This window comes from Trichogramma pretiosum, unplaced genomic scaffold, assembly GCF_000599845.2.
Source record: "Trichogramma pretiosum strain Unisexual culture from Peru unplaced genomic scaffold, Tpre_2.0 scaffold47, whole genome shotgun sequence".
NCBI lineage: Eukaryota > Metazoa > Arthropoda > Insecta > Hymenoptera > Trichogrammatidae > Trichogramma > Trichogramma pretiosum.
The window spans coordinates 233,849-372,714 of record NW_019640859.1 but is presented as its reverse complement, the minus strand read 5'-3'; the positions used below and the strand labels follow the sequence as shown (position 1 = coordinate 372,714).

General features: G+C 39.6%; 21 protein-coding genes across 25 annotated transcripts in view; 13 read left to right on the top strand and 8 right to left on the bottom strand.

Annotated features, from left to right (window-relative positions):
• The window catches only part of LOC106654425 (FK506-binding protein 5-like), a 1,604-nt gene extending 573 nt beyond the window's left edge, over positions 1–1,031 (top strand). Inside the window, exons 3-5 of the mRNA XM_014374276.1 lie at positions 55–160; positions 241–345; positions 421–1,031. Of these exons, the coding sequence (XP_014229762.1) occupies positions 55–160; positions 241–345; positions 421–797 (588 nt within the window). The 3' untranslated portion in view covers positions 798–1,031. The remainder of the gene's footprint in view (positions 1–54; positions 161–240; positions 346–420) is intronic.
• A 360-nt stretch (positions 1,032–1,391) lies between these two features.
• Positions 1,392–2,902, top strand: LOC106654424 (GATA zinc finger domain-containing protein 14-like). Its single transcript, XM_014374274.2, has 3 exons — positions 1,392–1,701; positions 1,808–1,961; positions 2,034–2,902. The coding sequence occupies exons 1-3, from the start codon at positions 1,660–1,662 to the stop codon at positions 2,813–2,815; spliced, it is 978 nt and encodes a 325-aa protein (XP_014229760.1). The 5' UTR covers positions 1,392–1,659; the 3' UTR covers positions 2,816–2,902.
• Positions 2,903–7,458: 4,556 nt separating this feature from the next.
• Positions 7,459–8,686, bottom strand: LOC106654429 (laminin subunit alpha-like). The gene is made up of 4 exons (XM_014374280.2): positions 8,301–8,686; positions 7,955–8,224; positions 7,742–7,861; positions 7,459–7,665 (listed from the first exon to the last, which is right to left on the bottom strand). The coding sequence occupies exons 1-4, from the start codon at positions 8,647–8,649 to the stop codon at positions 7,535–7,537; spliced, it is 870 nt and encodes a 289-aa protein (XP_014229766.1). The 5' UTR covers positions 8,650–8,686; the 3' UTR covers positions 7,459–7,534.
• A 13,050-nt stretch (positions 8,687–21,736) lies between these two features.
• LOC111694675 lies at positions 21,737–22,776 on the top strand. The gene is made up of 3 exons (XM_023463636.1): positions 21,737–21,771; positions 21,850–21,961; positions 22,042–22,776. The coding sequence occupies exons 1-3, from the start codon at positions 21,737–21,739 to the stop codon at positions 22,774–22,776; spliced, it is 882 nt and encodes a 293-aa protein (XP_023319404.1).
• Positions 22,777–22,988: 212 nt separating this feature from the next.
• On the top strand, positions 22,989–24,531 carry LOC111694674 (zinc finger protein OZF-like). The gene is made up of 2 exons (XM_023463635.1): positions 22,989–23,060; positions 23,437–24,531. Exons 1-2 carry the CDS (start codon positions 22,989–22,991, stop codon positions 24,529–24,531), a joined length of 1,167 nt encoding a protein of 388 aa, XP_023319403.1.
• Positions 24,532–27,591: 3,060 nt separating this feature from the next.
• On the top strand, positions 27,592–29,106 carry LOC106654363 (GDNF-inducible zinc finger protein 1-like). The gene is made up of 3 exons (XM_023463667.1): positions 27,592–27,742; positions 27,818–27,929; positions 27,994–29,106. The coding sequence occupies exons 1-3, from the start codon at positions 27,708–27,710 to the stop codon at positions 29,023–29,025; spliced, it is 1,179 nt and encodes a 392-aa protein (XP_023319435.1). The 5' UTR covers positions 27,592–27,707; the 3' UTR covers positions 29,026–29,106.
• A 13,106-nt stretch (positions 29,107–42,212) lies between these two features.
• On the bottom strand, positions 42,213–43,460 carry LOC106654426 (glucosidase 2 subunit beta). 2 transcript variants are annotated; one of them, XM_014374278.2, is made up of 5 exons: positions 43,398–43,460; positions 43,023–43,296; positions 42,653–42,929; positions 42,496–42,591; positions 42,213–42,415 (listed from the first exon to the last, which is right to left on the bottom strand). In XM_014374278.2, exons 2-5 carry the CDS (start codon positions 43,188–43,190, stop codon positions 42,351–42,353), a joined length of 606 nt encoding a protein of 201 aa, XP_014229764.1. In that variant the 5' UTR covers positions 43,191–43,296; positions 43,398–43,460; the 3' UTR covers positions 42,213–42,350. The 2 variants fall into 2 exon arrangements, with proteins under 2 accessions (XP_014229764.1, XP_014229763.1); XM_014374277.2 differs by lacking the exon at positions 43,398–43,460 and having other exon boundaries at positions 43,023–43,382.
• Positions 43,461–43,544: 84 nt separating this feature from the next.
• On the top strand, positions 43,545–47,488 carry LOC106654397 (cyclin-dependent kinase 11A-like). 2 transcript variants are annotated; one of them, XM_014374231.2, is made up of 4 exons: positions 43,545–43,760; positions 44,341–44,700; positions 44,888–44,938; positions 45,216–47,488. In XM_014374231.2, the coding sequence occupies exons 1-4, from the start codon at positions 43,714–43,716 to the stop codon at positions 47,356–47,358; spliced, it is 2,601 nt and encodes an 866-aa protein (XP_014229717.1). In that variant the 5' UTR covers positions 43,545–43,713; the 3' UTR covers positions 47,359–47,488. The 2 variants fall into 2 exon arrangements, with proteins under 2 accessions (XP_014229717.1, XP_014229718.1); XM_014374232.2 differs by lacking the exon at positions 44,888–44,938 and having other exon boundaries at positions 45,216–47,487.
• A 344-nt stretch (positions 47,489–47,832) lies between these two features.
• On the top strand, positions 47,833–49,896 carry LOC106654395 (geranylgeranyl pyrophosphate synthase). The gene is made up of 7 exons (XM_014374230.2): positions 47,833–48,243; positions 48,362–48,516; positions 48,603–48,747; positions 48,837–48,957; positions 49,043–49,182; positions 49,250–49,352; positions 49,465–49,896. Exons 1-7 carry the CDS (start codon positions 48,184–48,186, stop codon positions 49,692–49,694), a joined length of 954 nt encoding a protein of 317 aa, XP_014229716.1. The 5' UTR covers positions 47,833–48,183; the 3' UTR covers positions 49,695–49,896.
• A 3,463-nt stretch (positions 49,897–53,359) lies between these two features.
• Positions 53,360–55,324, bottom strand: LOC106654364. Its single transcript, XM_014374182.1, has 6 exons — positions 55,264–55,324; positions 54,316–54,376; positions 54,149–54,220; positions 53,795–53,934; positions 53,560–53,705; positions 53,360–53,490 (listed from the first exon to the last, which is right to left on the bottom strand). The coding sequence occupies exons 1-6, from the start codon at positions 55,322–55,324 to the stop codon at positions 53,431–53,433; spliced, it is 540 nt and encodes a 179-aa protein (XP_014229668.1). The 3' UTR covers positions 53,360–53,430.
• Positions 55,325–56,794: 1,470 nt separating this feature from the next.
• Positions 56,795–64,293, bottom strand: LOC106654365. The gene is made up of 5 exons (XM_014374183.2): positions 63,503–64,293; positions 62,807–63,302; positions 61,641–62,130; positions 61,282–61,477; positions 56,795–57,862 (listed from the first exon to the last, which is right to left on the bottom strand). Exons 1-5 carry the CDS (start codon positions 63,532–63,534, stop codon positions 57,580–57,582), a joined length of 1,497 nt encoding a protein of 498 aa, XP_014229669.2. The 5' UTR covers positions 63,535–64,293; the 3' UTR covers positions 56,795–57,579.
• On the top strand, positions 58,760–60,625 carry LOC111694673 (zinc finger protein OZF-like). The gene is made up of 3 exons (XM_023463630.1): positions 58,760–58,855; positions 58,931–59,042; positions 59,107–60,625. The coding sequence occupies exons 1-3, from the start codon at positions 58,821–58,823 to the stop codon at positions 60,487–60,489; spliced, it is 1,530 nt and encodes a 509-aa protein (XP_023319398.1). The 5' UTR covers positions 58,760–58,820; the 3' UTR covers positions 60,490–60,625.
• A 759-nt stretch (positions 64,294–65,052) lies between the features above and the next one.
• Positions 65,053–66,288, top strand: LOC106654474 (transcription initiation factor TFIID subunit 13). The gene is made up of 4 exons (XM_014374392.2): positions 65,053–65,281; positions 65,392–65,626; positions 65,712–65,813; positions 66,198–66,288. The coding sequence occupies exons 1-4, from the start codon at positions 65,246–65,248 to the stop codon at positions 66,200–66,202; spliced, it is 378 nt and encodes a 125-aa protein (XP_014229878.1). The 5' UTR covers positions 65,053–65,245; the 3' UTR covers positions 66,203–66,288.
• On the bottom strand, positions 65,825–67,877 carry LOC106654471 (protoporphyrinogen oxidase). Its single transcript, XM_014374388.2, has 2 exons — positions 66,605–67,877; positions 65,825–66,482 (listed from the first exon to the last, which is right to left on the bottom strand). The coding sequence occupies exons 1-2, from the start codon at positions 67,694–67,696 to the stop codon at positions 66,162–66,164; spliced, it is 1,413 nt and encodes a 470-aa protein (XP_014229874.1). The 5' UTR covers positions 67,697–67,877; the 3' UTR covers positions 65,825–66,161.
• Positions 67,878–67,982: 105 nt separating this feature from the next.
• LOC106654473 (inositol polyphosphate 1-phosphatase) lies at positions 67,983–70,033 on the top strand. 2 transcript variants are annotated; one of them, XM_014374391.2, is made up of 5 exons: positions 67,983–68,401; positions 68,485–68,815; positions 68,878–69,151; positions 69,230–69,398; positions 69,465–70,033. In XM_014374391.2, exons 2-5 carry the CDS (start codon positions 68,603–68,605, stop codon positions 69,913–69,915), a joined length of 1,107 nt encoding a protein of 368 aa, XP_014229877.1. In that variant the 5' UTR covers positions 67,983–68,401; positions 68,485–68,602; the 3' UTR covers positions 69,916–70,033. The 2 variants fall into 2 exon arrangements, with proteins under 2 accessions (XP_014229877.1, XP_014229875.1); XM_014374389.2 differs by having other exon boundaries at positions 67,983–68,407.
• An 877-nt stretch (positions 70,034–70,910) lies between these two features.
• Positions 70,911–86,605, bottom strand: LOC106654366 (RYamide receptor). The gene is made up of 7 exons (XM_014374184.2): positions 85,844–86,605; positions 76,639–77,044; positions 75,936–76,186; positions 75,656–75,815; positions 71,690–71,758; positions 71,363–71,591; positions 70,911–71,110 (listed from the first exon to the last, which is right to left on the bottom strand). Exons 2-7 carry the CDS (start codon positions 76,999–77,001, stop codon positions 70,911–70,913), a joined length of 1,272 nt encoding a protein of 423 aa, XP_014229670.1. The 5' UTR covers positions 77,002–77,044; positions 85,844–86,605.
• On the top strand, positions 80,181–85,784 carry LOC106654388 (arylsulfatase B). The gene is made up of 8 exons (XM_014374216.2): positions 80,181–80,690; positions 80,859–81,032; positions 81,250–81,462; positions 81,680–81,926; positions 82,097–82,276; positions 82,614–82,883; positions 84,422–84,695; positions 85,363–85,784. Exons 1-8 carry the CDS (start codon positions 80,589–80,591, stop codon positions 85,505–85,507), a joined length of 1,605 nt encoding a protein of 534 aa, XP_014229702.1. The 5' UTR covers positions 80,181–80,588; the 3' UTR covers positions 85,508–85,784.
• Positions 86,606–87,307: 702 nt separating the features above from the next.
• On the bottom strand, positions 87,308–91,979 carry LOC106654399 (protein spaetzle). The gene is made up of 7 exons (XM_014374236.2): positions 91,699–91,979; positions 91,119–91,585; positions 89,334–89,421; positions 88,898–89,160; positions 88,696–88,758; positions 88,508–88,611; positions 87,308–88,430 (listed from the first exon to the last, which is right to left on the bottom strand). Exons 2-7 carry the CDS (start codon positions 91,173–91,175, stop codon positions 88,166–88,168), a joined length of 840 nt encoding a protein of 279 aa, XP_014229722.1. The 5' UTR covers positions 91,176–91,585; positions 91,699–91,979; the 3' UTR covers positions 87,308–88,165.
• A 6,574-nt stretch (positions 91,980–98,553) lies between these two features.
• LOC106654368 lies at positions 98,554–115,421 on the top strand (the record flags this gene model as incomplete). Its single annotated transcript, XM_023463633.1, has 5 exons — positions 98,554–98,619; positions 110,279–111,088; positions 113,028–113,349; positions 113,474–113,548; positions 114,517–115,421. Coding segments are annotated over exons 1-5 (2,118 nt in total), but the record flags the coding sequence as incomplete, so codon positions are not given.
• A 6,695-nt stretch (positions 115,422–122,116) lies between these two features.
• Positions 122,117–136,791, top strand: LOC106654369 (putative uncharacterized protein DDB_G0271606). Of its 2 annotated transcripts, none has more exons than XM_023463661.1 (8): positions 122,117–122,169; positions 129,157–129,443; positions 130,959–131,527; positions 132,556–132,725; positions 133,664–134,053; positions 134,419–134,706; positions 135,018–135,377; positions 136,132–136,791. In XM_023463661.1, exons 1-8 carry the CDS (start codon positions 122,164–122,166, stop codon positions 136,306–136,308), a joined length of 2,247 nt encoding a protein of 748 aa, XP_023319429.1. In that variant the 5' UTR covers positions 122,117–122,163; the 3' UTR covers positions 136,309–136,791. The 2 variants fall into 2 exon arrangements, with proteins under 2 accessions (XP_023319429.1, XP_014229672.1); XM_014374186.2 differs by having other exon boundaries at positions 134,416–134,706.
• A 98-nt stretch (positions 136,792–136,889) lies between these two features.
• On the bottom strand, positions 136,890–138,732 carry LOC106654410 (methionine aminopeptidase 1). Its single transcript, XM_014374258.2, has 6 exons — positions 138,588–138,732; positions 138,446–138,497; positions 137,957–138,192; positions 137,667–137,889; positions 137,321–137,596; positions 136,890–137,242 (listed from the first exon to the last, which is right to left on the bottom strand). The coding sequence occupies exons 1-6, from the start codon at positions 138,696–138,698 to the stop codon at positions 137,010–137,012; spliced, it is 1,131 nt and encodes a 376-aa protein (XP_014229744.1). The 5' UTR covers positions 138,699–138,732; the 3' UTR covers positions 136,890–137,009.
• Between the last annotated feature and the right edge of the window lie 134 nt (positions 138,733–138,866).

Below are 138,866 nucleotides of genomic sequence, written 5' to 3'. Positions count from 1 at the left end.
TAACGTAATTCAACCAAATGTTATTATATTTTTAACATATTCGAATCGAATCAGAACGAGAGAATTTTGAAATACCCTAATTCGGAGGATATGACGGATTACGATTCAGACGACGATCTCGGGTCGACGCTGAGCGACACGGTGGAGGTAGCTTACGATGGTAAGTATTATTCATTTCTTAAATTGCAAAAAAATCTCGTATTAGAACGTAACACGTCTACACTATTTGTCTCTCAACAGATGCAACCTGCGATTCTCTGATCAATTCTTTAAGAAGAGTTTCCGTGCAAAAAGCTAATTTCAAAAGTGAAAACATGTCGCAAATTACCGAGAAGTTATTAGCAGGTACAACTTACCTAAATTATTTCTAGCAAGTGTATGCTCACAATATATCTAACTATTATAAAATCTTTTCAACAGGCCCGAATGATAACTCAACAGCGGCGTCGATAAGTCCCGCCATGCCGGATCAATCCACTAGCACTGACTCCTCGAACTATTCTTACAGGCGCAACAACAATTACAACAATAATAGATTGAACAGGCGCCCGTTCAAAACTTACTCTGGGTATCGCCAGCGCTTCAACAACCATCGGCCAAATTTACCCTACTTCAGGAGGGAAATCGCTCCGGGCTTGAAACGGCCGGTTCACGAGCGTCTGGGTTATCCGTACAACAATAATATCAATAACAACGTCAACAATCAGGAGGAATTCTTCAACAATTTACGCAAAGGTTTTAACGTTTTCGTGGACATTCTAAAACTACTGTGCCAAGGAGACGAACGATTGCAATAATCTGCATTTGATATTTGCGGAAATAAGTTTGTGCACTTACTTGTTAACCATTGTTACAATTAATAATGTTGAATCGTTGCTTTTGTTCATCGAGATTTCATTTCATTTTAAAGAATCATCGCACCATTACTGATAGTGTAAATTGAATTGTTAGTTATACTTATACGAAAAGTACGTTGTATAATGGCGTTGTTCATTGAAAAATTATGTCACATTTACACCTTTGTACTTTCATAAAAAAGTACGTTACATAATGTTATGAATTAACTATTAAACTTCTTTTTTGTTTACTATTAAACTTACAGAAATTACATTTTTATAGTTTATACACCCAATTTATTTAATAATTATAAAAACGATCTGAACTGATTTCGATACATAAAAGAAATATTCGATACAAATACGTTAGTGAATTCGAATGCAAACGGTCCGAGCAGCGAAAAAGGCGCGATGTCGCCACTTGACTGCAGATGCGCGGCGATTGGCACGGCACTCAAATCAATTCGCGGAATTTCACCCGACCGTCGAAAAACTGTATGCGAGAAAAGTGTCGGTTGGCGATTGGGGGGCGCGCATGAAACGCTATAACTCGTTGTCGCTTGTTTAATTCATGCCAAGTGCGTGCAGATTTTGGTCGAGGGCCGGTCATGTCCACAAGTCACTTTGTCATTTCGAGTACCATCGTACTTCAGTCGATTCGCGTTTTTTGGTAGTTTTGTTATTGTTATCTCAGTAGAAACGTGCAAGTTTCGAATGAACTCGTGTCTCGTGTAAGTGCACATTTGTTGAATATAAAAGACGACTATTTGCTGCCCAGTTATCTATTTCGATTGAAGATCAATACTGTATTACATTTATCGCCATGAGTTCGATAGAAAAGTTGACGGACGCTGACGTCGAAAAGGTAAGACTGATAATTTCTCTTTCTCGTAGTTTTAATGACCATTCCTATAAGGTATCTGATCTGCATCATAACGACATTTGTAATTTGTTTTGGTGTTCGATTATAGTTGGAGAGAGAGGACGACGCGAGTGATTATTCATCGGTTATTTTCTTGTCCGAAGATGAGGAAGAAACCAACGACACTACGAACGAGAATTACTTATCTCTCACAGTGGATGATTCTTTGAGGGATAATTCTATGCGTGATAATTCTATGCGTGGTTCGTATTTTTATCGCTGCTTCTAATGCAAACTTTTACGCATTTAATTTATTTCTATTTATGTTTACGCAGATGCTGCTGTCGTGCAACAGGTCGTTGTTGAGGAAGAAATCGTTACAACTAATGTAAGCAGAGGAAATAAAACAACACCTGCTGCTCCTGCCGCTGTTGATTTCAACTTTGCACCAGTGAGAGTGGTCGAAGTGGCTACCAAATCCACGCAGACAGAAGAAGCAGACTTTGCGACAAGTCAAGAAAGTAGTGTTTCTACAGTTGCGGTTCCCAGAAAATTAAGATCTTCTATAGGACAGATCATAAATTCAGAGTCTCGACATCACAGTAGCCCAGCCAATTCAACAATTGTCCACAATTTTAAATTGCCAAACAATCCAACTCAAAATTTGACTCAAAATAATGCTTCTAACTCGCAAATTACCCAAAAAGATAGTAGTGAAGAAAGAAGTCAATCTGTCCGTAGGACATGGAAGCAAACAAGAACTTATAAAAATAACAGAGTTGAACCTTATGAAAATCAAAGTAGAAGAAACTACCACAGAAATCATGACGATAATGATTCTTGGAAAAAGAATTACTACCGAAATCCATACAATCAAAATTACAGAAGAAGAAATAATTTTTGTGGTAACAATTACTATTATAATAAATATGGAGAATGGGTATGTGACAGGTATAATCCCAATCAATACTATGGTTACAACAGCTACAACAATCGTAGCAATCATAGTTTAGGTGTTTACACTAAAGGCTTTAAAAATAGACTTTTCAATAACTTTGTTACCTTCATGAACAATGTTTTTTCATACGACCCATATACTTACTACGATAGATACTGAATCTTAACATTAGTAAAATAATTTTTTAACGTTAAATTTTTTTGGATTATCTTTTCCTGCTTGACAACCATTTGATTGTTCTTGAGCAATTAGACTTTTTAATTTTTGATATGATTATGCATTATTTTAGAGTTCAATTTGTTTAATTTTTTTTAATATTGACCAAAATTAGACATTAGGAAAAAGGACTCTTTTGATTACTCTTTTTGATTACTTTACTCTTTTGATTTTGAAAATTATTCAATTGAATTTTTACATAGTATTCATTTTCTAACATTGTTCTTGAGAAAAAATATCTTCGAATCACATTTTATGTGAAAACTGAATGGAATGAATAAAAATCTAATTTTATTCAAGCTCTTGATTATAAGAAGTTATATTTATCCTTTATCAACAGTGAAAAAACGATTAATTTTAAGAAATAACTTTCCACTTTTTTTTAAGTTAGTAAAAGCTAAATTGTGTCTTAGTAAGTAGAAAAAAATTAGGATAAAATGTTAGTACTTTTATTAATATTGTGCGAAAATAAAATATTTTATACAAAAATCACTTACAAATTTATATCAAACACTGTAGAAGTAACATCCCTATCTCAATTATTAAAAGAGCAGCTTTGTATATTATGTCATTAATGACTCAGAAGATGAAGGTCAATCATCCCCTTCGAATTTCGTATCATTTGTCATTTTCTAAACGCGTATCCCATCTCGTTACAGGCAAAACCTTATTCGCCCACTAAAGAAAATGTACTTTTGCCACGAATATTCAATTTCGTAGAGTATCTCTTTTGAAAATGACTACCACAAAGTACACGTTTTTCATGTATATATTTTTTGAAACTCTCCCTGACACGTATCAATTTTTTTTATACCATGATTAGTATTTCGCTTGGTACCGAACGAGGCTTAATCATATTTACTGCCCAGTACTTTATGTGTAGCATTGTATCTTATACAGGCAAAAGTCGAAGCGTCGCTCATTATTATTATATATTACTTTCTGTCAGTCTCGAAGCTAAATGACTGGAAAATTATCATAGGAATGCATTTAATTAATCACCGCCGCGGTCCTGTGAGTGATCTATACGCGCGCCAACCTCTTTCGGCTCTTTAATGCACGCGACAGTTTGCCTATTACAATACATTTATAGCTTCGGCTTGTGTTCACGTGTGTGTGAGTCCGTACGCAATATATACATCATCGCCAGCTCGCAACTGAGAAATGCTCGATCTTTTTGCGCATATTATATATTGACATTGATGGAGCCGTATTATATGCTGTGTACCGCGAGCGGCTCGCGTTGTTTCGCCGATTATAACTCATTGGCGAGGTCGATAATAGCTGCGGTGTAATCAATAACATTTGCAGTGAAGATTTTCTTCTTAGATCGCAATCAAACATAAAAATTTCAGATAAGGTACTTTGTTATAATAATATGTTACTAACTTAGTACTTTTTATTGAAAGCTCCATTAAACCAATATCAAAAAGTATTGTATTTTTCCAGAGTGTCATTTTGTGCGTGTTATACGTCATACTACATTAATTTGCCATACCACATGATTGAAATGTAAAACTTCTTTAGTATCTCCGTAATATCTTCAATATATTTCTTCCTTTCAGTCTTAAAAATATTTCTGTCCGAGGTAGATTTATGATTTACGCATTTCTAAAGCCAGGCCATAGATAATTAAGCATATTAAAAATGCACTTGCCCCCTCTCGTATGCGTAAATTTGCGTACATGAATTCTAAATTTGAAAAGCTCGACGCGGTGAAATAATTGACATTAATGATATAAATATAGGAAAGGGGCTCTTCTCCTCTAATCGTGCGTCCTATTTTTTTGATACTTAGGAAAAATGTCTCGTGAGGAGAAATTGCGCGCGCTTGTGCTTGAAATTTCTCCTAGCACAATTACTCTGGCAAATGATTATACTTTCACGCGCGATTTCCATTCGGTACAACAACGAAATCAAGGCACTCGGCGTTTCGAATCTAATTGCGGTTGAAACGAAAAAAATATCTATATAATGGTAAAAAAAGTAAGAAAGAAAATAAAAGTGATTGTTAATTAATTATTCATCGCGTGGCGCGAATCAGCGTAGCGTGACAGTGAATGATCGCACACGCGTATGAACAGTAATCGAAGAAGATGACGATAATCGTATATAGCAAAAGTCGGAGCCGACCTCCAGTCGACATGCCGTCGCCGCCACCAAATCTATATAATATTACAATCGTATAGCATTAAAACTGCGAACACACTCGAATTATATATTTACATGTCGGTGGTGGATTACGTTTACAACGATGAAACAAGTAGTACTCCGATATAATATGTATATTTTGGCTCGAAACTCGATATTACTTGACTTTAGGCGCGCGCGTGCTCATCTACGTCGTTGAAAGAAGAGCGAAGGCAAAAAAAAGAAGATGAAAGAGCTCATAAGTACATAAACAGACGCGTGCGTGTTTGTATAATACTGTGGTACATACGCACACGAGGAATTGATATTTTTCATAAGTTTAATGGCGTTTGTAGTGCGCACGTGTGTCTGTGTGTTACAATACTCATCGAAATGGGTATACTACGCGTTTGCGCGAGTCACTACTTATAAATGTCGGTGATCCAGGGTAAAAGCGAGCGATCGAGGATGAAGCACGAGCCAAGCGGCAATCGCGGGCTCGTCGTTCGGGGGAGAGAAAGAGGGACTGACTATGTGACGGACCCCGACAGCCAAAAGCACAGTTGGCAGACGTAGCACGAGCCAGCGCGCGGGGTTCGGACCCCAAAACATACACACACCCGCGTACATCCATGTATATGTTATGTAGCCTCTTTATGTTGTACGAGTGTATTTGATAACCTACTTACACGCATGCATAAATATATACATGCGTGAGCTTTCGATTCGATTATTATTATTTTCTATTGAATAATAAATACAAAATTGAATTTCAAACTACTACGCTATTCGTGTCGAATCGTACTTAAATGCTTGTCTAAGCGTGCGGAGTGAAATAATTACGAGTAACTCCGAATGATCGTTATTACACGACAACGCGGTTCTGCACCTTACATATTTTGATGTATATATTGCTCATTCAGTTGAATCATGTCCTCGCGTGCCGCGTCAAAATCATTCTCGTTCGTCCAGCTGATATTTGCTACCGACTTCTCCATAATTCAGGAAATTAATCCGATGTTTATTTTAACGTATTATAATTGAAAAAAGATCAATTAGTATCGATTATGGGTCTCTTTTCTCCGCGCGATTCTTAGAAGCTTCTCTTTCTCTCGTGCCACCGTGTATTATATACATTTGCGTAATAAAGCTGTAAATAATCATAATGTGGCACGCGCTCGCGCCCATCCCACCCCATCTCTCTCTCGAGTACGCGCGGGCATATTTCGGCTACGACAGCTCTCCAAAAGAATTATCGCTCGGATACTTAAAAAAGAAGGCCCGGGCGTATTAGTACAAGTATGTAATGGTATGCACGCGTAACGCGAAGGTGAAAAGAAAATAAACCAAAGAGCATGCGATGAAAAAACATTATCGCTCGCAGAGTCGCCCCTTATAATATACCTATCTCCGGTTGTGGACTGGCACGTGCCCGACGCAGCCACTAGAGACTCCTTCTTCTTTTTCTTTTTCGTGCGTATACTCGAACGCTTTCGTATTATTATAATTATGTTGGAGGGACAGTCGACGCGCTCGAAATTCGTTCGCGTGTGCTGCAAGCTTTGCAGGTACCTGCAGCAACTGCATCACGATGCACTGCGCACTCGTGTTGAGCAAAAGTGCGCGCAAATTAATGGGGTTCGAAAAGCGACCCGAGTTATAACGCGCACTCGCTTTTATTATATAAGCTCGAGATAATACGTTACAGGTATATTATATACGCGCCACCTGATTTTTGCTCGCGTCGGCGGATTATAAACCACCACTCGACAGAGAGAGAAAAGGGTAAAAGTGAGAGTAGATTTCTGAAAGATATACAGAGACGCACACGCGTACGTACGTTTATCCTTTTCGAAAACCAAGGTAGCGAATGTGCATTCGTTACTCGGTATTATATTGGGCCTACGATCGGGATGGATCGGCTGCGGATTGTCGGCAGCGTCGCTATATATACTCACCTCTGTTGCTGCTAACCGTCTGCCGCGAGCACACTACCTGGCACTGCCCATATGCTTCTTCTTCAGCCGAGCTAAGGCATGCCTCGCGTGCATATACCTGCGTATATAGCACATACACCCCAATACAACCGTATATAACGCATTAAACTAAAACTTTTTCGGCTCTTGTACATATAATACTCTTTTTTCATCTTCTTCGTTCTAAGTTCCGACACCTATATACACGTCTGAATTATTCGCTTGTAAGTTTCAATGACTCGGATATTATTTTTTCGGGGCTCTTCGGGTGTTAAAATTTTCTTTTAATACTTTTCTAATACGAGTGTTTTCTACTTTGATGCTGGCCGCGACGCGTTATTTTTTTTTCGCTCCTTTTTCATTTTATATACAAATTAACCAACTGTTGCTTAAACGATGCCGCAGTAATGCGTCGCTTCATTCCTGCGAGAGTATCCTTTCTTGTCGTCGAATAAAATTCGTCCAGCAAGTCAAATTAAATATTGCGATGTAAATTTTAATATCATAATTGACAATACATAGTCAGCGGAATATCTAAATAATTGGCAAAATAAAATTAAACTTTATTGAATTTTAGATCACAGAGTAGCTGGGTACACACGGCCTTGCCGTCATCGTTGCAAACGCAGGAATTGCAGTCTTTGGTCACTATAGAGCCAGGTAAACATTTCTCGATGGTATTCGTAGCTAAAAGTTAGATTGTCGAGTTGATTAGTCTTGCGTCATTTGTCGTGTTTTTTTCAATATTAAATTTGATGCTTACGTTCGCTATTTTCGTCACACTCGATTCCGATGCACAAGGCATATTTACCGCTATCACCGCAGTAGCACTCTTGACAACCACTTTCGTATTTTTGCTTTGGTTCGCAGGTCGTCGTCACGTCTGAACAAGAACAAATATAATCGTTAAAATTGGCGAACAAAAAGTAAAAAAAGATGTTCCACATCAAAAACCTGATAAAAATTCAGACAATACTTGTAAGAGATTCGTGATAGATCGAGTAGAAGGGACTGCATCCCATCTTGTTACATTCCCATTCGAGACCATCGGGTGAACATTCACAATCGTTGCATTGCAATACGTACGAAGTATCGGGTACGCAGATAACTTGTCCATTCGGACTTCTTGCGGCATAAGCCACATCGCAATCTAGTTTCGTGCAGACGGGTTTGCCGCTCTCGTCGCAGACGCAAGTGTTGCAGTCGTCGTTCAGTATGCTTCCGGGAGTGCACTGATTCAGTAGTTCTGCGCGTAAAAAAGTAACGACATTGCTGACACAGTTTTATCGAGAACAAAAACAAATGTAAAATGAATAGTTTACCTTTGGCTTGATCCTCTGTGCATTTTTTAAAGCTGTAGGCGCATAGCGCCGATGATCCTTCGGCGTCGCAGACGCACGTGTGCGAGCAGTCGAGGTCGAATACGGAAGCTGGCTCGCAGGTAATTTGGACGCTCTGCAATTGAGTCACTTGGAGCTCATCTTTGTATTCGTTCACGCGATCTTGGCACTGGATCTCGTCCGTTTCCCTGTTGCAGGTGCAAAAGCGATTGTCGTAATAGAATCTACCTTTGAAGGGACATTTTTTTGACACTGCGTCTGGCGCGGGGCTCGATAAAACAATGTTCAGAACTAGTGCAACATTCAACAAAGTCGCTAAAATATTGGCCATTGTTAGGTATTTTGCGCGTAGCGATCTAGAGATTACCGTTGAGACTATATACTCGTTTTTTGCTTAAAAATGATATGCTATTTATAGGTCGTGACCAAGAGATAAGACTTTGAAGCGTGACAATAGTAAATGACGTAAGTTCTCGTGCGTATTTGTGATCATAAAAAAATATTCAATGGTCTGATAGCTAATAATCATTGTAAAATACACAACAGATAAGCTTGGTTATACACGAAAATGTAAGTTTAAATCTAGTTTTTTCCCAGAGAACTCGTACGGCCAATATTGTATATTATATTTTATGCACGTGTTTTTCGGCATTTCATAATGTACACAAGTGTCTCAATGTTAATAAAAAATCACCTCTTTTCCCAGAAGGAATACTATTTAAATTTATCACACAATTCTCATGATTTTTCTTTTGAGCTACTTTTGAAATTTGACGATGAACCACATCCATACAAAGTACTTGACCACATAATGTCGAGTATCTTCATTTAGACTCGCAAAATAAATGAAAAAAGGTGGAAAATGAGTATTTAATAAAACAGCCGCGACTAAAACTTGAGAGATAGAATAAGGATTAAATAGAAAGAAAAATTGAGAAATTCCTCATGAGACTTTTAAAGGTAGTTAAGTCCAGCAGTTGACGATTTTCCTCGTAAGTTTAAGCCGAGACCATAGTCCGGGGTTGATTGGATCGCAAATTCGCAACCGGCCTTATACGTAAATGTACTACCCCCGCTGCGTGTCTCGATGATCATGGACGAAATTAAAATGAGCGTATATACACAAAGCGGAAATGATGCTTCTTTGCAAGTTCCTGCTTTCGCAGTGGCAACAGTGGCGATGAAGAAGAGAAGAGAGAAAAAAAATCCACCACCGAAAAAGCCGGATAGTATATATATAATGTGGCAGATCGATAGAAGCGCGCGCCCAACTTAATTAACTCGTAAAAGTTGTATTTATTATATTATGTATCAAATTTTCGCAGAAACTGTTGACTCTCGCTCGCTCGTTCGTTCGCTTACGCGATTTTGCGGAGTAGCTCTGGTCGAACCTCGATGGCGGATGTAGGCGTTTCACCGGATTTTCGTCGGATCTCTTCGACTGCGCTGCGAAATTCAGCTTGTGCGTGCATACGTGTGCGTGAATAATATTTTCGCCCGGTAAAAAAATAATAATAAATAAAGAGAAACGAAAACGTCGCGGTTCGCGAGTACGTATAATGTAAATTGCGATAACGAGGACTTTTCGGTTTAATATAATGAAATAAAGGATACAACAATACGCGGCAGCTATGGGTACTCTCGTGCGTCTTTTGTATATTTACTCGAGGGCAAAACTCCGAGACTCTGAATAAAATGAGAGGAACCATCAACCGAAACCGAAAACGCGTTCAAAGAAATAAATAACGCTACGATTGATTTGCTCGCAAACTGTGGCGCCTGTAATATAAATTGTGTAATTGAAACGATGATGAGGTCGGGTGGCGCGCAGCAACGTTAAAGCCTATATAGCGCGCACACACACACGAGTCGACCAATATCGTTTACGAATAGCGCCCAATCTGTCATCGAATCACCTGTGTGTGTATATAAAAAAAAAGAACGAATAATATTATAATCGCGAACGTCGCGACGCACGCGTGTCGTAAGAAAACCATGCCGATCGTCCTCTTCGGTCGCTTTGCCTTCTTCTGGCTTTTTGCTTCTTATTATTGTGCCGCCGCCGCCCCGTTTTGACGTCCCGCCGATTGTCAATCGGCGGGAACCACGATGATGATTTGTAGCTTCTGAATTCCTTAAGTCGGTCCTGAGGAATGCGACTAAACGCGTTATACTTACGAGAGATAATGATCGTTAAGGAGCAAATTTGATGAATCGTCGCTCGATATTTTTGTGCCCGAAAAAAGGATACTTTGACCAGTGCGTCGAAGCATGAGTCACATTTTCAGAGCTGCGTCAATATTGCCCTATCGCAATTCACAATGACGATAACTTTAATCAGGTCATAATTCTAAATAAGGTCTAATGAGCTTATACATTATTCTTCTATATGCTACCTGAGCGTTCCGGGTTTTTTCCTCTATTAGCTTATATCGATTGTACGAGATACGAATTCAGTTATTATCATTAAACGCATCTAATAGGTTGCACGAGTTAATCCATGTACTTACAAGTTTGTCCAGTCGATTTGCATAATTATTTTCCACGAACGAAGCCGTCACTCCATTTTTTTTATAAAAAAAAAAATAATAATAAATATCAATATTCGCTTGTTTTATACTCGCGAAGCTTCCGGTCAATAAGTATCCGATCGAATAAACGTCTCTAGTTGAGCTTCACACTTCGTCGATCTTCGTCGCCCGATCGTGTTTCTCTTCTTCTTCGAAGGGACTGATTTGTAGAATATATGACATGCATGCAAATCTAACGGGCTGATCTCTATTGCTCGAAGTGACTTTTTTTCTCTATTGCTCTATAAACGATTATACAATTAGTCGACGATGGTTGTCATCGATTACTTTCATTCCTTGCAACGAGCTCTTAAATTTGATCAACAGGTATGGAATGTATGCATGGTCCAGCCTTTCTAGACATACCACCCGTACTCGAGCTTCTCTTTTGATTTCAAACCATCAAGGCTCTTTAGAATTACCGCACGATTGAAGTGTGATTGTTCAGAGAATCACGAGTTCACACTTGCCGTCGAGTTTCAATCGGATGATTATAATGGGTGTGACAGGAAATATTGCATCGGTGACCTAATAAGCCATTTTAAACTCAATTAGCTTCGGTTAATTTAAGACTCGCTACTGGGTAATGTAGGTGGTCTACATAAAGATGAGTCTCTAAGATAAAGATCAGTCGCGTGCCATTGTGTCAGTTATCTGTATATATCCGTGACTATTAAATGGCCTTGATCGGGATTATAATGAATCGTAGACATCTCTGATTTTCTTTTTAAGAAAGTTTGTGTCAAACGAACTTTAAATACCTCTTTAAAGAGTCAATAATTATACTTTGTGATATGAAAATGAGGTAAATGTGTCGTTAAATACATTTTTATGAAAAATGATTAAAATTTTATTCAAATATTGAATAATTAAATGAATAATTCGAAATTATTTTAATTTGACCTTTATTTTACCTCGATAATTCAAAATTTAAGTCTGCAATCTATGCATTTCGAATTAACGAGGTTTTACTTCGGTAAATACGTATGTTTGGGTGCGTAAACCATTGGCGCGCGACATAATCGAATCAACTTGGCACTGTCGATGCTTGTCGCATTCTCTTTAAAAACTTCGGTGGTATACTAAAAAGCAAAGGTTCCGAGAAAGTTTCCGAGATTCGATGCTCCGTCTACAGTAGAATAAAATGTATAGCTCTTTTCCGATCGACACACGCGCGACACTGCCTCCGTAAAATCTCCGGTCTCGCTTGTATACATGCTATACATAATAATACTGCTCGTGTCAACGGGATCGTTACGCGTGTCCGTAATAATTTAAAATGTATCTCCAAACAAGATCTCTCGCGAGCAGGACTACCGTGAATCCAATTCGAGCTACTTTGTAACATGTGCTTACACGCGCCGCGCGATTCCGTCTCGTTTTCGCGTTAAACAAATGTCAAAGCCGCGCGCGCGCGCGTTATGTATCCGCACATCCGCGAAACATATATATTGTATATCGAAATCCACTCGTTGAGAGTACGAAATTCGATATGTATACACCTACTGCAACCGATTTTTCTCGATTTTATTGTATACGATTAGCGTCGTGATCTCTCAAAACTGATTTTCGTCTGCGAGTGAAAATCTCAGCTTCGAAGTTCGAGTTCGTCTCCGTGGAGCGAGTAGTTGCATATTATTATACGCGCAGAGCTGCATGCCTATATTACAAGAGGTGCTAACGTTTCAACATTTTTAACGCTGGTCATTGGACACCCGAAAAAAAATGACATCGCGCCTGCCGATGATGATGTGCATCTCTTGCTCCCATATATAACCCAGCTAGAGGATGAATTTCCAAAAAGAGCTCCGAGATGGTCGCGTCACGGGTGGTCTCCTCGAGTATATAGGACCGATCTCGATATCGTCGACACAATCTTCGAGATCGTGTGTCAAGTCGCGAACCCCTGCCACCAATATATCGCATGAGCTTTGTTACTGGCCATATAGGCTACGATAGTCAGCGAGTAAAGCTATGCTTCTGCATCTCGATATGATTACACGCGTGCGAATCTCACGAAATACGCGCTCGGCGCTTCGAAGGGCATTCATGACTTCTTCGATTACATATATTGCGACCCCCCCTAATACGTTGGTTTTTTTTGTAATATTTACTTTTTATCGACAGCTTATAATATTTATCGTTTCACGTCTTTGATATATGATCAATTAATTTTTTACGAACTTTCGAGCGCCGCGCGGCCTCTTGTATTCCGTTGAACTCGATAAATTACTAATCATTAATAACTACGTACATCATCGATTTAGTTGCAAACCATAAGTGACCTCAATCGAACAAATTCTTCCAGAAAAATTAAATACCCCACCGGGACTGATTGCCACGTGCATAGATGAAAGCCAAAAGTGTTTTGAAGTACCCCTTCGGTAATCTTTTCGAAACTTCGTTAAAACTTCGATGTCACGCCTCTAAAGATTCTTTGGTATACCTTTTTCAGTTCGATATCCGATAGCGCGACATTATCAGATTTTTCGCATAACTTAAAAGTCAAATTTCGCCGTGTACGGAATTTTCTTACATTACCTCAACTTCTTTTTTTTTTCGAAATTCTTCGTACTTCGGTATCGGTGTTATATGGTGCATTGGATATTACCGACACACCCACATAACTTAACAAATCTACACGTACATCAGTGAACACACACGCATACTCACGTTGAGGTAAAAAGCACACGGTATCCACTTGCTTGGCTCGTCGAGAGAGATCGAGTCAAAGCGAGAAGGGCAATATAATATCGATTATGCGCCCTTGCGCGACTTGTGCTCTCTCCATTGAACTATTGCCGTATAGGCGGTAGTATATGCTATGCTGCATGTTGCGTATAGGCTACTATAATAACGTGTGTGACCAAAGAAGCTCTCGTCTCGTCTCATTCTTTCTCATCTCGCTGCATTCTTATATTATACTATATACATATTCCCGAGGAAGATGAATTTTATGAAGTATACGATACATTGAGTACCGTATAGACGATCCTCCCGCGCAGTGTCTACTACACAAGCCAATATACCTCGCATGCGGTTTTGATTTTGGCCCCGACGAATGCCGATCGATGCTCCCACGCAGTTACGTATAGATGCAGTGCCGAGGATCAATTCACCCTCGCGCGCGCCCCCCACATACAGAGGCATTCGTATTTTTTGATCCACACGTACGATAATTCAATGTTTCATAGTGAACACGATTACTGGGCGATTTTTGCAGTCAGGTGCATTTATATACAGACGGATAAAATACTAAAATGTATTATTTAGTTCAAAAGTACGCAAATAATTGACACGAAGTGCGTTTTCTCACGATCTCGGCTTCTGGAATAATACTGCACTGTATGAATTTATGCAAGTAATGTCAAATGTACTGTATCGATTTATTTACTCGGGTGCGCAGGTACGAAGTACAATTACCGATGGAACGCATGAGCGTAACACTGGATTCTGTAGTAAAGTGTGCTATATATGCGGCCTCATTTTCCATTGATCATCGCGTTACATTTCGTCACTTTCTTACGCTCCGGTGGTTAATATCGAGTCGGCACTTCGTTTAAACTTTTCGATTGCTGGATTGTAAGAGTATGGATAGTACATCTAGGACATAAGAAACTGTTCTCTGGATAGTATCGATCGATCTATAAATGATGATCACCGCTCGAGACCACACGCGCGTTACGCCACTCGTCTTTGAGAGTGCGGGCGTGTTGAATATCGTCAAGTGCAAATGTCACAAAGAAGTCGAATATAGATCATTGCTCGGAACGGCAATGCACTTCAATTTATTTTGGCATTTTGTAACTTTTTGACAATTGAAAATATCTAATTTGTAAAAGACTTATAAATGCAACGTGTTATTGAAAAAATCAATTTATTCCTTGTAGGTCACTAATTATCTATGCTGCTACTGTACAAATGATATTATATTGCCATCAATTGTATTCGTCAGAACTGTGCCTCCCCAATCATCAAACCTGACGATATCATTTAGAAACTTTTTTCGTTTGTTTAGGGTAACTCGAAATCTTTAATCATAAACCTATCTAACTCATTTTCCTTTTATCATTTACTTAAATGAAACTTTAATTCTATTCTAAGCTTTTTAAAAAATGGCAATTGTCACAGTAACTATTATAAAAAATATCTTTCTTCTCTGATTTAAATTTTTACGATGTAATCAAAGAACTTCGTACTTGTCGAAAATATTTAATATGATAAATGTCAGGTGATTAAGATGGTTTAATTAAGGCGCAGGTAACAAATTATATGGAATGCTCACCATTGTTCCAAGCGAACCGTAATTAATCAATGCTCTAATCATCCCAACCAACCGACCACCTCGGGTGATTTTCAAAAATCACCGACAAATTGAATTATGCTAATTATTCAGCAGTTTCATTGCGGTAAAAATTCCGATCGTCTTTCAATTATTTCGCGTTCGTCATAAACGCGCTTGACTCACGTTTTTTTATATTCAAGGATGCTCGAGAGTTTCAAAATATAAGGTCGAAATCGATCAATAGCAAAATTGATAACCCGAAAGTAAAACAATTGCGCCGAGGAAGCGAAAATATCACTTGTTCAAGATGAGCTAGAATGAACTTGTTAAACGTATTCGGTTAATTGCGCGCGTATAACACGTGCGCGTATACAAAAACAGTTCGATGCCCGGATCTGTGTTCGATCATCCTATTTATTTGTATATTCAATATAATAAGATGTATTTAATATTTTAATTCCTCATATACACGCGACTCTCTTAGGAAGGAAATTTTTCAATAACGCCCGCGTTTATTTTTAATTGGGGATTAATTTGTCGGTCGGAAAATCCGATTTGTTTCTTCGCGCCTCGTGATCCAAAGTGTGGCGTAAAAATTAAAATTCTTTTTTTTTTCACCAGTCACTTGCTTTGAAAGTGTCCGAAATTTGTTTTCGCTAAACATATGTCTTTTATCCGCGCGCGCACCCTTTTTCGTAGATGTGCTCTGTGGCTTAGAAAAAGAAACTCGAGAAACAAGTGTACAGCGACGAGTGTATGTAGGCTTATTTTTGGAATAAACATTTCAAGTGTTCGCGTGTCTGTTGTCTAGTGGCTCAAATCGAACGAAGTGACAATGATTTTTGACAAGAGTCGAGTAAGAAACGATCGAAACTTTAGGCACGCGTAGCCAGATGTGTATGATCACCCCGACTAGAACTAGATAGTATATATATCATAAGATAGAATGTATGTTTATGCGGAGCTAAATTAAAAAAATTCTAACGCAAGCTGAAAAATCTTCAAAATGAAAGATGCTGCAGTCAAAAATATTGAAATTTTGCCTTTGTTATTTATTTTTGTCTGCAGCTCGGGCCTCGTATATAATTATCGCCTATATGCAACGCAACACGTGAGAGCTATTATAGGAAAATGGCACTTGCAGCGACCCATCCATATGCATCCTCGGCAGAGACAACGAGGCGCACGTCTCGTCTCAGATATAATATCATCTATCGGCGTTTCAGATCGGCCATTTTTCTCTGACACGCGCGCGCGCGCTTTTTTGTGGCACACATCTCTTGGCTCGCTCGACCCTATACTAAAGTCTTCAAAAAACTATTAGCGCAGGGCAGAGGTATAAGGCCTCGTTTACCCCGTGAGCAAAGAGAGAGAAAGAGAAGAGATAGAAATTTTTGCTTTTACGGATTATGGAATATCATTTCTGACCGTTTCCGAGCTTCTCTACCAATAATATTTCAAACCTTTCATTACCAAATGAATGTAATTAATCAGTCAGAGCTGAGCGTTCGTATGCGCTTCGCGTCACGGCAGAGCGCGCACAGTCGAACGTATCGTCGAAAATATTAAAAAAAAGAAAAGGGACGAAAACAAAAAAAAAACGACACACAAAGACAGACGTGTCTACGGGGTACACGGTATAGTTTATGTGTATACAGCCGTCATCTCGGATCATCATCGAGCGGCGAAGAACAAAAAGATTTGCTCCTAGACTAGTGCGGCTGCTGCTGCTGCTGATTTTGCTCTAGCGCAGAGAGGAGAGAGAATATCGCATTAGAAAAAGAGAGTAAAGGCGCAGAGGGATAATTCCTAGCGCTCTCGTATGTGTGGTGTATGCGACGAGCCTTATATGTATGTGTCTGAGTGCTAGTGGAGTATATGTAAGGCCCCAAAAAATGAAGCTCCGAAGTGGCGATCGTGCGCGTGCCGGCCACGCTTCTCTCTCTCTCTCTCTCGACACTAAAAATGACAGTTGGTCGGCGCGCGGGCGTTCGCGCTTGTTCCAGCAAATTAAATCCATCGACTTTCCCCAATGTGTGTATATATACCTACCTATATACGCTTCTGTGTATAGCACATATATAGAGGTAGGCAGCTTGGTATATAATACGCGTGCCTCGCACAACTGCATCGGCTGCAAAAACGGCGGCGCACGCGAAACGCTTCGAAAATGGGAGGGATATATACCTGCACGTCGTGCATAGAAGTGGGTATTGCGAGCGGTAGCATGTTTAAACGTGTACAGTGGCACATACGATTTCGTTATATAAATATTATTTATAGAAAAGCTCGAACTTGAGCAATGTATTGAATACACCATAACGTAGCTTTATATATTTTTTGTAGCACTTCTTGAGTAATCAAGGTCAGGCCAGTTGCAGTTACTATTTTTGCGCGGGAGGATGATCGCTACGCTTCGAAGGATCGTTGCGTGCCAAGCGCATTAGTCGCAACGTATTAGGAAATTGGCTCCGTCGAGCTTTTACGCCTCGAAGGTCGGACACACACGCGCGAGCATTATAGTACGAGTAGATAATTGCGACCTGTCGTCGCTGCAGAACACACTCAGCGTATGGATGTTTGCACACGACGATGCGTCTAATTGGCTTAAAATCGTTTTTTTTTTTTTTTTTTTGGCGAAATCGGCCACACTTATGCGACGGGAATATGAGCGAAAAAACCAACAAACGCCGACACGCGCGCGCGCCTGCCACAAATTTTTACCTTGTTTACATATTAGATACTATTGCTAGGGTTTGTACAATAGCTCCTCTACTATCCGTTCATATTATAGGCTCATCGACCCTCATTGTCTGTCAGGGCTCCAAAATTTGCCTATTATAACAACAACAAAAAATAATAATAATAATAATAATAAGCGAAACGTGCCTTAACGCCACTATTATCGAATTTTTCTCGGCCAACAAACTTGACGCGTTTGTTGGGATAGGACGTGCTCGTAATGTATATTGGCTCTATAGTTACGCGCGTTGCGCAATGTATTGACAAAAGCGAGAGAGAGAGAGAAGCGCCAATGATCCTGCGGCACGCGACCTTCGATACAATTTCAGTTAAAACGAGCGCGTTATTCTCGATAATGAAAAACAATCAATCATGCGCTTTTTTGCCTACACACACTCACACACACAATCGCGATCGAGATGTTTAAAAAAAGAGAGAAAAATAGCCATATGGCCTTACGACGATACAAAGTTCCGAGATATCGAATCCGAAGCTGTCGATGTGTACAACGACTAATAATTCTATGATGGTGCAGCTGTTTGAAAATTGTCGCTAGTAATGATAATTATATTCACACTCGACGTAACGTTGCGCGTAAGTTCGACATTTTTGGGATACTTTAATTTATATTATATCAAAAAGTTAGAAATCACGACTTTATATGTAGGCTGATAGGTAAGAGATGTCGAAAGCCAACCAATCACCGCTCTATAGCGAATTATAAACGCAAAGAAGTAAAAAAAATGGAAGTTTCTCCTCGTTTTGACAAAGTATAATCTCCCGGAGAAAAATGAGCCACGCGACATGTACAAAGCATAGTAGCCCGGAGTCCGGCTCTATAAAACGCCTCGATATGCGGTTATATATTTATAAAGCATAATACAATACAAATTAGGCCTGGCCCATATGCGAATTTAGAGCGTTTAGGCGATTTGGCGACTTAAAGCGAGCATTGTCAGACCCTGGATTAATCTGCCGCGCGGTGGTTGCAACCGAGGACAAAAAAAAAAGAACGACGACGTCGAGAATATTATACGCGGAGGCTAGATTCGAGCTCGCGAGAGCTGACAGACTATATTAGCATTATATACAGCATCTGCGACAGCTGCTCCCTCTCGCACAAAATGCCCTCTTAACTTCTTTTTTCTTTAGGGTGTAACGTGCGTTATAACATATACATCGCGTATTTAATGTAGATACATCGCGAATTTACGCGAGCGGAGGTGCCTCCGTTAAGCGCGAATGAACGAACAAAGTCATCATGTACCTTTTGTAGGGCTTCGGGCGAGACCGATCGCTTCTTCATCAGCTGGACCGTTCTGTATATAACGAAGCGAGACATCGCACGCTCGGACGACACTCCTCGACGCCTCCGCGTGTCTCTTTCTCGGTTCGCGTGCGTATATTTTACGTAAAAGCTCGATGAACCATCCCTTGCCCGCTGCGCTCTTGAATTTCTTGTCCCCCATCCCCGTTTGATATCGTTTCGATTCGATAATTCAATGAAAAGCAATATAATAACTAAAGTGCACGCGTAAAGTAATAAATTGGTGGTGAACTGTAATTACTTTTGTCAAAGTAGGGATGAATAAACGATCGTGTCTTATTTCCGATGAGTCAATTATATTATGTACAATTAATTGAGAGGTCAATTCTTTTTGCTTGCGCAATGAAACGAGCATGAAATATATAATGCCACACGTGTGTGCGTAGCATTACTCGCGAGGCATTACATGGACCGAAAACAACTTAATATTATAAAAAACATCGAGAAGTCGACGAGTGACTTTACAAGTGTCATGAATGTACCGAACGTTGTACATACGAAGCTATATATAGTGGGCGTGTACTTCATTACAGTCGGGCTCACAAATCAAGTCGTACTGCCCCCCACCCCCCAATCTCCCTCCTCCCAGTCTATCTTTTTTTTTCTCTCCTCACTTTTCATGCTCTCTCGCGCGCGAGCAATAAGCCGTATACGCGTGTGTGTTTATACAAAAGTACGCCTACGCTCGAGCGCACGCAATATAACGTCGTATTATATACATTGTATATAGTTAAGTGCACTGGCTTTATAATATACTTACGTATACAATTTTCGCGCGGTCGAGTGCGAGCGCACGCGCCTCGATCATCATCGTCGTCGTCTTCGTCGTCGTCTCGTCATCAGCTGTTGCTCCTGATGCAATTTTTGTTGCGAGTGTCGAACAACAGCAACCTGCTGCTGCTGCTGACCATGCGCCTTGTATTATATTTTCGGCGAGTCGCATGCAAGCTGCAAATTTTATATATTCGAAGAGTGTCGAGTTGCCCGCGTGTCGTGTCGCATTGACTGTGAAATCGCGCGATTATATCTGCCTTTATCTATGCGCACGCATTATGAGCAAAACTTGAAAAAAAAAGAGTTGCACATGCGAGACGTGTGTGCGTGCGGCGCAGATGCGACGACGTCAGAAGCCTGGGCTGCGTCCAATCGAGCGTGTAATATAGTAGTTTGCTCGCTTCGATTATATTATATATATTGGCTCCGAGTATCGAGCCTATGAATAACGACTAATTGTTTTCGAAGAAATTGACGAGGAGAGCTCCTCCTTTTTTCATGTCTTCGAGTGCGCCTGCTATGATAGACCCAATAATGGCTTCCTCGTGAAGATTGTCGTAAATTTTCCAAAAGACCACCGGACTCTTTTCACTCTCTTTCTCTCTCTTTCGCTTTTTCTTGGGGCATGCCTCGTAAATTCAACTATGTTTTATATACATGTGGCTTGGAAGGGCCATTTACCCACTCGAAAACGAGTACACCCGCGTTCGAGCAGAGATTCTTACGACCCGTCTTACGTATAGAAGAGGACTCAATTCGTGCTTCTTACTTAAATGAGAATCGTTTTAACCAATTAATTTTCTAACTGGAGAAAATGAGCAAAACCCAATATGTTCATCACCTCTAGTTCTAGTCTTATGTTGATAAACTCATTAATTATTAAAATTATAATATGCTCTTTCATTATTTTAACAATTAGTTATTTTAAACATTGGTTTATTTGATTACCTTTGATAACTGCATAATTAGTAAGATTTTTAATCTTGCGGCCTGGTTACAATGTGATTGATTAGGGCATGTGAGAAAATTCAATTATCTCTAATAAAACGAGTAATTATTAAATAATCAACGATTTTCGTTAGCATCATTCTCGCGGCTAGCATACCGAATTTTTGGATTGGTTTTTATAAATATTCAGAATTGGACGGTTTTGCGATCGGGATACGGAGATCTCTGAAGAATTGAATTTCCACTCATTCGAGAAGAGTGTGTAAATGTGAGTAATGATCGTCATTTTAACTACATAGTTTTTGTACGTGATTAAAAACTGTACATTGGTGGTTTCGCTCGTGTGACATGACCGAAAAAGATCTAAGTGCAACCAAAGGAAAATACGCAAAAACGGTCCGAAACAAAGTTTGAATCAATTGTTCTTAGTAGAGAAAATTTTTAGTTTTCAATACAATTTTTCTCTTATATCCACTGCCACGTAATAGTTTAAAATTCTACTCGAATATGAGATTTACCAATGTCGAATACAACTGTTATTTATTGCACTCATGTGACACGTGTATAACGTTTAGTAATTTCTACCACCTCGACTTCATATGCTGGTACTAATTCTAATCAGTATTTGTAAACATTTCGAGCACTCGAGTTTCTCAGTCATCTCTTTTGCTCACGTAGATTCGTCAACATTTCGATCGCACGATTTGTATTACTAACTATTTCTGATAACATATGAAGCATAGTCGTGCATACTAGTCTCAGATTCAACAAAATGAAATCGAGTGGAACAGTTAACTATGCGGCAAAGTAATTGTCATTGTGAAAATTAAAATATCACGATAAGTGAGTGTATTTTTTTTAAATTTTATTAATTAATTTTTTCAGAGAAAAGAAAGAGACGTTTGATATGTGTTGTGATGATGGCTATGATGATATGAAAGGTCAAGCATCCGATACTGAAAAATTTCAATATCTGAGATGTCTTCAGGAGAGTACCGTAAGTTTTTTTATAACTATATAACTGATTGAATTACTATTTTCCAAAAAAATTTTCATAAGACTTTAATTTTAAAACAGATTCGTACACTTGAAGAACACCGACGAATTTATGAATTTCAATCTAATCAAGCAATTAAAATAGAGTTTGAGTGCAAAGATGTGAAGTCCAGCATTAATTTATTAGAAAACGGAGGAATTCATATATTTCAACCTAAAAACGAAATTGAAACAAAGTTTCAGTGCAATGATGAGAAGCCCTACGTTAGTTTATCAGCACCTGATGAAGTCAACAAAGAAATTCATACATTTCAACATAACCAAGAAATTAAAGTAGAGTTTGAGTGCAAAGATGTGAAATCCAATGTGAATTTATCAGTACCCGATGAAGTGAAAGACTGGTCTTATCGGTCTCATCAATCTTCAATTCAAATAGGAACTGAAAGCATAATGAAAAAAAAGTTTCTGAGCGATTCTATAACCACTTTTGATACAAATACTGGCTGCGAATTCAACGGACAGAGTATGATCATTTATTCTCCAATAAATAAAAGTACACAATCTGCTGAATGTGATACACATTTGAAGGGATTATTTCCTAAAAGGTCTCAGCAAACCCATATTGGCTTGACGCAGAATCGCATCAATCACCCATGTCAAACGTGTGGAAAGACATTTACATATAAGTCTGCTCTGAAGATCCATATTGAGTTTGAGTTTGACAAGGTTTATTCAAGTTCATCTCATAGAGATAGTGAACTAATACCAACTAAATTACATACAATTTTACATAGTGTTGCGTTGCATAAAAGATAAAAGATAAAAGTCGCCACACATTGGATTCAAGCCCATATTGCACAACAACGAACGTTAGTCGAATAATTATTTTAAGATTTCGAGTTATGGTCATCGCCCCAGCTCGCTAGCGACGGCTCGCAAGGTAGGTGCGCAATCGGCGTCGGAATAGCGGGAGCGACTCGGTGTCGCGAACCGCCAGCGGCAGCTCGTTCCACAATCTTGCGCCCATGATGGAGAAAGAGCGCCTTCGCACCTCCGAGCTCGAGTCAGGCACCGTCAATTGGGGCAGGGAACTGCTCCTGGTTTGCGGCGCGATCCTCGTGTCCCGGCGCTGAAACATCTCGCTGAGGTATTGGGGGCGTCGCAACGATACAGCCCGGTACATCTGTAAGCCCAGGAAAAATTTTCTTCTTTCCTCGAGACTGGCACAGCCCATCCTTTCCAGGAAAGGGGCCAATCGGTCGTCGCGGCGGAGGCCGAAAACGAATCGCACGGCCACGTGCCAGACACGCTGCAACAAAGTGGCAAGGTACTCCGGCAGCTCGAGGTACACCAAGCAACAGTAGTCCATCAGCGGCAGCACCAGGGTCATTGCAAGCTCCCTCCGCATGTGGCAAGACGATGGAGGACTCCATGAGCCCGCGAACACACGCCACGAACGTGCGAGGCCCATGACAGGTCCTTGGACATCGTTACGCCCAAGTTGCATACTTTGTCCTCCAGCGGGATGATGGTGTTGTCTATAATCAGTGGAGGGATGTCCGCGTCGTTGAAAAAGCGTCGCTGCTGGGAGCTGGCAAACATATTGATTCAGTGCATAATCGTATTAATTACCCATGCCACACGTGCGGAAAGACATATTCACAAAAGAGTTATCTAAAACAACATATTGATTCATTACATAATCGTAACAATCACGCATGTCACACGTGCGGAAAGACATTTTCGTATAAGATTTATCTGAAACGCCATATTGATTCAGTACATAATCGTATCAATCATCCATGTCTCACGTGTGGAAAGACATTTAGGCATAAGACTTCTCTAAACACCCATATTCATTCTGTACATAAGCGTATCAATCACTCATGTCATACGTGCGGAAAGACATTTTCACAAAAGGGTTATCTCAAAGTCCATATTGATTCAGTGCATAATAATCTGAAAGCTTTCATCTGTGATTTATGCGGAAAGACATTTTCACAAAAGATTAATCTGAAACGCCATATTGATTCAGTGCATAATCGTATTAATTACCCATGCCACACGTGCGGAAAGACATTTTCACAAAAGATTAATCTGAAACGCCATATTGATTCAGTACATAATCGTATTAATTACCCATGCCACACGTGCGGAAAGACATTTTCACAAAAGATTAATCTGAAACGCCATATTGATTCAGTACATAACAATCGGAAACCTCACAACTGTGATGTATGTGGAAAGACATTTTTACAAAAGTGTAATCTGAAAATACATATTGATTCGGTACATAATCGTATCGATCATCCATGTCACATATGTGGAAAGACATTTTCGCATAAGCATACTCTGAAATTACATATTGATTCGGTGCATAACAATATTTTTAATTCATGTCCCACTTGTGGAAAGAAATTCTCACGAAAATTTCATCTCAGAGTTCATATTGATTCAGTACATAATAAAATCAATCATCCATGTTCCTCACGTAGAAAGACATTTACACAAAAAAGTAGTTTAAAAACCCATATTGATTCAGTGCATAATCGTGTCATTTACCCGTGCTAAATTTGTGGAAAGACATTTACACGAAAGGACTACATTAATAAACATATTAATTTAGTACATAAACTTATCAATGTGAAATTTGTAGCAAATCATTTCCAAGAAAAATTAAGTTGAAATTCCCGCATTGATTTGATGCGTTGAAGGAAAAAAAGACTTGAAGAAAAAATATTCTAACATGCAAATTCTTTCACTGTAGTTACAAAAATAATTGTTAAAAGTACTAAAAAATATTGAAATAAACAGCTTATTTAAATAATTTAATACAAAAAAATCTCTATAATATCTTTATTTACGTATGAATCTTTTGAAATATCGATTGAATGTTTTACTGATGCACCTGACGAAAATTGCCATTAAACATTGACATTCCAAGCAATTTATCTGCTACTGCATACACTGTAAAATCGGAACGCTAAGAAACCAAAGCAGTCGAAATGAACAGAAATATTGCTGTAGCTATTTTACCTCGAGTTATATATTATTATATTGATAAATGAGCGATGTGCACCGCGCCTCGTTTCAAAAGATCGATGATGTATTTTACTTCTTGCCTACTTCGTTGGCTCGTATTTGTATTCAATTACAAACTACTCATTGCGCTCGCGGGATTGCACCGAGACAATTAAATTTCTGGCTTAGAATCTACTCCGTATCTCGACGTATCTATATACGATAAGTTATGGATATATCTCCTTGCTTCTTTTTGTTCGAACACGTGGCGGATTTGACCGCTTTATCAATGGACATAATATAATATACATAAAACATTCTCGAGAGTTGCGGAAGCAAATGTTTGCCTACATCGTTACGCTCGTTCATCGAAACGTCAGTCAAATCGGATGCCACGCGCCTCGCAACAACATCTCAATATGTGCCCGACTATTGGTTTTCTACCTTCGCCACCCTCATACTCATATGTTCGCTTCGTTTTGGTGTATTATTCGAACTGCTGCGTATGCGTTTTTTGCCCTCTTCTCTCATTCAAATCGATTCGATAATTCGTACCTCTGATATTTCAGGTCTCGTTTGTCGAACGACTTCATCACCCACGCAGTCCTTGTATAACATCGTCGAGATTCCCGCCAATAAACCAAACACGCTAAACGATCGATGATTGAACTCGTTTTATAATACGCATATCGTGCTACCGCGCGAACGGTTCGATACATTCATATACTTATAGAAATTTGCCTCGAAATCCGTCTACCCAACGCGGCGTTTAAGCTGTCCTTTGTACGCGAAGAAATCGATAATAGATCCTCTCGTGCCGATTCGGAAAGAGATTGAGTTGAAAAAAAAACGAGGAGAAAGAGAGAATTTAAAAACTTAACGATCCGGTATTTTTAATGGACATAATGAGTCGACTAATAAGATGCATTTATATCAATTTAAAAGATTTCTAAGGGCTTACCCTGGAGCATGCATCATTAGCCATTTAATATTTATTGTTTTCTCCCTTATTAAAAGCGATATAACGTTTGACAGGTAGTTTTACAAATAATCTTCATTATAGAATAGATACCACGAAATGAGTACGTTTGATGTTGGCTAAATGAAAATTGGTTTCATTTGAATATATTAATCAAGTATCAAAGATCTCTTATTAATTTACCCTATTTAATAGAGAATTATATTTTGTATAAGGCAAATTATTATACTATTTAATATAGTGGCCAAGTCCAAGAAATTTTTCTTTAATCGATCAATGATAAATTCGAAGTTAATAAAAAAAAGCGACAAACCTGAATAATAAACAAAAAAATGACGCCTTAAAAGCCTATATAAAGTCCATTAGCATCAATTAAGAATAATTAGTAATAAACCTCTCACTTATGTAGATTCAAGGTTCCGTACACCTCCTTACCCTCGTTTACAACTCTACGTGTGATACGGGACGAAGAAAAAAAAACTCCAAACCAGCTTTATAATGCATATTATATATTTCCACGTGTATGTATAAGCAAAGCTCCTCCCCGTTGTTGGTTTTTGGTCTGCTTAATACGATAATCAAATATCATGAGCGCACACAGTCAGCCCCTTCGCTCTCTTCTCAAATTACTTTTACGTATATATTTTATAAACGCGCACAAGCTCACACGCGCGCGCGTAGAAAATTCACTCCCCGTTATAATTAAAGAGAACCATCTAAGCGCGCCTCCCCGCGCTCGAAATTCGGACATAATTGCTTTATTAAATCGGTCGAGTCTTGCCGAAATTATGATTTGATTAACGCACAAGTTAGAGAGACTCTTTTTCTTACATAATGTAGTTTGCATTTGTTGATTTGTGCATTTACGTGAGCAGTGACATGATCTTTTGATTTCGAAAAAGAAATTGCGCCATCATCAGCTCTGATATAATTTTCGTATGATTTTTCGTACTTGTTGTTTATACTCGTTTCCAGTTCATCATTAGTTTATTATGAGCCTCGAAGTAGAAATTGTCTGATGTAGGCGATGGTCCAGAGATAAACACAAGAGGAAGAGAGAAAGAGAGAGCGGATATTGTAGGCGGTGAAAAAAAAGGAAAAGAAAAAATCAAAAAAATTGCAAGTGCTGACCGCGACCCTTTTTTCGCTCTTTGCCTCTTCTTTCTCATTCTTTATTTATTTTGTCGGGGGCCCAAAAATACACTCTTGATTGAGATATTATCGATGCTCTTCTCCGCTCGAACGATCTTCGATGCGCATATGAGAGTCGGTTTTATATACAATCGCTGTGGACCGATGGATCGATTCTTTGTTTTTTTATTTAACCTGATGCTGCAGGTGTAATAGAGAGAAATTCGATTATTTTGCACCTCGGATATTGGTAAAATTCACAACTGAATCTTTCAGAAATTTATTGTTTTATTCACTGAATTTTCATAATTGACATTTCAGTTTATAAATTACTAACTCTTTTCCAGCTCTGTTCACGCAGAATGACATTTTTTTATAACTTTTATTTTTTTTTGTTACAAGTACAATGTTATTATAAAATTGTCTTATTTTTCATTAGACAAACAATCGACATTGTAATTTCTATATACATTAAACATAGTCTTACTTTGTTTTCATTGATTTGGTTAAACTCTTCTTTCATGACTTGTAAATATTATCAAATTTGATTTGGTTAGTTCAATGTGTAACATTACTACGGCGAGATTAGTCGTTCGAGAAATTTCAAGTGATAAACATGGAATCCAACGGCGTATTTAACTGGGCTGTCAGGTAATTTTTGTTTCATCGTAATGGAAAATTGAAAATATTAAAGATTGATACTCAATCTTATTCTATGCATTTCAGAGTAAAAACTGAGCCTTGCCATGAGTCACTTTTGGAAAACAATAGTAATATAATTGACAAGACTCGAGATGGGCAGGATGTTAAATTCTCAAGATTTCTGCGAGAAAATCCAGTAAGAATTGATAAATATATTCGACTCATATGGTCGATATTTTAAACTTAAATCTTATTCACAGAACCACGGGTTTCAAGAATATGACGGAATGTCTGAACCTCGTGAAGACATGGAAATAGTTTTGGAATGTCAAGATCTGAAGCCGAGTTTTAATTTATTGGCAGTTCAGAAAATCGAAGACTATTCGGAAAACTTGCACAATACTAAATATATTCGAGATTATCCGAATAAAATTAAAATAGAAAATATGGATGGAGTGAAAAAAGAATATTTCGGTAACGTTTCGGAAGAATCGAGTTTGAATTTAAACTGCGAATTTAGCGAGCAAAAAGAAAAAGGAAGAATTACAACAGATTTCAACGACCAACAGAGATTACAAACCCACATCAATCCGAAGCATAGTAGTTCTGCCCACGCATGTAATGTTTGCGGAAATAAATTCTCAACTAAGGGTAATCTCAAAACTCACATCAATGCAGTGCACTTAGGTGTCAAAGTTGCATGCAATGTATGCGAAAAGACATTCACAAAAAAAAGTGATCTCAAAAGACACATAGATTCGGTGCACAACGGAATCACACATGCATGTGATATTTGCGGAAAAAAGTTCTCAGATAAAAGTAGTGCCAAAAGGCACATTGATACCACGCACAACGGTGTTACCCATCGGTGTGATATTTGTAGAAAAAATTTTTCAAGTAAGAGTAATCTCAATACCCATATCGATTCGATACACAATGGTGTCACCCATAAATGTGATATTTGTGGAAAGACATGCAAAGATAGAAGTTATTTCAAAAGACACATCGATTCGGTGCACAACGGTATCACACATGCATGTGAAATATGCGGAAATAAATTCTCAATTAAGGGTAATCTTAAAACCCACATCGATTCGGTACACAGTGGTGTCACCCATAAATGTGATATTTGTAGAAAAAATTTTTCAAGCAAGAGTAATCTCAAAACCCACGTGAATGTGAAGCACATTGGTCTCACCCATGCATGTGATCTCTGCGGAAAAAAATTTGGACAAAAAAGGAATCTCAAAGCCCACGCAGTTGTGGCGCATCACTCTGTTCTGGACAATTAAATAGTAAAACTGTAAATGCATTGACAGAAGTTATTATGACATAATAAATTTCTCGTATATTACCTTAGCTCTTCACGTGCAAGAAAACATTGAACTATTAAGAAAACCAATAAACTTTCTATTAAAAAAGAGTCATACTGTTTAATTTGACTCAATCTAAATTTCCAATGTCAAATTTCATATAGTTATACTCTGGACGAATCATAAAAATACCATTTTCAGGATTGCATATATTTTTCGTAGGACATGTAATGAGTATCCTGCATCGTACATCAATTTAGCATGCTTCTTAGTTGGCGTTGACCCCTAATCCCAAGCAGACGGACTTGAAGTAAAACGCGCTTATGCACAGCACAGCTTCAGTGACCACCGATCTCGCTACGCGAATAAAAACACAGCTTCGCGTATAATTGTTCATTCGCGAGAAGAAACGCATCGGACTCGAGTCGTATACGCATAATCGGAGAGTAGGATTTTCGTTAAATCCTCTTAAACACCATCCTCGAACGAATGGGCCAAAGTAACGTTGAAAATCCATCGACATATCCTATCGCATACATATCTGCGAAGATAGTAGTCGATGGACGATTAGCGCGTACGTGTGTCGCGCCCGCAACACACATTATGTATATCTAACAGCTGCGAGTGTGCAGAGCCGCTTGAACAATGTCGAGAAGCGCTTTATCCTTTCGTTCGCATCTTTGCGCGCTTCCATACCTATACGCGTGTCCCTTTTGAAAATTCCGATCTCGTGGCGCGCGCGCGCGCGTTAGTGTGTATATTGCACGCATTTATATCGATCACCCGAGTTTAGTCAGGCACGCGCGCCTCGCGCCAATTTACCTCTTTCTCTCCGTCTCTTTTTTATTTTTTCTCCCCAAAAATACTTCTAATATAATGCTAAGCTTTCGGGCAAAGGTGCAACGTATATATAAGTATATATAAAGACACACACTCGTGACCCGTGCAAAAGAGGCACGAAATAATCGCTGTATATATAGGATTATATACCCTGGCTCAACAATAGTTGCGCCTATAATACACACGAGCACGCGCGTGCATCATCTCGCCATTATAGTATTTCACGTATTTACCGGGGAAAGACGCTGCTGTTGGCTCGGGAGCTGACAACAACAACAAAAAAAACAGAAGAACCGGAGAAAGGAAGAAAAAGTGAATAAATAATAGGCGAGATTGGAGTAGAAGAAAGGTGCATCGACGTTGTTGCGGCTTTGGCGATTTGCGGCATGATGCCAGAAAACTAGACGGAGAGACAGAGAGAGAGAGATGCTACTTTTGTGTATCGTGAAAGAGCTAAAAATGGATTAAGGGCCGGCTTCTATGCGCTAAATCACGTTTCAGCATCACGCCCAACATAATGAGCTGGGTATCCTCTCTTGTCTAGTGGCGAGTACACACACAAACGCACAAACGAGGAATATTATATTTTGTATATAATATACTCATGCGATGCTGCTACGAGATAATGTTCGGCAGCTAGCTCCGAGACAAATAGCCCTATTTTGACTCATTTTTCTCCGCTCCGAACTCTTTCTTTTCAGTTTCTTTCTTCGTCATACAAGCCACAAGCTACTGCTTTTAAGCTGCTGTTGCTGCTGCAGTCTCAGATATATACACCCAAATGAAACTTGGCAGGTATTATCTTATTTATACATGCTACTATACGAATCGAGTCTTGAATAAAAGCTCGTTCACGATGTCCGATAAAATTTTTCTTCTCTCTCGCGTGGTCAGCTATTCTCGCGCGCGATAGAGTTTACTTATTCGGGAATCTAGAGATCGATCGGTCGTCGGCGAAGAACGAGAGAGCTGGAGCAAAAAAAAAGAAGAAGAAAGAGAAGAAAAAACAGATAGCGACGAAATAGGATCGAAATGAAATAGCGCCGCGTATCAAACGGCATTATACGCATTATTATACACGATCGAAAATTCTGACCTAATACGTAGGCTGGCTGGCTGCAGTCTAATACGCGCGCACTTGCGCATACGCACACACAGTGTGTGTTTAGCGTATCGCTGCTAACTGACAGCCGTGTTATTTCACCCGCCAAATAGTATCCGGCTATGGTAAATTTCGATCACAATAGAGAGAGAGAGAGAGAGAGAGAGAGAGAGAGAGAGAGAGAGAAAAGTATATATATACGCGTGAAGGGCCTTTGCGCGCGAGCACGAGAGCTGCTGTATAGCAGTGAAGGAGCGAGAGAGAGAGAGAAAACTGCAGCCAAGTGCACTCGAGGTTCGTGCGTATACATAATACATATACTCCGATTTCCTAAACGTTTTCGAATTCGGGCCAGAGTGCGTCGGCCACTCCCCTTTTTTTATATATATGACGTGCTCTCAGCTCTCACCAGTGCATATTATATTGCCGCGAAGAAGTGACCCTTTGAGAGAGAAGTGCACATGTATATATGCGTGCATAATATAAAACCTGCGAACGCGTGTCGAATAATTGCACGATCTAGATCGAGCGATCTGAAAAAGCGGCCCGCCACAAGGACACACACACTCACACACACACACACACACACGAACACGCGTATATATGTATTCGCGCGCGTCGTTAATTATTTTCTTAACCGCACGTATATATATAAGGACGCGTGCGCGCCGTCTCCCGATCTCCGGCGTGCATTATATATACACGGCGCTATGTTTTTATTATTGTCCATCAGCCGTCGATGATTGCTACCTTTGCGACTCCAAGGCCTATTACCTGTTTCGGTGATTCTCGCGTATATATTATACATAGCTACATAATACACGAAGGATACTATTCCATATGATTTTTTTGACAGGTAGGCATTGTACAAGCGTTGCTGTCGTTGCGTTCATCAAGGGGAGGGGAATTTAACTGTCCAAAATTGATTAAATAAAGAACGAATTGACTTTATATAATTATTTTAACTTTGCCGCTTGCAGGTTTGCAGATATAAAGGTTCTTGCCATCTAGTGAGCAAGGTTCAAAGTAGTTGCAAACAGGTCTAAACTGTTTTGATACAGTTGTAATTTTTTGATTATCAATTTTGCAGTTAATATTAATTATTAAATAATAAATTTAATATTGACTCATATTTATTATCAACTTAATATTTACGATTATTAATTGCTTAAAATTTGTAAAAAACACGTTGAAAAAGAAAATCGAAAAAAATAAGCCAATTGACGGCTATATGTTTCAAATAATTTTAATTGGTCTTTTTTTTAGTCATCGAGCTATTATTGTGGAGCATTTTTACCAGAGAGGTACATTGTAGAAACTCACAAATTAGAAGCAGCAAGTTTGGTTTATCAAATCGCATCGCAAAAAGATCCGCGACCGATAAACCGAGAAGATTTGTAATGGCCGTTGAGTAATTGATTGCCAAAACGATTATCAATTATATCGGTCGCGATCGTAACTAATCTGGTTAACTCCATGTCTCTGCACGCGTCGTTGCGAACGTATACCCTTGTTTAACGTGGCAAAATAATTGATTCTCAGGCTCGTGTGTCTATGGAAAGCTCCTTTAAATACTTTCTCACCAGTTTAAGCCACAATGATAACACAATATAATGCAGTGGCCCCGGACTCTGCATTACACACGCATGCCAGCGTCATCGTCGTCGTAATCAAAGGACTTGGAGCCAAACGATCCGTTAAACCATGAGCCTCTCGATAAAAAGAGCTATGTATATGTACGTAGCCCTGGTCCCGATCATCGGTGAGAATCGCGCAGCAGCAGCAACGAGACAAGTACTCGTGCCTCCCCCAACGACAATGATATTTATATAGTGTAACACTGTGTGTGTCTATGTATGTGTGTGTGTGTGTGTGTGTGTGTGTGTGAGCTCGATCGTTTAGCTCCCGAGTGGGCGCTAGTCGAGTACGCACTTCTCGTCATCCCCCTTTTTTCCCTTATTATTATTATTGTTATTATTATTCGTCCACGGCGTCGATCCAGCGCCCCAGTCTTACGTTCGCAACGATGTTCCCATGAATTCGGGGCTGCTCGTTGCGTACTCGCGCATGTAATACGTATACGTAATACACGTGCTTCGTGTGGGCATTGATGCTGGTGTAGTTTGCAACACGCGTACGGGACGGAGCTTCGACGGTAATCGCTTTGACCAACGTTAAAATGAGATACACATTCAAAAACAAAGAATAAAGCCGGTGCCGATACCGCTGCTGACGAGTCGGTGCGGTTTTATAATATCATCGCGACGATGATAATCGTGTTTCAGGATTTGGTGGCGGTGCGTTGACTCGAACGAACTACGAAGAAGAGTCCGCACCTGAGTTCAGAGATATACGATAACGATTACGAGACTGTACTCGAGGCTCCGAGCCGATTACATCTCTATTAGCTGCCATAGATCACTCGAGGATAGTTATATTTTTTCCTTCTTTTTTTTTTTCAACTTCGTACGAACTTCGCACCATCGATGTCTATTATATACGCACCTATTAAGCAATACATAACACAATATACATTATCTTATGCAGGCTAAAAAATCGCGCGCCAATCAGTCCGTCACGTGCGCTCTGCATTGCTGCATTTATAATGATAAAACGCGGCGGCGCATATTAACTCGCCGGCGTGTGCTGGTCTCGTTTCGTACTTATACCATATACGCACACGGAAGCTATATGCCACAGATTGACGCGCAGTCATTAAAAGTACTCGCGTCAACTTGATGCGTTTCGATGCGCGGCGCACTACATGTAATAAGCCCATGTCCTCTCGATCCTCTTCGTCGTCGTCGTCTTCTTCTTCTTCTTCTTCTTTATTTTTATGCTATCTGAAAAATTCATCAAATTAATCTGTCGCGCATTTGGGCTTTTGACGATCCGCGTTCGCTCGTTCTAATGACGATAATGACTCGCGTGTTATTATGCGTACCTTTTTACAATGTGTCTCGCTCTCTCTGTCGTGCGCGCCTGTATTATATGTATATGAGAAAAAAACCAGTCAGGAGGAAAATTTCAACAAACTGCAGTCACCTCTTTAACAGTAAATCATCCCGCGGAGAGTATAACGGAATGCGAGAATTACGATTCGCGTATCTAGGAGCGCGCATAACCGTGTCCGCGAGCGTAAAACTCTTATTGAGCGTGTGTAATGCATTGAGCGCGAGCAGGTCGTTTTTCGAAAAATGTCAACTGTGTGCAACGATTATATGGTGTACTAAAAGTGAGGCAAATTATAGGGTGACTCCTTTACAATTATTGGATGCTATTTACAAGAAAAATTCATCGTTCGATGTTCTGAATTGAGGTTTAAACTTTCATTGGAGGTAAGATCATTGGAAATTTGTTGGTCCCCTGGTCGAATTTGAAGTTGAGACAAATCGGATCGAACGATCAGTGCATTACGTTTACGGATTTGAACACTTTCCAATCCGATTGCTTCGTCCGGAGTTGCCTGAATTTTCTTTTATACATAGTATTAAATCAAATGCATCGATCGTTTTGATTTGACACTCTATTCAAATTTTGACGTGATTTAGTTTTGATTCGTATAAATCGTTGCTAGTTTATTATGATTTGCAAGTCATTGCTTCGAAGAGATTCATCGTCTTGTGGTGCACCAAATTACATCGAAGAAAATAAAAGAACATCGCGTGGCATTGAATTCTGTCAAGCGATCGAGTAACCTCATTATCGTTCCATCTAAATCAGAGCTTATAATAATGGTTTAATTTGTAGTTTCAATAATACTGCAATCGTAAAAGTAACGATCGCTAGTATTAAAAAAATTATATTAATATGTCCTCGTTTCTCTCATTATGTTGTTTCCACGACGAATTACAGCGCCGGATAGAATCGTTTACTTTCTTCAATTTTTCTCGCTATAAGCTGGTATTGGAGTTGAGACAATTGAAGCGTTAGGCGAGAATTAATTCGACTTTTGCCACTGCTATTCCACTGCAATATACGAAGATCAGCACGTTCAGCGGTGTACTATCAAACAGGTATCATAAGCATGTTTCTGAAGGAAAAGAAAATGAAAAAATAATCGAAAAAATGAATTTATATGATGTATTCATCTTGCACGTTCGGAAGTGTGAATTTAAGAAAACGTAATTTATGGGATTTTTCATTTACTTCCGAATTATCGGAAGCCGGCTTTAGCGTGTGAAATAGAGGAAACAGTGTGAGACATTAACTCTTTTCGGTAGATATTTAGCCGCAGTATAAAAATGTGTCACGGTCAAATGCATACTTAATTTGTAATTAATCATCTGTTTACAAATATAACAGTAAACGTAAGGAATAGATGAAAATTGATAACACGATTGTTACATCGACTATCACACAATGTTTAGAGAAAAATAAAACGCAGTTCAAGAGGAAAAAGAAGCACTGCACGCAATACTCCGGTCGCGGGCGCTGAAAGAGCACTTGTATGCACATAAAGATGAAGGCACTTATACATTACTAGACGAGTCCAGGGCCGACGACGCCGAGGACGAAAAGTAGTGGTAGCGCATGGGGGAGCTAGTCGAGGATCGAGATCAGAACCTAGCTACATTGTTAACGCAAATATTTGCCGTGGGTCGATTTCGACGCATTGTATAAACAATAATAATAATTATAATGACGCTGTATCAAGCGTAGCACCCGATATTATGATATATACTCCTACGATATTTTTTTATCGACGCGACGCCTGCGCCGCGCGTGTCGTTGTTGCCCCGACAAAAGTATAATAGCTTATTAATACATGTATAGTATGCAAGGGACGAGCGCGGGGCTTATTGTGTATCGCGAGAATCGATTGTATATCGCCCTGCCCGTCGGCACTCGAAAATTTCAACGAAAAGCCGAGAATAATTTTGCTTTTATCGAGCCATACTTGACCGTTACACAAGAGACTTTTGGATTTACGCTTTGGAGAGAAAAAGAGAATTCGATTTATCAATTTTTTTTATTAAATACTTAAAGTGGATACTTTATTTTTTGCGGTTAACTTGAATTTGATAACAAATTCGTCACAGAGCTTGGTTTTCTTCATATTATATAAGTATTATACAATGTATTACCGAAATAGAGATCTCATATTTACCAATATCATATCGGGTCTGACTGAACGATACGTAGCAACAAACACAAAACGAAGCACATATTTATTTCACGAGAATTATTTCACTAATATTTTTCTCAATCTCAAACATGTCAGTTTATTTCAAAAATTGAGTAACGTTCGTCGATACTCAACTAATAAAACTGAAAACATTGGGGGGTTAAAACAAAACGCCTGTCGTTTTTTTCCTTGAAATCACGATCACGCTACGTCTATACTTGAGTATTGATAAAATTGCGAGGTTTTTCGTTCAAAATCGACTCGCATGCTACTTATCAGTCCGCTTATCGTATTATTATAATCATCAAAGGCTGGGTACGTGTCTTCATATCCTTCTTTGACTTCTTCGTAAAAAACGTCACTGTCCTCGGACAAGCTGGGGGAGCTCGACGTCATCATCGACATCTGCTCGTCAGCCTGTTCTACCACCGCTTCCGAGAGCAACGATTGATCGTGGCTGTGGTAGTAGTTCTGAATTTGATTCCAATCCTGGTTCGTCGTCGAATTGTCGACGTAGTAGGCCTCCTGCAGGCAGTCGAGCCTATGGGCGTCGAGCTGGCTCTTCTCGTAGAACTCCGCGTGGCACTGGGCGCACGTGTACTCCAGGTGGACGACCAGATCCGTCGCGTCGCTGAACGTTTGGTTGCAGCCGATGCACAGGTACTGATGCTCCTCGAGCACGTGAGCCTCCAAGCACGGCAACGTCGCGAACTCCTTCCGACAGGGCAATTTGAGCTGCCAGCCGTCATCCATCACGTGCACCTCGGCCCAACAAGGACACTGAATGACGTTGTAGTACATCGTCATTTTTTTGGATTTACGATCAAAAGGAGTATCGAAGACCAGAGAGTGATCTTGTGGCTGGATGAGCTGGATCGATTGACTATCAGAATCTGAGAAAGCGAAGCGATCGTTCGATATCGACGTTTGTTGATCGAGCGTTGAATTCGCACTGCGGGTAGGAACGGAATAAATAACACCGATTCATGAAAATTTAGATCTATTTATTGACGTATGAATATTTAAGGACCATAGAACAGTTGTACACACAGATATACGATTCTTAGTTGTCAAAAATGATTTATAATATCTAATCAATTAGAACGAAAAAGCAAATGAAAAGCTAGGGAGTCGCTGTTTTTTCTCTCTCTTTTATCAAACTGACATTCGATCTACCACGAAGAATCGAGAAAAAATCTGCAAGCATGGTATTCTCATAGACAAATTCGTTTTCTCTTATTTTTTTAACGAATTCATTCTTGCATAATTGCCGATCGTTCTCCGGACGAAAATTAATTCGGCGCGTATAGAACAACAAAATAACTACGCCGCAAGAGCATTAATGAGCGGATTCTCAATCTCCGTGTCTCTCTCTCGGGTAAGTGCACATCTCTTCGATCTCGGACGTTCTTTCGTTGGGGATAATAGACGCGAGATTCCCGAAAAGCGCAGGCAAATCGCGAAAAAAAAGCTTAGAATTTCGGACTCTCGATCGAAGCGATCGGGCTTAGACCCACGCACTCGAAATTTCATCGGTTCCTTCTCTCTCTCTCTCTCTTTCGGACGCGCGCGCGGACAAGTGCATCAGGGAATCTCGACTCTCGTGCGAGATTCAAATTACACGTTACGCGCTTGCAGACGTGCCTTCCCTATAGAACCCAAAATACGGAAAAAAGCGGGTGGCGGCGGCAATTCCGCTGCAGTCGATTTTTCTGCCACAATCGCGAGGGAGAGCACACGTGCGCGGGCGCGCGCAAGTCCGTGGTTAAATTCGATAATTACGTTATTTCGGGACGGGGGTGAGAGAGCACAGGTTCTGTATACTTGAGTCCGATAAACACTACCTTTCCCGAGGTGCGGAGGCTCGAGCGTAATGAGAGCCGTGAACGCGCCGGACAGATATATACGCGCACTATACACGAACTAGGGGTTCCTGCGCTTCATCGCGCCTCGGCTACTTAAACTTTTTTTCACTCCGACGCAAAGAGAGAAAAAAAAAAGAAGAAGAGACGAAACGAGTGAAGAGTGCGTTCGCGTGCTATACACTTTAAAAAGTATACATGTATAGGAAAACAACGGATATAAAAATTAACCCTTGGGCCGTTCGACCAAATAAAACGGATATAAGCGGATCCGCCTGGCTGCATGATGTGCGCTCGCGCGAATATCTGCCGAGTATATAAGCGAGTTCATCGCGCGGCTGCGTCCATATAAACCTGCACGCATCCATCGGGTTTCGGTACTTTTTTATGCACACACTGCAGCCTCTTCGATCTTCTTCTTTCATCTCTCTCTCTCTTTCTCGTTGATTTCGGCTATACACCGCGCCGGAAAAGGAGTACGTACCCGTATAATATAATGTATTCGCGCGCGGAAGTTCGCCATTATTGATGGGCCGAGGTCCGAGCGCGGGGCCATGTGTGTGTAATACGTTCACAATTAACCGCGTACTTGATACTCGTTCATTGAATCAGGAGTAATACGCTTAATCGGTACCGAGCACACGGCCCCGCAAAGTTGCGTTACAATTTTTTTTCTTTTCGGACGATCGTGTGCAAAAATCATTACACGAGTCGCATGTTGTGGGTTCGATGTTGTATCCGGAAGGTGTAACGAATCGACGCGACGATTGTTAGAAAGAAATCGTAACGAGCATCGAAAATCATAAGACATGGAGTTCTCGCGTTTACTATTTACTATTCAGCACATTTTTTGTAATTAGTAATAAAAAATGTATAAAGTATGTGAATACGTCGCTCTATGCGGCTGCAGCTTCCCCACATAGCTTCAAAGCTCTACCAGTACCTTTCAAGAAAGCTTTCCATGAAAGATTCGAGGAAGTTTCCAGAAAGTTTCTTTTAGCTTTCCGGAAGCACTCAAAAAAAGCTTTCATGGAATCTGTTCGAAAGTTTCCCAAAAAGTTGCAAGATAGATTTCATGAAATATTTTTTCGATGGTTTCATCAAAACATTTCGGAAGCTTGCCTGAACCTTTCACAGGAGCTTCCTTGGAATTATTTTAAAAGCATCAAAAAAAGCTTGGGGGAAGTTTTCTGTAAACTTACAGATCACTTTTAGGAGGCTTTTCAAAAAATTTCCATGGAAGCTTATTGAAAGTTTCGTGCAAGGTTTATTTCGAAAGTTTCAGTGAAACTTTCAAAAAGCTTCCTAGATACTATCCAGTTAGTTTTTAGCTTCATACGTTGCTAACAAGTGGCGTATACATAAATGTATCGAACCCGCAAATGGATAACACGAAATCTTTGTACAAGTACTATGTCTTTGACGGCCAATTTTGATATTTTTCTCCGCAAATAAGGGCTTTGGTCTTGAAAAAAGTCACACAAAGTCAGGTTAGTCACTATGCGGCAAGTTGTATAAAAGGGCCGTCACCGAGTTGAGAAAGAGAAGAAATGTTTGCAAGTTGTGAGAGTGAAAAATTTGGTCGGTTTTGAGGGTGAGTAGAGGGGATCGAGGAGCACGCGTCGGGCCTCGTGCCTCATTAAATATATACAGGTATAAAATATACGTGCTGCCGGTCTCTCCATATACCTTATATACCTTCGTATATTGCCGAACGCGCGGCGACGCGGGGCCAGTTGGTCAGCGGCACGCGATATATTTTTGTGCTCGCGCGCGCGTCTATTATATACATACACACATGGATGTTACCAGGAGCAATTACGAAGGCATTTATATACTATATATATATATGCTGGCGAAATCGAAGAGGCGCGCGGGGGACGACTCTTTCCGGAAAACCGGAAACAATGCGAGATTACCCCGCGCGCGAGGCTACACGAGGATGTATGTGCGTCAAGAGACATATTTAAAGCGTTTTTGTTTTACCAATGTATGTAAGGGCCAGTTATAAGCGCTTCAAGCTCGTTCGTGCAAAGTCATGTTAGAATCATTAGGAAACTGAAGATAATTTGATATTAAATTTGTAGGGGAAATTGAAAATTAGCCAACGGTTCAGTTAAAAATCCCTAGTCGATTTCATATTTCTTATGGAAGATCTCGTGGGCGACTAATGTTTCTGTTACACATCGGGCGAACTAAATGCCCAATTTTATTGTATTTGAAATGCGAGTGAAGAAAAAACGAGTTATATATTACCTGATGAAAAATAAAAATTGATCTGTAAGCAATATATCATCACGGAAAAATATGAAATAAAAAAAAATTATTTCACGTGACGTCGCTCGAAGCGCACTGAGGCGGGGCCTTATTATTCTATACAAGAGGATTCATAAGGAAGACGAAAATAAGATGACGGAAGACCCAGCAAAACAGTAGTGCGTAAAAGAGCCGAACACGAGTGCCTTCGAAAACATGTCGCGAAGCTCGATCATTTATAGCGTAAAAGTGTGCCTATATTATAAGCAATGAAGCGAATGTCCTCGGTCGGCTTTCGACGAATCAGCTAAGCCAGTCGCAATTCCTTCCGAGACAGAAAAGTGAGAGAGAGAGAGAGCCGATCACTTGTCACTTTGGCTTCGAGCATGAAAGCCTTCTGACGCAGAAATTTCCGCCCTCAACATCATTTAGTTTGGAAGTATTCTTCGCGCTCGTGTCCACTGATCGTCGGATGATATACATCAATATGCGAGCCATTAGATAGACAAAGTCGTACTGCATTGCCAGCTAAATTTGGTAATCGTATACGTCCTCGAGTGTTTACCAAGTTGTTGACGAGAGAGAAGAAGAAGCAAGATCAAACTCGATAATTTCTCGCCTCACACCCGCATGCTCTTTATAAAAATAAATGACAAATTCGGTGTAATAAATAAAATTATGAACCAGATTAACGTGGGCAAGTGCAAAATACTATATGTGTTACACGCCTCGATCGAGCCGCCCACGAGCAAGCTCTATCGTGAATCCTCGTGTAATATAAATAATTGTAAGGACGACGACGATGGATGCAAAAGCACTGATGCGTACTTGCATACATAGTCCCGTACTACCCTTTTGGCTCGCTGCAATCTTTTCTCGAACTTGATGAACCTACATGAAAATAGCAATATATGTTCAAATCTCATTGTTGAAATCTCGACGCCACGGTGTCATCCTCTCTTTTTCCTCGAGCGAGTTGTCTCGCAACCTTCCTTCTTGTTTTACGATCGAATTGCCCGTATCGTCCACGCTTTAATTTTTTTCTCTCGCTATATACCTTTACGTCCGCGAATCGGGGCCCTCACGAGTTATCCTGCGAACGAGATTTTCATAAGAGAGCCCCGAGCGCACAAGAGGAAAAAGAACTGAAAGCGCAGATCAATATCTATAGTTTCTGGTAATAACGTAATTGGAAGATGAGGCGTTTGAATCACAAGGTGCAAAGATTAGGCTCATAATCTCCTTCGTTTTTTTAATCAAAACGATAATTTTATGTTGTAAGAGTTTTATTTGCACTATAAATTTTTTTTCATCACTTTCTGTGGCAATAAACTTAATTTATTCTCATAATCCCACTTGTCACGATTTCATTGGATTAATAAATTTAATTAGAAAAACTAGGCAACTCTCACAATTTGACCAAAAACGAAATTTGATTTTTCTGTAAACAATTTTTTGCGTTTTTATAATTCATAAATAGTTCGTAATTAATTGGACGTGTTGAGAATTAAGTCAAAATTTTATGATTTACCTAAATTACTGCGTTATCGACTTACCATGCATTGGTAAAAAAATTGATTGTTAACAAAATTAAGTTACTTGCATAATTTTTTTTAACACACTAAAGATAATATTAAATTTTCTTCTTAATAAATTTAGGACTAAGCATTTCTAATGCTTTTAATTTTATTATGAATTGATTTTTTTTCAAAAATCCATTGAGAATGTAGTAATTGTAGCAAGTAATTTAAAAGTTATTTATGTGTAAAAAATTTATAAAAATGAGATGACATCAACTACAGTGATCAGAGACATCAAATTGTTTTGAACACTTTAAAAATTAATTTATTATTCATAGAATCAATTTTTTAATTACATATAAAATTACAAAAATTTTTCACAATTCATTTGTACAGATTAATTTAGAAAGAATCTGCTGTTTTTAGTTGTATATAATTGTAAATAAAAATTATCTAATTTTTAAAGTAAATATGCTTAAACGCAAGGTAAAAACTTTTTGAATGTAAAATACTTAACCCAGTAAGTATAATTTTTTTAATTCTAAACAGATAATTATGTTGATAAAATTACACTTTGAATTAGTGTAATGCTCTGTTCATGAATCATTACATTTGTTCTGACATATTGTTTTTCGATACTGCAATGGCTGATTTCCTGAAACTTTATTAGTACATTAATTTTTGTTGCTAAAAATATTAACATAAAATGGAAATATTAATATTATTTTATAAATATTTTACCTATCTGGGTGTCTAAAATTGAAATTTCTAACCATTCATCACTTCCATCACAGCAGTCACAAACTCCATCATTAACTCGGTAGGATGGAATTTTTTCTAAAAGTATGAGAATTAGATATAAATCTAAAAATATAAGGTATATCATATCAATTTTTACCTGTCATTCCTTTGGAAACTTTTTCACAATGAAAAATACCATTGTTGCAAGCGTTTGTACCTGGTTCGTCGCTACCATCTTCAAGGCAATCACAGTAATCATCATTAACTTTTATAAAATCTATTTCAGTCTTTGATTTAAGACACTTGAACTTTCCTTTCGAATTAGGAATGAATTTTAATGTATCTTTGATATGTATTCCTCGCAAAGATATAGAATGACCATATGGATCTTTGACTATTTTTGAATGATATGACTCATTCCACTTGGGAAGTACCTTTTAGACAATATTTAATAACATTCATATTAATCTAAAATATTTTACACCATTGAATATTCCATAATACTTGTTAGGAATTGTTTCACTGACCTTATGAGCAGCAACATGTTGTCTATACTTTGAGTCAGACTCAACTTTGTCAGACAAAAAATCAGCATAGCTTATTTGTAAAATAACAAAGGATGCTGCTGTCATAATGAATATTGTCAACCTGTTTTTTCGAGCGAATCTCCGGCACCTTTTGAAAAGTTTCAACATTATAAAACTTCATTCGAAAGTGTATGTTGCACTTTCTCCATCAACTAACAAAAGAATCTTGTGGAAGCCTTCAAACTGCAGCGTTGTACACTCGACGCATCAAACACTATCAAATCGTAAATAACATGATATATCGATAATTAAATTGAAGGAAACTCCTCTTCATGGGAAGACTGACAAATGCAGCGAATGAAAAGCTTGATCTACCTATAATTTACGATTGCACCCTCAGTCCGCAATGTTTTGTTTACTTTTAACAAGCCGGCTGCTATCCAGCCACTGACCAGTCACTACTCGACTCACTACACAAAGTACAAACACACGAGACAGAAGTAATGCTGGCTGGTGACAATGCAGAGCCCACTGCCCAGTGGCTTGACTGCGGAGTGCGGACAAACTTGGAAGCTGACGATTTTGACGCATAGCGTTATTATATCGCTGCTCTAATTTACGAGACTTAAAAGTCATTTCTATGTTTTACAATTTTTTATTCAATTTTTGGTGATATGAGTAACTTGTTTAAATGAATGACGAGAAAGCAATGGAAGAAGGAGAACTCCGTAGAAGTCCGTGAGTACAATTTTTTCTTACTAAAACAATTGTCAATTTTATCGATTTTTCGTTCAAGAGCTACTGTAAGCATGCAAAGACGCTATTATTTTTACTGAACAATTAGAAATTTTCCTTAAAAGTAGAGATGATTTTTATATTTAAGGATTTCTAGATCATAAGGTTATGTGAATCTATAGCAAGACATATGATATGATTTTCAGTAAAAAAAGTTCTTATTACTGCTGTGAAATGGTATCTATATAAATTCTAACTTTCAAATAGTAAAAAAACAAGTCAAGAAAACCTATAAATTCATTTTATTCTTGTAATAATCATTGTGCATTCATTTTATTCATGTTATTCACATAATTAGATGGTTTAATTTCACATAATTGAAAGCTAATCTGTTGATTGGAAATTCTTGACTTACAAGCACTCAATCAAATAATCACGTATGACATTAATTTGAATAATATATTATATTTATGCACACCTTGAATAGTATATTATTAATACACCTGTTGCAATTTTATATTTTTAAAATTATAATATTTTTAAATTTATTGATCACTTATTATTTGTAAATGATATGTTTTAGTTATTCTGAGGAAGAAGGTGCAGATACTGCTGATTCATTGGAAATCAAACCCCCGCAAGCAGTAGTTAGGCATAGAAAAATTATATCAAACCACCATGATAAATACTTGGAACGAAGTGCTCAACGTAAAGATGAGAAAGACAGAAATCAATACCGCAATTATACTAGCAAAGATGAAAGCAGGTACAGAGAACAATACTCCCATAGCAACAGACATCATAGATCCTTAGATTTTACAGAAGCAATAGAGAAACAAGTGAGTAGAAGATCTGATCCTTCTAAAAGAGAGCGAGAATTTTCTCGTACTGAGAGAAAAGATCATAGTACTGGTGACAGAGTTCTAGAAGATCTCAGAGAAAGGTAAATGAACTTATAATTTGATTTAATTTTACTTTTATTTACTTAAATAATTTTGATATCTAATGAACATACTGTACTGATTAGTGACTCACAATTAATATAGTAATCATATATATTGAAAAGTTTGATGTTTTACTTATCCACTAAATTTTATTTTTCCATGTTTCATTTAAAAAAAAAAAAACAGTAATTTTGGTCATACCGATAGTAACACCAATCTGAGCAGAGTAACTAACAGGTATTGGAATATTGATTTTTTAAAAGTATGAGCAAACCCTTGTTGCATACTTTTTTTAATCTAAAGTATTTTAAGAACTTTTTAGAATCAATCTGTTAATATGTATGATTATTTACTTGCAATTTTGAAAATTATCACTCTTATCATTGAAAATATTATCCTTTGATTAAATTATTTCTATAATTTTTCTGTACATTTGTGTTTACAGAGAATGATAAAAGTACTTCAAGTAAAAAATGATAATAGAAAGTAAATAATGAAGAACATTTGTTTCCAGATTACTTGATAAACGAGAAAAACGAGAAAAACGAGATGAGTATAGATTGGAAGTGTCTTCGTCTTCCCGCAGTCGGGATGAATTACGATTGTCATCCGGAAGTACCGATCGTCGAGAAATGGAACGACGAGAACTGAAAATGATAGCAGCTATGGAAAAAGCTGTAGCCAACGCCCGTGACAGGCGTGAAGTTCGCTTGATTGAAGAACGAAGTAGCCGTCACATACGATTGCCGGAACATGATATGTCTTATCAGCAACATCTTGAAATAATGGACGAGGCAGAAAGATATCCGGTACAAGAGAAAAGACATAAGAGGTCGCACAAGCACGAAAGAATTCGATCTAGAGATGAAGAAAAGAAACATAGGCATGGTACGGGAGAAAAACACTCCAGAGAACATCGTCATCAGCAGGTACCTGAAGCTTCCTTGTACGAAGATCTCGATCGTATGGAAGTAATGATAAGTAAGCAGCACATTGCAATGAAAGATCCAAAGGACATGAACGAACAAGAGCTGCGACGCCACAGACTCATTGAAGCTGAACGAGAAATGGCTCGACGAAAAGAGAGTTCTCGGCTAGAACTTGAAGCTCGTCGGATAAAACGGGGCGAAAAACGCAAACACGATGACGTATCATCGTCTATGGATCCATCGGTGGTAGAATTATCAGATGAAAATCTCCACTCGCCCGATTCAAATATGAGCAATCCAAAAAGTCACAATTCAGCTGCATCGGATCAAGAGAGTGGAAACAATTCCGACGGCGATTCAACTGATTCAAGTTCCAGCTCAAGTTCGGATGAAGACGACTCTGATGCATCTAAGCATTCAAATGAAGATTCTAATTCAGATTATAATCTAAGTCCAGTATCCCAAATTCAACTTGCTAAATCTGATGCATCAAATAATGAGTCTTCTTCGGAACATGTAGATACAAATGGTACAAGTAAGGAACCAGAAAATGACACAGAAAAAAGTGAAATGGACTTGATGCTTGAGCTACCGGCTTACTTACCAGCCATTCAAGGATGTCGCAGCGTTGAGGAATACAAATGTTTAAATCGTATAGCAGAAGGTACTTACGGCGTTGTCTATAGAGCTGAAGACCGGAGAACCAAAGAAATAGTTGCATTGAAAAGATTAAAAATGGAAAAAGAAAAGGATGGCTTTCCAATCACAAGTTTACGCGAAATTAATACGTTACTCAAAGCTCAACACCCTAATATCGTCACTGTTCGAGAAATCGTTGTTGGCAGCAATATGGATAAAATATTCATTGTGATGGATTACGTCGAACACGATTTAAAATCTCTAATAGAAACCATGAAATCTAAAAATCAAGTTTTCATTCCCGGAGAAGTTAAGTGCTTGATGCAACAACTTTTGCAAGCTGTATCACACATGCACGATAATTGGATTCTTCACAGGGATCTCAAAACGTCAAACTTACTATTAAGTCACAGAGGAATTTTAAAAGTTGGCGATTTTGGGTTGGCCAGAGAATATGGATCTCCTCTTAAACAATACACTTCTATTGTTGTCACATTGTGGTACAGAGCCCCGGAATTACTACTGGGTAGTAAAACTTACAGTACGCCGATTGACCTGTGGTCGGTCGGATGTATTTTTGCCGAGTTGCTTAGAATGGAAGCTCTCTTCCCAGGAAAATCAGAGCTCGATCTTTTAAACAGAGTATTTAAAGAATTGGGAACACCAAATGATCGAATTTGGCCCGGTTACAGCAAATTACCTATGACGAAAAAAGTTTCTTTTTCACAATATCCAGTGAACAATATCCGACAAAGATTCAATCTTTTAACGGATTTGGGTATAGATTTACTCAATAAATTCTTGACGTACGATCCAGAGCAACGAATTTCAGCGGAAGATGCTTTGAAACATGGCTATTTTATCGAATCACCCGTGGCGATTGATCCATCGATGTTCCCTACTTGGCCTGCCAAATCAGAATTTGGGGCGCGAACAATTAATCAATCCCCTAAACCACCAAGTGGTGGGAAAGAATTCAAACAAAAGGGATATAAGGAAGACGAAGAGGACAATGTGTCAGGATTTCACATGGGTGGGCGCGCAGCGACCCGACAAGCCGTTGGAGGTGGATTTCATTTGAAATTTTGACGAAATTAATTTTAAAAAATGGTACAATTTATATCATGTAAATTGAATCCTTGTATTATATGCTTTAACTGTATTATATAAATTCGACTATTATTATATGAACTAGTACGTATAGTGTAACTTGATATGTAATAGCATATAAGATAATTTGAATATTTGTACATAAATATTTGTTAAAATGAAATTACCGTTATTATAAGATCTTTCTTTTCATATAAATTTCTTTAATTTACATACCTACTTTCGTTGAATTATGTTATTTATAGTCCTTGAAAAGTTCTAGTAAAATTTAAAGATTTTTCATATTTTAAAATGTTAATAATGAATTTTCTTGTATTTATTCCGAAAAACTTTTGTGCTCGATTAAGTCACAGAAATTCGATAGTCTCGCAAAATGCAAAATCGTTTGAAGCGTCGATACAATCGTTCACTGTTCGATACACGGCGTTCTGATCGGCGTGGCAGCGCCCATTACAAAGCATGCTTTGGTTTACTCTTTGGACCGCGGCAGACGACAGAATGCTAAATTTTAGTGCTTTGAAATGTTATTTATCAGTTACGCACGCTGGTAGCTAATCTTATCTGATCTCGAAAGAGTTTTGATGTCATGTACATTTTTAAAACTTCGATGACTCTGGGACACTTCGCAATTTTTCGCTTTCAAAAAGTGCTGTGTAATTTTACAAATTTCGATTGATGTTTTGACTGATTGTCTCTAAAAATATTTACATCAGATTGTTCATGTTCTCGTACGGGTAAAATTTTTAGTTTAGGTTCTCATAACTGAACTTTTTATTTACCCCTAGTCCAAAAACTTATTTTACTATGGATTCCGAAAGAAATGGTGTGCCTTATTCTCACAGTGGTGACAAGGAACAAGATGAGGTTAGATAGTAATCATTTTGTTGTTTTATTTATCAACAATATTATTCATTTTATGCTTACCCTACTCTATGAAAATATTTTTAAACTAGAAAGCAATATAAATTTAATTACTTTGTAGAAACTTCTCCAACCATTTACATACATTCTTCAAGTACCTGGAAAGCAGATTAGAGGAAAATTAGCCCACGCATTTAATTACTGGCTTAAAATACCCGTTGAAAAACTTCAAGCAGTAGGTGATATCACCCAAATGTTACACAACTCTAGTCTTTTGTAAGTATTTTCTATGATTTTGTTGTGACAAAAGGTTCTTAATATGAGTCTTACTAATTTGTTCATTAATCTAATTTTCATAACAGAATAGATGATATTCAAGATAACTCCATACTTAGAAGAGGTATCCCAGTTGCCCATTCCATTTATGGAGTTGCCAGTACAATTAATGCTGCTAATTATGTATTATTTATTGCTTTAGAAAGAGTCATTGCACTTAATCATTCTGAGGTCTTAAATAAAATTTTATTGAATTTCAATAATCTTCTCCAACAAATTTTTTCTTCTTGTTAACTATTCTTGTCATTTTTTATGTACAGGCTACTCAAGTGTACACGGAACAACTTTTAGAATTGCATAGAGGTCAAGGTATGGAAATTTATTGGAGAGATAATTTCATTTGTCCTTCAGAAGCTGAATACAGGACTATGACAATTCGGAGTAAGTAGTTTCAAGGATCATTAATACTGAAAGATAACACAAATATAGAATAGATATCTTACATCATAATAACTATGTTTATTAGAAACTGGGGGATTATTCAATTTAGCAGTTCGTTTAATGCAACTATTTTCACCCAACAAAGAAGATTTTACACCTTTAGCGGGTATTTTAGGATTGTATTTTCAAATTCGCGATGATTACTGTAATTTATGCTTACAAGAGGTAAGAATCATATCACATAGATATTTTCAAAATTTTATAAATGATTTTATAATGATTTAATTTTTAGTATGCAGAAAACAAGAGTTACTGTGAAGATCTTTCTGAAGGAAAATTCAGTTTTCCAATTATTCATGCTATTCAAACCCATGCTGATGATGGTCAAGTTTTAAGTATCCTTTTTAAAAATTGATTGATTTTCAAATTAAAATGTTTAATTGTATGCATATAATTGGGCTGCTAGTACAGCTATAATCTAAATACTTTCCTTATAATATTATTTAGACATTCTCCGTCAAAGAACCAAAAATATTGAAGTAAAGAGATACTGCGTTACTTTATTAGATAAATTTGGTTCATTTGCATACACAAGAAAAGTATTAAGTGATCTTGACAAACAAGCTCGAGAAGAAGTAAGTAGACTTGGCGGGAATCCATATTTAATAAATGTATTGGATGATTTATTAACTTGGAAGCAAGAGAAAAGTATGAATAATGAACATGTGTGTAGTTGATTTACAACTATCTTTTTACAATTGTAAAATCATATAAATATTCATTCATATTCTTTGAAAAATTATACGCATTTATACGATTTATGATTAGAATTTAATATATCAAACTTAAGCTCTAATTTAGAGCATAATGATACAACTTTAAAGTCTTATATAATTTTATGGTTTATACAAATTATAAATCAATAATATTTTTATGTATATAATATTGTTAATAATAATACTAAAATAAGCAATAACATGTAATAATTCATATAAAATAGTAGGTCAACTATTAGTAATTTTTTTTTTTTCATTATGACGAACATGATAAAATTTTATACATTGTAATATTGTACAGAAAATTGCTTGTAACGGAATAATATTTTAATAAGTTTAATAAATTTTTTTTTATTGATATTTATAACTTTTGAGTTTTAGTTTTCTTATTATTACGAATGACCATGAATCTTACTCTGACGCGCCATCTAATAGATTGGTAATTCGAAAACCATACTGAGGCACCATGCCTATCTCTTATACTTGAAAAATTTTATTTTATATCTCAAGGATCATTTTTAATATCCCATTTAGTGTAGAGTGAATTAATAACAGATGCACATCAGTTCATAGTTTAGATTTTTTAAAAATTGAGCTTTCGTTATCTGTATCTACTTTTGGGGACTAAGAAATTGTATCTGTTCGATAGTTCCGTTTGTCTCGACTAAGTACACGGGGTTAACATCGATTCTGTCCGATGGAACGCCAGAATTTCCTATTCTTAAATACTTTCCACGTTGACTTTTTCAATTAAAAATTATTTCCCTTCTCTTGCCAGAAATAATTAGTGTCCATCAGTAAAATCAAAATCTTTCAATAGGCCGTGTTTAATCAATTTAGGGTTTATAAAAAATCATTACCTGACGTTTATAAAAAATTCAGTAGTTTACTAAACGCTCGCTCCATTAACATTTCTAAACAAGACTTGAAATAAATTATTTTAGAGCAGCAATTAACAGTCATCTGGTTAAAAAATACAGCACCAACCACGACAGTAAACAAGGTGTAATGATAGTTGATGATAGCACGAGGTTCAAATAAAACACAATCATATTGGCACAATTTTTATTTAAATTTTACAAATAATTGTACTTGAACATCTATATAAATTTCTATATATATTTACAATTGTCAAGAAAAAAAAACAGCGATGTATGTTATTTTCCGAAAAAACTATGTATACGTCTGCAATGAGTTCGAGAAATTCTTACAAGCAACAAATTATTCTTAATAACTGGATTATCATCTGACGTAAAATTGGATGCAACTGCATATATCTTCGATTATAATAAGAAAAAAACGTATTTATCGCATACGTTTAATGTTGTAAAAATTGTCCGATAGTTAGTACCTGAGAATTTCATTGACTGTTTTTCTGTTTTAAATTCGATGGAGGTACACAAAATTTTAATGATATTAGTGGAACGTCATTTGGTGCTCCAGAAAATTTGATTTATTTCCAAATTTTCTCTCGCACTTGTCGCATGCATAATCTTGGTGAACCTCATGGACTGTCCGTTGGTGTCTCGACAAATCTGATTTTTGTACAATTTTTTTTCGCACTTGTCGCATGCGAAATCTTTGCAAGCATTGTGGACTGTTTTTATGTGTCTCTTCAAATTCGATATTCGTTGAAATTTTTTCTCGCACTTTTCACATGCAAAATCTCTACTTCCTTTGCGACTTTCATGAACTGTCCTTTGGTGGGAGAGCAAATGCGATCTTTGTCCAAATTTCTTTTCGCATTTATCACATGTGTACTTTTTTTGACCTTCATGGACTAGTTTTTTGTGTCTGATCAAAGTGCTTTGTTCGCCAAATTTCTTCTCGCATTTGTCGCATACGTAATCTTTACGATTTTCGTGGACTGTTTTTTGATGCTTCCGCAAATTGCTTTGATCCCCAAATTTCTTCTTGCACTTGTCACATGGGTAATCTTTGCGATTTTCGTGGATTGTCTTTTGGTGCTTCAACAAATCTGATTTATATGCAAATTTTTTCTTGCAATTGTCGCATTCGTAATCTTTGCGACCTTCATGTACTGTCATTTGGTGCAGTAACATATCTGATTTTCGTCTAAATTTTTTTTCGCACTTCTCACATTTGTAATCTTTGCGTCCTTCGTGGACTGTCTTTTGATGGGAAAGTAAAACGGATTTATATCCAAACTTTTTCTTGCACTCGTCACATGCGAAATCTCTCCGGCCCTCGTGGACAATTTTTTGGTGTAAGAGCAAATGCTGTTTTTTCATAAATTTCTTCCCGCAATGGTCACATAAGTAACTTTTGTCAGTCTTCAAGGCTAAATCTTTCAGACCTTCGTGTGCTTTCTTCAGGTGGACGAGAAAATGCGATTTATTTGTAAATATTTCCTCGCTCTTGTCACATGTAAAATCTTTTCGATCGTGGTGTACTGTCTTTATGTGCATGAGCAAACTTGGTTTATTCCCAAATCTCTTGGCGCACTTTTCACATAAATAATCTCTGAAAACTTCGTGGAATATTCTTTTGTGCTTGAGTAAAGTCGATTTATTTTTAAATTTTCTCTCGCACTTGTAGCATGCAAAATCGTTGCGGCTTTTGTGTTCTAATACTTGGTGCCTACTCAAATGACTTCGGAACTCAAATTTCTTCTGACACTCGTCGCATGCGAAATCTTTTTTTTCATTGTGAATCGTGTCTCGGTGTATTAACATGTTTGATTCTAGTTTAAATTCCTCCTGACAAATATCAAAAATGTATTTTTTGTCGTCTGATACAAAAATTCCATATTCACTTGAATTATCTTTCGAGAAAATTTCCTCGGATTTCTTCTTAGTTTTATCCATTTTAGTACCTAAATTAAACAATGGATCCTTCAATTTAATGTAACGGAAATCGAACGGGTAAAATTTATTTCCTGGTATTATGACTTGTTTCATCGGAAAAGAAAACATTCAAACTAATTTGTTTTTACATACATATAATTAGTGTTTCGAGAGACGATGTCAAAATCTATTATCATGGTAATGTTTACAACCAAGTTACCGATTTATTTGTTTATACATTATCCTTCCAAATTTGAAGCATTTTAAAATTCTAACTCGGTGACGATTCTAAAACTAAATATTCTTCAAAAATGCTTTTTATAATATCGAGTCAATAGATCCTTGTAAAATGTATAATAAATTATAAAAAATTTTAATATTTATTACAACATATCCCGCCGATATCCGCAAGCATTCCATCCATGGCATGGTTGGCGTGCTCCATAATCTGCCACTGACTGCGTGGTGCAGCGGCGTGGTGAGACGCAACAGCAGCTTGCCGTCTTCATCGACGTCAAGTTCTTCTTTGTATAGCCGGTCCTGATCATAAAATCTATGTAGAACGCTCCTACTTTCTATATATAACTTTTATTCCTTATTTTTCGAAAATTTGTTATAAACAAAAATTTTTTTGGAAAAATCAAAATACGTCAGTAACTGCTCAAAGAAAGTGTGCAAAAGTTCAATAGGATCAGTTGGATACTTTTTGAGTGACGTTTCTCAGTGATTTTAACGATGTCATTCCGAGAAGTGAAATTTATGTGTTTTTGAACATGGAGTGTACTGGTTCTCAATACATTTTAAGATATAGTTGCTATTTGACAAATTTGTTGAGGTTCAGCCTCGCTATCTTCGTCCGTCTCACTGGCCCACGAGGGCTGACGCTCTTGTCATATAGTTTCGTGACACTCACCGAAGCCTCTTCGACTACCCACACAATCATCGATTATCTGTAGTATAAAACCTGATAAATCAAGTGCGATAATTTTTTAGAAAAATAAATTGAATGAATGAATTACCAAGACTTCTTCAAAGTGATTGTGACAATCGGACGTTGCATTCAGCAAATTTTGATTCACCGAGTGAGTTAGGGAAACTTGTACTGCTGAATTTGGGGTATTATGAGTAGCTGAATGCATGATCGTCAATGACAATAATAGCAGGGCTGGAAATTTTCCACATTAATGTTACAATGGAACAGATTTATGAATCCACGAGTCTCCACTAAAAGTATGTTTTCTGAATTGCTCTTACCATTAGAATAATAAAGCCAAGTATTATATGATATCCAGGCTAATATACAGGCGAGCGGCAAGTAAAATAATCCCTTTTTCCAACCGCTCGTCGCTGAGTAAATAACAGACCAACAACGAACTCCAATACTTTCCGTGCTCCTACAAAAGTACAAGAATATATTTAATACATTTATGTAATAAATGTACTCTCTATTATTATTATTTTATGTTCAACTTTTTTAATCGCATTTTCGCATTCGCATTTTTAAATGAATTTTCAGAGTTTTATATACAAATATTAGTTATTAGACACGAATAAATTAGTTATTTATTAAGGATGGAAATATTTTATTTCATAAACGTCGACACTTACCGACTAGAATCTCTAATGTAGAAATCTATCATCCACTCGGTTTCAAAAAAGAAAATGATGAACGAAGAAACACTGAAGAAATAATTATGAAGTTATTAAAGAAAAATATTGAGAGTGCATTTTATTGCGTTTTGAAATGAATAAAAAAAATTGGTGTTGCTACTCACAAGATGTACAAACTTAGCTCATGGCCGTTTAGAGCACAGTCTAGTCCAACGATGCAAGTAACTACGAAAATTTATTGAATTTAGTGAATCATGAAGAATATACATTTGAAGAATATACATATTATTAAATTAATATTTTTATCAAAATATCTCATAAAAAATGTTAGATGTCACTTTAGAATGGTGCAGAATGAACGAGCTCTATAGAAAACAAAGTATTTTTATGCATACTTACAATATCAATTTTAAATTGTAATCATCATTACTTTTGTTTATAAAACATTTGTTAATGAAAATATGTATTGAATGAAAATCATAAAGTCGTTCTAGAATTTTTATCGGCAAAAGAATTGGTTCTTTTTTAATACTATGGGAGAAAAAATTTTTCAGGAAACGACAAGCAGGGCGGGAAATGAAGTTTTGCGAGTTTTCCTGGCGATAATTAGATTGAACGATGCAGGCGCTACTTAAAATTGTGATAAGCTGTTTTAGCAAGATGTTTCACAATCTTACTGGTGTAATCAAAATGCATCCATTTGACATTTTAATTCGGTCTTTGTTTTTTATGAAAGCAGATATTTCGGTTACAATGTGTAATAGTTCGTAAAATAGAACGAATAATTAAAATGAAGTTTCAAATTAAAAAAAAGTTTTATGACTATAATAGTGTAAAATAATTAGTTTTCGGGCAGAAATGCACCAATTGATGTTTTGTAAGTAATATGATGCGTAAGTTTGATGTATTAATCTTAAATTTTGCATTATATTTCATTAGAGTAGATACTTCAAATTTTAAGTAATACCTACTTTCAGAGGTTGAATGTTCTAAAATAAATAAATTATGAAAGTGTTCAATAACTAGAACTCAAAATTTCAGCTTTAGTTTACAAAGAATTGATGGTCAATGAAAATCGATTAAAATCAGAATTCTTAGCTTAACATACTAACCAACTGCTGTGAAGATTCCAATAATTCTTGATAAAAGTAAACATTTTTTTTCAACCAACATACTTGTCATAATTTACGACCACTTGTACGATAATGATCTTCGCTAAGAATTACTTATCCAATTAATATTACTTATATTCACACAAAAAGCCATTTCAAATTCATTATTTTTGATACTTCCGAATAATCGAAAATGAATCAATATTTTTTTCCACAAATTTGAATTTTTTTATTTCAATACTAGCTGTGGAGTCAATCAGTGATTCGAGATTTGGATTTCTATAAAAATAATTACTTTTTCAAAATAAAAAACTCGTTGATGAAATTCGAATCGCTCAATGATGTTACTTTCAGAGGCAACTGATATTTTCTCTCCAGAAATCGAAACACTAAAAACAATCAAGTATTAATCGTAGCCACGAGCTTTCGAGCGAGAACGTAAGAAGCTGTCAGTGTAGGACATTGGCACGCGCGAGACTGCACGACGAGATCGTCGCGGTTGAAAAGCATTGCGGGGATGCTGCGTAAACGAAAGCGCGCGCGCGCCTCGTGATGCCAGTGCCGGGCTTCGTGTATATCTATATGGGTGGCATTCATGCAGTAGACGACGCTGCGCAGCGGAGCAACAGCCTCGCATAAAAAATGTGCACAGTTTATACGTGTAGAAGAGAGTCTATTGTGCGAGACGCGAAGGGCGAGCTTTCCTCTATGTGCGTTTCTACTCGGCCGCCTCAGCGAACGCGCATATATATCGCGAGCAGCGCGCCCGCTATGCTGCTTCGCTAGTATGTGGCCCCGTGGAGTGCGAGCTTTTTAATGAGCTTTTCAAATATTCACTTAGCAGCGGTGAGCCGGAGCGCCAGCGAGCCAAGCTCTCTCTCTCTCTCTCTCGAGTGTGTTTGTATGCGAGTCTTCGTACTCTCTCTACCCGTGTGCGTGGGGGATTTTTTTTTCTTCAGCCGTACAGCTCGTATGAAGTCTCGCGCGCACGGGCTTTTTTTTCACCCTCATTCGTTCCATTGAGTTTGTTGCTTCGTGCTTGCAAATATTTATGCAAAGTATCAAAAATTTCTTTGTTTTCTCGATGCAAATATAGTTCAAGCTCACTCACTGTGAGTCGAAATTATGTCAGTTTTGGACAATTGAATGTTTATAACTGAAAAAAATTACGTGTACGTGTTTGAGCGACATAGTAGGAATAAAGAAAATGAAAGACCAAAGAATTAGAATAATAAAATTATCATTATTGTACCAAGAAGTCTCCAAATGTGGGCTACAAAAATATTTATATCGCCATACGGTACATAAACTTCGTACTTATGCTTTGTGTTTCGAATACATAGTCTCATTCTTTCATGATTTTCTTTAAAAAAAAAAAAAAAAATAGCGTATCGCTGGCTTAAAACTCGCCTTCAACGGGATAGATTATCAACGTTCCGACGAAGAGTTTGTACTTTCATAAATCTGGTGAAAATAATAATTAATCGCGCTCATATGTGGCACATACATAATATACACATATTGTTCTAATATGAAACACGCACACACACTCACACACACACACACTCACTCAGACTATACACACATATTCATGAGATTCACGGGCACAAACTTCACGTGTTTGCATGTCGCCCGATCGCAGCGCGAGATAGCGCAGGGCTCGAATTTACATACACACATATATAAGTTCATATGTATTACGTACGTTATAGGTCTTTTAAACGGAAACCGTCCAGAAACGTACTCATGAGCCGAGGATACTTATCTCCTTTAAGAAATTTCATTTAACGTCACATGTTCGTGCGCTCGTAATATATACGCGAATGCCACAAGTTTACGATCCACCCACACTCGCTCGTCACGTGTCTGGCGCGTCCCCCGCGCGACTGCATCGTATACACGCGCTCGATCCTCGTCATTTGCTTCGTAACATGGAGTCTTTATAGGAGAGAAAAAAAATTATAATTACGCGAGAATAGACCGATTATTACGCGAGCTGCAAAGTATTAGAGAATGATTAAACGCACAAGGATAGAACAGATTTTCGTTCTCGTACGGTGCGAATCGAATGAATAAGTACACGAGATTAGATACAACGATGGATAAAAATGAGAAATACTAGCTCGAACGAGTGCGAAGGTCTAGTTCGTGGGCGATGCTCGAAATAAACGCGCTTAAGATAACGGGTTCAGTCAGGCAAGGAATGTACATGTATTTTATACATAATATATAATATATAGTATATAAGGCACGTGAAGAAAATCGTTGAACTTTCGAGTTAAGGCCAAAGTCGAGGCCGTCGCGGCACGCTCAAACTCATTGGCTCTCGAGGGTAGGTTTCAGCCGGGCCAGCTTGATTTTGGTCGACGTAGGCGTCGTCGCCGTCGTGGTTTCTCGTCGGGCCGAGCGAACGATGTGCGAGCCACGTATCTCCAGGCCGTCGAGTCGATTGTTTCGGCAGCTGCAGGCGCGCGACGGTGGCGGCGACAAGGAGCTCGGCTGGTGAGTCGCGGAACGGTCCATCGGGCTCAAGCAGTTACGATGGCGACGAGCTGACGCAGCGGTAGATTGGTTCTGATCGTTTGGCTTGCCCATCGACCTGTAACGAAAAATCAATCGGAATTATTATTGATTTTATTTTATTTTACCTAGCTTGAAGCTCTGACATAATTTTCGTAAGATTTTTCATACTTGTAATGTATACTCGTTTCTAGTTCAAAATTAGTTTGTTATGAGCCTCGAAGTATAAATTGTCCGATGAAAGCGTAGGTCCAGAGATAAACCCGAGAGGAAGAGAGAGAGAGAGAGAGAGAGAGAGAGAGAGNAGAGAGAGAGAGAGAGAGAGAGAGAGAGAGAGAGAGAGAGAGAGAGAGAGAGAGCGGATACTGTAGACGGTGAAAAAAAAGGAAAAGCAAAAATCAAAAAAAATTGCAAGTGCTGACCGCGACCCTTTTTTCGCTCTTTGCCTCTTCTTTCTCATTCTTTATTTATTTTGTCGGGGGCCCAAAAATACACACTCGATTGAGATATTATCGATGCTCTTCTCTGCTCGAACGATCTTCGATGCGCATATGAGAGTCGTTTTTATATACAATCGCTGTGGACCGATGGATCGATTCTTTGTTTTTTTATTTAACCTGATGCTGCAGGTGTAATAGAGAGAAATTCGATTATTTTGCACCTCGGATATTGGTAAAATTCACAACTGAATCTTCTAGAAATTTATTGTTTTATTCACTGAATTTTCATAATTGACATTTCAGTTTATAAATTATTAACTCTTTTCCAGCTCTGGTCACGCAGAATGACATTTTTTTATAACTTTTATTTTTTTTGTTACAAGTACAATGTTATTATAAAATTGTCTTATTTTTCATTAGACAAGTAATCAACATTGTAATTTCTATATACATTAAACATAGTCTTACTTTGTTTTCATTGATTTGGTTAAACTCTCCTTTCATGACTTGTAAATATTGTCAAATTTGATTTGGTTAGTTCAATGTGTAACATTACTACGGCGAGATTAGTCGTTGGAAAAATTTCAAGTGATAAACATGGAATCCAACGGCGTATTTAACTGGGCTATCAGGTAATTTTTGTTTCATCGTAATGGAAAATTGAAAATATTAAAGATTGATACTCAATCTTATTCTATGCATTTCAGAGTAAAAACTGAGCCTTGCCATGAGTCACTTTTGGAAAACAATAGTAATATAATTGACAAGACTCGAGATGGGCAGGATGTTCAATTCTCAAGATTTCTGCGAGAAAATCCAGTAAGAATTAATGAATATATTCGACTCATATGGTCGATATTTTAAACTTAAATCTTATTCACAGAACCACGGGTTTCAAGAATATGACGGAATGTCTGAACCTCGTGAAGACATGGAAATAGTTTTGGAATGTCAAGATCTGAAGCCGAGTTTTAATTTATTGGCAGTTCAGAAAATCGAAGACTACTCGGAAAACTTGCACAATACTAAATATACTCGAGATTATCCAAATAAAATTAAAATAGAAAATATGGATGGAGTGAAAAAAGAATATTTCGGTAACGTTTCGGAAGAATCGAGTTTGAATTTAAACTGCGAATTTAGCGGGCAAAATGAAAAAAATAGAATTACAACGGACCTCAACGACCAACAGAGATCAAAAACCCACATCAGTCCGATGCATAGTAGTTCTACCCACGCATGTAATGTTTGCGGAAATAAATTCTCAACTAAGGGTAATCTCAAAACTCACATCAATGCAGTGCACTTAGGTGTCAAAGTTGCATGCGATGTATGCGAAAAGACATTCACACAAAAAAGTGATCTCAAAAGACACATAGATTCGGTGCACAACGGAATCACACATGCATGTGATATTTGCGGAAAAAAGTTTTCAACCAAGAGTAATCTCAAAACCCACGTGAATATGAAGCACATTGGTCTCACCCAAGCATGTGATGTCTGCGGAAAGAAATTCTCAAACAAGTGTAATCTCAATACCCATATCGATTCGGTACATAATGTGGTCAAATATGCATGCTACATTTGCGGAAATAAATTCTCAGCCAAGTGTAGTCTCAAAACTCATATAGATTCGATGCATAGTGGTATTACCCACACATGTACTGTTTGCGGAAAGATATTTAAATGGAATAGTAAACTTCAAACTCATATCAATGCAGATCATAATGGTGTCAAACATGCATGTGGTATTTGCGGAAAATCATTTTCACGAAAAGACCATCTTAAATCCCACATCGATTCGCTTCATCGCAAAATCACTCATAAATGTGATATTTGTGAAAAAATTTTTTCAGGCCGATCTTACCTCCGGAAACATGTTAATGTGCTACATAGGGGTATTGTGTATGCACGTAAAACATGTGAGACTTGCGGAAAGACGTTTATGAAAATGAATAATCTTAAATTCCATATTGATGCAGTACATATAGGTGTCACGCATGAGTGTAACACATGTGGAAAGATATTCAAATACAAGAGAAGTCTCCGAATCCATATTGATTCGAAGCACAATGATGTCACGCATACTTGTGATGTGTGCGGAAAGAAATTCACACAGAAGAGTCACCTCAAAAGACACATACATTCGGTACATAATGGTGTAACCCATGCATGTAATATATGCGGAAAAAAATTTGGACAAGAAAAAAATCTTAAAGCCCATGCAGTTATGGCACACTTGCATTCACGCAATCTGCATAAGTAAATGTATAATACCTATATTTATTTTTAATTTCGTAAAAAAATCTTACTCGAAGACTTAATTTTAAATATGACAGATACAAATAACAAATTTGTGCATGCAACAATTATTAATCGACGCAATATAAGTGACTCAATATTTTTTGCTCAAAACAAAAAAAGTTATTGGATAGATAGATCATTAATAAAAAAATTGTATGTAATTAACATAAACGATTGGATTCATTGCATGCACACCTAGTGTTCATTTTTGATTCAACATCAATAAACCCAACAGCTGCTCAAGATAAAAAAAAAAGTTTCAGACCGAAGAAATCGTAACTTTGCTCTGCGCGATAAGCGATTCTTCTAAATTCTCACGTTGAATCACAGCTGTTTAAAAAGTTCAATCGCAATAATTTTTCCCACTCGTTTGAGATTAACACGATACGAGTTTTATATAAAAAAATAAACAAATAAACAAAAAACATAGCAAAATGAAAAATAGCAAACTCAATGTGAAGTTATCGTTCTAAGGTAGAATGTCCGAACGTAGGTAATATGCATAGACGCAATTACACGGCGAACTTATCTCAGAGCTCGGATCTAATTATACACATGATCGAGCACCGCGGTAAACGAGGCTCGGCAATGAGAGCACAAATCGATTTAAGGATAATGCTCGCCTACAAAAATATTTCAATTTTGTTGTTGTTGTTTCTAGAAAATCGAGAGATCTCGGATAAAAATCACGATCGAGCGCAGGCTTAAAATAAACTCAAATACAAGCGAGGAACGCAGCGTGATATTTATATACCTGCTCTTGCTGCTGGGCAATCTCGTCGTGTCGATGGGCGAGAGCTTGATGTTATCCGGCCAGACGGTTGGGCAGACCGGTGGCGACAACCAGGAAGACTGCTGGCCGCGCGGCAACTGTAACAAGGGCGTCTTCCTCGTCACGGATAACGATGGCCTGCCACCGGTGTTGTTTCCTCCTACTCCTCGCTTCGAGGCTGCAGGCACAAGACATTGAATGATACCGATTTTGTCATCAGTTATTATATAACGCCTAAACAGCGTTAAATTTTGATAATGCGATACGCGATCGGATTGCAGGATATATATTGATTTATAATTTTGGCATTAATCAAGCCTCGACAATGAATCCGCTCTCACCAGATATCTCGAGCAAATTGCTGCCGCAGTAATAATCCTGCTGCTCGGCGGCGAGGAACTGTATGGGGGTGCGACGCAGCGTGCTGAAGCTCTGCCTCGTGGTCGCGACGTACGGCACCGGGCTTACGATGATCTTCTCGTTGAACACGGTGCCAAGCTTGTTACGGCTGCTGCTCGGAGGAGGAGGAGGACTGCCGTTGGTTGGCGGCAATTTCGTGGTCGACGATGTCGTTCGCTCGGCAGCGCTGTAGTGATAATTGTTGCCGACCAGCGGCACCTTGTCGCTGGACTTGGGCGCCGGGCTGATGGTCAAGAACTCGTCGAGCTCTTGGGCGCAGCGGGCCGCCTCCTCCTGCGCCTCCAGACGTTTCTCTTCCTCGATCTCGGCCAGCTCCTTGCACACGAAGTCGACCAGGTGATCGAGCACCTCCTCCTTCGCTTGTCGTCGATTTACGGGCCTCGCCGCCGATGTCGAATGATTGCTCGCTTCCTGTGTTTACAGAAAGAGCCGATTTTAAATCGATGATCGCGTTCGGAAAAGCTTTGACCTAAATCGCATTATGCAGCTGCAACGAGGTTCAAAGCCAAGTTCGCAAAAAAAATCACTCTTGTTTGACGGGGTGAAAAAAAATAAGCAAAAATAATTATCTCGGCTTTCTTATTAAGCAAGTCAAGTTCGCCCAGTAATAAGTCCATGAGTTACGGCTCTCTAGCGAGCGAGCTTATCTTTACTAGTGATTTTATACCTTTGCATGTTAAAATGCGAAGGATAAAGCACGATTGTGTATACACGCGGGGTAGTAGGTGTATTGTGGCGCGCTGATGAACTTGGCGTGCAGATATTATATTATTTTAGCGCTGGCAACAACAGCGAAAATCACAGACATGAGCTATTTAATTATTCTCGCGTTAAAAAAAAACACAAGCAAGCAAGCAAGAGAGAAAAAAGTTTCCGAGGAAAAGTAGCGAGAAATTTTTGCAGAAACTTTGGGAACGACTTGTGACGTATCGATTAAATGGATCGATGAATCGTAGGTTTCAGGATGAAAAATAAGACGAGACTGGGAATTCTCAATGGCACTCGAAATTTTAGAATTTTCAATCGAATAATTCAAATGTTACCTATCGATTCTAATTATTATAATAAAATACAAAAAGATACTCACTTGAGAAAAATGATCGGAGCCTTGATATCTCGACTCTCCGTCGGGGTAAAAGTTCTCGGCGGGCGGCAGCATTCCCATCAATCCGTTGAAATCGTCCTGTCTCTCGGGCGATCGATCTTCCGCTGGTCTTTCCGCTGGTACCGGTGGCGATCGGCCGTCGCCGAAGCCGACGACGCGCAGATGCGGCAGCTGTTCGCGCCACTGCAGGCACTCGTCGAGCAGCGGGCCCCGGGGCAGCTGGTCCTCCTCCCCGTAGAGGCTGCGCTCGACCAGCAGCCAGTGCTGCTGTATGCGACGCGAGCTCGCCCCCACCTCGATGTCGTCCTGGGACCAGGAGCCACGCTCGGTCGTCTGCTGGCCCCAGCTCGAGCCGGCCGATCTGTCCTCGGCCTCGTGCTGAGCTATCGTCATTCTCCCGGGTCGATGTGACTCTCCTCGGCTGCTGCCGGGGCCACCACCACCACCAGCTTCTCCTCCTCCCTTTAGCTTTGTCGATCTGCGAAAATCGTGATAGTTTTTAATTTCATTTTTTGAACGACATTTAAAGTCAGTTCACCACGCGATTTTTCAATTTAATAAAACTCATTTAGAATCGAAACTATTTGTTCAAGTACGAGTAAGGACAAAAACTCTATCTTTACCATTACACGAAAAACTTTTAATAGAAAGAAGCAAGAACTCGCGCTCAAAGCTCACCTGCGATCGTGGCGGCGACTTTTTTCTTGCATGGCATACTTCTCGCGATCCTTCGGCTGTAATAGCGCGGTGTGCTGTTGCGGCCGTAAAATCGCTTCTGCTGGCACCTGCACGCTCGCGCACAACACACACCCCCTTTGTTAGATTAGCATTTCGCGCTCAAAGGTCAAGAGTGAAGCGAGAGAGATCCCTCCTCTCGAGCGGCGGAAAATAGGCGGCGAGCAGCAGCAGCTGTTTAGTTGTTGCGGCCGACTATTTTATGTGTATATTTATGGTAACGAACACACGCGCGCATACACAATACATACACTACACCCGCGATGCGGTGCTGATCGTTAATGTGCTTTTCTTGTTTACCACCGCCGTGGCCCCGTGGTCTATATATTGATTTTTTTCATCGACGGCCGTCGACGTCTGACTCGCGTGTGCGGCTGACTTATCTTTTTTCTCGAGGTAAAGTATCGTCCGTATTCAAGTTTATAAGACTGACACCACTGTGTACATTATAATATGAACCATTTGCTCTTCTTTCTTTTCTTTTTTTTATGACACGAACCAGCTCTCGCGATCGCAATCGATATAACGTCGCCGTCGTCGTCGTTGCCGGTTGCACTCGCGTCACCATGTGTGCATTGTGCTACACACAATTTCAAAACAAACACAACGCAGCTCGCTTATCGAGTCGCTACAGCTGTTGTCACTACGACTCTCAAATCAATGAACTTAGGAGCCGGTCGCATGACAATGCACTACAATCGGGTCGCGGTTATTTTACATTATTACACCGCGTCCGTTCGCCGATGATGAATAAAATGAACATCGTACTCCAGAAGTTCAAGGACGGCCGTGAGCTTTTGGATCATTGACGATAGCACTACACCGCACTTTCATGACTACACCAATGAGTTTCAGACATTTTCGATATTCGCGTAAAAAAATTGTGTAGACGCCTCCGTATTCGAGGAGCTTTCAATATACAATACGATTTATCCTTAGGTTTTGTTCGGCGTGGAGCTCACGAGAGCCTCGGCGCTTGCCTGTGCGTGACTGTACACCCTTGCGCGACTGCGTATGTGTACGAATAAAAAAGCTACTGCTATAACATATAGGCCTACCCCACCCCACAGCCGGCGATATTTGCTAAAAGTATCATTGAGAAATAATTAACCACGATCGTTAGATTTGGACTTTCGATGCAATCAAACGTGTAAGGAATTGGTTATTTTTACTACTTGTGCACCTATAAAAAAAGAGTAAAAATAAAACGACATCGATATCTTCAGAATTATTGATTTATCCACGAAGAAAATATCGATCTCGAACAAGCTTGTCGAAATTCGAAGCTGAAAAACGTTCATAAAAATTATCTAATTCATCAGCTTTCATATCTAATAGCGTGCTTCGTAATTCTAATAGAACCCAATTTAAAGTGACACATTTGTATACTTGCGAGTTGCGCGCCACATCCGTGTCGGTCCGTAACTAAAGACATCTGTTAGTCGGACTTGGCATTTACGACAAAAGCGCTCCTTATTGGTAAGAATTTAGTTGTTTACGTTTCGGCCGCGTGCCAATGTTTTCAGTATATAAGTTGGTCGTTGCTCTAAGCGAGTCATACACACATAAAACAACGATTCTAAAAACAACAAGTGCCCGATATTTGACTCGATTAAGTGATTTTCATTATTTGTCTCGTATATTGATAATTGAATACTTCGATTCGACGTATATTGACTACTCAACATGGCAATGCTGCCCCAAGAAGAAGCCTTTGACACAGTAAGATTTTTATCGTTTATTCACTTTTGTCATTCTTTTTTTATTTTATTTGGTTTCGTTTATTTACCTTTACTCGACTTTGATTTAATTTTTTACAATTTCATTTCTAGTTTGAAGATGAGGAGAGCGAGATCCCTCCAGGAGCCCTAACTAGTGCACGGAAGAGACTTTTCTCCAAGGAGCTTAGATGCATGATGTATGGTTTTGGCGATGATCAAAATCCATACACAGAAAGCGTTGACTTGCTAGAGGATCTAGTTATTGAATTTATAACAGAAATGACACATCGGGCCATGGAAATTGGCAGAACTGGTAGAGTACAAGTAGAAGATATCGTCTTTTTAGGTACGGTTATAAACCACTGGAATTCATAATACAAAAGAGTTTTTCACTTCATTGCATGTCATTAATCTAATTTTGTTTATTTCAGTCAGAAAAGATGCTCGAAAACATGCTCGAGTTAAAGATCTTTTAACAATGAATGAGGAACTGAAAAAGGCTAGAAAAGCTTTTGATGAAGTTAAATATGCAGGTAACGTTATAGATCAATGATACCTACAGTGTTTGTATTTTGTACTTCGTCAATCTTGTATTCTGTTTCATTAGTTTCTAGTAGATTTATTTTATGTTTTATCAATGTTTCTGTATACTGTTATAGGCATGTCTTTCAAATTTTTATATAATTCATGAAATGATATGATATAATTAATTTTATAAAATTTTAAGAATTTTATTCTTCTTTGAAAATTTTTTTATTTACAACCATTCTAAAAAGTAATATTTAAAATATTAGTCAATTCATTTGATCCTTCCAAATCTATTCCCAATAAGGCCTTTATATGGTGCATGTTGGCATGAGTTAGTAGTTAGTTAAAAATAGTTAAGCAATTTGCGAAACAGCCTGTTTTGCTGACAGAATAACATCGTTGATGCCAACTCCATGAAAAGAGGAACCACAAAGTGCCATAGGAAGTTTATGGGCAGAGATATAGCTTTCAATTCGTTGCAACCTTTGGACATGGCCCACTACATATTGTGGAATGCAGTCTTTCAATACAGACACATTATGTTCTATTGGATCATCTTTAATGCCCAGTATTTTTTTGGTTTCATTCACTGCAACTGATAAGAAGTGTTCATTTGTATTATTATCAGCGAAAAATTTGTCAAACCATGCTCCACCCATCATAACTGTTAGTACCTGGAATTAAGATTATAATTTAAAGTATTATTATTACACAATGTAAATGTACTTCTAATATTTGACATAAATAATAATTTAAACATTATAAGTTAAAATGATAAAATGATTTAAATACTCACTGTATTTGAATTTTTGAATACACATGAGTCAAAAATAACTCCCAAAATTGGAGAATTTTCTTTTGGTGGTACTAGAAAGCCAAAAGCTTCCAAAGGTAAAACTTTTCCTTCATAATGAAGATTAACAACAGCCACTGTAGTAGAAGGTATTGCTAATAATTCTCTTGATAATTGTGGGTGTTGTCTTTCTAACAATGGTGCAAGATATTTTGCAGATAAACTTGAAATTAATTTACAATACTTTTCTGTTTTTCCATTTATTAACATTTCAACTTGGCCAGGCTTAAACGTTATTTGTTCGCACACTGAATTTTTATTTATTTTGACTTGATTATTAGAAAGTAATTTATTTTCTAAAGCTATTGGAAGCTGTTGTAAACCACCTTGTAATCCCCAAACAGACCATTTTTCTTCTTTCGCTCTGTGCGCTAATGATGATTTATCATTGTCATTTTCAGTTTTTTGAGAACTTTTGGGTGAATTAAATGATTTGAGCAACATTCCTTTTACTATAGAACCATATTTTTGTTCTAATTCAAAAGCTGGCTTTAGTAAAAAGTTAACACTTATTTTCTTAGCATCCCCTGCACAAATCCCACAAATCATAGGACTTATTAAATAGTCTGCCACATCTTTGCCCAATCTCCTCTCTACAAAAGAATAAATGCTTTCATCCTCTTTCTGAACTTTAGAGGCTGTAATTTCATTCCATAAAACTGATATCAAACGTCTCTCAAATGGCGTATTAACTTTGAACAAGCTACTGAAGGAATTGGGTAACAAATGTAATTTTTTGTTAGCATAAATTAATCTATTTTTGGCAGCTGGATGTGATGAATTTATTGGAATAACTTTACCATTTAAATTTAAACTATCAACAAGTTTCAATGTATTTTCTCCAGCAGGACCGAATGGTCTGACAGTTCTAGGGCCTTCTTCAAATATTACACCGGTAGGCGATGATGTACTTTTTATCCATCCTCCAAGTCTGTTGGATGCCTCAAATAAAATTGTAGATCCGATTCTTGGATTTTCAAGGCAGTAATAAGCTGCACTCAATCCTGATATACCTCCTCCTAATATTGCTGTCATTTTCTAATATAATTAATTCAAACTAATTGTAAATAATTTAAATCACAGTTTTTTGAAGTTGAAAACTATGTAGAAAGATCTGTATTTAATATTTTTTTTTTCTACAAATAAAATCTTTTACATTTAAACAATCAAAATTCATAAGTTGTATTTTTAAGCATACACAACAAACTTATATTTTTGCACAAAATTGAATAACTCTCGTATCGGTTCTTTAACCTAAAATTCCACGCAGTCGTATGTTATTCGCAACTTGAGCAGAAGACTATCATACACTCGAACGGACTCTAACGTTGGTGTTGCTTGGGAATGTTGGGATAGTCTGACAGCTCTGACTTCAGAGAGTCCAGGCCTTTGGCTATTTCGTGACAGTCGTCTGCTACGAGCAAGACACCGCACCGTTCGTGATACGGCTCATTTGATTTCGCCGATATCAGTCGGGCTCACTTTTTCCAAATTCGAAAGCCAAATCGCAACGCGAGAATGTATAAAATTGATTGGATAAAAATAGACGTTTTGAATGGACGATGTGCGCCAGCGGCATAATTTGCTTGGACTCGACCAAAAGAATGTCACGTTCACTCGGGAGCCAGCGATCCGTTCAAAACACATATTTAAATGCAAGACCGCAGCAGCAATGCAACCAATACGTCTTTCAATAGCATGCATAATTTCGACTATTTTCTCGAGCGAGGATACGTTTGTGTGCGTGTACGTTTCAGTTTTACAATATAAAAACGGAGTTTCTAATAGAATTAAATAAAAGTTATACAAGAGTCTTTTTGCAGCTAGATTAGTATCTTGTTTGGCTTCGCTGTTCACGTTGAACACCAGGCAGTGGCAGTCTCTTGTCTGAATCGGTGTTAATTACAATTTTACGCAGTTTTCGCCTCTTTTTTCGCAAACATGAAAGACGGTAGCAGATTACTACGGGTACTTTTAAAAGTATCCGAAAAAGCAGCTAATATTGCTCGAGTTTGTCGGCAAGATAAAGCATTGTTTGCTCTGCTCGTTCAAGAAAAATCGGCTGCCGAAAAAAATCCCAGATTCTTTCAAGATTTCAAAACACTAGCGGACGTGTTAATACAAGAAACCATAAGACATGACATTGGAATAGAGGTAAGCATATCAAACATCTATTGTAATAAAAACATTTATAAATTAAGAAATAAATTTTTCAGTTTCCTGAACTATCTGGAGCCGTAAAAGGTGAAGAAAACAATGTTTTTAGCAATACTTTAGGAGAAACAATTACTGTGGAAGTGTGTTCTAGTCAAGATGAAACAGCAGCACTTTTGAAAAAAGTCTTGGGTAATGATCAGCTGGCTGCTGAATTGCTCTCTCAAGAAGTGCATAGAGACATTTCACTGACAGATGTATCTGTGGATTCTAAAAATTTACCAACAGATTTGGAAGTTCAAATTTCAGACTTGGGAATATGGATAGATCCCATAGGTATTGATAATTGTTTTTTTAAACTCACAAAGAGTTACGTTAATTTCATGTAGTCTAGCGATTATGTTTTAAACCTAGATTCAACAGCTGACTATATTCATGGAGGAGAAGTCATAGATGAAAAGACTGGACTTCATGTGAGTGGACTACGATGTGTTACAGTACTTATTGGTGCATATTCTCAATGTTCAGGCTTACCAATCATTGGGGTCGTTAATCAACCATTTTATAATCATACAGATGATAAGTAAGTAAAAATATGTTAAAATTCAAATTTTAAACATTTCTGTAATTTTAATGTTTTCATTTAAAGATGGAAAGGCATATGCTATTGGGGATTTTCTAATGACGATGTATCTATATGTTCTATCCGTAAAAATGAGGACTTCATTGGAAATAGTGAAATAGTTCTAATAAGCAGATTTGAGAATCCCAGTATAAAATCTAAATTAGAGGAAGCTAATTTTAGAACAGTTGATGCAGCCGGTGCAGGATATAAAATTATAAGTGTCGCTCTGGGTAACGCTGCTGCTTATGTACTTTCAAGAGGTTCAACCTACAGATGGGATGTTTGTGGCCCTCATTCCATACTTAAATCACAAGGAGGAGGAATCCTAGATTTCAACAAATATACCAGTGGAGAAGATCACATAAATTCTACAATTAAATATTCTGTTATTGAATCTGAAGCTTCAAACGAAGGTGGTTTAATTGCATTTGGAAATTTTGAAACTTTAGAAAATTTAAAAAAAGCCTTGTGTTAAAATTTTATTTCAAATGAGTTACAATTTCTAATTTATTTTGTTTAAATTTAATTGTATTTCTAATAAATGTTACAAGAAATGTTAATCACACTCGCTGTATTTAATTGAAATTATATGTTACAAAAAAGTAAATAAAAAGAATCTAAATTAATGTCTCATCAATACTAATGTACAAAAATCATTTTTTAATTTCTTCGTAAATGTTTGTAAAATCATAGTGTTTGTTTTATTCATATAGTTATAAATTTTTGAATATCTTTTATTCGTAAAAATTCTCACCAATTTTTTATTGATTAACACTTATGAATTGATACTAAATACTTATTGAAATTACAAAAAAAAATTGCTCACTTTTTGAAGACAGTTTCAAAATAAAATTCATTGTACTACTAATTTTTGACTATCAAATATAGATTATTTTTTAGATATTTTATATTTTCCTATGTCGCTAACGCGGAAACTACTCAACTCTCTGTGGCTTCATACGCATTTGAAACAAGCGTCGGCAAAGTAGAAGTTACTTACCTCACCTAAAAAACGTTGAAATTCATGACTCGGTGTTTATTGTTAAATAGACTATTTGATGGAGGTGTTTGAAAATAAATTCTGATGATTTGTTTTAATTTCGAAAATCATCGTTCAATTGATTAAATGAGAGTTTAAAAAGTTCATCGAAATCTTGGATGATTGTTCAATTGAAACGTAAAAAAGAGCAAAAAATAAGATAATGTGTTAAATGGTTCATTGGATCCATTCAGTGTACTGAACTTAAAGAAAATTGTTTAAAGTTTCCAAACTTCAGAACAATCATGAATTTGCAGGTATTTGTAAAAAAATGTAAATAAATTTAAAAAATCCACAATTTCATTTTTTATTTCGTAACAACTTTTATAATTATTTGTAAATTTAAATCACAGATATCAAACGAATCCTTAATCCTAAATACTTTGAGTTAAAATTACGAACTAAAAGAACAACAAAACAACTTCAATACTTTATACAGGTTCTTCAGCCTGGGTGCCCAGATGAGCGTGTTGCCTTTGAACGGATATCGATGTTATTCTAATTGATTCATTGTTGCAACGAAAACTAGCGCTTCGGGCGGGTTGTGTAACATTATTATTATTAAATGTTCGGATGTATGTCGTGCAGGTATTAACTCTCCTCAATCCGCACTGATTTGGATTACCTTGGCCTGGAATCATATAATTGATTGAACATCTATAATTATGCAATTGAACTTGGTTTCTGAAAAGCAAATAATTTTTTGATCTCTATAGATTGGCAATAGATAAGATTATTAAATAAATTTAAGAAACTTTAACACCTAATTAAAAAAAAAATTGGACTGTCAAGGTCATCGTACAAAACGGTAAATTAAATTAAAAGCATAAAGACTACCGGTTATCAGCTGGTATAAAGTTTCTTTGAGGGAGTAACAGCATACCTCCAGCTGCGCTGGTGTAGTTGACGTTATCGCGATCGCGGATCCTCAGGCGTATGATGGGCAGTTGCTTCAGCACCACGAAGAAGCTGCTGCGAAATCTAGAGTTCAGCCAGCAGTAAATCACAGGATTGTAGCAGGCGTGAGACATGGCCAGCCAGTGGAGACATGCCCATAAATACGGCATGCCCTCCCACGTGTCGATGCCGTTTTCCTCGCGGTCGAGCAGCAGCTGTGCGCAAAAATATATCGGTCGGAAAATGAGAAACTTTCCTTCTTTTTTTTTCGCAAAAAGTTTAATCGAGATATTCGTGTAATTAATTACAGTACCACGAGTATGTTGTAAGGCAGCCAACATATTGTGAAGACGATCACCACCAGTACCATCATTTTTATCATCTGAAAGTTAATCGATAAAATTATTGAGTTAATTTTAATCGATTATTAATATTCAATCGGTTTTCTGTGATTAATAATACGTATAAAAATTTAAATATGTATAATATCAAAGTACTAAAAAAAATGCAGTAACGATATCGTTTGAAGAAAAGTGCCAGTATTTAAAAAAATGGAGTGCTTGCAGGTAATTCTTTTATCCATTTCCTCTTGAGAAGTGAGTTGTCGCAAAGATATCATCCTCGTCGTCAAAAATTCAGTGCTTATAAAATACAGCCTGCTCGCAAATGCATTCTAGTTTCTAACCAGAGCAACTATACAAGAGAATGTTAAAGCCTTAAATCTCTCTTTGATGCTCCGAACGACCAAATGGATGTTACTTAAGTATTAACTTCGCATCAAGAATAATACATTCAACCTCTCCGCAGCTCTCGTGATTCTCGGTAATATTTGAGCCTACAATAGCATAAATAACTTAACACCTGGCTACTCTCTAACATCCATTGTTAATAAAAAAATTCAAAATTATTTTTCAACTAAATTTCGTGCCAAATTAATTTACTTGATTTAGTTATAAGACTCACACGTTGTTTTAATTATATTTCACGATTTCATTAGTATACCGTGTTGATATAGCCACTCGAGTCTTTGTTTCTTTGTCTTTATTGTCAGAAAATCTTAACGCCTTATTCCTCTGTGAGAGCGAGTCGACTCGCAGGCTCTCTCTCCGAGAGCCTGTTTAGTTATTTCCGTACCCTCTTTGTACAACCCAGCCACATTTAGCGAAGCTAAGGCGGTTATATTTCTTCGCCTCATATTTATTCTCTCGCACACGGGTATAGGGGGTTGTAAATATTTCTTAATAACGTAAGTTTTATTTATACCCAAGCTCTCGGGCTATTTTATTATTTTTTCATGAGAGAGAAAAGTGAGCGACTTATACGGTGAAACGGCATAAATTCATGGTATACGCGAGAGATGTGCTCGCGCGCGCGTTTTTACTAAATTAAGGCACCGTGTAAGAAGAAGAGGTTGCACAGGTTGAGATATTAGCTTTATTGTTTGTCGCGGTTAAATATTTACGTTATATACCGCAAGTGCATTACTCGCATTACAATGGAACTTATTTCGCTCGAGAGGAGTCATTTGGGGGGTGCCTTCGATAGAAAACGCTCGACAGAGTATGGCTCTTGTATAACTGCGTCGATTGAAAAAGAGTTTGATTTTTCTCTCCTGCAACCCCCGTCGAATGTCGAAATTGAATATTTTTTTCCAATTTCTCGCTAGTCGATTTTTTAAGCCAACTCGATTCGATTCGTAAAAGTTTCGTCACCGTAAGGAGATTGATTTTATATTTACTTTACGTATCTTCGCTAAAAGTATAAATTCAAATTTTAATAGCGCTACTTCCACGAGATCATAAAATTCAAGCTGAAAAAAGCTAAATTGAAACTCGCATGTAAGACTTCAGCGAGATATGTTTTACTAGGTCTCCGTGAACGGAAAATTAATTGACTTTGAAGTAAAATCAAAAAAGTTATAAATGCATAAATTAGTTTCATTTCTTTCGCATTATGCGTAAAAAAATATTTGAAAAGACAATAAGGTTTCCATCCATGTATATAGTCGAGGGCGAGTAGGGAGAACTTTTGCAAAAGCCAGGGATTTTATCCGATGCCGAGAGCGATCGGAAATAAAGACGTCACGTTATAGGAATGTATAATACGTACACGGCCGCGCGCGCGCCGGTTCCAATATTAATGTCGCGTGCATACACGGCCACGCGAAAAAACAATAAATTCGTTTTCCTGCGCTCTATATTTAGCTCCTATGAATGTTATATTTACTCGCTGTTGGCGATTAATTATTCATGTATGTGTGTGCCGCGAGTTAACGTAATCGGTCGTTCGCATCGCGAAGCTGAAGCCTGACGCGCATCTCAGGATAAAAATTACAGAGCGACATTTTTCCCGATAAATCGTGATAAATTACAAGAGTTTTTTGAAAACTTAATGACGCGCGTAATTTTGCTGTAAAAGACAGTTGTGTGATCCATCGTTACCTTCGCGCGCATCGTGCGAAGTTATCGAATCGCCCCGGAGTTTACGGAATACGTAATGAAACATTCTCGACGCACCACCACCACCACCCCTTTGATGTAAATGATTCTTCTATGACAATAATGTAATAAGAAAAATTTCTTCGTTTATAGCCCTTCTTTCTTTTTATTCATAATTATACACTTGTCCTTGTTTCATTGAAGGGCTTTTTTAAATTAAAATTTAGTATTAACTTTTATTTGGAAGATGTTTTCAAAGCTCACTAAGCCTGAATTAAAATTTCTCCGTCCGCGAAGCTCTTCGTATTTTTCATTGACAGCCGCCACGAATGTAGTCTTCGCGCTCACTGACTGACTGACGCACTTTATATATGTATATAAAACACACCAAACAAGTGAGTGAGTCTTTTCTGCCTCTGGCTTCCGCGCATGACAGCTATGTGTTTTCCAGCTCGAGTAGTTTTCCGACTGGGGCGCAACGGAGAAGTTTTGCTCGAAAGATAGCTGGGAGATTCGAGATTCTTTGCATCGGATGTGCAGTTTGCCGCGCTGCTGCCGCCACGGGCTCTGCGCGCCGCGACATACATATAATAACGTCCCTCGTGCTACTGCGCTGAATGCACTGCTGCCCCTGGCTCCAGCTTGACTCTGGCTTTTCTCTCTGTGCGTTAATTTTTCACAATGCCACCAAGGACCGTTTCTCAATTTTAATTCGTAACAGACGCGCGAGGGTCTCGATAAAAATTTACGACTTCTCAATTATTCCTGTGCTTTTGCCGCCTCGCGCACACCGCAGTAGTGCCTCGTATTTTCTCAAGGTCGTGGAAAATTATGAATTATGTCAGGCTGAAGTGATTTATCGTCGTGTTAAGAAAATGAAACAATTTTCCATACAGAAGCAACGTGTTTGTGGTTTTAACTATCTCTGATTAAACTCGTTCAATTAAATCGAGAAATAATAAAAAAAATTAACAAATGAATAAAGATGACACCCCGAATAGAACAAATTCAATAATGCAAATAAAAAATACACTACTAACGCCTTGTGATATTTATTTAACTCATATAGACAGCTTCGACCAAGTGGAAAACTAAACAACGCTAAAAGCGAGAGTATCCCCCTTCGAAACGCTCGGCGGTAACGAGTCGTCAACTCGTTCTGAGAAAATTAAACAATTCGCGGGAATAAATGAAAAAACTTTTGTGCAAACCTGTGCACAGCTTTCAGGATAACGAACTTTTTCAACAAATTTTCAAAACATCGTCACGAAATCTCGACGCGATGAAAATTTTCATCTGTTATCCCGTTAATACTCGCAGTCGCATAAACAACGGCAACAAGTCGGTATAAGTCGAAAGCGGATTTGTTTATGTTTATAAAAATCGAAACTTACATTGTAACGAAGATTTATAAGCTTTAGAGTTTGGTTTCGAAATTAATGAACAAATCGCCGTTATACTTTTTGTTTCGATAAATTTTCATGATTAATTAAATGTACAGCAACTCTCAGCTCGAAACTTTTGTAAAACGGGAAAGAGTCAGTGCAGAATATAATTAAGGACGTTGAATATACAAATTATGAAATTAAATGGCAACGGGTCACTTTTATTAATATTTACAACAAAAAAAGTTGTGCACTAATTGAGAGACAAAATAAAGATGATTATAATTACGTTTTTTATTGAATGAAATTTTTGTTTTATTTTGTAATCAATTATTAAGAATGCAAGTACACAGACTTTATGTGTCTGAATGATCATTTGATAATTAAATCCTTGAAAAAAGAAATATAAAATTAAACATTTTTTTCAATAATTTGAATTGTTGAAAGTTTTATTACCTTTTTTTTAGATCGAGCAAAACGTTCATCCCGATTGTTCTCGGCCTCTCCTGGTGGCTTGTTGCCCCAAACGAAAATTGCAATAACCGAATACGAATGCACCAGTATACCGAGTGGAAATGCATACTGCAGTATTAACATCATCGTAGAATAATGGAACCTTGAAAAGAGAACAAAAATTAGTTTTTCCTTCATCGTCGTATGCCATATGAATTTCATTATATGAAAAATTATTATTGACTGGTTTTGGAAATTTAAAATGATGAGGGAGCAAAATTACCTCCTCTTGGGATCCTCCCAGTTTTCCATGCACATGGCGAGCTTGCAGTACTCGTAGTGCTCGCTCGGCGCTTTGAGGCCGGAGACCAGCACGATCGGCAGGGAGATGCACAGCGCCAGGACCCATATGGCCAGTATGAACTGGAGCGCGTGAGACTTGCTCAGTCTCGGCTTCAGCGGCCAGACGATCGCCACGAAGCGATCGACGCTGATGGCGACCAGAGTGTAGGCACTGACCAGAACCGCGACCGCCTGCACGCTCGATTATAAAAAAAATATATATGATGAATACCTTTTTTCCAGTTCGGATATAGTAACTTATTTACAAGTCGATAATATTGGAGCCCTTCATGAGAGCTATAATTTCTTTCGATAGAATCTCGAGTTAAGAGAGGAAAGTACTCGAAGAATCAGTAACTAAATTTGCATTTCGTTCGAGATTAAAAATTATGCTCTTTACAAACTTTTAACGTTAAATACATCCAAGCCAATGATTACAGATGATGTAATGCAAGACTCTCTCAAAGTTTTTCGGTATCAGAAAATATGTTAATTGGAATATGACATGCTCTCGACAAAATTTACGTTCAATACGAAGTTCTTCGCGAGCAGCTTCTTCGTTCGAACTGTTTCAAAGTTTCAAGCAAGCCACTGGGGGCGATCGTAAGATTACACGAGGCAGCGCAAAAGAATCAATCTTTTACCTGCAAGTAATTGACGACGGGACAGAGATGGGGCCCGAACGGCCAGTACTGCAGAGTGAGGGTACTGACGAAGCTCGTCGGTATGCAGAACAGGGCGATGAGTATGTCGGCGATGGCGAGATTCACGATGAAGTAGTTGGTGACGTTACGCATGTGCGAGGCGCAGCAGACCACGTAGCAGACCAGGGCGTTGCCGAACAGGGCCAGCACGAAGATCACCGAGTACATGACGTAGGCCAGCGGCTGGTAGCTGCCCAGCGCGTTCGCCTCGAGGATCGAGCGGCAGTCGTAGTCGCTCAGATTACCGTAGAACAGCAGCAGCTCGTCGTCGTCGTTGTCGCCGACGCCGATGCTGTCGTTCATTTTGGCCGTGCAGCAGCAACAGCAGTCCTTAACTGTGTTCAATCTGAAAGATGCATCGAGTTTTTTTTATGGATTTGACGATTCCTGCTCGTGATGTACATGCTCAAAATAATAATGGCTTAAAAACGGAAAAAGTACCATCCTTAAATGTTTCCAAATACAGTAGCCTAAATAAGCTTATTTTTTTCTATTTTTCTGATACGTAACGAGAAAATTTTGTTTCAATGGGAAAAATTGATTTTTGCATCTCATAAGTCGTTTTAAGTGGGATCGACTTCGATGGAAAAAGAAAAATGCATTTTCATTAGCACATTCATGCGGAATTCATTTTCGTGTTCGTTTTCCCAATAGTTTTTAGAAGCTTCGAAAAATGCATGTAAATCGAAAAATTTGACAGGTATGTTTATAACATTTTGGGATCAATTATCAAATCGTAGTTTTGATACTGAGATACGTAGAATTGATACTCTATAGCTAACCAAGTTGAAACTAGCCAACTGGCAAAAAGAGAAAGTCTACTAAAGAAAAGTCACAGAAATATTAGAATGATCGGCCCAGGCGTACGCTAAGTGGTTTAAAGCATACGCCTCTGACATCAGTGGAGTGGTTCGAGGTTTGATTCTTGGTGAAACCATTTTAGGGCCTGGTAAAATTGCTGCAGGGTTGTGATAAAATTATGGCAAAATTATCGATTTAGTTCGTTTCCCATAGTTTTCCCATAATTCAAAAATCCCGTTTAAAAAAAAAAAATTATGGGAAAACTATGGGAAACGATCTGAATCCATAATTTTGCCATCATTTTTCCATAATTTTACCACAGTTTTATTTCCATTAAGTTTGGAATATTAAGCTCATTTTAAATGACCTGGAAATGTGAATGTGATTAAAAAAAAGGCTATTTCAACCATGAATGCTACCTTAAGTCTCTTCCACTAGATGGCGAATACCTATATCTGAAAACCTGCAAGTGGCAAAATCAAAATAACTGTATAACTCGAAGTTCGAAATTAAATTGTATGATGTGGGTATGATTTTTGTATGTCATTTCTTCTGTTTTATTTTTGGCTTTGTGGACGTTGAGCAGCGCTCCCGAACTGTCAATAATTTTAGTTGGTCGAAAAAAAACATTTCACATTCAACAATCAAAGTATTCTTATTCCCATGATTGATTCTCTTGGAAAGCATATTTTGAAAACATCATATATGATACTCGGAAGAATCGTTCCATCCTCTCATCAATATACTTATATAATATTGATTTAATTTTCAATGCAAACGCATACTGAAACTACGCGCACGCGGCGAACAAAAAAATAGCTTATTTATACAATGGCGATGTTTCTTCAGCGCTGCAGCAGTAGCAGCACGCAAAGATAAATGTGTTTAACGGTTACGCATATACGCGAAGTATAAGTAATGGAGCAAATTGTGTATTGAATCACCGTCAGGTATAGATATAACGCACGCACACGCAAAGAGATCCTCTGCCACGAGAGTGAGAAAATAGATCGTGTTATGTATAAAAGCAGAGAATTTTATATTATCGAGCTGCGATTTGTTCGCTCGCTGGCAGTTACCATTGGCTTCTAAAATTATAATGTGCACCCGCGAGTGCAGCAGCTCACGATCTCACAAATTGCATCGATGACGGTAGAATAGGCACGAGATGAGCTACTGCTGCTGCTGCATATAAGAAGTGCACCTAATGTGGCGGAAAGAAAAAGCGGCGCAGGTCCCGAGCGAATTGCAGCCGGGCTATATAAGAGATGTATCGTTCGTAGTATCCTCGGAGTCAGCAGCAGCATATGCGCGGGGAGCCTGAAAATTAATAATTTGCCAGCCTCTTCCGGCTCGATGTCCATTTGGAGAGTATAACCACCGAACGCGCACGCGAAATCTATTCCGATTTCAATTGATATAATTTGGCTCTTTCAATGATGCTCAATGAACGATCGAGGGCTGGCCTCTCTGGTGTGTTTTGTGTGTGTGTGCAGCGCGCGCAGTACTTTGTCATATGTCACATTAATCCGTTCGTTTACATGCTGCTGCTCGCCCTCCTTCCCTCCCTGCCCTCGTGCAAACGTCAGCGACGCGACGCATATTACTTGCCTCTCTCTCTCTCTCTCTCTCTCAGTTTTTCTTTGGCTATGTATTTTATATATTTATTCACGCACTGGATATGCATATCACGCTAATGTATAAGCGCATTTCAGTGTTTATAAATTTAACACAATAGTTCGTTCGCGAATATGCGTGTATAGTTCGAAATTATGTTATGAATATAATTTGCAATTTAAGGCGATGCCAAAAGCAGTGCACCGCGCAAGGGAACCGTGAAAATTTTCAGAACACGTTCTCGCGCTGAATTATATTGGAAAAGCTCCGAATCAGAATAACGCACATCAGCTGCGCGTGCATACGTTTATTACCGAATACATTTTAACTATTCGACACATTACAGATGCAGCGTGCAAACAATAGCGTGAAATTTGATTATTTAGTTTGTTTCCAAAATTCAAAAAAAAGTTACAGAAAAATGAACGAACTGTATCTCTGTAAAAAGCTGTACGAGATTGAATAGTATCTGAGTCATCGTCATGATTTTCATGCAAACATTGTCGGGACAATAAATTTCTCTCAACTTGTATTTTGAAAGTGGCTTTTTGATAATCTTTAATACTCGACTCTAAATGAAAATGTTACATGTCTCGGAATTCTTTGCCTTGTCAGTTGCCGCGAGAAATTTTGCAACGGTTGTAAGTAATTTTCACCATATTTGCAACGCGATTTTTCGTTGATGACCTAGTTTGCAATTTTTTTTAGCTACCTTCATAATGACATTAAAATTTTATTTATCCCAATACAGTTACGATTTAGATGCGTATAATCATAATTACTGATTTTGTTTTTTTTCTACAGAATTTACACTTCTTCGAAAAAAGTCATGTAAAAAAATGTAAGCCAGCGTAATTCAAAGCTTTGAAAAATCACCGAGCTTTAAATATTTGTCTATGATTATTTTTTTAGAGAAAAATTTCTCACTTTTAAATGTACTTTTTTAAAAGATTTCTGATGAATCTTTATTTTTTTTTTATTTTTTCGAGTCGCTAGCTCGCTCGAGCTCGCGGAGCTGAGCGATGATGATGTTGTGTGCACTCGTGTTTGCTCCCACTCTCTCTCTCTCTCTCTCTCTCTCGCTCGCTGTATTCAGTTTCTCTTATATTTACGGTGGCAGTGCGAGGACAAAGCGACAGAGAATCATCATTCGTAATCGCGTAGACGGGATTCATTGTTGTGTGTGTGTGAGTTGGTTGGTGCCCGTCGCGCGTAGTTTTTCTCTCCTCGTCGTCGTCGTCTGTCGCTGTTTGCTTTCATTTTAACCATATTATTATTGTCCCGAGAAATTAAAAATGATTGTGAGACCGATTTTTTAATCTCTCTGCAGCAGTGGCAGCAAAGTTGCGCGCGCGTCGTGCTGCGCGCTTTGAAAAATCGCATTCAAAGGCTCGTGGATTCGTTAAAAGCCTGCTCAAAGTGATTTAATTGTGTTGTTTCACTCGCCTGGATTAATAGCTGAAGAAAAGAACATGTGTTCGCGAGTGTTGGTTTGGTTTTTACTGTCGAGATTGACAGACATGATTTTTGCTGCTGAGAGGCCACACATCATTTTCATAATCGCCGATGATTTGGTAAATGAGCAAAGTTTGTATTCGATGTCCCCAACAATATCGCAAGCCTGTGTTTACACATTGAATAATTTTTTTATTCAAAATTTTGAAATTACCATTAAGAAAATAAAATCGACGTCAATTTTCATCGTCGAGTTTCTAACAATGAAAATATACCATAATCCGCAGGGCTGGAACGACGTCGGATTTCACGGATCAGGACAAATCCCAACTCCTAATATTGACGCGCTCGCCTACAGCGGCGTCATATTGAACAGATACTACGTCACTCCCATATGCACGCCTTCGAGGAGCGCCCTGATGACTGGAAAATATCCGATTCATACCGGCATGCAGCGTGGGGTAAGCTATATGCTCTGCCTGCGACGACCAGACGATCGCATATTGTTGTCGCTTGATTTTGCGCGCGCCCGCGCGCGTGGGTGACCGTATGCAATGATGTGCACTGATTTGACTTATTGTCAAAGCAGAGGCGACTTGTTTTGGACAATCATCGAATTAGATAATACGAGATTAGATATTTTTTTATTTATTACATTGACATTTGATGATATTTTAGGTACTGATGGGCGCAGAGGCTCGAGGTCTCCCTCTCAACGAAAAGCTATTGCCCGAATATTTAAAAGAATTGGGTTATCGTAATCACATAGTTGGCAAGTGGCATCTAGGCTTTTATACGAAAGAATATACTCCGACCTACAGAGGCTTTGAAAGTCACTTGGGATATTGGACCGGTCATCAAGATTATTACGATCACACGGCCGTTGAAGAGGTAACTCTCCTTATTATATCTCATTCTTTTTTATGACGACGGCTGCGCTGTCGTATAATAATTATATGCGAATGTAATTAAGCCGCGCATCCTACTTTTTTTTTCTCTTCCTTCGAATAAAAATTGTCTCTCTAGTTGGAGTCGAGAGAAAAGTAATTTTTCATTTCTAATTCATAACGATCCGACTTTTCGTCCCCGACGATGATCGTCGACGCAGCGTTACTGGGGCTTGGACATGCGGCGGAATCTGGAGCCGGCCTGGGACCTGCACGGCAAGTACTCCACGGACGTGTTCACGGGCGAAGCCGTCAAGCTCGTTCAGAGTCACAACGCCAGCCAGCCGTTATTTTTGTATCTGGCTCACGCGGCGGTGCACTCGGCGAATCCTTACAATCCGCTACCTGCGCCGGACAATGTCGTCGAAAAAATCCAGATACCCGAGTACAAGAGACGTCGCTTCGCTGGTACGATATGCACTTTAAACGAGTTTTTCATACTTTTCTATATATGAAAATGCGATTCGGATGTATATACGTATACTTGTCGGGCGCATAAAAAATTATCTGCCCGCGCGTATCGAACTGTTAACTCTTTTCCATGTTTGTTTATGCCACGCTTTTATATGCTTATATAGCTATGGCCAGCGTAATGGACACGTCAGTCGGCGCGGTGGTCGAGGCGCTGGAGAAAAAAAATATGTTGAAAGACAGTATAATCGTTTTTACGACCGACAACGGTGGACCCGCTCAAGGCTTCAACTTGAATGCCGCTTCAAACTGGCCTCTTCGTGGCGTTAAAAATACTCTCTTTGAAGGTTTGTAAAAAAATTTTACTTCGCTCTCTCGAGGAAGATGCGCCCTTTTATCATCGTCGTCGTGGTGCGTCGTATACGCAAAGAGTTTGTACTTACTTTATTCATTAAAAATTCCTTGAGAAGATAATGGTAATCGTTTGGAAAAACTTTTATCTTTACATTCTTACGAAACTCTCGTTTTTATGCTCTCTAAAAATTGTGAAAATTCAAAAATCTTTTCTCACTTATGCCACTACTTTTTTCGCACAGCATGAATGTTTAATTTCGGGGGTGCGAATATTAATTTTCAATTACTACTCTGCGAACGCGAAATTAAATACTCGTTGTTCGGCAACAGGTGGAGTGCGAGGCGTCGGATTGGTTTGGTCGCCACGTCTGTCGAATCCCGGCCGAGTCTCGAATCGACTGTTCTCGATCAGCGACTGGCTGCCGAGCCTGCTGAGGGCCGCGGGTGGCGATCCCAGCAACATCACGGGCATCGACGGTCTCGACGCCTGGCAGTCCTTGGCCGAGGATCGAGAATCGCCCAGAACGACGATTCTCCACAACATCGACCAGGTCGTCGGGGTGGCGTCGATCATGCAAAACGAGTGGAAGCTCGTACAAGGTAAAGAGTTGCCGCGGGTGTATGTAGCGTAATAAGTTACCTTATACGGCCACGCTCTGTAACATCAAAGGGAGCTGGGCAAGTTTGTACGCAAAAATTTCATTTTCGTGCTACTTTATTGCGGGCATTTTTAGCATGTATCCAACGAATTGAAAAAAGAATTTTGAATAATAAATGTCACGGAAAATTTCATCACTTTTTATTGTAAGTAGATTCAAAATTTTGGGTTACAACAAAGAGTAAAGTATGTGCTGCGTCGAGTAATTTCGGAAAACCAGAGAAATTTTCCGCGTTAAATTGGTACTACATTCGACAGACATGTAGTAGCTCTAATATCAATTCGTGTTGTACATGGCGCGACAAAATGTATACCTGACTGCTTACAGTCATAAATCATGCATTTAAATTTAAAATTAGTCGGCAGATAGCGGCATTAATTTACAACTGCTCGCAATGATTATTGTACACTTGTTTTTAATTATTTCTCATAATAACTTCGAATCCAAATTTCGAGTAGTCCGCAAATTCTTGTTTCAATTCTATCAACTTTGCGACTGCATGCGATCTATATAAAGAATTGTGTGTCAAATTGTGATCTCTCGTTTTGAGGGAAGGGTCACGTGACAAATTATGATTGAGCGATTGTAATATCCATCATTGTCAAGCGCAAGTGATGGCCAAATAATCCGTTAATATCTGTTATTGATCGATACAGGATCGGTCTTTAAAAAATTAGTTCCTCAAAAAAGTCATTAGCAAAGACGTGAATGGTAGGATCTTTTGAGACTCGAACGATTTCGAGAGCCCCGAGCTTTTCTTATCGATTATGCCATTTGAACGCCACGGTTTAGCTCATCAAGCACTACTCGATCTGAATTCTAAAGCCTGTAATTATTAATCAGTTAATTAACTTGCTGTAAACTTTGACCACGCGTTAAAATCGAACGAAAAAAAAGGAATAGAATGAAGAAGCACGTCGAACGCGCGCGTGAGATCAAAAGCTCAAAACTTTGCCGAAACTACGTTGTTGCGGTCATTGATTTTCGCGCCGACAGACTTCGCAGGGTGCAATATAATAAATAATGTCCCAAATTGAATATATATTTTCATTCTTGCCTCGGGCAACAAATATACTACTTTACAAGAGACTTTTTTCTGCTGCTGCTTCACGATGCAAGTTCAATTTTTTTCTCCCTCCTTCGTATTTCGTTTGTAATGTACTGTTTGACAAGAGCTTTTTCTATCCCCCCTTTCAGAACGTTATTAAATTTTCGAACGAATAACACAATGCGAGAGCGAACTTCGTCGCATATATATTATATACGAAATGATGTAGTTAATTAGAAACTGTCGTATTAATTTAATAGTAAGCAATCCATTACAATTACGCTGTCGCGCAAGTTCATATTCATTCGGAAAGTCCTTCCATACGTACGTGCGAAGATGAGAGATAAGAAAAAAATGGACGAGAAATATCGAACTCGCGGGCGAATCGATAAAAATTTCGTGACTTTTATCGATCTATGTACCGCATGCAGGCTCGACGTACGGCGGCAAATGGGATCACTGGTACGGGCCCGCGGGACGCGACTACAGCTACGACGTGGATAGCGTCGTCAGGAACTGCCCAGTGGCCCGAGCACTGAAGAGCCTCGGCCGGGGCTTGAACGCGACGATCGTCGGCCAGTTGAGGAGTCGAGCAACCGTAGAGTGTCCTTCGAATACGACGCAGCAGGCTTGCTACCCTTCCAAAAGTTCCTGCCTGTTCAACATTTTCCAGGATCCTTGCGAGAGACAAAACTTGGCTGCGGAGTAAGTATACCAGTGTATAGTAGTGGCGTATAACACGTGTGCCCCGTTCGAGCGATATTGCGCGGTTTGACGCTTCGTAATATAAACGATATGTATATAACTGTATGTACTGTGTGCAGTCACACGGCCTTCTACCAGCATCTTCTTCGTACATAACCAGGCGACGAGTATAGCAGTAATATCTCGAAGAAGTTGTCGTATATACAAGCGGTATATTCGCGTTTGAAATATCTAATTCCGAGCGATATTTGCAGCCGACTTGATTTATAAAGCCATCGTGTGCGGTGGCAAGCCCTTTTTATTCCTTCGTTTCTTTCTCTCACTCTCTCGCTCACTCTTTACGATAACATAATTTTGTTCGCGGATACTTTGATCAAGAATTTTTAATTTTTTTTTTCTGCTTTCGCCACTCATTAGACGTGCTTCATTGGATATGTCGTACGATTCGAACGAGAAAAGTACAAAGAATATAATGAATATTTTTTCAAGTTTTTTTTTAAGTACTTGTTTGATGAAAAAAGTCAAGAGTCTCGCGATCGATACTTGATAGTTTTAAGGATTTGACAAATCAATTACCGAAGACGCGCGCGCGCGGCTCACTTTCAAGAGAGCAAAGATAAAGGGAAAAGTTGGGGGAAATGAAAAATTATTTTATCTGTTTGTCCAGACACCCAGACATACTTCAAAAGCTCGAGGAGGAACTAGTTAAGCTCAACGCCACGGCGATACCACCGGGGAATCTTCCGTGGGACAAAAAAGGCAACCCAGCTCTCTGGGATCATACTTGGAATAATTTTGGAGATTATCAGTGAACTACTTTGGGAGCATAGAGTTTGATTAAATCAGGCTCGTCACTCTTTCCTTTGTGTAACAATTGAAACTGTGATTTCCCTCCTATATCTTAAGCCCGGAGAAAGTAATTAACGTAAGCTAATGTTCTTTTTATTTCTCTTTTTAATGTACTTTTTATTGTATTTTCTTCCGAATTTGGAAAATAAAAACATTTTTATTTTAAATCGATTTTACAATTTCCATTAGGCAAATTGTTATTTCTCCGATGAATATCAAAAAAGTTGTAACTCATGTATGACAATGCAGTAGTATTTTTAAAATAAAATACTTCAAAAAAAAGTAATCATGCTGTCTACCTGTGGATTTTACGCAGACTTTACAACGATGTAGATTATATTCCATGACATCTGGTTCAACGCGGGCTCACTCTGATGTTTTAAAGCACTAAACTTTTTCTTTGTACACCAGGATAGAACTGGCTCTATTTTAGAGCTTCTGTTACTGCTGCTGCTGCTTATGCAGGAAAAATCGGCACCACAATTCCATTGTGGACTCGTGGTACCACAAGAGTTTGCGCCTGACACTCGTATATTTTTCTTGATAAGCAACTTGACGGTCGCGTAGAGAAACTAACTGCAACAGTGTTTCAACTTTTTTTTTGTTCATCAAGATTTTTATACACCCCGGGCTGAGTTAATAGACACGTGTATTTTCCTTTGTTAAGTGAGGGTACGAAAATTCCCTCATCTCGAAAAAAGCCATTATCTCAAAAGGTTTTAACAAATTACACAGTACAAATTATAACAAAAAATATTGTGCAGCGGTTGGAACTTTTCTCAACTAATTACTCGAGGGTATTTACTTAGCGTCGCGTTATACTTTTTGTTCGCATAAATTTTATAACTGATTATATTCGTTCAACTTTGAATTAAAATTTTTTTGTATCATTGTGCCTTTAACAATCTTAAACTTCTCATAACTTCAACTTGTAACTAATTGTCGATGCAAGCACAAACTCGCTCACTAAAACTAACAATAACAAGACGTTATCTTCGAATCTCGCTGTAACCGCTAATAGTTTTTGGATTAACAATTAAGCTTGCGAAGGAACTATAACACTTTCTCGGCACGTAGTTCATCGCGGACTGATCGTAAGCTACTCCGTATTGCCTCGGTGCTGTCCCATGGAAAGCTCCCACGATTTTCGAAAGCTCACGCATGCGCCGCCACTCGGCGCGTATCGGACGCTTTTCGCGTGTATGTATACAGAGCTACTTCTCACGTCGACAGGATGTCCTTGGGATGTTCTTATAAACAGAAATGATTATTTCGCCCGAGGTTGAAATGTTAATAAACTTTTCAACCTAAGAAAAAATAATCTTCGTCACTCGAAGATAAAAAATTGAAAATTGAGAACAAAAAGAGTTTCGGTATATCGACGACTTGACGCGCGGTGCTTTATTCGATTAAAACGGGAGAATTTTTTTCAATGATATTTTTTACTCGCTCGATTTATCTTGCAGGCAATGATGATTATGTTCACAGTTCAATGCCCATTGCTCACGTGTACCAACGCGTACTACATCCTCGCTCAGGTATTAAAAATCTTTCCGTTTCATCTTTCATGGTAACAAAGAAAAATCGATCCCGCGCGCGAGCCAAACGTCTCTTACTCTTAGCTATCAATTCAGATAAAAATATGCAGGATGGAAGTTTACTCGGAGCTTTTTGCGTCTTTGCATCTACTTCTTCGTCGTGTAGGAATTATGTTTAAAGGAAAAGGGCATTACTTACAGAAAAAATCCCAGTGATAGGTTGACATATTTTTTTTGCTCTTTATTTTCGTGAAAAAGATGACATTCGCTAAATAGATAAAAAAATATAATATATATTCGACCGACTTGAATGTGTGCGAACATCGTTGATCATCTCGGAGTTTCATCCAATTTTTAAGTAAAATAGAACAATCAAACGTTGCTGAAATTTTTTTTAATTAAAGATTGGACGCCCCGAACAGTAACACAAAATGTACAATACATTTAAATCGATATATTTACACGCGTTCGCGACTCGCAAGTGATGACGATTTTGTTAACCTCGTATAGCGACGACGACGACGACGATGACGACATCGTCGAATCAAGGTGTTATAAGGGTTTCTCGTTATACAAAATCGTCGAAAGTAAAATATTGAAATCGTGCGCTCTCGACCGAATCAATTCGAGCGAAATTTCATTCTAGGCTTATCATCGAACCACTTTGGGTTTTCACTGCGCGAGAGTTAAATCAATTGATTGCTGTTTTATGCATTTGTAAAGCTCGCAGATTTCAATAGTGCTTTTTACCAAGAATACAAAATTGATCATTTCATCTTTCGGAAATTAATACTATATAAAAATTGAGCGATCGCGAGTCGCAACTACATATATGCATAAATACGTTAAAATACTTAAAAACGTAACAAGTAATAAATGTGTGCGTATCGAGCTACGTATCGAATTACTTTTAAAAATTGTATACATGTGTGTTTGTGTGTGTTTGTTATTCATTCTCTTACGTAGGCGCAGAGTCAGTCGTGATTAGAATAACAGGGTCAACTCTGGACTACTCGCGGTGAAAATTAATTACATATATTTCCGCGCGCGAAGGGGAAGGACTCGTTATGCATACGAGCGCCATCAGCTGTTTTTGTCGCGATCGGTCGTGGCTCCTCCGGCGGCGCTTCCACCACCAGCGGCGATGCCGCCGCCGCCGAACCTCATAAAGGAGTTGCCGGCGAATTTAATGTGACAGCAGCAGCTGGCGGGAAATCGAAACATCTCTTGCTTTATTTGACCAGCTGGTAAAACTGCCACGAGTTGTCTGTAAATGTACTTCTGCTTGCAGACCGTCTTGTATCCCTCCACGAATCCCTCGATTAGATTGCACTCGGCGTTTTCGTTCCTGTAAAATGTTTAAGAATGATACGATTATTTTTTGCTGACTTGACAAATTTTTGATCAAAGGAGTTTGATACTTACACGCATGTTTCAACTCGGACTCCTTGAGTGAAGTTTCCATGATTTACTACGAATAGCCATTCGTTATTTTTGTTCTGAGCTACTTTGGGGTAGACCACCGTTTCCTTTAAAATAACAAGACACAAAGTTTAATTTTCACAATCAATTTTCTAAACGATACGTTGAATACATAATTAATTGAAACTCACGTGAGAATCGCATAATGAGGCATCCTCGGGACCAGCATTGAATCGATGAACTACGTTCGGTACCTAAAATTTCGGTCTCGTTTTAAAATCATTCATCGAACAATCAATACCGAATCAGTGACAGATGTTTTCCCTTCTTTCAACAACAGCTTGTCAAATTTATAAAAAAAAAAAATAAATAAAGAAGAAAGTAATACATTACCACGTCCGAAGACGGAAGGAATTTATTGCTGTTTATTCTCAGATTAGTCTCGACGAAGTCTTTCGGGTAGTTGGGCGCGAACTCGCAGAAAGTCGATTTTTCGCAGTTGCCCGCGAGACGCGGCACGAACTTGGAGGGCGATTGCTGCTGCTGCTGTGACTGCGGCTGATTGACGCTCACAACGTCGTCCGTTGGGAATACGATTTTATCGATATTGTCCGCTGCATCGCCGCCACTGCCGCCGTCGCCGTATCTGGTGGATACTGCATCGATCATACACACACAAGAATAAATACATGTCATTTTCTCGGACTGTATATATTTTTCTTTTATAGAGCGGGGCTTTATGGAGCTTACGAGTTTTACAGGGGTTTACGAGTTTTATACCGGGGGTGTGATAGAGAATAAACGAGAGAATGTGTGTGTGTCTGCCCACCTGATTTTTCTGGAAACTTTAAATCACTTGTATCATCTCTCGACCAACGGCGCCATCCTCGCTCTGTACCTGTGCATTTGCTAGATATCTGGAAAAAGATATAAAATTCAAGTTTTTCAAAGTCGTTCTCCAAGAGCTCTAAAATCGTACAAAGTATATAATTTGCAACGTTTTCCGAGCGATTCGCTATGCATTTTCGAAAATTGTGGTAATCTATTTTTAATCCTTGATAGTCCGACGTTATTATACGTGGCGTTTATGATACTTTCAGAATACATTTTCATAAATATAAATCTCGAGCTTGCACCGAAAACCACAAAATGAAAATCAATATTTTATATGCCTCGAGAGTCGGAATGACGTCAAATTGTTGAGGTAAGCATATGTTATAATTGCTCTTCGTAGATTAAAGCGCGCTTCGCGCTAGTATAAAGTATAAGAAGCGAACAATTACGTCTTGTATCAATAACTACATAATTTTCGATTCTCAATTGGGTTTTGCCATGTAGTTATAGCAGTCGTGCATTTGCATACAATTCCATGAATACAATATTTCTATTTGCGTGATGCATAGAATTAATCCTTCTCATTCTCCGGTTTTTTTCACCTACGTGCTATAATCGACAGTATATTATTATTCATTTCCATCGAATTTCGTGTGGATTATTTAAAACAATTTACGATTAAATAAAATGTTTTAACGTGGGCGTTATTTCCGATATATACCGGGATCGTATTGGCGAGCGAGCGAAGCGAGTTAAACTTTTAATAAGATTTTTACCGAGAGAGAGAGAGAGAGAGAGAGAGAGTTCGTATATACATGTATAATGTGCACATGACGTAATTTACGAAAATACAATTTACATGTATATCGAAAGGCATTGATTGAACAATCGCACACACGTGAATTCTAAAAATAAAATAATGCGCAAAACTATTTCGGTACAAAGTAAGCAATTAGTCGGACTCGGAAAGGCACACGTGCGAATTATAGTTTCATCGAGGAGAGACTCTACTTTCGCTGCAGTGCCAAATTCATCATATCGCGCTTCAGTCTCGACGCGCGTACTTCAGTCACACGTTTCATGCGCCACTGAATCTGTCTCTCGCTATCTTCGTATTAAAATACAGGAGCGTAGCGATAGTTAGAATAAAAAAAAAATGGGAGAAATAAATGAAATTGCCTGCACTTATTTTGTCGCATTCACTCGTTTCAAAGCGGAGTCGTCGCGTCGCAGGCTCGAAACACGTGCACCCGAGATATTTATACATCTGCACACACTCGCGTACACACAAACAAACGCGCATGTATATAATACAGCCGTATACGCCGGTGCAGATATGAATTTGAGTAGACGAGCTTTAAGCTTCGGCAAGTGCGAGTATAGAATGCATGGTTGCATTCAATTTTACCACTTCTGCAGGCGGGGGTGGGTGGGCGGTGGCGGCGGCGGCGCGTCATTGTGTGGGTGTGTGTCTCGCTCTGCTCGCACCCATATAGCAGTAGCAGCGAATCTCGTCGAAAAATAAATCAAGCGCATCTCTGCGCGCGCGGTGAGGCTTAATTGTTGTGGACGCTCGCTCGCGTTATTTGCCACACATCCATACTCACACACACATACGCGTATATTCGCGCGAAAGAAAAATAGAGATAGAAACAGCGAGAGAAAACAAATTGATTAATCCTTAATGACGCTGTATTCGATTTCGCATCGGCACCGCGAAGAAGAAGAAGAGAGAAGGTGAAAAAGAAGAAGAGTAGTAGTATAGAAAATAGATTTTTACCAGAATGAGAAAAATCAACAGCAGGCGAACGTTGAGGGCCTGACTGAAGAGATCCATGATGTGATATCGACGCGATAAAGTCGATTTAGCTGACGGAATCCCCGAGGAGGACGAGATTATATCGACGTGCGTGTCTCTGTATGTACACACAACACAGACACTCAGTTCTCTGCTGCTGCGGCTGCTTTGCGGTCGCTATATCGCTGGCGGACGACTGCGATTTCGATTGCGGGCGGACTGGCGGGACACTCTGTACAGGTCGAGACACACGACGAGCTGCTCGTGTTAGTATAAAATGTGTATACGGATATATACAGATCACGACGAAGCTGGACGATGTCGTTGGCAGAGAGGCAGCAGCAGTGCCTTGGCAGTACGAGTAGATACGAGTGAGTAGTAGTCGGTGGTCGTGGCCGTGTTCACCGGCGACGAGTCGCGGCACGAATCGTCTAGCTCGAGCAGCAACTCTGGCATAAAAGACCGGCCGGACATTTAAAAAAAAAAAAAAAATTAAAAAAAGGAAAAAAAGATGAATAGCAGCGGCAGCGACGACGACTACGTTTTTCCGGCGATGACTCACTTTTCATACACACAAACTCTAATAACACACATTTACACACTGTGTCACTGGGGAAGCACAGAGCCACAGAACACAGAGCATACAGAGAGAGAGAGAGAGAGAGAGAGGAGGAGGAGGTGTGAAACAACACGCGCACCTGCGGCAATGTCTTAACGAAACCGAGAGAGCTATGTATACGTCGTTGTATGATGATATATTCCGAGAAGTTTACACCTGCGAGCTCTGCTCTCGTACGTATACGTCTCTGTCTCTCTCTCTCTTTCTCAACTACTACTATTACTACTACTAGCTAGCTAGTACCAGTCGTCGTGAGATATCGGAGCTATCTGTAAGGCGGCTTGCTTGATTTCGTAATCGTACAATACAAACAAAAGCAGCAGAAGTAGCAGCAATCATCGTCGTCGTCGTCGTCTCATCCTCTCTCTGCTGCTCCTCGCTGCGTGCTTAATTACCGCGAGCCGGCGGGGCACACATACGGCGGCTATTTACTGCGCTCCAGTCGGCAGCAGTACCTCAATCGCAGCAGCAGCAGCAGCAGCAGAAGTAGTAGTAGTAGTTCTATAGGATATAGCATAGAATCAAGCTTAAAGCTTAAATACGCGCACACGTTTATGTCTGTTAATATACATGTACTGCATGTATGTACGTATATAATGGCGACAGGAGTCACGCTGTAAAGTCTCTCTCTCTCTCTGTAATACAATAGTTGAAATATATGCGGAGCACGAGGACGAAATTAGCACTATTAACCGTGACTGCGGTAGGCCGACTCCTGCCTCCTGCTGCCTAGCTGCTTCTCCGCTGCACCGGGCTATATTATATCGTATAATAATGGGAGTCTGGTAAAGCTCGCGCGCGAGCGCTCGACTCTGCGTACTGCACACAGGGTATGCAGCGTGCTGCGGCGTCTATTTTATACGATCCAAATATGTTAATGCGTACACAGGACTGCCTGTCGTCCTCGTCCTCGTCGTCGGCACAATTGCAGCGACGACGATTCACTTATAATCCTTTTGCGCGACTGTGATACGCGACGCGCTTGTATGCGCGCGAAAAGATCTTTGCGCCTGTTCTATGTCTTTCGCTGTATTCGTGCGTTGTACTCGTAACGGGACTCGTGCTTTATGTGCTATATCCGATTTATGCGCTGCGTAATACGACTATAATTCCACGCGTTTGCGAGCATTCGCGAGCCCCCGTAAGGAAAATGCGCGAAAATTTGGATGACAACGTTAATCCTCGAATGTACAGTCTGTGTATTTCGTGTATTGTATAAACCCAACTGTGACACACGAAGCTTGTAAGTATACGCGCACACAGGAAAGACAGAGACGACGCGACGTAGACGAGCAGCCGATAATGTACGAGCGACTGACCGTGTATATAGCGTCAGCAGCGGCGGCTAGCCGGACAAATTGCGTGCCGATTCGCCGCTATATATTATGCATGTACATTATATGCACTGACCGACGCGAGCGAGAGAGAGAGAGAGAGAGAAGGGGAATATAGTCCTCGATCGGAGCATCGAGTTCGTATGTATATAACTTGAATAAGCTGTATGTAGCTGCCTTACATGTCGTATATACATCGTTATTACATACATAAAATTGTGTACTCGGTATTGCTGCCTATTCAAATTATCGGAACGATATATGACTCGTGCGCGGAGATTATACCCCGAGGTCCTGGGGCCCGAGTGTGCATATCGGAAATTCGAACATCGAGTTAATTTGGTATCTTGTATCGAGAGCTTTTCCTGCTGTGACTGCTCTGGTTTTTTTCTTTTTTTTTCGTAAATCTCTGCTTTGTTTTCCCCACCTCCTCCATGCTTCTCTTGTTTTCCATTGACACTATGTGTACTCGCGCGCGCACCTTTTTTGTTACAATTTACCGAGTTGAGGATATGCAACATAAATCAAACGATTGTAATTAACGTAAAACCGTGCGCTTCGTTGTTGTACTCGTAATACACTCGATGCAAAACTCGCGAAGCGGCAAATTATATTAATATTTTTATCCTCCTTTACGACGTGCGTCAAAGATCTTGTTTATGTGTGTGTGTTTGTCCGTGTGTGAGCTTGTGCGCGCTTTTCGAGTAGATACTAGAAGCGATGTAGCAAAAAAAAATTTTTATCAAACACCAAAGAGAGATGTGCATTAAACTTCAAGTTCGTACAGACTATTAATTGGACTTTTTGTGCGTCGAATAAAACGCGAAACAGTACAGCTCGTTATCGGATTATTTTTTTATTATATCGTATAGCTGCAGTGGCTATTTTTTAATATGCATTTTCACTTACTCTCTCTCTCTCTCTCTCTCTCTCTTTCGGTTCTGCACGCGCGGGGGAATACCACGCGCGTGCATGCCCGTGCGTAATACGATGTATCTACTAGTGCTCGTAAAGTCGAATAGCTAATCGAATCGTTCAAAAAAGTGTATATTCGCGCGGGTTCGATTGCGATTCCCATCCATCCCTGGATATATACGTATAATTTATTGATTCGTAATAAAAATATTCAATAAAAGTTGAAGCGCGTGTGTGCGGAGCTGAGCTCGCGCGAAGAGAGAAATAGAGCAGCAGCAGCAGCAGCAGCAGCAATATAGCATCGGGTGACATTGACGAGCTGCTGCCGCGAGTAGTACTGCACACTCACGCGCGACTCTGCAGCGAGCAGCATATATTGAGAGAACCTTTTTCCATTAGTATGTGCGGAAGTGCACGCCAAATTCTATTGTAGCAGCAGCAGCAGCTATAGTGCAGCACACCTGCAGTACACACGCGTGCATCTTCTCGCGTATACCGTTAGCATTGTTAAATACGAAATGGCTTATACATGCGATCGCTGCATACATATATACAGATATAGATATATAATGCCATGATTGCCGACGAGCGGCTGTCGGCGGAGAGCGGCAAATATACGACTGAAAATGTTATAAATCGATGCGATCAATCACGTACGTACTACTGTGCGCCGGGCGTGTGCAGGTTTCAATTTCAAGAAGCGACAAAAAAGAAATACGTATAGATCGAAATTCGAATTTCGCGCGCCACGTGTGTGCGAGTGAGCACTGTGCGTGCGGTGCGTTTTACGATTGTCCATACGCCATAGTTATTCGTCCGAAATATTTGGTACATAGCGGTGGGACGAGATGGCAATAATTACGAGGAGACGCTGAAAATTTTCATAAAGCTTTCCGTAGAGATTTCCATGGAATATTTTTCAATGGACGTGCTTCGGTGTCTAGAGGGCAACGAAATTGAAAGAATGGCAGTCACGGAAATCTTCTAGAAAACGCTTACCGAAGAAAATGTTCATTTTTACACGCTTTAGTATGCCTCACTCCTCCCCCTATCCTTTGAAAGGAATGGAATTTGATATAATACACATTTTCGTAAAGAATTTGCGCTCGAAAAATGTATCAATACTTTTTTTCTATTATTGGATACTCGGAATTTTTCGAGCATGACACCATAGAGGCGATTTGACTATTTTCTGGTAATTTGTGTGCAGTTTTTTGTGAAAGTGCATGTAGCCGATATTAGCGCGCACTATTGATCGAATTAAAGGACCAGCTAGGACAAGCATCGATAATCATATTTGACCCTGTAATTGGGACGAAAATTAATATTATACGCAATGATCCATCGAATTACGATTTTCTAAATTATTAAACGTGTCGCGTATAATCCGTAAATGAAAATGAAAGCTCGCGAGTGCGCCAAACTACAAAAAACAACATTGCACGAGTCGTCGTCCCAATAAAAAGTTTATCGATATTATTTTTTTTTTTCGGCTCCGAGACAAGAGCCCGGAAAAAAGGCATGGAATGATTCTAAACGGCACAAAAATTCATTACATCTTACTTATTTCAGATGGAATGAGTGCACTGCACAGCGTGTCCTTGCATTATTGCAAAACTCGAGCACTCGACTTTTACACTAATTGGTATTAATGCTTTTGCAACATTATAAGACGGCCGTGTGCCTCGCCTTAATTCCGCAGCAAGAGGCGGGAAATTTTTTACTCGCAAATATTTTTATTTTCCTTCTGAAATGATCTTTATATTTTCTTCGTTATTATGCTACGGAAGAAAAAGATGAAGAAGAAGAAGTAATATACAAAGGTACACTCAAGACTATTATTATAAAATGCGGGAACAAATCGAGCATAGTGCAGTATCTTATATAGATGATCACACAATACAATTAAAAGTAGCGCGCGACCGATCTTAATTCAATTAAAGCGATTTACCGCATCGTTAGTTATACAATTTCACCAAGGTGCAACGCAAGACAAATGAGTCGGAACGGAAATGATCAGAAACTCTTCATCGCGAGCGCGCGGGGGCTGCTACTGGCATGGCTTTCGTTCATTGTGTGTGATACAGAAATAATATACAAATGATGCTCTCGCGAAGAAAATGCACCTACTACTGTGCGAGCTCTCGTTTTCAATTTGCACAAGCGCGCGCCACGCGGCATATATACATTTGAAAATATATTGAAAAATAATACGCTTTCTACTGCGAAATGCTTTCTAGGTTTTAAAGAAACTATACACTTACCCACCCGCGCTACGTAGCAAAAGTGTGTATCCTTGTGTGCGCGCGCGTCTATATACGTGTAGAAGGATAGTCTTTTATTTTATTTATGCGCGCGCGCGCGGGTCGCGATGGAAAAATGGGAAAAAAGAAGAGGAAGCAAAACGAAGAAGAACTTGATCCGATCGATTTCATATAGATACTTATTATCCGCGCGCCCGCGCGCGGGATGTCAATTTGAACGAGAAAAATTGCATCTTTCGTTGTATATAAGATCGTAGAGATGCTCTGTGCGCGAATCTCTGAAATAATGATCGACCGAATTTTCTTTTCGAAATAACAACTTCTACAAACAGAGAGTTAATAAAGGAACTTTTGGGCAACTTCGTCGAGTACGAATCAAACATCCCCAAACACACTATGTCTGAAGTTTTCAAAGATATATTCCCTATCGATAGAGTCTATAATTACTTCTTTGTTAAGTTACTTCGATGATGCGCTTACATCGTCTTTCTCTCTCTGGTCCGGTTCCCTGTAAATATCATTAGCGGTAGTGGTCGTCGCATTTGGAATATAAACCAACTTGAATCAGCCATGTACATAGCGAATAAATACCATCTGAAGGATTAGATACGGTCATGCGAACCATTATACTCTCCTATCGAGAATGCAGAGCAACTCTCGACGAGAACGACGCTGACCGTTGAAAGTGAATTTCCTTTTCAAAGGCCCGGCGGAGTTTCATTATGTACTTGAATTATAGATATATGTATGTATACGCGAGCTCGTTGCATTTTATATAACATGTAAAGCAGGGGATAGAGATTCTTTTTGTGTGTGTGAGTGTGTCGCACGCCCGGGGAAGGAGACGTGGATAAAAGTCAAGATTTACTCTAGCGGAAATACAAGGAGCCGCAGCTATGTACGCGGCATCAGCACGGCCACTTGCAACTAATAGCTCGAGAGATATACGACGACTACCCTGGCGCGTCCACGAGCTTCTTCCGGACGCGAGGATATTTTCTATTTTTATTTTGAATGTATACAGCGAGACATTTATAAGGTCGCTGCGTCCGACGTGGAGGAGGCTTTTGAAAAAATATTTTACCGACGCATGTCGCTAGATTTTTTACCTCTTCTTCGTACGTATAATAATTTTTTCAAAATAAATTTCTTTTTTTTTTTTTTGAGAAAATGGTCTATCAAGTTAAACGTCATTTTTCCTCGAGTACGCACAGATTTCAAATATTTACATTAATATCGATATTATTCATACTACATTAATTCTCATGAACTCATGTTACCTTTTATTTCAACTATAAAATTTCAATATAATTGACTTTTATATCCAAGATCTGTTATATACAATTAGTTGTTCAAATGGAAAGGTTTACTATACTTATATAATTATTTTCATTTGGCTGCTTGCAGATTTACCGATGAAGTTACTGGTCATCTAGCGGCGAGGCGATTGCATTAATTGCGATTGAATTTTCACGAATTCAATCAAATTATTGAAATTCAGAAACGATTACTTTAATTTTTATGTCTGATGTCAAATTAAATCGGCATTAAATTTAAGATTTTGCACTGAGAGATAAACTTCCGTGGACAATTTCAAAGTGAGTAATATTCACACCTTTTTCCATTTGACCTGCAAATAAATTAATTATAATTGCATCATTAATTAAACTCTATGATTAACGTTGATTTATTCAATAAAAAAAAAGTTGCATTATAATAGATACAATTACTAAAACAAAGCGGCCCGTACTTCTATTGTTAAATGTTGTTTTCGTAACTATAACGCGTCCGCTCATCTCCTTAGCACAATATCGAAAATTTTCCCTTTCAATTCATCAATAAAAGAAAAAATATAGGTTCAGCTGGCACCGATCGGACTTTCGCTATCTCGTCGTGTGGTGTGGTACACGATTAGAGCTCTCGCGGAGGCTCAGCGATGGAAGGGCGCGCGTGATATCCAACTCCATATATATATATACCACCGATCGCGGTGGCGGTACAACGCGTGCAGCCTCGCGGCCCGACACTCTCGTGCACTCTGCGACGCTCGGGTATCGATACACACGTATACTCGAGTTGGACGCGCGAGACCAGCCTCGCACTCGCTTTTCGAGCAATAGCTCGTTGGGTGCGTGTACGCGTGTGTGCGTATCGCGTGTACCAAGGCGCCTCTATTGCGACTCCGGGCTCCGTCCAGCTGCAGCAGCAAGTGGGAGGAGTGAGTATAAAGTCGCGACTTGAACGATGGCGCCGGTTAGTGAGTGTTAGTGAGAGTGCTTCGACGCGGAGGAGCTTCGCAAACAACCATCTCGAAGGCGGCAGAAGAAGCAAAAAAAAAAAACACCATGAAGGTACAGAAAACGTGCACGCATGCTCGAGCTTAGGCACTTCTTTCCTCTTTTTTCTATACATATAATACTTTTTCTTGTTTGCCTGCGTACTTCTTCTCTTTTTTGCATTTCTCTTCTTCTCTCTCTCTCTTTTCACCCCGGCAATACTAGTGAACTTTGAGTGAACGCGAGAGTGTGTGTGCTGGTGCGAACGTCGATCAACTTCTCCGGCTTTGTGCATATAGCAGACACACACACACATATAGGTATACAGTTTGTGCATTTTTCTTCCTCGCCCGAGAGTACATACGTGTGTGTGTGTGTGCCGCTGCTGCTACGCTCAACGATAACTTTGTCATGTAGTGCCTTTACAAATTTCAATCACTTCTGTCGGTACTTTTTTAAAAGGGAGGATTTTTTTCTCCTCTGCGCTCTCCAAAGTGCTGCTGTTGCTGCCGCTGGCTGCATCAGCGCTCGCGCGAGGCTTTTCTCCGATTTTTCGCGCGCGCACCGCTGAAAGCCGCACATCCGATTGATCTCGCAGCTGCACGCATACTCACACACACACACACACACACACACACACACACACACACACACACACACACACATACGCGATCGCGTATAATGCCAAAAGCATGTTGATTTTTTTTCTTTCGTCCTTTCTGCCGACGCCGTACGCACAGTTCTCGAGAGATCGTGTGAGCGCTACTCGACGCGCAAATAATTTTCGAGTTACCGCTTGAGCAAAAAGGAACAACGGAGCAGCACTGGAGATGATTAGCTTTATCCTCGCGTTGTCAATGTCTATTTGTCATATTACGTGCGTTGCACTGCATTTCGGAGGGAAATTATAATGCTGCATGACTCGTGTGCGCGCGCGCGGATACATCCGAGAGCGAAAGCAAACTTCGAATGTTAATTAAGTATGCACGCAGTCGCGACTGTCGAGCTCCTGAGCTCAAGTTTTCAAACGAGGATTAAGATTATGCATTAAGGAAAACAATTCCAAATTTTCCGTCTTTGTCTCTCTTTCTTTTTCTTTGTCACAGGCTCCTGAGAGGTGTGATGAGGTAAAACTTATACATGCATTCATGCAGTGCTTTGTAGGCCAAACGAAGAAAAAGAAGAAAGCATCGTGTGCCTGTGTGTGCAAAAGAGTGTCATTAGGCAGTGCGTGTGTGTGTGCATGCGGAGTCTCGCGACTCTGGGAAACGAAAGAAAAAGTTAGAAATCGCCCGATTCAGCCGCGAGAACACGAGTGCCCGAGATTTTTTATACATATGTACGGATTACGCGTCAGTATATAAATTCAATAAATGTTCGTGTGCGCGTGTTTTTTTTTTTTTTGTACACCATTCTCCAAGCGTCAAAAAAAAGTAATTAATTTCGAATGTTCCCGCGGGCCACACAGAGATGTGCTCGGGGCCACCGCACCGATCGCGTGTGTTCGGTTCGTTATGTCGAACCAAACGAGCAAGTAGGACCGAAAAAAAACGAGAGTAAAAGAAAGGAATTTCGAAATAAATAAAAAAAAAAGAGAAAAAGAAAAAACGTTCGAAATCGTGTCCGCTTCCGTCCGATGATAATAACACGATCGGCGGCTACACGACGCGCGAGCACAATAGCGCGTGCCGATTCTTTACTTCGAGAGCTTCGCTGCACGTATACGTGCCTCGATATATATATGCTGCGCGATATAAACGAGATTTTACCTACATATATACCGCGAATCGCGTCGTCGTCGTCGTCGGGTCGCGAGCGAGAGTGAACGCAGACACACATATCACATACACATACATAGAGACAACGCATGTGAAAGTTGCAGCTCAAACGGCCGAGTAAACGGCCCCTCGAAGAGCTGGTCTCTCTCTCTCTCTCTGGCTATCGTGTCTGCTTGTGTATTATATAGATGCTATATAACCTTTCGTCCGCGAGCGATATCTTTCTCTTTTTACTTTTTCCCTGCTGCGCTGCGCTGCTCCAAGAGAGATGACCGTGTGTTGTGCCGTTGCCTCTTGACATTATTATTTTATAATGTTGAGCGCGTATACAAGACAATGAACTCATGATCGCGACGAGAGCCTATTATAATGCGCGCCGACACCGGCCGGGGTCTATGTCAAGGACATTGCGCTACTTTTTTTTTTGTGTTCAACTCACGAGTGTCAGCTCGCTAGCTCCTCGAAAAATCGGTTCTTTGAAACGTCGCGCCGATCGAAAACCTGCGTATACATAATGTTGCAATTCATTTTAGAGATCGAGAGTAAAGTGTGTGCTCGTGTGCGTCGTTTTTTCGAAGGTAAAATTAACACTCGACGACCCGGCTAATGGAAAAGCTGCTCAAAACTATCTCTTACGAGTATTAGCATACAGCGCACACCGTTGTTAGGAGGAAGTGTACGTTGGTATACGTTTTCGTAAGGCATGGTATTTTTTTCGGATTGCCAAACTACTGCCTCAGTTAACAGGAGGGTAATTACTCATAACCGCGAAAGTTTAGAATGTATCCGCATCTAACCGCTTACGAGTAGAGAAATATACATACACATTGTGACACTGGAAAATTCTCAAAAATATACAGACGTCAAAGTTCCGAGATTAATCTAGTTTTAAATCAACGTGTTTGTTTTGTTTTAACGATTTTACAAATCGGTTTTAAAACTCTAACGATACATTTTCTAAAAATTGCTAAATAAAGTGAAAGTGCAGTCATGCTATATCGCGTGTGATCGAAGTCTACGCAGTCGATATGCGATTGCTCAAAGTTTATAAAATATTATTATAATGGTATGTAGTTTAAAAGAATCACAAATTGTTCCTTTGTCAAATAAAATCAAAGTGTAAAATAAACTAGAAAAATTTTCATTTATTTGTAAAATTTTAAAAGAATATATTTGTTTTACATTCAATTTCCTTCATTTTCATATTATTCACGATTTGATGGAGCTAAAAAAACTTTTTAAACAAATATGTGGAACAAACTATTATTAAAAAACATTTTTGCATAAAATATTCGCATTCCTGGAAAAATTATTATACGCAAACGTTAAAAATATCGATAATAATGACTTTCGAGTTCGCGTTACGGTTTGTACGCATCGCGCATTTTTTTACCGTGGATATAATAATAAAAAAAAAACTTTGAGGTAGCTTCAGTTTCACGGGATCCTCGTCACTTTGTTAAAAGCACGTTTCGATGCGTGTGCGCGCGAGTGTAATGCATGTTACAACGAAAATTTCAATATCAGCTCCTGGATAAACTTTCAGATGAATATTTCATATAGCGCGCGCTTTGGCAAACACGCGCGCGACACAACTGCACTTTTACTATATTATAAAACTTTTCAACTGTGCTACGTCTCGTTAACATCGCTACTTAATTTTTTAATTGATAAAAGAGCGAATGTAATAATAACACACAACTGCGGGCAATTATCCACGCGTAAAAATAAATAAGGCAAAATAGAATTCGGCAAAAGAGGTATTTGAAAGTAAATTGGGTTTTATACGATTGGACTCCTTTTCAAACATTCACTTTGAGAATACTTGCAGGTTTTATACGGTGAGCTTGGGTGTGTTTGTGCATGTGTGTATATGTGTGTATGTAAGGGCCGAGCGCGGCGGCATAATACGCGGTCGCCCGAGCAAAGCTGCACACGTACCTTACGGCGCGCGCAAGCTTCCGTACTCTCAATGCCGGGATTTCATACGCGCATTTACTCTTCAAATAAAAATCTTTCTGTAAAGCATATACGGTCCCGCGTGTGTACTCGTAATATCATAAAATCATTCCGCTATAAGGTTGCGAAGAAAATCGATTCGGTAAATATTATACGTCGGGATATATTAATTTTTATGCAATCACTGAACTTATTAGATAAAAAGTGTAATTTCACATGTGTGGCGAGCGCGGCATTTTATTAGATTGCCACCATTACGCAAAATATATATACACACACATACGCACGCATATAAGTACATATAATGTTTTCTAAATAATGACGCAATCCCGCCGAGTTTTTTTTCCTCCTTTTTTTTTCTTATTTTAATTCGCAAAGGCAGAATTTAATGTAGAACATAATTCGAGGCGAGCAGAGCAGCGTGACGAGAGAGCCTCCGAGCATGCAGAATGAGAGAGAGGCTCGTTTTTGCTCACGAACAGTGCAGTGCAGCAGCATGATTCAAGGATGTATATATCCTACGGTAATCCCGCCCGCCGTCGTGTAGGACGATCGCATTGAATTTGCATTAGATGAAATGCCACGTTGGTTGGTAATAGTAGGGCTGGGCTGACCCTGACAGGCGAGCGTAGTCGAGCGTTTAGCCCGAGACGTATCACACGCCATTTTACGCTGAAGTATCTATTTTATGGCTTTTATCGCTGTCAGCCACTCTTTACTCGATTTTTTTTTTTTTTTTTTGAACGTAAATTCAATTCTCTTTTAAATGCATGTAATTCAACTGGACCCAGCCCCGCGCTGCGATTGAACTCGTAAAGTGACGCGTTTTTTTTATGCAGCTGTATAACGCGTCGATATCGGGGCTCTTATATGAGCATAAAGAGGATTTCACTGGGATAGTCACTATTCTGCAGAGAAGTCTCGAAGAACCGTATAAGAAACTCATATAGATGTGTTCACGCGAAAGATCGCAGACTAGCGCACATCTAAACAACTACAATAATGTGCTCTGGCTGCCTACAGCTATCGGTGCATTCGCGCTGTATCATATACAAAACTTGCAGCTCTATGCGCGCGCGTTTGCCATATAGGAAGCTGTTGCTGCATATAACATCGAGTTTAACTTTCACCCCGAGGCGCTGCGTGACATGTAACACGTGTGTCGCTTCGCGACTGCTGAAAATTTTGCCTGCACAGCAGCAGCAGCAACGGAGTGTCCTTATATTATTATACGCCGTGGCGTACTAATTGTAAACATTTCTGAGATAAGCTTGCACTGCAGGCGTGTACGTATTCGAGTCTGCAAGCTGGGCCGAGGCATTCGATTGCGCACGTACTAGTGTAGTCTACATTTGTCTGTGAGGGAGAGAGAGAGAAAGAGAAATTTTAATAACTGCGTGACTTATTAATTATCATTGGACCAGGCGAAACCTAGATATGCTGATGATAATAATTATGATAAAAATCGAAACAAAATAACTCCAATGGAATAAAGTAAAGAGAAGAACGGGGGGGACTGCATAGCTTGCGGCGAGTGTATAGAGCTCATTTCTCATCTCCTCCGCAGAGGCAAGCCTTTCGAGAGCCGAGGCTTGAAATTCGAGAAACCCCTAATGAGAGCGCGCGCGAGGCTTGCGAATGGTCTTATCGTCGTCAAATTGCACGACGACGACTATATCGATTGTTTTAGGGAATTTCAGCTCTCTGTATACATAGTTGACTGTTTTATTTTTTCTTCATTTTTGCATTCCGAATAATGTTTTTTACTGACTACGATGGAGACTCGTTAAATCGAAACTACCCGGCGTTACTTACTTTGTACGTAAATATAGTTTTAGAATTGTTGCCGTAAAATATATTTTGAGATAGATGCATAACAGCATCCTGCTATGTATATACGATAAAATAATAGTCGGACTCACGTAGGTCGACTAAAATATTACATTTGTAAAATGTTGGTCCCATATCGAAAAGTTAACTTTATCTAGTTTAATAGTCAAAAATAGAAAGAGCAATGCTTTACATTACTCCTCATTCATTGCACTCCTTTATATTTAATGTTTTTACTGCCTCAAGCTTCGAAAACGAAAAATAATTATAGAATTAACACGAACAATTTTGGAGTTGATCGTTTACTCCAAAGTAGCAGCATTTAGTAAATGCGACGTGTTGATGCTGGCCCTTATGCCATTTTACAAGCGAGTTATAAAAATCGAATGAAAAATAGCTTAGTTAGACCAATGGTGGCTTAAAATGTGAAAGCCTTGCTTTGGATTTATATGATTATTTTTGTTTTCCACTTGTAGATTCACAGTTAAAGATACTCGCCATCTAGCGGAGAACGGAGAAATCTTAAAGTGTGGTATTATTGTATCTGAGTGTTTGAAAATTAATCTACATTTCTTGAACTATTTAATTTGTCATTTAAAAGACGCTTAGCATTTCTAGCATACTCGTATAAGAAAAATTGTCAAAACAAGCTAATAAATAGTACTGGGTTTTTAATCATTTTGAATGGACAGTTTCTAGTTATTGGGAAATTATTAATATTTAGCATTTGTATCAGAATAGAAGATAATTTCCAGACCAGTTTTAGATAATCTCAATTATTGATTTTTATATCTAAATTGAATATGAGCATTTGGGGGTATGCGCCGTTTATAGTCAATCAGCTCATTATAAAATGTTCAGACTAAAAAATCGTCGAACATTTCACGCAGTATGGATAGAGTTCCTCAAAAGGCATGTCTTTTTTCTCATTTTCACACTAATAAAAATATCGTAGCACCTAATACTGATTTATTTTTTTGAATTTAAAAAATATTTATTTGAATGGTTATATTTAATTATTAAATTATTAAGTTTAAATGAATATATAATTTATTAAAAAAAATATTTGAAATAGGATCTCCAGAGTTTTGCGAAAAAAATCCTAATCAAATAAATAAGCTATTCGCTTCATTGTTTTGTCGATTCAAAAAATTATTCCTTAGATTCAAGTAAATCACTATTACAGGTGTCACGACATTTTTTTTCAGTGCGTAAATTTTTCATGCATTTTTTTTTCCATCTTTCGACGCACCTGCGCACGTGTTATATACTTTCGCAGCTGTCTCTCGAGAATGCCTGGCATACTCGAGCATCTAATAATCGTGCTTGCAGCAGCGGCAGTGGCAGCGATCTCGCGCTCCCGCTCGTATACGCGACGGCAGTGATTACCTTGTCAACTCGCAAGTCAAAGTTCGGCTAATAATTAGTTATATATATACGCATACACACAGAGAGGCTGCTGCTGCTACCCGTAAGCCTGTCTCGCAGCTCTCTCTAGTTCGAGCTCTCTTTGTCGCAAACGAATATAAGTAAAAAGTTGTTTCTGCGCGCACGTCTTAATCATCTCAAGAAAAAGATTGAAAAACTTTCGATAAATTTTCCATTAATTTCAATTTTTTGCTGCGCAAGCTCTGTCTCTTATGTTTGTATAGATAGGCAGCAGGAGATCGTCTGTAAAAAAAAAACTTTTGCGCAACGAGTGATAAACAAAATAAGCCAAGAGACGCGTGGAAAATTTTATACGTTTTAATTCAATATTTATAACGTTCATATTAAATTTGGCTGCCTGCACGTATACGTATGGTCGACGTTCGAGCTTGTATTCTGATGGGAGTATATATAACGTGTATACACACAGGAGCCAGGAGCGAGTGTGTCCACCTATCTGCTCCGTGTATGATTGAAACGTACGAGCGTATAATAATCTACAACTTACTTATATATATATAGTGGCAGGCAGGCCGCGAGGACGCGAATTAATATTATATTTTATTATACATACAGCCTCCGCGCGCGAATATTCCCATGTCAAAGATATATTATAGACACTATAAAAGCGCAGCGCGCGGTAAAGTGAAGTATCGATTTTTGTATATGTATATCCAGCAGCAGCAGCAGCAGCTTGGTGCCGTCGCTGCTGCTACTGCTGGCCGCGCGCGTAGTGAGCCATTTATTTTGCGACGGCTGCTCCAGCTGTCTATAAATTATTTACGATTTATACAAATTTTCGCGTATTTTAGCGCGCGCCTCGTATCAGCAGCTTTCCCCCATATCGCGAGCGAGCTGTGCGAGCTTAATTCAGCATCGCGCCGAGCTTTTTCGACGTTATACCTATCCGTACCATCATTTTTGCAGCGAAAAGCTCTGCAAGCTCGACTCTCTACGCTCTCGGGTTCGCGTTTTATTAAATAAGAATAACCAGTGGTTTGATTGTGTCTCGTTTCTGACTTGCGATGCGGCGCGCGTTCCAACTACCCCGCACCAAGTGAGAGAGAGAGAGTGAGCCCTTCAGGCTGTAGCCGTATACATTCCTGTTGTTTATTACCTCAGCCGCAGCTCGTATAATTACGATGCAACAGCCCTTTGGGAAGAGCTTTTCCTTACACTTAACAAGCGCCTGTGCCGCCGCCGCCGCCGCTGCTGCTGCTACGTGATGTATATTCAAATGCACGATATATATAGCGGCTACATATTTTCCTCTAATAGATTGTTGTGTGTGCCGCGCGCGTACGCGCTCAAAATCATATAATTTATTTTTTTTCCTTTTTCGACAAACAGCGTGGCAGTCAATTTCATGGTTTTATTCACAGAGAATATGTTTTACTTTTATTTTTTATTACAACCGCGTGTATTGGCTCGGATATCGATTGATGCATAGTACACATATACAATATGCAAGCCTTACAATTATTTTACATACGCTTTCACGATAACGAAAACAAAATGTATTTTCCTTTTTTCTTCTATTCAATTTACAATTTTCATTATTATATACGCGACAACGAGTATAAAAAGACAAAGTGCTCGTTATAATAACATTACAAGGTGCGCGAGATTTTTTCATATCAACAATATGCTACTTATTATTTTTCGTTGTGTGCCGCCTCCCGCACACCGCTACATGCACTCCTGCTCCTTCTTCTCCTTCTCCTCGAGTTAAGTAGAGAAAAATTGCTCGCTTGTAATATGTGCAGCAGAGTAGCAGCTCGTGGCATAGAGAGAGAGCGCGCGTATATAATCGATTTTCTGGGCGATGCACGCGCTCGGAGCAGCAGCAGCAGCTCACAACCATCGCGCGTCTCGAGCGCGGCGCGAGGCGTTTCCTCGTTAAAGCTCGTGTACCGCTACTATATACGCGTCCTAAATGTATACATGCAATTTTACCCGGAGATTTTCTCGAATGTACATGTATATATACGTATCGATCTTGCGGCCTCCGAACCCACATGCACCCCGTGCAGCACACGCGTTTACAATTACAGAGTTTATATTATAATGCTGCATACGGTAGGTACGGCGCCGGAGTATAGTGCCAGTACTAGTACATTTGCGTGCGCGCCCTTCAACGCAGAACGACGAGGTGCAGTCGACAACACGTAGCGGAGTACGCTTTTCCCTTGAAAACGCGATCCACAGAGCTGCATACAGCTGCCAATCTTCTCATAATATGAACGAGAGCGGAGCACGAGAGCCCCGGAGCTTGTCCATCGAAAGCTCGCTGATCGTTATTATTATTGCACGTATATCATAGTTGGATTTATACGAAATATATATAGGAGGATTAATAATGGCGCGCGTGTAACAGCGTGTATCGGTGGCCCCGCAAGAGTTTCTCGCTGCGAACGAGCTGGATCCCTAACTATATATTGACTTGGTCGTCGTCGTCGCGGCCTCGCCGAAGAACATCTGGTCTCACTCGCTCACGCGGCGCGAACTTTCGCCTTCTTGCCGAGCCGCTGACTGGGCACGACGACGCTGCTGATGCTACCGCGTACACCCAAGTTTATAATATAACTTTATAACTTTATTTACAAGGAGATAGATTAACCTCGTGGAATTTCGTTTAAAAAATTATAGATATATCTCGCGGTGTGCCATGCCTGGAATACATTAGAAAAGAAAAAGGGTGGGGAAAACTTCACGCCTCGGGCGACGCAGAAAAGTCACTTTAAAAAATTTTGCCCCACTGACATCCAAGTTCGTACAATATGTGTATTATAAGCTTCTGATACAGGACCGATGTGGCATATCGGAGAGCTTTAAAAAAAATGTAGAGACTTTTCGCGCGTAATGTAAAGCAGCAAAAAGCGGGGGGGAGTTGTATACGCGCGAACTCGCTTCTATTTCACGACGTATATAATATAAGCTCGATAGCGGTTTATGTACCTTCGAATCATCCCCCGAAACAAGAACTACTCCAAGTTTTATCAAAGTTCAATCATAGGTTTTACATCCAACTTCTTCGGCACGTATATACGCGCGGTTAAATGTACCTTTAGGTAAAGTATGTTATTAAGAAACTACGATTAAGAAGTTGCATGTGGAAAGTTTGACGGGTTTATGGTGATAATTCGTTTGATTGCTGTAAAGATAGTGCATTTTTAAAACGAGTTAAAAAAATACAACGTCGAGAAATTTTCACACCTCCGTTTGTGTTTTTAAACTTAAATCACGGTAGTTAATCAATTCATATAATTGAAAATTAACAATCTCGTTTACGTCGTAAATCTTATCGAAAAATCAATCGCGTGAAAATGCGCTAAAAGTGTGCATTTATTTTAAAGTCGACGCGAAACAATGTAGCTGCGCGAAATAATAAATGTTTGAAAAACGTGAAAGTTATAATAGTCACAGCTTGTTTGCCAACGATTTTTTTATATTTCTGTGTGTGTGTGTGCGTGTGCTGTGGTCGAAGGCATTGAAAAACAAGAGATTGTTCTCACGAAATTAGCGCGCACCACGCCGATCTCTCGAAATATTCTCACACAGATAAGAGGTCGAAAAAAATAGGCTTTTTGCAGTGCCCTCTCGTGTTTCAAGCGGGATGACATAGGCGTAATTTGCGCGCTGGCCAATTTTCGAGATACGAGCCCATATAACGACTTTTTATTGTTCGGGCGCGCGCGCGCCCGGCGGAGACAATGGCTCCGGCCGTTTCGAACTGCCGCGCATAGTGACTCTGAAGAGTCTTTGATTTTTCAAATTATATATCCTCTCTCTCTGCCTGTGGTACGTTTTTTACACGCGAGCCGCGCGATTAAAATTGCAACGGGAGTTTACCTCAATTTTCGAAAACAACAACAGCAGTAGCAGTAGCAACGACGCCGCTGCACCCGCGTGCAAAATTACTCAACTCTCGAAACTTTTCCTTCTTCGAAGAGCAGTAATATTGTAATATAACTCGCAGTTTTAAAAAAGTTCCCTTCGTTTTCTTCTTTCTCACGAAACGATAATATTTCTTGATAGAACGACGTCGGCGCGCGGGCGCGCCAAGCCGAGGTAGATATGATCAAATAATCCTGTAGAGATAGGAGTAAAGGAGAGAAAAAAATGAGGACCTCGGCAGAAAACATTAAGAGTCTCTTATCCGGCGTGTACGTCACTATATTCTGCCCGTGACTGAAGTTATTCAAAGCAAAAAATTTTGCACTTATATTAAATTTTTCATCCGACTCGATGGATTATAATCATACATTTCGCTGCCTAAGATCTATCCTTCCCCACAGCAGAGAGCAACGCGCGATGAGAAATTCGCCTTTTGACACGATGTTCGTTCTTATACTTACATTTGTGAACTCGATATGGTACGCATATGAGAATAAACGAATGCGTATTCCATATCCCGTAGAAATCAAATAAATCCGTGTGACTTTCTCTATTCTTAAGCGCATCGAACAAGTGCGAAGGAAGGATCCTCTGAAGGTAGTAAATTTCCACCTTATTTCGCGCTCGTATATCCGAAGAGCTAGCTCGTGACACGAAGTGTACATATACCTCGAGTGACAAATTTCCGATCGAGTATATATACGCAATAGAGTACACACTTGTACTCGTCGATCGCCATATATTGTTTACGCGTGCATGGATGTTTCACAAACTCGTGCTTATTTGGTCTATATATTTTAACCACGTAGCATAATAATAAAAGGGGTAATTTGTTACAGCAGCTGCTGGCGGTGGCGTTCGTTCTCGCGCTCTACGCTTCGGCTGTTCAAACCTCACCGACGACGACGACGACGACGACGAGCGACGATCAATCTCAAGAGCAGCAGCAGCAGCAGCAAAAGTCCAGCAACGATGTGTCTCTCGCAGCGGTCAAACAGCTCCAGAGGTTGGCACACTTTCCACGCAGCGGTTTCCTCGACACCGCCACCACCAACAATAAACAGCAGCTGCAGCAGCAGCAGCAGCAACATCGGGTCAAGTACGGAAAATCTCGCGGACGCAGCAGTAGCAGCAGTAAGCTGCAGTCGTCGGCGAATTCCGTCGACGATGCTACCAGCACCAGCCTCGAAATTCCCATCGATCTGACCGAGCTGCTGCGCATAATCGGCGAAGGCAGCACCGCTAATGGCAATTCGAAAAATAACGGTCAGATCACGGCCAAGCAGATGCTGGCTCTGGATCGCTACGCCGACAAGATCATGAAGGACGAGCGGGTGATGAGCTACGTGCAGGATCGCATCAAGCGCGACCACACCACGGGCTACGATTACGCGGCCCCGCCTCACGACTCGTACGGGCCACCCGCGCCCGTTTACGGACCTCCGCCGGCCCAGCATCACGGGGGTGGCAGCGACAGCGCCTCGTTCTTCACGGGCCTCGTGGGCGGCCTGATCGGCAGCTCGGCCAGCCTGTCCAAGGGCTCGGTCGTCGCCTCGGCCCAGGGCAGTCACGCTCCGCCGGCTCTGCCGCAGCACCACCCGGTGGTCTACGGGCCACCCGCCCCGGTCTACGGTCCCCCCAAGTATCCCACGGTAAGTATTTACGCCTGAGAATATGCTTGAGGATCGTGGGTATTTAAGGATCGTTTCACGCAAACATGTTTACGTTTTATAGCAAATTGATATAATAGAGCTTCGGGTTAAACAATTGATTTTAAATTCCTGCTTCTACTTACACAATTATTTCAACTTTGCAACTTGCAGATTTACAGATGACGGTACTCGTCATCTAGCGGTAGAGGTGGGCACGAATCGTAATCGAATTCTCATGAATTTTTCGAACGATTTCAGAAATGTTTAAATGGAATAACATCATTTTTCTTCATCATTAAAAATAGCGTATTGATTGCATTTTCGAGCATTTTTTGTGCACTTTATGTAAAAAATCAAATCCGTACTGATACGTAATTATTCAACAAAGATTTCATGTAATAATACCTTAAATAAAATTTAGTATCTATTTCTTCAAATTTGATGTCTTATTTTAAATCAAATCTGCATTAAATTTAAGACTTTTTTAAGCAACGTACTCTGTGCGTGTGATCGAAAGTCTGCAACATTAGCTCGCGAGCGAATCAGACTTTGTAAATCTGAATATCGCGCTTTCTGCACATTTAATGGATCGAGCTGTGATGTGTGATAGATTTGTACATTTGATTCGAGGATACGATGATATAAAAATAAAGACAAACCAACGCCAACAATCGATTTACAAATAGTCATTCATATGCATATCGCTCGAGCTAATTGCAAGTTAACATAATATGAAGCAAGAATCGACTTATTAAAGGATAAACAAGCTTGCGATATAATGTAAATTTTTTATATCAAATATGCTCCGGAAACGAGTAGTCTGTTTACGTGCATACTCGTAAATAAATGATTGACCCACTCGTGTTGACGCGATTGTGCAAATATATCTATCGCGCGATTATATATAAGTACTCGACCACGTCCAGACACATTTAATTGCTGCGCGTGACCATACGGCATAATATTTCTGCAAGAGTATCGCATATTCGAATTTGATTACGCATATAATTATATGAATATACATAAACGAATACCGATATGCGCGCTCGGAGTAATCGCAGGGAGCCGCAGCAGCAGCTCGCCGGCTCGAAAGTTTTCGAGCAAATATTTGCGCTCAAACGTTTTCTGTATGCGTGGAAAATATAAGCGCTCCTATCTACCTACCTACCTACCTATATATTTCGTAATCCGACGCGACAGGCGGATTGTAGAACTTTGAGCTCCAATATAAAAGACGCTCGAGCGCGTGCATAGTGCATACATACGCACGCGTGGAATGTTTATAAGTTTTTTATATGTATAATATCGTCGTATGCGACGTCAGGGGGGCAGCGCCGTAATCACTTTTAATGCAAACATGTGCGTATACTCGGGCTGCCGATCCTCGCAGCGCAGAGAAAGAAGCGAAGCAGCAACGGTGTGGCTCGCTCGCGTGTATGTAGGTCGTTGTGCCGTGCGCGTGGCGTGTGCCACGATTAAGGAGGGAAAAGCGTGTATAAGCTGTTTTTCCATCATATTGCGAGCCACCGCCGCAGCCGGCCTGACTTCTGTCACTCGCTGGATATTTCATGAAGCACCAACGGTAGCGACATAAGGCCTAAAGTAAAGTTTCACTTGGAACTGATAGACTAGAGTATATAAGAGAGAGAGAGAGAGAGAGCGAGAGAGAGAGAGAAATATAAAAAATATATAAAGGTGCTATGTATACATCGACGCGAGGGTACGAGCACGCGCCGAGATGAATTATTTGGAATCGCACACGTCTCGAGAGACGTAGAACGAGAGGTAGAATGAAAATAGACAGGATATCGAGGGGGGCCTGCCTTCCTCAGCAAAATTCCAAACAAACGAAATGACAAAATATCCTCGTTCTATTAATTTTATTTTTTTTGTCTAAATTAAAAATAATCGTATACTTGTACATGCGACGATTTTCCAGTACGGCCATCACGAGCATCACGAGCACCATCAAGTAACTCCCTGGGATCTGAAAAAGGCGATCATCAACTCGCTGATCCAGGCGGTCAAAGCCGTGGGCGGCGGCTTTCTCGCCCTCAACGGCCAGATCATCAAAGGCAGCGGATTCCTCGTGCAGACAAAGGGTCGTCTAATCAGCGGCGCCGGCGAGGCTATCAGCGGTTTGGGCAAAACTTTGGCCACCGGCGCAACGAAGCCAACGACGCAACATCATCACACAACCTCGTACGAGCATCACGGCTACGCTTACGGCCCACCGCCGGTGGTGCATAATCATTACGCTGGTGAGTGTACAGCTCTGCGTACACGTAGGAGCTATTATTGAGAGTTTCACACGCGTGCAAAATTGCATCGATCGGCACGGCACGAGTTCAGGGTAAAATTGTTGGTGAACTTTTTTTTTTTTAGGACACGATCATCATTACACTGGAGCACCACCGCCGACTGACTCGTATCAACACGGTTTCGGAGCAGCGACCGATGGTAAGATTGAAATATTTCCAATAACAATAATGGTAAAGGAATCAAGGGGAATAACAATTTTGCTTGTAAACCTGCTTTGTTTAGTGTTTTTATATAGACGCAGTGTAATTATTAGAATTCATTTCTCTATGCATACTTTTGTAAAATAAAATATATGAGATCTTTAGAAATCACGTATGTACATCTTTGTAAAAAAAGTTTCAATCACACTTAAAATGTAATGTAAATATTACGCGGCGCACTTGTCTAATTGCAATTAAATAATTTTCTTACTCGTAATTTCGAATAATGACGATTTTTATTGATGCTATAATACATTACTCTCTCGATCTCTTTTTTAATTAATATAAAACTTTATAATTAATCCTCTTATATACAGCGCGTGGATGTCGATGAACAAATTTGCAGTACTTTGTCCATATTACGAGTTATATATGTACTCGAAATAATATAATAATTTTATAAAGTTGAAATAATTAATTTTGTACGTCGCGTCGAGGGTATACTTACTAGCCACATACACTAGACACTCACCTTGCCTGCCTGTACTACCATTAGCTCTTACGTTTTCATTCTAAGTAAAAACAACTGTGTTTCTTGGGTGATTCGAAAGTCCCCTCGGCGTAGCAACTATTACACGAATGGATCCGGTTCTATTATTAGGTGCACAATATTACCTTTGATGGAAATTAAATTATTCTTATACATACTGTTTGTTTCACTGCCAATTTAAGACTGTGTACATTTTTTTTTCTCTCTCTCTCTCTTTTCTCTCACTCTCTTTCTCTCTCTAACTCTTCAAAATCCTTTCAAAAACGTATCTTTGTTGTTGATTCGAGGTCCTTTGCCTCTAAAGTACTTTGTCTCGATGGAACTTTGTGTCTTAGCAAAAAAAAAACAAACAAAAAAAACAGTGACTAACTACTTCGGTATTAACGACAATCTGACACGACGTTACGTTATTATAGTCCATGACGACAGCCAAGCCGGACTGTTGGTCGCGCAACCTGTGCCCGACCTAAACCACCTTCATCATCATCAACACCATCATCAACAATCGGACGACGGCTTTGAAGCGCCACCGCAGCAAGACGACGCCCACGTCGAATATCAAACCTTCGATCACGGAGCAGCCAGCGGTGTCGACGGCGTTGCCGGCAAAAGCAAGAACGAAAAGGTCAAGGAGGCGATCGCCCAGTTGGCCGCTTTCTCGGCCCAGTACAAAAAGAACAAAGGAACAAAGACGACGACGACGTCGACGAGTGGACACCAACACAGCAGCGACGTCGGCGGCGGCATCGAAGTGCCCACGAAACCGCTTCAATTGCAGGATTACAATCAGGAGAGTCACGATCTTTATCCGCCGCTTGGCAACGGGCCCGCGGACAGCAGCGGCAATCATCATCAAGCCGCCGCCAGTCACGGTGGCGTCGAGCAACATCATTACACGACGCTCGACCAAGTCGACGACAAGTACAAGCATCCGCCGATCACCATCGAGGACACTTACCTGCAGCATCAGCATCATCAGCAGCTGCATCATCAGGCTGGTGGCTACGGACAGGCCGATTTGGAATCGCCGCATTACGCCTACGTTACGCAGCCTCATCTGCATCATCATCAGTACGGCCAGCCTCGGCCGCACAACTACAAACAAGTATCGTTCAATATACCCGACGTACACTTCGAGATATCCGACGAGGATATAACAGGATTCGAGAAGGGAGCTTTCGAGCAGCCTCATCATCATCGCTTCCCGACGATGGATGGCCCGTTGAAGATACCGATTATCGGGCCCTACTCGCCGCATCAGGGCTTTCCACCGGCGCACCTCAACTCGATACACGACATAGGCATCAAGTATCCGGAAATTCACAGACCCAGCTTCGAGATAAAGCAGTCGATCGGTTACGAGATCGCTAATCGTCGGGACGATCGAGAGTCCGAAAGAAAAGTCAATAGGCTATAATGAAACTTGTTACGTTTTTTTGCCTCGCACCCCTGCTGACGAAAAAGGGCAATAGAGGCAATAGAGAAGAATTTTAATGACACAAGGTAAACGCATTACTGGACGATTTTGACGAAAGTTCGATTACGTCTTGATAAATTAATGATAAGAAGTTCGTTGACCAGATAGGTCGTTCACGACCACAGACGAATTTTTTTTTTGTGTATGTAACTCGATACATACGTCAGAGAAGAGTAACGATTTAGCTTAGGCGGACGGATATAAAACTTTGTGCGCGCCGTAGTCCTTTGAGTGTATACGCGGTACTTCGTCAAATATCTATTTCCGTTCGAAATGAATTTCATCTTTGTGTATATGCTCCTTCCTCCAAGGATATCAATATTTACTCGAAAGCTCGTATTATATCTTTGCAACTACAACCAGAGGGAAAAAAAGGATTCATTTCGCCCTCGCATAGGAAAATACCATTTTTAACTCGATAGCGCGCGAAACACGATCACGAGCGATATAAATTTGGGGCGTAAATTGGTATACCTGCACATGCGCGCACATCATTCGAAGGGAGCTTTAAACGACCCCGTGGACTGCGAGGCAATTATTTTTGACCTTCGAGGTTTACATGCACATTTGAATCATTTTTGTGTTTGCTCGAGTCCGTTGAGAGCTTGAAGACTTTGAAAGAATAAAAATGATACAAGTTTCGCTTGTTTGTCCTAAGCATAAGGACGAAAAAGAAAAGAAAAGAGGATTTTAAATAATTTAAATACTTTTGTAATTAAAAGTAGCAGTGAATCGTATGTTGTTGTTACAAGCGTTATTTCCGGATTTGCGAAGTAACAACCATAATCTTTACGTTAAACGTGGTGATGTATACAATCCCGATGTTGTTTTTCAGATATGTGTACAATACAGTTTTGAAAAAATTGAATTAAATAAGAATATAAATACATGATGTTTGTACAGACACTCAAATTTAATTACACTGAACAAAACTGCACTCATACATTATTAATGCACTATAAATACAACACTCATTGTACTTTATCATTCAATCATCAATCCTGCACCTCATTGATGATATCGTTAGACTCACACGAAAAAAATAAATTTATAAAATTACATATTTATAAAATTTTGTCATTTAATAAATATTCATAAAATTTTAAACTCAAAAATTTTATAAATATTACGTGGGAGTCGTGTACAAAATACACAAAATTATAATATTCGCCCGAACGTCATTATAATCTCTGATTATTTTTGCAGTTGTTTATGCTTACGCATATTATCCGCCTGTTGGAGGATATAAAAAATATACTCACATAGGATAAAGCGAAAAAAGGGGGAGAAGCAAGATCAATGGCACGACGACTTTTTGGAGAAACAGTTCGACGAACCTTGGGGGTCAAAGCTGCTTTTCCATTGATATTCGATGCCTATCGTCATTTTTACTCTCTGTATTTCTATCTCTCTCTTCTCTCTGAGTGTGTGAGCGTTCTGACGTGTGGAAGAGTTCTTGGAGTGTTTCATCTTGTTATATTTTCAAAGAAACTGTTACAGAAGATATTTCCATTGATAATGTTAGAAAGGGTATTGCACTCTTTTATACAGATGTAGATATATTATGCTTTGCGTATGAAAGAGTCAGTACTGGATTAATAATGTTGTAAACGTTATTTTGAAATTATTGAAAAATTTATAGCACATTTTCTTCATTCATTGTAGCTTTGTTGTTCGAATGAGGAAAATTTAAGGCGCCATCTAGGATTAGAAAAATATATATTATATTTTTTTTAAGTTATAAGTTTTGTAAAAGCTTAAATGTTATTCGTCGAATAATTTACAAATTAAGTAATTATAAGTTTTTAAAACAAATGTTTTTTATAAAATTTGCTGTATATCTTTACAATCGTTTGCTTTTATTAAACTACTTGTAAGGCTGTTATAACTATCGACAAAGAGTTGCAATTGTATTCTTTTGTAATTTTAATTTTACAAGTCAATCTTTTCATAATTAAAGAGTAAAAAACTACATTGAATTAATTTTGATTTAAATCAAACACAACTACTTAGTTACCCGAAATTCATTTCTTATACCGTAGGCACAATGTTTTACGTGCAATAATTACGTAAAAGAGCTCTCGCGACTCGACCTTATTGCAAAGCCGCCTTTGTTCAAAAGATGTTTGCGTCTGTTAACTGCATTCTCTCGGTGTATCTCATTTTCCGCGCTCTCTCGAAATAATAAACTGAAACTAAACTTTATAATAAGTTGATTGAATTATAAAAAAAAATCAGTTCAACTCGATTGAGCTTGTACGCGTGGAAAATGGAATTAGCTCAATTTTCGTGGAGGCATAAATAATTAATACGTGAAATTGTGAAATGCGCGCGAACTTATTAGCATAGCACATGTCTAAATTATGATGAAAGTTTGTATCACATTATTTGGTGATGATAATACATTCGGTTATATTTGTTCAAATTTATTCAGAGATGAAAAAGTTTTTATTATTATCAGAATAATTGAATCGTTTCTGTTCTAAAGTGACAGTATTTAGTGATGACGATAAAATATAAACTATTTTATCATTAAGGTCAACAAAAAATTCACAATATCAAATTTCACTTTGCAAGCAAAAATGAAAATGTGGATCAACTTTTGATTAGTAGTGTCAAAAATAGAAAGCATAAAAGATCTCAAATACACAGGCAAATGCGACCGTGATAGAGAGATTTTAATGATATTAGTAGAGATTATAGAGAAAATGTTGATAATGTATAGTAATAATACACTGCATCTGTCAGTGAGATTTGTATTTGCTTTCAAATATGAACGCAATGACATGTTACTTTTAAAGAGTTCACGATGATAATGCAGATATTCAGGAAATCTTTTTAAAATCCTAGATACTCTTCAATAAATTTTCAAGCAGTTTTTGCTCCACAAATGTTTTGTCTCAAAGCTGATCCTTCGAAATTTTATTTTTTTTTGGTTTTAATTGACACACACGTGTGGGAGGTCTTTGTGGGATCAAACAAAACAACGTGGGGCATATTTTTTTTAGATGCGCGCTCACGCTAGCAACCCCAAAGGAATTTTTTTAATAAATCAAAGTTACGGCTTATAGGACCTTGTTAGCCGATACCGTATGTATATATATCGAAAAAAACAACAGCGCAAGCGACAGTTTGTGCGTGTGCAGGAGAGTTTCGAAGCGGCGCGCACGATTTAACGACGCGTATCGGCTGTTTGTCAAGGACGATGACACACGATCGAGCCCATGTGTGATCGAGGGTAGCAGTGCCAACCGAGAGATTTTCGTACTCACTGGAAAAACAGATTTTCTTGTTATAAAGTGAGTTTTTAGAAGTCCGGTTTTACGTTCGGGAAAAAAAAATTCCAGGAAACCTTCACCATTTACTGCATACGTATGTCATGATAAAAATTGTTCGTTGCTTTATATTGCGCGCTCAAAAATCCTCAATCAAGCATTCTGGCAGAGTTTCAGAAAAAACGCGCGCGAAGAGAGAGCAGACCGAGAGAGCGTTACACTGCATCCAGTGTTTACGATGCTGTGTTCGCGGACAACGATATATATTAATTTACCGTATTATTGCAAAGGGTCTGCGATATGTAAATTTACAATATATAAGGAAGCTTGCGCGGCGCGCCAAACTTTTCAGCAGCAGCAGCAGCAGATGCTGCACCGTCGGTTTCCGGGGAAATTATTCACAGGGAAGACTCGGTCGGCCCCTGTCGACGCGCGCTCGCGTCGAGGCATTCGAGTCTGTATAATATGTAAACTCGAGGTGGTGGTTTTGCGCGTATATACCCTTGCACGCGGGGAATAACTCGATCATATTTCGATGCGCGGAGAATTCGCCACGGTTCAGCTGCGAGAGAGAGAGAGAGAGAAGATATACACTTGGATCGTTAGGTCAGTTTGCTTGGCTGCACATGCTCGCTTGTGCTTGCTGGCTGGATGCGGTGTATAAAGCGCTTCGGTGTAAAATACATACATTTTCGAGAGGGGAATTCATCGCGGTCAGAATGGCGAAGTTGCGGTGAAGATATGAGCAGTTCTTTAAATGAAACTCATTTTTGGAGGTAGAATCGTGAAAAAAATTTTTTTTCAACCTACGTGGATACGGACCCCCGGGAAATGTTTTTGGGGGTCCTAGGAACATGTGACCAAGTAGGAACCATTGAAATTTCAATAGTGCTTACTTTTATAGCTACTTTTGTGATTTAGAGGACGAAAAATCATGGTTTCTCGTAAATACGGCTAATTACTCAATTTCTAAGTTACTAAAAAAGTATGAATAATCATCTAAAAAAAATAACTGGCTACTGTGTTCGATAGGAAATTTTCTAAGCTTTCCAATGGTGGTATCAGATTTTTCGATAAGTCGCACATTTATCGAGAAAATCGCCATCAAGCATGCCAAGCTAAATATCTCGAAAAACTCGGTACTGAAAAAGTGATCTTTGAGGTTCAATTTCGATTTTTCCTCGTGAAAATGAAATGTATCGAAAAATCTGACTACACTTTGAGAAAGCTGAGGAAATTTTCTATCGAAAGCATATCATCATTTATTTTTTAAGTGGAATTACGAGCTAGTTTTGATTATATCGAGCCGAAAACCTCGCTGCCGCGCTGAATCAGCTCGGAAACAGAAAACAGCGAACAAAGTAAAAAAAAATTCCCATGTATAACATTGTGATTCGACTCAAAAAATAAATGAAGGTATGCTTTCGATAGAAAATTTCCTCGGCCTTCTCATGGGATAGTCAGATTTTTCGATAAATTTCATTTTCACAAGGAAAAATCAACAATTATCCAAAAAGTTCATTTTTTCCGTACTGAATTTAGCCCTCAATGTGTGATGGCGATTTTCGCGGTAAAAATTGGATATTTCGGAAAATTGAATAGTACCTTCGGAAAGCTGAGGAAATTTCCTATCGATTACAGTAGTCAGTTAAATTTTTCAGATGAGTTTTGATACTTTTTCAACGACTTGGAAATCGAGTAATTAGCCGCATTTACGAGAAAACATGATTTTTCGTCCTCTAAATCACAAAAGTAGCTGTAAAAGTAAGCACTATTGAAATTTTAATGTTTCCTACGTGGTTACATGTTCCTAGGACCCCCAAAAACATTTCCCGGGGGTCCGTATCCGCGTAGGTTGAAAAAAAAATTTGCCGCGATTCTACCTCCAAAAATGCCTTTCATTTACAGAATTGCTCATATAAACATTTTTTGAAAAATCTAATGACCTTCATTCAGATCAGATTAATGCTTATCATTCAAAAGTGATTACATCAAACTAATGAGACGATTTCATTACTCCCCTCGGACTCGGTCGACTTAATAATTCTGAAAATATACAATACCGATCAAACTTATGACGTAGACTAGATTTTAGCTCGCGATCTCTGTACGCGATCTCGATCATTTTCACAAACATAATGCACGCGGCAACGATCTCGAACGTTATAATATTTTTGCCGCATTAACTCGACGTTATATTATATAGGCAGCGCGAGACTTTTACGCGTCAGCAGGTAGGCGCTCATCATATATAGTGTATATACATTAGACGCGGGCGCGTGTCGACGTCGATTTTATACATATAATACGAGTGTCGTCGTACGTGAGCTCGTGCACACGAGCTGTGTAGTAGTATACTGCTCTGCGCGAGTTTCACGCGATCGCGAGAGCGACAAGTCGGTCAACCGGATCCTATATATATCTATACTACTGCACCCGATGTGCCGCGCGCGCGAATATCGGTATTATATGTATATGCTATATAGCGGATTGCTCGCGCGCTATTATATGTGCACCGGCGCCAATTCGCCTAGTATAGTAGCTACTATACGGGCGTACGTTATAAACTCGAGCGAGAAGCGCACGGGGCGCCGTCACCAGTAGTAGTATGCAACGACTCATATATACTTGTATAGCGAGCTCTTTTCACGATCGCACCTGTGCCGCAGCGCCGCGAGTGCAGTGTTATGCTGCAGCAGCAGCAGCAGCAGGAGATATTTTAGAGAGAAGGCCGCACCGCCACGAGTGGACGATGGTAGCGAGACTGCGCGAGGAAGGGGCATCAACACGCAGCGGCATGGGCCGCCAGGGGCAGCAGCAAAACAGGAGAAAGAGAGGATTCTCGCGTACATAAATGTACCACGAGGAGAAAGAAAGAGAGAGAGAGAGAGAAGCGGTCAAGTCTTTTGCTGTATGTATGCGTTGCTGCTGCTGCTATATACTCTCTCGGGGGGCCCCGCCGAGGAAAGTATAAATGAAGGACAATGACCTAATTGCGTGCAGAATAGCCAAGTGCCTCGAGCCGACGACTAATTCTCTTTCGTCGTCCGTCTCCTCACTCTCTATCCTCTATCTCCATCCATCTACCTCTCTCTCTCTCTCTCTCCGTGTGTCCGTGTGTCTGTCTGTCTTTCTCCTGTCGTCGAGGCTCTCTTTATACGAGTAGTGTTGCGCTTCCCGTCGTCCCGTCGTGTTGTCAGCTATATTGCCTACACGGAGCTAGTGTGTGCTCGTTCCCTTTGACGATCATCGAGCAGCCCCTCTCGAGGAGTAAAGGAGACACCACCAGTTTGCCACCCTCAACGACCGCAATGATGGTAAGTATTTTCTGCTGGGCCTTTCTCTTCTTCTTGCTCTTCCTTCTTTTATTTGCTTTATATCCACCGCGCCAATTCGATGTATCAAAGTGTTTGTGTGTGTGTAATGTGGTGTGGTATATATACAAAGGGTTTAACGCTAAGCGAACGCGCTTATCCGGAAACTGTACTGGTCACTTGGTAGAGCGCGGGCGGTTATAACTTTTCGTCGTCGTCGTCGTCCTCGTGCTCCTTAACGATCCTGCCGAATGTCTCTGCGGCTTTAACGTTCGAAGCCGCTGTTGCTATATACATACACATGCACTGACTTTACTTGGCTCTATGCCTCGGCTTCTGCTGTTGCTCCTTTTAGCAGTGTCAGCATGTATAGATATAGATTATTCCACGTAACTATAACTAACAGAGCAACGCCGATATAACAGTCGTAAAGTTGAAATAAACATCTCCTGCAGTAACAGCAGCAGCAGCAACAGCAACGGTGGTAGCAACAATTTCCAACTGATCCCGATATATCGATGCATCCTCGATTTCGATACGATATATGCGTCTGTGCGCGGTGCAGGAATTTCCTTCGCGAATACGCCAACAATGTCAGAGAGAGATATCTCTGTATATGAATGCGTGTATCGTCGATGCCGTTGTTGTTGTGACGCGCTTGCGAAGGCGAAGCCCTCGGCTCTCTCTATTACGCGCGTGTGTACGCATACATCGAATTTTCAATTGTGAACAAAAAATTCAATCAATCGCGTATCGTATACTTCTACCGAGCTCCTCCACGCACGCGAAGGGAAAAGTTTCTCCTCGCGATGAAATCTCTTATACACAATGCCGTGTATAAATTTTGGGTACGTATATGATACACGAGAATATTTTACAAGTCTCTTGGCGCCCTGTATTTGGATGATCATTATAACGAATCTTTTAATGATGAGACTCTGCTAACGGAATTTATACGATCTGTCTGTATAACTCTGATTTTCATTCAGAAAAATCCGTCTCGATTTCGAATGTGTATCGTACATAATGTTAAGTATGTTTGTGTACATGATCGAGCTCCGCTACCGAGAGAGCTCCGTTAGACAGATTTCATGTATATTACACGTACTATGTGTGTCCGTGTGTGTACTCTCTCGCTCTAAAAAGGCGATCAATTATTAATCGGGCGTCGCGGCGCAGCTTTTAATCGAGAGCCTTAACAGTAAAACTCGGTACGTATGTGTGTGTGCTCGCTGAAATTCGGTCAATTAATTGGAGCGAATCTCTAATTCTTTGTAGAAGTGTAAAATTATCCTATATTTATACAGTATAGTATATACAGCAGGATCGATCGATTAAACCGTCGGTAGACCCGTATGTAAAAATTATTAATACTATCCTATATAACGGTGGCGCGCAAAAGATGGTTAATTGTGCGCGCGAAAACAACAACACGAGAGCTGCCACACACACACCATATTATATGCATGACTCGCACGCGTTTATCACGCTCGCTCGATTGTATCAAGTAGAGGCAGCGGTGGCACAGTGACGTGTCGTCGGGAAAATACAAACAGCTTTTCATCCACGTATATACGTATAGGTACCTCCCACCCGACGCACGGGGTTGCTTCGAGCTTATACGCATATATGCGAGATTAGCGTGTATACAATAGATATGGAGCTTCGTGCACGGGGCTCATCGTCGCGCTTGCCGCATCGCGAGCTGCTCGTTCGCGTTATATTGTGTATCAAGCCCGATATTTTCACACCGTAGCGACGTTATATATACGGTATTCGCGCGATAGATATACGTCTCTCTCTCTCTCTCTCTCGATCTGGTCGCATCTCTCACGTTGCAGCAGGTGATCTCTCTCTCTTGAACACGAGCTATGCTGCTGCTATCCACTCTCTATCGCTAACTTGGATAATACGCCAAAAGAGCTCGATTCAATTATCCGCCGCTCGGGCTTTCCTCTTCTCTCTCTCTCTCTCTTGAGAGCGCGTCCTCTTGTCGATATACGTATACGAGATACATCTGTGGCATTACGAGAGATCAATGTATATATACCATATACCATGACGATCGATCGATCGACGAGTAGTATATCTCATAGCTGCACACTGACAGCCACACCGGTGCTGTCGTTGTCGTCGTTGTTGTTTTGTTTTTTCTCTGCCTTTTTCTCCTTCTTCTTTTTTCTTCGTCATCTTCTTCTCGATGATTTTTTGCGACTGCGACGATCTCCTAACGAGATGAATTTGCGCGCGGCGTGGTCTTTAAATATATATATACGGTATATATATGGGTCAAAATAATACTTTTTTACAAAACCGTGCGCACGTATGTCACCGATCTTGACGCGCTTTTGGTATGTTATAGTACATGGTAAAAAGGTCCCAAAAAAAAATTTTTAGACCCCCTCCCCCCTCCTACCCCCCACTTCCGGTATAAACGTCCATTTTCGATCTATATTTTTTCTGAGGACATGAAGCAAGTAAAAAATCTGAAAAAATTCATAAAAATACTTTTCCACAATCCAAACAACCTTGAATTTTTTCAGATTTTTTGAGTGCTTCAGGCCTTCAGATAAAATCATTGAAAATTTCAAAAATCGAGATACGGCGGTATGAGCCGATGTAGTACTCGGAAATTTTTTCAGTTATTTTTCGCATTAAAAAACATAACCTCAATTTTTTTCAGATTTTTTCAGATTACCTAACGCACCTTTTGAAGCCAAAAACCGATTTTTTTGACGAAAATAATTTTTTTAGGACAGTACGGAGCCTCGAAAAATCTGAAAAAAATTTTTTCTTGTTTTTTTCATCAAAATACGTAATCTCAAATTTTTTCAGATTTTTTAATTGAAGGCGATAGCTTCTAGGGCCGAAAAATGCTATTTTTAACAAAAAATGGTTCCTAGAACCCGATGGTTCCGGTGAAAAAATTTGAAAATATTTTTTTTGAATTCCTTGTCAAATTTTAATAAATTTTGACCGTTTCAAAAGTTCGATTGAAGCTTCCTAGCTCATTTTAGAGCAGGACAAAGATTAGTGCAAAATATCTGAAGACGTTTCTGAAGACATTAAGGAATGATAAAACTCGTTTGATGCTCTAAAATGAGCTAGGAAGCTTCAATCGAACTTTTGAAACGGTCAAAATTTATTAAAATTTGACAAGGAATTCAAAAAAAATATTTTCAAATTTTTTCACCGGAACCATCGGGTTCTAGGAACCATTTTTTGTTAAAAATAGCATTTTTCGGCCCTAGAAGCTATCGCCTTCAATTAAAAAATCTGAAAAAATTTGAGATTACGTATTTTGATGAAAAAAACAAGAAAAAATTTTTTTCAGATTTTTCGAGGCTCCGTACTGTCCTAAAAAAATTATTTTCGTCAAAAAAATCGGTTTTTGGCTTCAAAAGGTGCGTTAGGTAATCTGAAAAAATCTGAAAAAAATTGAGGTTATGTTTTTTAATGCGAAAAATAACTGAAAAAATTTCCGAGTACTACATCGGCTCATACCGCCGTATCTCGATTTTTGAAATTTTCAATGATTTTATCTGAAGGCCTGAAGCACTCAAAAAATCTGAAAAAATTCAAGGTTGTTTGGATTGTGGAAAAGTATTTTTATGAATTTTTTCAGATTTTTTACTTGCTTCATGTCCTCAGAAAAAATATAGATCGAAAATGGACGTTTATACCGGAAGTGGGGGGTAGGAGGGGGGAGGGAGTCTAAAAATTTTTTTTTGGGACCTTTTTACCATGTACTATAACATACCAAAAGCGCGTCAAGATCGGTGACATACGTGCGCACGGTTTTGTAAAAAAGTATTATTTTGACCCATATATATAAGAGCACGAGCTCGCGCTTTTCCTCGCGATTATGTGGCACACGCGGCGTGTCCCACTTCCGGAGAGGCGCTACTCACGCGCGCCTTACTCCGCGATCCGACACGCGCTGCACGCATAGAGGCACTACTGCACACACACACGAGCACATATCGTCGTCGTAACTCGTTTATCAACAGGTGTGCGTATATAAGTGTGTAAGTGTGTACTACATGTACGATATGTATATATATAATATACTCAGCTATTTGCTGTACCGTTGCACTCGCCGCGATGTGTGTGTGTGTGTACATAAGAGCCGAGCTCTCTATATCATGCGGTTGCCCTTTTTAGGAGCCGCCTAGAGTCGTATAAATACGGATTTTATTTATATATCTACACGCGCGGCAAATGAGCTTATTGCAATCGAACCTCGCGTGTGCCTGGATTAAGAGCCTATGCGCAGACTCCGCCGCGATGGGAATTGCAGTTGGCGATCTCTTTCAATCGGCAAAAAGTCACAGCTTCGGCTGTCAATCGGCCCGCGCGCGCGCGTGGATCTTTTCGTTTGTTTGTCGTTTGTCTCTCTTCGCGCGGCGAGCTTACTCCGTTTTTTAGCTCTATATCTCTCGTACTGTTTTTTTTTTCTCTCGACATATCCTCGTCTCTTCTCTCCTTTCTCTCGTTCGTTTTATTTTCACAAAATGTATACACATCTATCGCGCGTATACGTTGACGAACTGTACGCGCAACGAGCATCGGACAGTCGTAGCAGCGGCTCGCGGGAAAGCTGCTGATGTGTATAACTCGCGCGACACGAGAAATCCCATATGATATCGCTCGGTCGGTCGGTGCTCGCGCGAGGGCCTTCGAACATGCACACACGCGCGCGCGTACACGATGAAAGTTTCGAGCCAAGATCCTATTGCTTTCCACTTCGGCTTGGATTTTTTTTTCGCTGCCGACATCGCCGCTGCTGCTACTGCTTCCGTTTCTTCGGCGACTTTTACGCGACGATTCCGCCTCGGTATAAGCCTCGTACGCGTACATATATAAATGTATTAAATTGACCTATCGCTCGCGGCGCGCACCGCACCGCACGAGGCTTATAATAACACGCGATACACGTACAAAGTCGCGTAGATGGAAATAAATCCGCGCGCGCGTTGATCCCTTTTTTGTGCAGGTGCACCATAAATTTGCTCGCAAATTGGATTGATCTTTTCTTCCTACGGTGTGTAATTTTTTTCCTACCCGAGCTAGCTTAATGCGCTAATATACTGTTTCTTTTCATTTCCAATCAAGGAGATTTAATCCCGCGTTTCCGTATTATGTAGGCAGGCGCGCGCCTTAACTCTGCATGCTTCGTGTATTATACGAGACTATTTTCAATTAGCCATGTACATTTTTTTCGTTGTCACTCGCTGTTTCCGTTTTCGACAAATTTCATTACGCGCGGCGAATTGAAAAATTTCCCTTCTTAATTGGATAATTTTGATCGATCGATACACGTATAGCTGAGAGAATCGCTGTTGACTATCTCGTATCCTATCCATCGTGTTTCCGCGGTTTTAGGAAAATCAAGCGCTTCGCCGCGTGCATGCAGCGTGAGTGTGAGTGCGCAAATAAATGCCGAAGCGAGAGATCGAATTCACGACTATGTTTTTTCGTTTTTTTTTTTTCAGTCGAGTTTTTTCTTCACGTATCAATTTTTGTTGCAAGTCTGTTTACCTCATGCTATTCGATTGGGGCGTGGGAGAAAAAAATCCAACTACACGTTTTCGTTTACATTTGAATAAATATTGCGATTTATTTTCTCGCGCGGCGAATACTGCACGAGAGAAAATTTCCCTATCCTGCACACGTCAAATTACTTTTTAGCCCGCGGGTTACTTTTCCTTCGGTATAATCCATTTTTTCCTTCATTTTTCACTATTTGTGGTAGAAAAGTTGTTTTTTAACGCACATACACGCATACGCACACGTTAAAGTTACGCAAAAGCCAAAGACGGAACAGTGTATTTGTGTGTGCACGAGGGTATTTGCGTTCAGGGAAGTTTTTCATGCAAAAGCCCGCGAATTAACATTACTTTATTCGCGTACACTCTGACATATTGCCAAGCTAGAGCACGATCAAAAGTATAGTAGAGTAGCGTTTTCATCGTGCGCGTATAGACGAATTCGAAAAATGGGAAAAAAATCCACCGGGGTGCCGCGTGGATAAAAAAAAGATTAATATTTGAAGTGGTTCGTCCTATATAGGCACTAGATTCGAATTGCGCGCGAGTTATTATTTTATTTTTTTCATTGTTGAGGTAGTAGCGACGTGCAAAACGCGTCGAAAAATCGTCACTCTGTCTCTGTCACTGTCACGTGGTTGTCTAGATACACAGGCAATAGGCGTAGATATGAATAGGCGCGCAAGCGAAATCGTGCTCAGTATAAACTATCAATTATTAATTGCTTAGTTTTCGTCGAGAACAAAACAAATATATACCAAAACAATAAAAAAAAAACGAAGCGAAAACACTCGAGTAAAACGATATATCGATCGACGCGAGAAGAGAGAGAGCAAAAAAACTCAACAATATTCTAACGGCCAGCGCTTGTTCTCGTTCATACAAAAAAACGAAAAAAATCAAGCAATCAAAATAAATAACGATATCATCAATTTGCCTCGGTTATAGTCTTCTGTATCATTTTACTCTTTTCTCAATGCGAAGTGACTTTAATCAAAGAAGTGCCGTACGCGCGATCGCGAGAAAAAGGAGCGAAAGAAAGAAAGAAAGAAAGAAAGAAAGAGAAAAAGATGGAAAGGGCAATTTGTATCGACCGTTTGCTCGGGCAATTTTTTTCTACCCTCGTGCACCCACTGTAAAAATGTAAATAGCAATGCCATTCTCTCTGCTCTACGTATACGGGCATGTTTTAAGCCGCGAATCAAGATGAATTTACTCGCTGCTGCTGCTGCTCCGGCGCGTCAAGCATAGAAGCGGAGTCGTTATTTGTAAACAGAGCAGCGCGTGACGTTGATTGTAAAGGCGCGTCTCGGGCGTAAATAATGAAAAAAAATAGGAGCAAAGAAAGAACGAAAGACAGGAAGGGCATAGCGCATAACAACGATATCCAAACGAAACGAAACATTTGCATCATTGTCTATATGTGCGTGTTCTATTGCAGCGAACGAACTGCAGGCTGGCGTTGCTGCCGCTTGCGGTGATCCTGCTGCTGGAGGGCACCGAGGCGCAGTACAAGTACCGCAGACCGCCGCCCCAGCTGATCGGTGGGCCACCCCCGCCTCTGCCGCCGCCGCCGCAGATCTACAAAAAATCCTGGGCGCCCGGACCGCCGAGGCTCGGTCCCGGGGGCGGAGGCCTGCCGCCGTCGATGAGCGGCAACTCGATACACATGGGCGCGCCCAACTTTCTTCACAAGAGGCCGCCGATCTTCAAGCCGCCCAATTACAGGTACGATGGAGTGTCATCATTTTGTCTACATTACACATTGTAAAAGCTCGCTTAATTAGCAGCTAAATGGCACGGCTTTTATTTATTTTTTTTTCCACGCGAAATGGTATATTTATACATCATCATCGTGTTGTACGCGTAGGCACGCATACACGCTCTCTTCGTCTTTCTCGAGCGTAAATACTAGTAGGTGTTTGTTTCGCGTTACACGAGTATGCACGCGCGAGCTCGCGACACTATGATTAATGCCTCGCTCATTATTGTGCCACTACGCTCGGCTCTCGGGCTTATTATTTGTGCGCGATAAATAGCTCCAAAGCCTGCCTGCCTGCCTGCCTGCGGCAATTGTTTTCCAGGAGCAGCTTCGAGAGCCTCTTTTCACGAGCAGCACGACAAAGTGCAACTATGTTTTATACGTGTGGCCCCCGTTATGCATCGATTATTGGCCGAGGGTAATTCGAGCCTGCTTCGATGGCAGGGATAATATTTACACGCGGAAATTAATTCCGGATCGGCTCGGGCTAATGCACTTTGGGCGCGCGCGCGTATCATTGTTGATATGAATTGCGAACGACGCGGTAGTGTAACGATTCGTAATGAAAATTTTTTCATTTCCCATATCCCGGCTCCAAGCGATATCGCGCGTGCGGTAATTAGGGGATATTTCAATTAAATTTTTTTCTCTCAATGGGAGAATAAAGCTTCTACAACTGGATTACGAGAATTTACCGCGCGCTCGCGCTTGTGATTTATCAGCGACGGCAATAAAAAAAAAGTTGTGTGATATACGTGGATATTTTAATCGCTCGAAAAATAATAAATTCTCGTGCGTCCGCGACAAATTTTCTATTTACGCGTTAATAAAGTCTCATTTTCGCTTGTACACGTAAATGGCTCGTTGGCGCGAGTGAGAATGTTATTTTCCTTTTTCGTGAAAACGATCTCTTCTAGTTTCGCTGATATATATCGCGCGCCCGTTAGTTCCACCGGTTTAATTTTCGGAGCGGTTGTTTTTTTTTCACGACAATTAATTTTTAACATTGTTTTCGTGGGGTCTGTTGTTTTTTTTTCTCTTTTTTTTTATCTTCGTTTCAACTATCATTAACTCTACAAGTCCGAGTTCGTAAAGCCTCGGCTCGATAGATATAGAAACTGCTCTCTCTCTCTCGTCTCGTGTAATCCTTGTAGCCACAATTGTAATGGAAACACAAGCAGCAGCAGCAGTAGCTCGTAGTTGCGAAGTTGCGGGAGAATAATAACGAGCCAACTTAATAGAGCATACGAATTATTACTGCTGGGGCAATTTTGGAGATGATTGCCGCCAACTGTGCGTGTATACTCGAGATATGCGCTTCGTTATTACAATCGGAAAATAGTCGCGAGAGGATTAGTACCGACCGCGTACGAGCAGCTGTAGCTCGAGAGACATCATTGAATTTGCCAATAATTATAAGTAGAACTAGCCGATCGTCGAAATAACGACTCATAATTTTGCAACGCATGTTTATCGTGTAGATTCCGTCGACCACCGGGCCCACCCGGATCACCGATGCCGCCCATGTTCAACGTGGTGCCGAGCGCCTACAAGCCCATGCCGGCCAGCATCAGTGGATTACTCGGCGGACCAATGAATTTCGGCTCGCTCAATAAGCAAAAACAGCAGCAGCAGCAGCAGCCACAGCCGCAACAACAGCAGCAGCAACAACAACAACCGCAAGTCCAACAACAACAACATCAGCCGGTAGTTCAGCCGTCGCTGCAACGAGTCATCGGGCCCATGAAGGAGCTGCAGTCGATGGCCAAACTGCCCCAGCAGTACAGCCCCGAGTACCGTCCGGAGATGTCTATGCCGTTGCATCATCATCATCACCATCATCATCGGGCCGGAGTGGACGACGATCGCGGCCCCATACACACGATCCCCGCTCCGAATCTCGGACCAGCCAGTAAATCCTTCCAACAGCAGCAGCAGTACCAGCAACAGCAACGGGAGCAGCAGCAGCAGCAACAACAAGAAGAGTCGATGAAGAGGCCGACGTATTCCGTCTCGCAAGTCGACTACTCCACGGTTTTCAATGGTCAAGGTGAGAATGGAATGAGCATAAAATTTTGCAGAGCATTTGGTACGCGCTCGTAGTATTAGTAGTAGTAGTAGTTCTTTTTCACAGGAAAATCCCTTTTTTACATGCCTTACTGCTATAAGCTACAGGACTACTATATATAGATATATAGCTAAAGAGAGAGCCTTGAAAAAGTCGATAAAAAAGTTTTGCCATATAGACCCGCGCGCCTGATAGTGTTTGCCCAGCTTTTCAATAAGCGCCCATCTCGCTCTTTTTCTTTCTTTACGCTGCTTTCTCTCTTTCTCCCTCTTTCTCTCTCTCTTTTCACCAGCGATTGCATGCAATTTTCATGCCTTCGAAAGCTGTTATATGCTTCCCCTTTTCCCCCGAGCGCCTACGCGAAAGAGCCGCGTCTCTCTCTCTCTCTCCCCTCTAGAAAAATGTGTACTTACAGAGCTCTACGACTCGACCGATCGACTAATCACAGGCAAAAGCTCGCTCGCTTACTCTTTGCTCGCTTCGAGCTCGGAGCTCGCCCGGTGCGGCGCACATGTAACCGTGCGAGCGCAAAAAGCTCTGCAAGCACAGCAGTGAGTATAGTATATTACGCGCGTAACGTAATAGAGGCAAAATCAAAAGGTAAAGTATATTAAGCTCGAGCAGCGTCGAGAGGACTCGAATTTTGCCACGCGAGCCCGTGTGCTGCGCGTCCCGGCCGCGGTGATATACATATAAATCGGATTACTTTGGCCGAGTCTCGGGTATAGCACGTACGTTTCATTGCTACACACAATTCGTGTGTATAATGCGTAATATAATTGCGTCGACGAATTTTGAGAAATTCTCAACGCGCAAATACGATCGATGCATAGTTCATGTAGCAGTGGTAGCGTACATTATAAAAGCACTGCATGGGTCAGCGAGTACTCAAAGTTCGAATAAAGTTTATCAAAGTTTTACGTGTATCGAACTCACTTGTACTGTCACCGCACTATTGTAATAATGATAATAAACTTTATTGCGAATTTTTTTCTTTTGTTTTCAAGCAGACGCCAACGTGGAGAGTCAGCGGATCTCGCCCGGCAGCAGCGTCGGCCAGCTGGTCCATCAGTACGAGGTGACGGAATCCAACGAGATCAATTCGGCCACCCCGGCCACGTACTTCACGCCGGATTTCGACTCGGCGGCCCAGTACGCCGCTGTTTTGCAGGAGCAACAGGTATTGTATAGCATATAGTCGCACAATATGTGGGCAATATAATGTGTTTGCCATGCGAGTTCGGATACGCGCGGGTCGATCGAAAGCTATAGCACCGATAATTTATCGATTCGACGCGTTTATCGACAATACCATATTCGTCATCTATATCGCATCCATATATATATATTCAAAGAATAAAAGTTTATTATAACTATAAATATCCTCTCGCTGGATAAAGTTGATTTTTGTCTCGAGCGTGCACAAATAAGCGCATCGTCAAAACTCGTACACAATAGCCGATAGACGGGGGCGGGCGCGTCACGAAAGCTCGCGAGTCTGTTCGAGCGCTAATTGTCCCTGAAATAATACGACGAAGAAGAAACCGTATCGGACAAGTGGGCGCGAGGGGTGGCAGGCGTTATGACTCTCTCGCGCTCGCAATCGTTCGTGCATTATCGCCGCTAACGAGGTTAATGCATTTTCTCCGTTCATAACGCCCGCTTTACTGTACACCACTCGTCATTCTACCGTGAATACACACAATACGACCGTGAGAAACAGTATTTATACTGCTGGATAAATTAATTTCAATTGAAAATAATGACTATATATACGTAACGACGAGTCTTTGTGGCAATCGGGAGCTTTGCAGAGCAAGCTTGAGAAGAGCTTTTTATCGTGCATACGATATATACTTTTCGAACTTTTGTTTCTGTGCATCATCGTCGTTCCCGCGCGGCAAGCTGCACTCGCACATGCCAGTTCAAACGAGTCACTCGCGCTCCGATCAGCTTTTATATACATATATAGAGGGTGCGGGTGAAAAGCTTCGCTCGCGATAATTAGCGCCTAGAAAAACAAAGAGTATAAAAGTGTCTATATATAACACGTCACACCTTTTATAAGCCGTGACACCTTATGCAGTAAATTAAAGCCTCCCCTTTGCGCACAAATAGTTGCAGGCTAACGACGTCTACGCGAACCATCCATCATCGTCGCTCTCGCGCTCGTCTCAGCAGCAGCAGCAGCAGCAAGACTCGGACGCGGACTCGAGCGCCTCGATGAATCTGCACAGCACGATGCACGTTGGGGGCGTTAGCAGCAGCAGCAGCGGAGACAGTCAGTCGTCGGGGCAACAGGACTTGCACGTCGGCCAGCCCGTGGCCGGCGGCCCTACCATATCGGCCACCAAGCTCTACGAGGTCCTCAACGCTTTCCCCCAGCAGCTTACCGACCAGTACGCGCTCAGCCAGCAGCCCCAGATCCAGCAGCACCTGCTGCAGCAGCAGCTCACGCAGATTTTGCAGCAGCAGCAACAGAGCTTGCAGGACGATACCGACGCCAAGGTGTGTGATGAGCCATTGTGTATACAATTATTGATCCATTGATTTTTTCGCTGCGACGCTTTAATTTCTATAACTCGAACGAAGTACGACGGTAATTAGTCTTTTTCAAGTTTATCGTCGCGTAGGCAGTTCGCCCACTTTTTTCCGTCCATTAAGCTTTATTAACGGAGAGCTGCGACGTAAGCACAAAGAGCGAGAATAAGGAAAAAAAAACTTGTTCGATAATGCGATGATTATGCTGCAATAGTAAAACGATGAAAAATAAAAGATCGCATGATAATAGGGCGCATCGATACAAATGTACTGGAAGTTACGAGTGTTTTATTTATAAATGGAAGCTTTATTTTCTATTTTTTTTGCAGCAGCAGACGAGCTTCTCGCAGCCGATCCTCCACTCGTTCAATTACGACGAGCAAGCCGATAAGCCGAAACAGCAGCGGAAGCAGCAGTCGCAGTCGCAGCAGCAGCAGAGCGTATTTGTCAATCAGAACTACGCCTCGGGCCGCGTGAGCGCCGATTACAGCCTGTCGCCGGACGCCAGCGACGTGCAGGAAGTCGGCGCGATCGGCGTCGGCGCGGCCGACGCTGGCGCCCAGCCAGAGAACAACATCGACTACGAAAAAGCCGCCGCGGCCAACTATTTGGAAGATAAGGTATATAACGCCGTTTTTTTTTCTCTTTCTCTTGCTCCGAATCTCATCTTTCATATTCGCGCGCGCGCCAAGGGGTAGTAAATTTTGCGCGACAACGGGCCTGTAGGATGTAATAAAAAAAAGAAAAAGCTCATCATCGTTTATCACGCGATCGTTACAGTTTTACAGGCTGCGCGCGCTAAATTTATCCTTAGTCATCGCTTTTGGTGCTAAATTTTCCGAGAGTTCGCGAGATAGTTTGAGCTCCGCCTCTCTTACAAAAAAAAAGCACGTAGTACCCAAGCGCTATGAATTTTTAATATGACTCGCAGGGCTTGACGAGCCAGTTCTACACGACCCTGCCCAACCGAGACGCGGCGGAAACACTGGCCGCTCTCGCCGCAGCCGGAAACGTCAACAGTCAGCTGATCGGTCAGCTGCGCAAACAGCAGCAGGAGCAGCGCCAAAGACTAAGGGAGCAGCAACAGAATAATCAACAGTCGTCGTCATCGTCGTCGGCATCGTCGTCGATGCCCTCCAATCACAAGGACGAGAGCGATAAGGAGCAGCAGCAGCAGCACGAGGTGGCGAGCGAAAAACAGAGTTCGAACACGCAGAAGCAGCTGGAGCATCGGCGAAAATTGTTCTATCGGCGCAACAAAAATCGAAGCGACACCCCACTGTCCGACGAGGTATGTGTGATACGTCGTATTATACATGTATGTATGTGTCAGCTGGGTAGTGATTTCGTTTTATATGAGCTCGTTTCGCGCGTCAATAAAACCAACTGCGCACCGCATTGTCGTGCGGATTTTTCAATCATCGTTTCGCGCCGCGATGACGCGTCGAAATCGAGAGCTGTCGGAAAAGAGAAAAAGTACGTTTTTTCCCCCCACTATGTACATCCAACAAGTCATAAATTTGACAAAGACATTTTGAAAATTTGTTTTCAATAAAAATACGATTCAGCAAAGATACATTCGATCCTTCGTGAAACAATATCTCAGTTCTTAACACTTACAATGCGATTCGCTAATCGTATTTCTTTGAAAATAAAGGACAAGTAGATATTTTACTTAGAAACTCTTAAAATCGTGAAATTTTATAATTTTTAAAACACCATTTTTTATGATCGATAAATCGTGCGCTGCAATATACTGACAAATTGACGCTTTTACGACCACTATAAATTTTACGATCTGTTCGACAAATGAATCGTTTACGAACGAGGACCACTTGACCTATGGAACTACGATTTTGTTCCAAATATTTTAGGGAGATTCTTCGCTCCACAAAAAAGATGCTCAAATTTTTTCCTTTCATCAAAAACATCAAAAGGAATAATATGTGTATCTTTTTTTGAATAAAAAGACTGAAACGATTTTTGAAAATTTTGAATACCAAATTTTTTCACGATCAAAATAATAAAAATTTTCTCTTTTTCAGGGAAAGAAAGAGGATACCAAGGACGATGAAAAGTTATCACTCAGAATAATGGTGTCGGACGAGAGCGCGGAAAAAGATAATTCCGAGGAGTACGAGTACGAGAGAGACGAGGCTGACAATTCACGAAATAACGAGTCGCCGACAGAAGAGACTGAATTCGGATCGCGAATAGCTTAAGAACAAAAAATGTGATGCGGATGAATTTGATCATTAAATAGCTAGGTTTTTTTTATTTAATTACGATTTCTTCTATACTCGAGGAGACATTCGAAATAATTTATTAATTTTAGCTGTAGATTTTTAAGTATCGTTACTCGTTTGAAATTATCGCATAGATTTTAAGCGAATTTGGACTCGATTCGGCCCAATTAAGTTGTTCTCGTTGAGTAAATTTAATGCTAAAGACGCGTCAAACTCTTAAAAGACTAATAATTCTGATATAAGTCAAGCGCTAGTTAGCCCATTCATTCATTGTCATTTTTCATACTCGTTCATGTTGTAAAATTTCATTGTAATTGCATATTGTATCTATTCACTTGCACTTTTATCATACATCATCATTAGGAAAATATGATTTGATGATATCTATCCTCTATTCCAAATATATGTTCATTGAAATACTAACCATCGTGGTGAAACAATAAAATTTTCTCACAGTAATGCACAACAGTCAATTGTAGAAATCTTATATTGTAGTAGCCAATATCTATGTTTCAAGCAATTGTTACTTGAGTGGTATACAGATGGATGAATGACAATTTAGATATAGTATTTTATGGAAGTTCATGATTTATAGTATAATAATTCGTTTTATTTGTTATCATTGGCAATGTAATATATTCATATTTACATCATTTATCTTTTTCATTTTTGTTGATTTACTTTTTATCCATAAACCAAGGTGTTCCCTCCTTATTTCTGCGTTTTGTTAAAATATCACATCCATTTTCAGTTACTAGCAGCGTTTGTTCAAATTGAGCTGACCATTGGCCATCAGCAGTAACGGCAGTCCAGTTATCTGGCCACATTGTGTCGCGCCATGTTCCTTGAGATATCATTGGTTCAATGGTAAAGCAGTGGCCGGCCTTCATTACTCCAACAGCTTTATTTTCTATAAAAAGCACATTGAAAGATAATGTATTGCATAATAATTAGCTTTATGATTTATTTATAAAAAAAGATTAATTACTGGCATAATGAGGGATATTGGGAGCTGTATGGAAAAGACGATGAATTCCATGACCACAATAGCTTCTGACAACACTTAACCCATTAGCCTGGGCATGTTTTTGAATAACATTTCCAATCTCTCTGTATTTTTCTCCAGGACGCACTAATTGAATAGCTTTGGAAAGGCACTCGTAAGTTACTTCAACCAGTTTTTTTATTTCTGGCTTAACATTCCCAACAAAGAAAGTTTCATTCAAATCTCCATGAAAGCCTCTATGATAAACAGTGACATCGACTAAAAAATGTAATTAAATTGGCTATAATTTTAGATTAATTAATCGAGAATAGTCAAGTATTCAAAATACCATTGCAAATATCTCCATCTTGCAGCTTTCTTTTGTCAGGAATACCATGGCAAATAACTTCGTTGACTGAAGTACAGCAGCTAGCTGGAAATTTATAATAATTCAATGGAGATGGATAACATTCCCTTTCTACACAAGCTTCATAAACAACTGTATCTATTTCTTCTGTAGTTACTCCAACGCCACATGCCTTTGCTGCTTCATCGAGTACCTCGCGCCCAAGCTAAAACAGTTTGACTTAAGTAAAAATAAGGTTTAGTTACAGTTAGGAAAGAAGATTAAATATATACCTTGCAAGCTAATCGCATGCCTTCAATTTCTTCATCATCTAATACTTTAATCACTGTAGATGATCTAGCAAGTTGTTCGGATACAGGTGTACCATCAGGATGATGAGCATAATCTGGGGCCATTATATTAGCAGGTGCTGGTCTGCGTTGCTCACGAGGTGCAGGTCTCAATTTACCAGTGTATTGAAAACTTGGCCATGGGTTATATTCTTCTTTAGAATTTCCAGTATCACCCTCTAAAAAATTAATACTGCAATTCATACTCAATTTATAAAAAAAATACATTCATAAAAACAATTAAATTTATATTGAATTTAACGTTTATCAGAAGAACAATTTACACTGTTTTTCTGGAAAAGAGTTCAATGACACTTATGTTGGTATTTTTAAAAATATATAAGCAGCTTATCTAATAATAAACTAGCAGACCATTGTATATACAAGACTGGTCATGTAATTTAAAACTATAGTTTATAATTTATAACTTACTAGCGAGCTGATGTAATAGTTTGTGGCTTTTCCAGCTGCTTTTGAAACAATCCTAAAATTTTATGACGTTTTTTTTAATACTTACAATCAAAAGACAAAAATAACCAACTTGGTTAAGAGACTTGTAGGTTAAGAAAATTACCTGATTACAGAAAAAGGATCCTGTGATTCCAATTTTTATGCAGGTTGGACATTGTAAACTGGCTTGCTTTTCACATCCAGGCGTATCACATTTATTACTACTCACAGACATTATTAATGATCTTAGTAAAAGTTTCACACTCCGTTCTCAGAGAAAATTTCAATTCTTAGTCATGCGGTGTTTCACCATGCGAATTGCGAGTTATATCGTAAGGATATAAATTGCAGCAGTTCACCAGTAGATGACACAAATTCGCTTCCCCGCATGTCAGCGATACAT

Bases quoted from the DNA above. Each gene is read 5' to 3' on its own strand.
- LOC106654424 (XM_014374274.2), top strand. From the start codon at position 1,660: ATGAGTTCGATAGAAAAGTTGACGGACGCTGACGTCGAAAAG. The intron at 1,702-1,807 runs GTAAGACTGATA...GTTCGATTATAG, and splicing joins CGGACGCTGACGTCGAAAAG to TTGGAGAGAGAGGACGACGC. The intron at 1,962-2,033 runs GTTCGTATTTTT...ATGTTTACGCAG, and splicing joins GCGTGATAATTCTATGCGTG to ATGCTGCTGTCGTGCAACAG.
- LOC106654429 (XM_014374280.2), bottom strand. From the start codon at position 8,649: ATGGCCAATATTTTAGCGACTTTGTTGAATGTTGCACTAGTTCTGAAC. The intron at 7,862-7,954 runs GTATTGTCTGAA...GTTCTTGTTCAG, and splicing joins CTATCACGAATCTCTTACAA to ACGTGACGACGACCTGCGAA. The intron at 7,666-7,741 runs GTAAGCATCAAA...TCTAACTTTTAG, and splicing joins GTGTGACGAAAATAGCGAAC to CTACGAATACCATCGAGAAA.
- LOC111694675 (XM_023463636.1), top strand. From the start codon at position 21,737: ATGAAATCGAGTGGAACAGTTAACTATGCGGCAAA. The intron at 21,772-21,849 runs GTAATTGTCATT...TAATTTTTTCAG, and splicing joins ACAGTTAACTATGCGGCAAA to AGAAAAGAAAGAGACGTTTG. The intron at 21,962-22,041 runs GTAAGTTTTTTT...ATTTTAAAACAG, and splicing joins GATGTCTTCAGGAGAGTACC to ATTCGTACACTTGAAGAACA.
- LOC111694674 (XM_023463635.1), top strand. From the start codon at position 22,989: ATGGAGAAAGAGCGCCTTCGCACCTCCGAGCTCGAGTCAGGCACCGTC. The intron at 23,061-23,436 runs GTTTGCGGCGCG...GGCCCATGACAG, and splicing joins GGGGCAGGGAACTGCTCCTG to GTCCTTGGACATCGTTACGC.
- LOC106654363 (XM_023463667.1), top strand. From the start codon at position 27,708: ATGGAATCCAACGGCGTATTTAACTGGGCTGTCAG. The intron at 27,743-27,817 runs GTAATTTTTGTT...TATGCATTTCAG, and splicing joins GTATTTAACTGGGCTGTCAG to AGTAAAAACTGAGCCTTGCC. The intron at 27,930-27,993 runs GTAAGAATTGAT...TCTTATTCACAG, and splicing joins GATTTCTGCGAGAAAATCCA to AACCACGGGTTTCAAGAATA.
- LOC106654426 (XM_014374278.2), bottom strand. From the start codon at position 43,190: ATGTTGAAACTTTTCAAAAGGTGCCGGAGATTCGCTCGAAAAAACAGG. The intron at 42,930-43,022 runs GTCAGTGAAACA...ATTGTCTAAAAG, and splicing joins AACATGTTGCTGCTCATAAG to GTACTTCCCAAGTGGAATGA. The intron at 42,416-42,495 runs GTAAAATATTTA...GTACTAATAAAG, and splicing joins AATTTTAGACACCCAGATAG to TTTCAGGAAATCAGCCATTG.
- LOC106654397 (XM_014374231.2), top strand. From the start codon at position 43,714: ATGAATGACGAGAAAGCAATGGAAGAAGGAGAACTCCGTAGAAGTCC. The intron at 44,701-44,887 runs GTAAATGAACTT...AAAAAAAAACAG, and splicing joins CTAGAAGATCTCAGAGAAAG to TAATTTTGGTCATACCGATA. The intron at 44,939-45,215 runs GTATTGGAATAT...ATTTGTTTCCAG, and splicing joins CTGAGCAGAGTAACTAACAG to ATTACTTGATAAACGAGAAA.
- LOC106654395 (XM_014374230.2), top strand. From the start codon at position 48,184: ATGGATTCCGAAAGAAATGGTGTGCCTTATTCTCACAGTGGTGACAAG. The intron at 48,517-48,602 runs GTAAGTATTTTC...TTTTCATAACAG, and splicing joins TTACACAACTCTAGTCTTTT to AATAGATGATATTCAAGATA. The intron at 49,183-49,249 runs GTAAGAATCATA...TTTAATTTTTAG, and splicing joins GTAATTTATGCTTACAAGAG to TATGCAGAAAACAAGAGTTA.
- LOC106654364 (XM_014374182.1), bottom strand. From the start codon at position 55,324: ATGTTGGTTGAAAAAAAATGTTTACTTTTATCAAGAATTATTGGAATC. The intron at 54,377-55,263 runs GTTAGTATGTTA...AAATTTTCGTAG, and splicing joins TGGAATCTTCACAGCAGTTG to TTACTTGCATCGTTGGACTA. The intron at 53,706-53,794 runs GTAAGAGCAATT...GAAAATTTCCAG, and splicing joins TTGGCTTTATTATTCTAATG to CCCTGCTATTATTGTCATTG.
- LOC111694673 (XM_023463630.1), top strand. From the start codon at position 58,821: ATGGAATCCAACGGCGTATTTAACTGGGCTATCAG. The intron at 58,856-58,930 runs GTAATTTTTGTT...TATGCATTTCAG, and splicing joins GTATTTAACTGGGCTATCAG to AGTAAAAACTGAGCCTTGCC. The intron at 59,043-59,106 runs GTAAGAATTAAT...TCTTATTCACAG, and splicing joins GATTTCTGCGAGAAAATCCA to AACCACGGGTTTCAAGAATA.
- LOC106654365 (XM_014374183.2), bottom strand. From the start codon at position 63,534: ATGCAAGAAAAAAGTCGCCGCCACGATCGCAG. The intron at 62,131-62,806 runs GTGAGTATCTTT...CTGTAAACACAG, and splicing joins GCTCCGATCATTTTTCTCAA to GAAGCGAGCAATCATTCGAC. The intron at 57,863-61,281 runs GTATATAAATAT...TTTTCGTTACAG, and splicing joins TTGCCCAGCAGCAAGAGCAG to GTCGATGGGCAAGCCAAACG.
- LOC106654474 (XM_014374392.2), top strand. From the start codon at position 65,246: ATGGCAATGCTGCCCCAAGAAGAAGCCTTTGACACA. The intron at 65,282-65,391 runs GTAAGATTTTTA...TTTCATTTCTAG, and splicing joins AAGAAGAAGCCTTTGACACA to TTTGAAGATGAGGAGAGCGA. The intron at 65,627-65,711 runs GTACGGTTATAA...TGTTTATTTCAG, and splicing joins AGAAGATATCGTCTTTTTAG to TCAGAAAAGATGCTCGAAAA.
- LOC106654471 (XM_014374388.2), bottom strand. From the start codon at position 67,696: ATGACAGCAATATTAGGAGGAGGTATATCAGGATTGAGTGCAGCTTAT. The intron at 66,483-66,604 runs GTGAGTATTTAA...TCTTAATTCCAG, and splicing joins TATTCAAAAATTCAAATACA to GTACTAACAGTTATGATGGG.
- LOC106654473 (XM_014374391.2), top strand. From the start codon at position 68,603: ATGAAAGACGGTAGCAGATTACTACGGGTACTTTTAAAAGTATCCGAA. The intron at 68,816-68,877 runs GTAAGCATATCA...TAAATTTTTCAG, and splicing joins GACATGACATTGGAATAGAG to TTTCCTGAACTATCTGGAGC. The intron at 69,152-69,229 runs GTATTGATAATT...TTTTAAACCTAG, and splicing joins AATATGGATAGATCCCATAG to ATTCAACAGCTGACTATATT.
- LOC106654366 (XM_014374184.2), bottom strand. From the start codon at position 77,001: ATGAACGACAGCATCGGCGTCGGCGACAACGACGACGACGAGCTGCTG. The intron at 71,592-71,689 runs GTACTGTAATTA...TTTTGCGCACAG, and splicing joins TGCCTTACAACATACTCGTG to CTGCTGCTCGACCGCGAGGA. The intron at 71,111-71,362 runs GTATGCTGTTAC...ATATGATTCCAG, and splicing joins CTACACCAGCGCAGCTGGAG to GCCAAGGTAATCCAAATCAG.
- LOC106654388 (XM_014374216.2), top strand. From the start codon at position 80,589: ATGTGTTCGCGAGTGTTGGTTTGGTTTTTACTGTCGAGATTGACAGAC. The intron at 81,463-81,679 runs GTAACTCTCCTT...TCGTCGACGCAG, and splicing joins ATCACACGGCCGTTGAAGAG to CGTTACTGGGGCTTGGACAT. The intron at 82,884-84,421 runs GTAAAGAGTTGC...TACCGCATGCAG, and splicing joins CGAGTGGAAGCTCGTACAAG to GCTCGACGTACGGCGGCAAA.
- LOC106654399 (XM_014374236.2), bottom strand. From the start codon at position 91,175: ATGGATCTCTTCAGTCAGGCCCTCAACGTTCGCCTGCTGTTGATTTTT. The intron at 88,612-88,695 runs GTGAGTTTCAAT...GTTATTTTAAAG, and splicing joins CCTCATTATGCGATTCTCAC to GAAACGGTGGTCTACCCCAA. The intron at 88,431-88,507 runs GTAAGTATCAAA...AACATTTTACAG, and splicing joins GTCCGAGTTGAAACATGCGT to GAACGAAAACGCCGAGTGCA.
- LOC106654369 (XM_014374186.2), top strand. The intron at 134,054-134,415 runs GTGTGTGATGAG...TTTTTTTTGCAG, and splicing joins AGGACGATACCGACGCCAAG to CAGCAGACGAGCTTCTCGCA. The intron at 135,378-136,131 runs GTATGTGTGATA...TCTCTTTTTCAG, and splicing joins ACACCCCACTGTCCGACGAG to GGAAAGAAAGAGGATACCAA.
- LOC106654410 (XM_014374258.2), bottom strand. From the start codon at position 138,698: ATGTCTGTGAGTAGTAATAAATGTGATACGCCTGGATGTGAAAAGCAA. The intron at 138,193-138,445 runs GTAAGTTATAAA...TTAATTTTTTAG, and splicing joins ACTATTACATCAGCTCGCTA to AGGGTGATACTGGAAATTCT. The intron at 137,597-137,666 runs GTATTTTGAATA...TACATTTTTTAG, and splicing joins AGATGGAGATATTTGCAATG to TCGATGTCACTGTTTATCAT.